This window comes from Aotus nancymaae, unplaced genomic scaffold, assembly GCF_030222135.1.
Source record: "Aotus nancymaae isolate 86718 unplaced genomic scaffold, 86718_ANA_hifiasm-v0.15.2.pri h1tg000029l, whole genome shotgun sequence".
Classification (NCBI taxonomy): Eukaryota; Metazoa; Chordata; class Mammalia; order Primates; family Aotidae; genus Aotus; species Aotus nancymaae.
In genome coordinates, this window is record NW_026988442.1 from 42,245,717 (window position 1) to 42,385,423 (window position 139,707).

At 61.4% G+C, this 139,707-nt stretch overlaps 3 protein-coding genes across 9 annotated transcripts; all 3 read right to left on the reverse strand.

Moving 5' to 3' along the window:
• Positions 1-27,239: 27,239 nt before the first annotated feature.
• Positions 27,240-32,441, reverse strand: LOC135276981 (uncharacterized). Its single transcript, XM_064382591.1, is given in 2 exon segments — positions 27,240-30,158; positions 30,160-32,441. Coding segments are annotated over 2 exon segments (2,163 nt in total). The 5' UTR covers positions 30,441-32,441; the 3' UTR covers positions 27,240-28,276.
• Positions 32,442-32,483: 42 nt separating this feature from the next.
• KCNQ2 (potassium voltage-gated channel subfamily Q member 2) lies at positions 32,484-102,329 on the reverse strand. Of its 7 annotated transcripts, none has more exons than XM_064382592.1 (17): positions 102,034-102,329; positions 75,678-75,768; positions 74,407-74,533; positions 73,867-74,042; positions 72,762-72,887; positions 68,671-68,781; positions 67,869-67,964; positions 60,621-60,715; positions 59,354-59,383; positions 56,493-56,561; positions 51,340-51,369; positions 43,132-43,355; positions 42,062-42,167; positions 41,118-41,249; positions 37,553-37,660; positions 34,335-34,458; positions 32,484-33,215 (listed from the first exon to the last, which is right to left on the reverse strand). In XM_064382592.1, exons 1-17 carry the CDS (start codon positions 102,327-102,329, stop codon positions 32,484-32,486), a joined length of 2,673 nt encoding a protein of 890 aa, XP_064238662.1. The 7 variants fall into 7 exon arrangements, with proteins under 7 accessions (XP_064238662.1, XP_021528148.1, XP_021528147.1 ...); XM_021672473.2 differs by lacking the exon at positions 37,553-37,660 and adding an exon at positions 47,456-47,509 and having other exon boundaries at positions 42,062-42,164; XM_021672472.2 differs by lacking the exon at positions 37,553-37,660 and adding an exon at positions 47,456-47,509.
• A 15,360-nt stretch (positions 102,330-117,689) lies between these two features.
• On the reverse strand, positions 117,690-127,850 carry EEF1A2 (eukaryotic translation elongation factor 1 alpha 2). Its single transcript, XM_021672480.2, has 8 exons — positions 127,760-127,850; positions 126,397-126,610; positions 124,662-124,841; positions 123,668-123,964; positions 122,123-122,273; positions 120,479-120,735; positions 118,669-118,903; positions 117,690-118,101 (listed from the first exon to the last, which is right to left on the reverse strand). The coding sequence occupies exons 2-8, from the start codon at positions 126,538-126,540 to the stop codon at positions 117,974-117,976; spliced, it is 1,392 nt and encodes a 463-aa protein (XP_021528155.1). The 5' UTR covers positions 126,541-126,610; positions 127,760-127,850; the 3' UTR covers positions 117,690-117,973.
• Positions 127,851-139,707: the final 11,857 nt, after the last annotated feature.

Genomic DNA, 139,707 nt, shown 5'->3' on the forward strand with positions numbered 1-139,707 from the left:
AAGGACCCCGCTTCCTGCCGAGGACAACGCTTCCTGCCCACGACCCCGCTTCCTGCCGAGGACAGAGCTGCCTGCTGACCATACTTCCTGCCGAGGACCGCGCTTCCTGCTCACGACCCCGCTTCCTGCCGAGGACAGTGCTTCCTGCTCACCATACTTCCTGCCGAGAACAGCGCTTCCTGCCGAGGACCCCGCTTCCTGCCCAGGACCCCGCTTCCTGCCCAGGACAGCGCTTCCTGCTGACCATACTTCCTGCCGAGGACCGCGCTTCCTGCCCAGGACCCCGCTTCCTGCCAAGAACCCCGCTCCCTGCCGAGGACCACGCTTCCTGCCGAGGACAGCGCTTCCTGCTGACCATACTTCCTGCCGAGGACCGTGCTTCCTGCCCACGACCCCGCTTCCTGCCGAGGACAGCGCTTCCTGCTCACCATACTTCCTGCCGAGGACCGCGCTTCCTGCCCACGACCCCGCTTCCTGCCGAGGACAACGCTTCCTGCTGACCATACTTCCTGCTGAGGACCGCGCTTCCTGCCCACGACCCCGCTTCCTGCCGAGGACCCCGCTTCCTGCCGAGGACAGTGCTTCCTGCCGAGGACCGCGCTTCCTGCCCACGACCCCGCTTCCTGCCGAGGACCGCGCTTCCTGCCGAGGACCCCGCTTCCTGCCGAGGACAACGCTTCCTGCCCAGGACCCCGCTTCCTGCCGAGGACCGCGCTTCCTGCCCAGGACCCCGCTTCCTGCCGAGGACCCCGCTTCCTGCCCAGGACCCCGCTTCCTGCCCAGGACAGAGCTTCCTGCTGACCATACTTCCTGCCGAGGACCGTGCTTCCTGCCCACGACCCCGCTTCCTGCTGAGGACAGTGCTTCCTGCTCACCATACTTCCTGCCGAGAACAGCACTTCCTGCCGAGGACCCCGCTTCCTGCCCAGGACCCCACTTCCTGCCCAGGACAGCGCTTCCTCCTGACCATACTTCCTGCTGAGGACCGCGCTTCCTGCCCAGGACCCTGCTTCCTGCCGAGGACCCCGCTCCCTGCCCAGGACCCCACTCCCTGCCGAGAACCCCGCTCCCTGCTGAGGACCACGCTTCCTGCCGAGGACAGCGCTTCCTGCTGACCATAATTCCTGCCGAGGACCGTGCTTCCTGCCCACGACCCCGCTTCCTGCCGAGGACAGCGCTTACTGCTGACCATACTTCCTGCCGAGGAATGCGCTTCCTGCCCAGGACCTCGCTTCCTGCCCAGGACCCCGCTTCCTGCCGTGGACCGCGCTTCCTGCCCAGGACCCCGCTTCCTGCCAAGGACCACGCTTCCTGCACAGGGCCCCGCTTCCAGCCGAGGACAGCGCTTCCTGCTGACCATACTTCCTGCCAAGGACCGCGCTTCCTGCCGAGGACCCCGCTTCCTGCCGAGGACCGCGCTTCCTGCCCAGGACCCAGCTTCCTGCCGAGAATGGCGCTTCCTGCACAGGTCCCTGCTTCCTGCCGAGGATGGTGCTTCCTGCTGACCACACTTCCTGCCGAGGACCGCGCTTCCTGCCCAGGACCCCGCTTCCTGCCGAAGACCCCGCTTCCTGCCCAGGACCCCGCTTCCTGCCGAGAACCCCACTCCCTGCCGAGGACCGCGCTTCCTGCCGAGGACAGCGCTTCCTGCTGACCATACTTCCTGCCGAGGACCGCGCTTCCTGCCCACGACCCCACTTCCTGCCGAGGACAGTGCTTCCTGCTCACCATACTTCCTGCCGAGGACCGCGCTTCCTGCCCAGGACCCCGCTTCCTGCCGAGGACCCCGCTTCCTGCCCAGGACCGCGCTTCCTGCCCAGGACCCCGCTTCCTGCCGAGGACCGCGCTTCCTGCCCAGGACCCCGCTTCCTGCCGAGGACCGCGCTTCCTGCCCAGGACCCCGCTTCCTGCCGAAGACCGCGCTTCCTGCCGAGGACCCCGCTTCCTGCCCAGGACCACGCTTCCTGCCCGGGACCCTGCTTCCTGTCCAGGACCGCGCTTCCTACCGAGGACCGCGCTTCCTGCCCAGGAGCGCGCTTCCTGCTGAGGACTGCCCTTCCTGCTTCCGGGGCCTGGGACCCACGCGAGTCAGGGCGTTGGGGTTCCCATCCCAGCTCCTCTCCGACTTTGCCTCCCGCTGCCTGTTTCTCCTTCTGCCTCCTTGCGTGGGCTCATTGAAAGCCTGGGGGCTGGGAGGCCCTCCAGTGCCAGGGCTGCCACCCTTGTGGGCGGAGCTGCGCCTCCAGGCTGTCCCGGGAGCGCAGGACCAGGGCCACCGGTGGGAACCGCTGCTTTACCGGGGGACCCCACGTGTCATTTGAAACGTGCCCTGCTCCCAGCAAGACTGGGCACGTGTCCAAAGCAAGACAGACCGGGTCTAAGCCGGGCCCCTTCTGGGGAAATGGCCAGAGCCTGGGCTTTCAGGCTCAGCCTCCGCACAGGCCGAGCATCTGAGTCCGAGATTCCTGGCAGCAAAGAGAAATGGGAGTGTGCTGGGTCCAGGGATGAGGAAACGCCTTCCACAAGCGTTTCCAGGTGGAGCGGTGGGTGGGGCATGTCACCGAGGACCCTGGAGGAGCTGGGGTTCCCTGAGTCACAGCCCTGGCCTCAGCACCCAGCCATCCCACCTCACGCTGTCTCCCTCCTTCCCAGGTAGGACACAGATGGACGGGTCAGTGCCCGTGGGACCTCGGTGCTGCCTCTCCAGGGCCTGGGGCCAGCGCCTCGGTCCTGCTGCCTGTCAGGGCCCCCATGCTGTGGTTGGTGCCACCCTGTGCCATACCCCCAGCTGCTCCTCAGAGGCTCCACCTGCTCGTCACCGGAGGACAGGCCACACACACCTGGCTGCCACATCACCACAGACACTGGCTCCTGCCTCTTCCCCCCACCATGGCCACCGACCTCCAGCCACTGACCTCAGCTTCCTGGCTCAGCCCCGCCCCTGCTGATACGCAGGGGACTTAGTGTCCAGGAGGCAGCACTGACTCCAGGCCGAGCTCCTCAAACTTCAGGGAGGGAAAGGCCGATTCCACGGGGATGGGGGCTCCTGTGGCTGCTCAGGGCCCTTCCAGACCTCGCCTTGGGCTTCTCTTCACCTGGCTGTGTGTCTGTGGCCTTTAAAACATCCTTTGTAGCCAGGCACAGTAGCACACGTAGTCACAGCTATGCAGGAGGCTGACGCAGGAGATCACTGGAGCCCAAGACTTGGAGACCAGCCTGGGCAACACAGCAAGACCCCATCTCAAAAAATAAATAAATAAAAAGATAAATAAAATAGCCTCTGTAACAAATCCGTAAATGTGAGTGTTTCCATGAGTTCTATGAGATGCTCTTGAAAATTAATGGATCCCATAGAGAGGGTTGTGGGAATCCCAACTTGAAGCTGGTCAGCCAGAAGTCATGGAGACCTGAACTCGAGACGGTGTCTGAAGGGAGAGCAATCTTGAAGACTGACCCTCGATCCACGGGATCTGATGCTGCCTCAGGCAGGTGGAGTCAGGATGGAACTGGAGGACGCCCCGCTGCTGCACCACAGAGCTGATTGCCAGCTAGCTGGAGGGGAGAATTCTCCGCCTCCCCTGTGGTCACAGAGGCCTTCCGTGTTGATTGTTGTCACATTGTCACCGTGAGAGCAGAGAAAAGGCACCATTCGGCCAGGCGAGGTGGCTCACACCTGTAATCCCAGCACTTTGGGAGGCCGAGGTGGGCGGATCACCTGAGGTCAGGAGTTCGAGACCAGCCTGACCAACATGGAGAAACCCTGTCTCTACTAAAAATACAAAAAATAGCCAGGCGTGGTGGAGCGTGCCCATAATCCCAGCTACTCGGGAGGCTGAGACAGGAGAATCACTTGAACCTGGGCGGCGGAGGTTGTGGTGAGCCGAGATTGTGCCATTGCACTCCAGCCTGGGCGACAGAGCGAGACTCCATCTCAAAACAAACAAACAAACAAAAAGCTGCCCTGAAAACATGAGTTTTGGGTATTGGGACTCTGCGTTCCCCCAAAACCAGCTTCCCTGTGTGTTCTGCAGGGCAGCCCACGGGCAGTATGACAGACTGTGTTGTGGACTGGGGTCCACGGGGGTTCGTCCGCACCTCGAAGATGGAAGGGGCCGTGACCAGCCACCCCTCCTCTGCATGCAGGGCCAAGCAGGGACCACAGGAGCCCACCTCCATGAGAACCACTGGACTCCATGAAGCTAGGCTTGCTCCCAGCCAAGGACGGAGGCCCAAGGACGAGGCTGTGCCCTCCAGTGACCCAGCTGCTCCCTCACACAAAGCCTGTGGTCTGGAAGCAGCTCGGGCCCCCCACCCACGCTATGCTGTGAAAGGTGATGATTCTGGGCACAGGAGAGAGAGGCTGGCGTGAAGTGAAGGCAGCAGAGGGGAGAGCCACGGCCATGCTCACACGGGGCTCCGGGAGCAGAGGCAGAGGAACCAGCAGAGGGGGCTCCCCAGGATGGGAGTGCTGGTGAATGCCAGGGGCCCTGCAGCAAGGCCGGAGCCTGGCCTTCTTGATTTGGGTGGTGGGCAGGCCCCATCCCCTTCCATGTCCCCACCCATGCCAGGTCCCCGTGGTGCCCATGGCTGAGGCCCTGCGCGGAGAGCCTCGGCCTGGGGTCTCCAGGGTCTCCTAGGTGATTCCCACCACCATGCCGATACAGTCACCCCAGCCCGCAGAGGCCCTCGGCACAGGCTCTGCCCCCAGCCACTCTGGAGCTGCATGGGGGAAAGCCCCTCCTCATTGACCTCCCCGACCTGGGTGGGCTGGCAAGTGGCTTTGCCAGGAGAAATAAAGGCTCTGGGTGTAGACACAGCAGCAGAGCTGGCAGGCCCACCATAGGGCCCCAGGGCAACCACTGGGACCGAGGACCTGGGTTCCCCCCAAAATCCTCCTTGCAGGGTGGGGCAGAGGGAGCCCCCATTCAGCTCATCTGGGGAGCTCGGTTCTTTGGCCCTTGGTCTGGGCTGACAGCTGGGGGCACCCAGGGCTCTCCAGTTCAGAGCGCACGAGGTAGGGATGCATCCAGAGGGGGCGTCAGCAACCAGCCACGGTTGCAGCGTCGCCTCTGCACACCCAGACCAGAAAAAGAGGGAAAGGTTTCCATCCCACGGTTGGCTTTGCTGAGACGTGTGTAAATAAATGAGCTTTGCGGGGCGGAAGGTTGATGTGTCTGGAGTGTGGGGTCTCCTCCAGCGCCTGGAGTGCATGCCTCCACCCCGCTGCCACCTCCCCTGCTCTGCGAAGAAAGCTCATTCATCTTTCAACACCTCATCCCTGGCGAGACCCTCCAGGCCCATCCCCCACCCCGAATAGCCTGTGTGTGTTACCATAGCAACCTGCACGTGCCTCCATCGGTCACATTTCATGAGGCCGCGAGCCCTCTGAAGGCCTGGCCTTGCCTTGAGTCGTTCACAGGGTGCAGAGTGGATGGGCGAACCATGACCCTAGCCAGTCTGGGGGGGCAAGTGAGCAAGCCCCTCCCCCTGCTATTCTCTGGACCATCACTCATTCCCCTGACGCATCTTCCTGTCATTTGATAGACAGGGAAGCCAAGGCCCAGAGGTGGGGGGCTTCCCCTTCAGCAGCAGGGAGGGGGGTCATGCTGGCACAAGACAGCACTCTTGCCTGGGGAGCGGCACGGGAGACGGAGCTCTGCAGACGGGAAAGGCCAGCTGCCCCCTGCACACCAGGGCACCAGGCAGCCCTGCTTCCTCAGAACAAAGGCTGCACCTGCAGAAGCAACCTGGACCTCCCCCTGCTCTGAATCCCGGGCCGGCCTCAGGTCGGTCTCAAGGCCTGGAGGCAGGGCCCAGTGTCCACTCCGTCCTGGATGGAACCCGAGGGGCTGAGGATAATGGGGGCGTGGGGAGGGTTTCTGAGCCCCTCCCCCGTGCAGAGCAGCAGCATCCACCCTCCCAGTGCCGGGGACAATTCCGGAGCAGCTGGTTTCCCCCGCCTGGCAGGTGCCTCCCTCTCAATGACAAGTCATCCCGGCTGCCCTCGTCTACCTTGTAAATATCTAGGCCATTGCCGGGAAGCTGAGCTGGCCCTGGGTGAGCGGACATCAGCAAAGGGTCAGCCCCGGGCTGGGCATGTGACAGCACAGCTGTGGTCCAGCCTGGGGGCTCCAATTGCTGCTGAGTGATTGCAGTGTGGCAGTCGAAAAAGCCTGGCTCTTGGCATCAAGCTGTTCCTTCCCCAGAGGCATCTGAGTAACTAATATTCTTTCAGATACATGCAGGCATTATGCTTCCATTTTCAATAGTGAAATTATTATTTCTGATGCCAATTTCTCCCCCCAACAGACATTGCTGGAATTTCTCTGCATGGGGACCGGGCCTGGCCAGTCTCTATCACTCTGTGCATGCATGCATGCATTCATTTATTCATTCATCAAACTGCCACTCCTCTCCCACCGCCCTCCAGCCAACATTGACAAAGTGCAGTGGGGAGAGCCATGCCACGAGGACATCTCCCGGGCGGGCTGTGGGGTCACCGGGCTCTGACCCAGAGCTGCACATTTGGAGTGGGGGAGGTAGGTTGTTAGGAGCTGAAGTTGCGGGGGGCGGGGGCTTGCTCCACTCCTGGACATCCCCTGCGCGACAGAGCTATCCAAGGTGCTGACCTCAACTGCTCCTGGGGATGAGCAGTTCTGGGGTCACCCAGGGAAGTGGGGGGACAGTCTGAGGGGGAAGACGAGGGACATGGGAGAAGGGGGTGCATGCACATAAAACAGCAACTCCAGCCTCCAACACCACCCCCCGCCTTGTGCTCCGTGACCCCCATTCACCCTGCTGCTGCCCCATTCACGCCTGCACTGTGCTGTGTCCACACCATGATTTGCTCACGGCTGACCCTCCATACGGCTTTGCTGGTGGACGCCCTGTATTTTTCCAGCTCCAATCTTCAGAGAAAAGGAGGGGCATTTCTTCAGCTGCTCGAAAATCAAAACTCAAACCCACGGGTCCAGCGGCCCCTCAGACTCCTGCATTATCGTCCGTGACCTGTTCACTTGATTGTGCTGAAGGCAGGGGGAAATGGAGGTCGGCCTGCAACCAGGCCGGAGGGTCCAACCGTGAAGGTGATGGTCGTGGCGTCCCGTCTGGAGTGGGCTGCGGTGACGCTGGCTGCAGTCGGGGAGGCGTAGCCAGGGCTAGGCGCTCCGTCGCGCTGGCGGGAGCTGTAACAGAGGGAAGCCTGCCCCCTTCTGAGTTGACAGGATGGGGCCCCAGCTGTGGCTGCAGACCCCAGCATCTCTGCATTCTCGGGGGCCCAGCAGCCCCCCGCCCCCACTGCCTGACCTCTCCCTGCTCCCAGTGCCCGCTCCGGTTTCAGAGTGAGGTTGAGGCTGAGCACAGGCCCTGTCGCAGCCTAGCTGGGTGTCATCACGCTTAGGGTGGCCCCTTCAGACTTCGGGCACTGACGAGCATGGGAGGGAGGCTGAGCGGGGCTAAGGGTGCTCAGTGCCAGCCTGCAGGCAGCCTTCAGCACAACACCGTGGGCACCGTGGATAGCAGGTTAATGGTGGCAGGGGGCAGATGGGCTCCTGGGCAGAAAGCAGGGGGTCCCAGTGAAGCCCTGCTTTCAGGCCAGGGACGACCAGAGGCCTGGGGGCCAGGCTGCCAGTTCCAGGGACCAGAGTGAGAACTTGTGGTGCTTTTTCTGGGCCCACCTATGGTCATCCATGGACCAATCAGCATGGACTTCCTCTCCTCTGAAGCCCGTAAAAACCCCAGACTAGGCTGGGCGGGGTGACTCACGCCTGTAATCCCAGCACTTTGGGAGGCTGAGGCAGGCAGATCACCTGAGGTTAGGAGTTTGAGACTAGCCTGGCCAACATGGTGAAACCCTGTCTCTACTAAAAATGCAAAAATTAGTCAGGCGTGGTGGTGTAGGCCCGTAGTCCCAGCTACTAGGGAGGCTGAGGCAGGAGAATCGCTTAAACTCAGGAGGCAGAGGTTACATGAGCCGAGATTGCGCCATTGCACTCCAGCCTGGGTAACAAGAGCGAAACTCCATCTCAAAAGGAAAAAAAAAAGAAACCAGACTCAGCCAGACTCCAGATGACAACGTACACCCCTCTTGCCGAGAGGAGCGACCCACTGCTGGTGTCCTCTGAGTTGTTCTGTAAAGCTCCCTTTCTCCTGGCTCACCCTCCACGTGTCCACGTACCTCAGTCCTCCCAGTGCGAGACAAGAACTGGGGGCCCAAAAGGCAGGGCTGAAAGAGCTGTGACACAAACAGGGCTGAATACGCCCCCTGCTCACCAGGCTGTGGGCGACAAGAGGGTGAGGAGAGAGGAGGAGAAGAGCTGCAGGCCCTCGGGGAGCCCAGACCTAGGAGCTCCCTGAGCCAGGTCTGGGGCGCTCTCTGGGGCTCTGCAGTTCCTGGCACCACCAAGCTTCCGGGCACCACCGTGTTCCCTGGGGCCGGCGTGGAAGTCGCTTGTGGTCCGCCTGGTCCAGCCCAGCCTGCTGTGCCTGGCTGTGGGTAGCGCCGGACCCCGTGCTCACTCGCTCACACACCCCTCGCCGCTCGGCGCCCAGCTCGCCCTCGGCAGGGGTGGGATCCAGGCCGGTAGCAGAGCCGGGCGCAGCCTGCCGGGCCGAGTGGGTAGGACGAGCCCAGTGGACCCCAGCAAACCTCAGCAAAGGTGCCCCCGGCCACAGAGGCTTCCGGCAGGAAAAGTGGCACCCCAAGGATCGCCTGACGAAGGGAGAACTTTTCCAGCAGAGGCGGGAGGGAGGTGCCGAAAGGTGGAGGGTTCCAATCCTGCCGCCCAAAGGCCCAGACCTGGGTGTTGCCCCATGTGGCACCCAGAAGGCCTGTGAAGTCCTACAATGTGTGCCTTCTCCCCGAAACGACACCATTCAACGGCCAAGATGAGCTTCCTCAGCCTGCGCAACCCCATGGGCCTCCCAGACCCGCCCCCTTGGTCTCTCAGACCCACCCCTCGGCCTCCTAGCCCCGCCCCTCGGCCTCCCAGACCCGCCCCCTCAGAGTCTCACACCCGCCCCCTCAGCTTCCTAGCCCCGCCCCTTGGCCTCCCAGACCCACCCCCTCAACCTCCTATTCCCGCCTCCCTCAGCGTCTCACACCCGCCCCCTCAGGTTCCTAGCCCCGCCCCTTGGCCTCCCAGACCCGCCCCCTGGGCCTCCCAGACCCGCCCCTCAGCCTCCCAGACCCGCCCCTCGGCCTCCCAGACCCCTCGGCCTCCCAGACCCGCCCCCTCGGCCTCCGGAACCTGCTCCTTCACCTCCAGGGCGGCCCGGCCTCCGCGGGGTGCCCAGCCCCGCACAGACGTCGCCCGGCCTGTGCGCAGAGCTCTACCTTCCGGGAGAAGGAGGTTAAAACAGGAACCCATGAGAACCGGTCTGGTGGCCGCTGGATGTGAAATGCCATCTCACGGGATACCCAGAGCTAGGGCCATCGTCCTGTGAGTCTGGGGTCCCCCTCGGTCCCCTGACTTCCATCAGAGGAGGAAGAAAAATAGGGAGGCACAGACGTGAGCCCAGGATCCTCCCCCAGGGCCGCTTCGCTGGAGAACGGCTGTCCCGCCCGAGGCGCTCCCCTCCTCCGGGGTGACTCGGGGCCTGGCGCCCTTCCTCCCGCCCCAGGCTGGCTGGCCGCGCCGGGGCTCCGCTCCTGCCTCTGTATGTTTCTGGCTGGGGAGCTGGCCGGGTTCGGGTGGTCTCCGAGGCCACTCCTGCCTCTTCCCGAGTCGGGGCGTGGGAGGAGCCCTTCCCAGACACAGAGCGGGCGGGCGGCTTCAGGACTGCGGGGCTGATCGCTCTCCCTCCCGGGCACCTGACCTGTCCGCAGGGACCGGGGAAGACGCGGGGAGGGACCCCGAGGCCCAGGACGTGGGTGTCCCCTCTGCGAAGGCTCCTTGGACTCCGCATTGTTTCCCTGAAATCTGTTTCAGTCATGGGGACTCCGTGGCGAGAGGGTTTTCCACCGGCCTCTGGATGCTCAGCCTTCCCTCTGCCGAGAACCTCAGACACCGCCGCTGCAGGCGCGGTGAACCACAGGCTGGAGGGAGACCCTGACCCAGCTCCGAGCCCCGCACGGAGCCGAGGGGGGACCCGGGACAGACGCTGTCCCTGCAGCACCACCTGCCGGGCGACGCTGGAAGCGTCGCGGCACCCGCAGGGCTGGGGGCTGCGGCTGGGCAGTGGGGACCCCGCTCAAGCGTCAGGTTGTGAACCCTGACTCTGCCATTTGGCCCCGACCATAGTCTCCTCATCTGTGAAATGGGGTCACCAGCACCCCCAGGTGTGAGAACCCCGTCCAGATGGAGAGAGCTGGGGTGGGGGTGGAAAGAGAGGGTGATAAACCAGAGAAGGGGGTCCTTCTGTCCTTCTCAAGACAGGGCGGTCCCTCCGGGGACCCAGACTCTTTCATGGCTGGCACAAGCCTCCAGTGGTCCTGCCCCGCAGCCCCTGGGACTGGGGCGAGCTCCTTGTGGTGGCATCAGGGAAGAGGGCCTGGGCAGGTCCAGGAATCTCCCCGCCCATTTTACCCCCAGAGAGGTCTTGGCTGACCCACTGATGCACTTGGTAATCTGCCCAACCCCTAGCCCATGAGGGGTTCCGAGGCCCCCAGACCCATGAGTGGGTAAATGTGTGTGCGCCCTGGCAGCCAGACCCCAGACCCGGCCCCAATGTCCCTGGGGGGCTATCACCCGGCCCCACCCATACCCCAGTCAGGTCTCCCCTCCCTTGGCCCAGTCCCCCTCCTTCCGTTAGGGCTGGGGCTGTACCCTAGTAGGTTTATCCTGGCCAAGGGCAGCCTTGGTCTGTAGACACCCAGAATAGCCCCAGGAACCCTTCCTCCTGGTCCTGGCAGCAAGCAGGCAAGGGGCAGGATTCAGCCCCAGACTCTTCCCCACCTGACTGGCCTGCGGGTTTCCACAGCACCGCCTGCCCTGGGCTCTCAGCTGAATTTCTTTTTTTTTTTTAGATGGCGTTTGCTCCATCGCCCAGGTTGGAGTGCAGTGGTGCAATCTCAGCTCACTGGAACCTCTGTCTCCCCAGAGTCGAGCAATTCTCCTGCCTCAGCCTCCTGAGTAGCTGGGATTATGGGCATGCTCCACCACACCCGGCTAATTTTTTGTATTTTTAGTCGAGACAGTGTTTCACGATGTTGGTCAGGAACTCCTAACATCAAGTCATCTGCCCACCTCGGTCTCCCAAAGTTCTGGGATTACAAGCATGAGCCACCGCATCCAACCTGAATATTTTTTTAAAGGCACAAAAAATATTTACCATTTCTTGCCTCCAGAAGCTGAACAAAATAAAATTCACTTTCACATCCTCGGCAACCAAACGGCCCCTTCAGATCCACCTGCCGAGGTTACGGCCAGCCCCACCCCCAGCAGTTTTCCAGGCTGCGTGTCTGGGGGTGTCTGATCACACACCGCCGGCTCCTGCCCGGCTGGGGGAGGTTTCAGTTCCCACCACACAGACAGGCTGATCACCAGCCACTTCTGCTCACTTCTTTCTTATTGTGCTGTGTTTACTTAGCAGTAAAATCATTGACTTATTTGTCTGTGTTTTTTAAATTACAAAACTAATGCATGATGCCTGTAACCATCTCAAATGAAGAGTTTCCCAGGGAGTCAGAGCGAGAAAGTCTCTGTCTCACACCTCGCCCTGCACCACCTGCTGGGTTGTGGGTGGGAAACGTGCTTTGCCAAGATCACTCAGGGGACCGGGGTGCAGAGAGAGCTCGGGGATAGGGTTGAGGAGTCACCAGGCCCCACCGACTACCTGGGCACCCGTCCAAGCCTCAGCATCCCTGCAGCGCTGGCCCGGAGTCAGACTCCTGGTGGCTTGGAGCTGGGGGGCATGGCTCCCCAGGATTGTCAGGGCTCTTTGGGAGCAGGAAGACAAAAGCCCAGGGAAGCTCACTGGGGCTTCATCCTCGTGGCCACTACAGGCACGGTCCAGAGCTGACAGTGCCGCCCAGGCTGCAGCCCTGAGCCCCCGCCAGCAGCCAAGCACCCCAAACTCACAGATGCCACATCATAGGCACCAGCATGGAGAGGAGGCCTGTTTCCAGGGCACGCTCTACCCCCACCCCTACCCCCAACCCCAGCCTCACCCCCACTCCTGTTGCCACCTCCACGCCCCACCATCCATCCCTGCACTCTCGGTGACTCTCAGTGGTGGCCACATCAAGAATAAACCCACTGGGTCTCCAGGACACCCCACAAGAGGTGGAATTCTGAGAGGTGGGTTGGGTGGGCATTCAGGGGCTAAACAGGTATGGTGAAGGCCCAGGGACAGGGAGACACAGGCAGCCGTGTATGGGACAAGGACGTCACCATGATTAGACTTTGGGGCCAACATGCAGTAACAGGGCCAGCATCACCTCCCGCCTGAACAACAGCAGACAGAATGTACAGAGCCACTGTTCGGAGACCCTGGATGTCTGCAGCAGAGGTCCGCAGCCCCAGAGGACGAGCCCTCCAGCCGAGGCAGCTTCTTCCTGGTGCAGTCCTGGGTGGAAGGGGCCAAGCTGCGAGTGTGGGGAGGCCCAGGCGCCTGGTAGAGAGGGAGAGGAGGGAGCTCCACAGACACGGGGCCTCTGAGAGGGACAGGAGGGAGTTCCACAGACAGGGGGCCTCTGAGAGGGACAGGAGGGAGCTCCACAGACACGGGGCCTCTGAGAGGGACAGGAGGGAGTTCCACAGACACGGGGCCTCTGAGAGGGACAGGAGGGAGCTCCACAGACACGGGGCCTCTGAGAGGGACAGGAGGGAGTTCCACAGACAGTGGGTCTCTTAGAGGGAGAGGAGGGAGCTCCACAGACACGGGGCCTCTGAGAGGGACAGGAGGGAGCTCCACAGACAGGGGGCCTCTGAGAGGGAGAGGAGGGAGCTCCACAGACACGGGACCTCTGAGAGGGACAGGAGGGAGCTCCACAGACACGGGGCCTCTGAGAGGGACAGGAGGGAGCTCCACAGACAGGGGGTCTCTGAGCCTCTGGGATCTGCTCTGCACGCCCTGGGCAGAAGCGGCCCAGGCCAGGAAAAGGCCCATCTAAAGGGATCAGAAGGAGCAGCGCCCCATTCCCGTAGGGCCAGGAGAGGGTCATTTCCCCAGCCAGCCTGGAAACCTCAAAATCTACAGCATGGCAACCAGAGAACTCAGCAGGGAAGCACTGGGCAGTCTCAGCAGGGGGAATAATTAGGATGACGTGCTGCTCTGTTGAGATGAACACACCTGAAACACCAAAACCCCAGAATTAAAGTGTTCTGGGTAACACATCACTCCATGACAAATGTCAAAAACCAGGCCTAACCAAATTATTGTGAATTAAAATTCACAACTTATGGCATTAAATCGAGGATTACCAGGCATGTGCAGAAATAGAAAAATGTGACCCCCTATGTCAATTGACTGAAACTGACCTCAAACTGATGTAGATTTAGAGTTAATGGACAAGGACATTTAAAATGTTAGTAGAGGCCAGTGCAGTGACTCACACCTGTAATCCCCGTACTCTGGGAGGCCTCAAGGTCACGTGAGGTCAGAAGTTTGAGACCAGCCTAGTCAACATGGTGAAACTCCATCTCTACTAAAAATACAAAAAATTAGCTGTGCAGGGTGGCAGTTGCCTGTAATCCTAGCTACTTGGGAGGCTGAGGCAGGAGACTCGCTTGAACCCGGGAGGCGGAGGTTGCAATGAGCTGAGATCACACCACTGCACTCCAGCCTGGTGCTTGGTGACAGAGCAAGACTCTGTCTCAAAAAACAAAGTTATCAGAGCTGTGTTTAATTCATGCAGAAAGTTAAGGAGAGGCATGGGAAGTGAAGAGAGCCACACGGAACTTCCCGGGATGAAAACTCAGGCAGCTGAGGCACGAGCGCACTGCGCAGGATGGATGTCAGACAGATCCTGCAGAAGAAAAGATTCGGGAAGCCGCAGCTGTTAGCAGTAGAAACTATCCACAGTGAAACACGGGGAAAAAAGAATTTTTAAGAAATTAAAAGAACATCAGTGACCAGTGAGACAACTTAAAGTGGACAAATATATATGTAATTGCTGTCCCCTGAGAAGGAGAGACAGAAAAAATATTTGAAAAAAATATGTCCCAAAATATTCCAAATTTTGTGGAAACAACAAGCCCGCAAAGCCAAGTTCAACAATCCCAAGCACAAGACACACGTGACTACAACCCTGCAAAGGCACCTCATCATTAAATTGTTCAAAATCAGTGGAAAAGAGAAATCTGGCAAAATGAGAAAAGCCACCAGGAAAAAAAAAAAAGACACGTTAGACAGAGAAGAATAAAGGACAACAACAGGCATCTCCTCAGAAACTACGTGAGCAGCAAGTTTTAGAGCAACAGCGTTAAAAGCTCATCTAGAATTCTATACCCAGCAAAAATATCCTGCACAAACAAAGACAAGCCTGCAAGTCTGGGCTTAATGTGGGGAGTTGAAAAGATCATCAGGACAATGCTTACAATGAGGGAAAAACGGGAAAACCCCGAAATTAGCATCTTTCTTGAATCTATCAGAAAGCTCAGTTCTTGGCCAACCACTCATTCCAAATCTGTGGAGTTGCAGGGACCAGGCTCCAGAGACGAGACACAGGACCCGAGCGTTTGGTCGCCTGGGCACACAGTGCTGGATGCCGCATAAGCCAGGAAGAAGGTTTGCCTAAACGTTTGTGCATTCTAAAGTCGGAGTGAGGCCGGTCTGACCCTGTGAAGTTCCTTGGGGCTGAAGACGTGGGCGTGGAGGGTCCCCCTTTTGCACAGTCCAATAGATGCTCACAGGAAAGGTCAGGGAAAATTACGAGAAACTTTCCCTCTGGTGCTAGCAGGCAAGGGGAATGGCAGCCACTGCCAAATGGCACTGGCACCACCTCCTCCTGTGAAGCTTGAGATTCACTCGCAGAGGGATGAGCACAGAAACTGTCATCCCAGGACACTTGCAGGAAGACACGGATTGAGGGAGAGGAAACGAGAAGGGAAAAGCTCTGCCCCTGGGAACGGGAAGGAAGATGCTTGGCCCAGCTCTGTGGCTAGAAAGGAGCCTGTACACTTGCAAAGGCCACACCCCTGATACCCAATGACACAGTGGTGGCCTAAGATGGAGGCAGAGAAAATTCTCCACCTGTTCACACCAGACTAACAAGGGTTCAATAAGAATAAAACTGGAAGAGCTGAAAGAGAAACATTCTCCCTAGATATGAAACCTAGAAAAGACACAAAGCCAAGGAGAAGACATTGAGAAAACACCTGGCAGGTGGCCTACACCCTAAACACAGCAGGTAACCATAGCAACAACGTCAAACCAAGTCCAGGTCCTGACGTGATTAACAAACCTCCACACCAAGGACCTAGAGGAGGAAGGGCAGGCCATCACCAAGCATAAAGCCACTCACAGCAGCATCTACCGTCCTGCACAAAACGCCTGCCTTTCATGAAAATTTATAAGGCCTATGAAACACAAGAACAGACATACGCCCAAGAGGCAAAATAAGAATCAAAACCAGAATTGGGTAGGACACTGATATTGGGACTATCAGGCAGGGAACTTAAATAACGTCGAATGATACGTTATGGGATCTAACAGCAAAGGTGTACAATGTACAAGTGAGATGAGTCATTTCAGCAGAGAACGAAACTGTAAGAAAGAACCAAATGGAAAGACCTCAAACCAAAACCCCAGCTACAGAGACGGAAAATGCCTCTGATGGGGCAGCAGACTCAATACAGTGGAGGAAAGGGTCAGTGAATGTGAAGAGAGATCAATGCCCAATAACCAACGCGTGCACACACACAAATGCACACATGCACACACATGCATGTGCACACACGCACACACACATGCACACACACGCACATATGCACACACAAATGCACACATACGTGCACACACAAATGCACACACATGCGCACACACGCACACACAAATGCAAACATGCCCACATGTGCACACACAAATGCACACACGCACACACAAGCACACACAAATGCACACACATGTGCACACGTGCGCATACACGTATATGCACACAGGTACACACACATGCACACACGCACACACGCACACGTGCACACAAATGCACACACGCATATGCACACATGCACATACACACATGCACACAAGCACATGTGCACACACACCTGCACACACACATGCACATGTGCACACACACGCGCACACACAAATGCTCACACACACACGTACACACACATGTGCGCACACATGCATACACATTCACACACGCACACATGCGCACACATGCACACATGACATGCACACACGTGCACACAGTGGGGAGGGGAAGGCAGAACATCTAAGAGCAGAAGGAAAGAAAACGGGGAAGAGCTGTGGGTCTCCACATGCAAGCCTGGAACCTGAACGTGTGAAGTCCTGCTCGCCTCGCCTCGGCTGATGTCTCCCATCCTCCACCTGCGTTCGCCATTGTCCCTGATCGCCCCGCGGCAGAGCTTTCCCGGACAAGCCCCTCACCCCACCCTGCCATCTTCACTGTTCTTATGATAATGTAGATACCTCTCACCCAACCCCGCCACTGCAACTGAACTTGTGGTCGTGTATACTGCTGGCCCGGTCCCCCACCGCTGTAACTGAACTGACTCTGCAACACCCCTGCCCCCCAAAAAACTACCTGAACCTATAAAACCAGCTCCTATCCCACTGCCCTTTGCTAATGCCCACCTGCACCCAGGTGAATAAACAGCCATGTTGCTCACACAAAGCCTGTCTGGAAGGTCTCTTCATTCAAAGCACTCGTTTTTCAACAAGAGCTATTTGGAGAAATGAGGGCTATATCTTTTTCAAAATTAATGACAAATACTAAGCCACACATCTAAGAAACTTAACACTAAGTAAGGCAAATACCAAAAATAAGTGCCCCAGACATATCAAATTCAAACTTTTGAGAACGAAAGGCAGCCCAGTCGCGGCGGCTCACGCCTGTAGTCCCAGCACTGTGGGAGGCTGAGGAGGGCAAATCACTTGAGGTCAGGAGTTCAAGACCAGCCTGGCCAACATGGTGAAACCCTGTCTACTAAAAATACAAAAATTAGCCAGATGTGATGGTACACGCCTGTAGTCCCAGCTACTCAGGAGACTGAGGCACGAGAATTACTTGAACCCAAGGGGGCAGAGGCTGCAGTGAGCCAAGATCGCACCACTGCACTCCAGCCTGGGTATTGGAGCCAGACTGCATCAGAAAGAAAAGAGAAAAAGAGAGAAGAGAAGACAGAAGCACAGAGAGAGAGAAATGAGAGTTTGGGCCCCGGGGTCCACTGCCACCGAGATCTTGGAGACCAGCAGTGGGATGCTCTCACTTCTATTGAGCTGCAAATCTGGGGGCAGGGTAGGTAGGGCGTGGCAGTGACAGGGTTAAGTACATCACGTGTCATTCAGGTAGGGGCTCAGGAATTTCTTGTCTTTTATTTCTACAATTTCTTGTCTGCACCAGCCAGGAGGGGCTCACAGAACCCTGGAGGGCTGGACCCTATAGGACCTGGGACCTTTCTCAATTAATCCAATAAAAGATGCTCCCCCCGCCAAAAAAAAAAAAAACAGGAGAAAAGAAACTGAGCCAAACGGAACAAATACAAGACAGCCAGCAAGATGCTGGAGAGTTCTTCTTTTTTTTTTTTTTGAGACGGAGTTTCGCTCTTCTTACCCAGGCTGGAGTGCAATGGCACGATCTCGGCTCACCACAACCTCCGCCTCCTGGGTTCAGGCAATTCTCCTATCTCAGCCTCCTGAGTAGCTGGGATTACAGGAACACGCCACCATGCCCAGCTAATTTTTTGCATTTTTAGTAGAGACGGGGTTTCGCCATGTTGACCAGGATGGTCTCGATCTCTTGACCTCCTGATCCACCCTCCTTGGCCTCCCAAAGTGCTGGGATTACAGGTGTGAGCCACGATGCTGGAGATTTCAATCCAACCACGTCCGTAATCACTGTAAATGGAGCAAGCTAAAAGCACCAGTTAGAAATGAAGAGATTGTCGGACGAGATTTCAGAAAACAGTATCTAACTATGGCGCGTGGAAAGAAGTCACTGCAGCATCAGAACAAAGCGGTCAGAAGCTGACAGACGGGAAAGGTGACGACTGCTCACATCAGGGATGAAGAGGAACATCTGCCTCGTGATAACAAAGCTCACTTCTCCAAGAACACATCACCCTCCTAGGTGTGCACTCGGCTAGTAACAGTCTCCAGACACGTGAAGTAAACGCTGATGGAATTAAACAGAGAAATCGGGAAGTCCGCAGCTGTAGTTGGAGATGCCCGCACCCCTCCAGCAGTAACTGAAAATCAGCAACACTACAGACGACCTGACAACCTCAACCAATCAGAACGAACGGACGTTCGTAAAACACAGGGACATCCAGCAGCGCCTTCCTCTCGAGTACACACGGGGCTTTCAGGACAGCCCGTATGCTGGTCACAGACAAACTTTAAAATTTAAAAGACCAGAAATCATACAAAGTGTGTTCTTAGAACGTAAGGAAATTAAACTAGAATGAAATAACAGAATATGTGTGAGGTCTTACAAACATTTGGAAATTAAATAGCACACTGTAAAATAATCCATGAAAGAGGAAGTCTCAAGAAAAACTTTAAAATATTTTGAACTGAAATGAAAATGTAAAGAATAACAGCAAAATTTGTGGTAGGCAGGTAAAGCTGTGCTTGGAGGAAAATTTATAGTATTAATTTATTATATTAGAAAAAAGAAATATTTAAAATAAGTAACCCAAACTTCCACCTAAAGAAACTGAGGATGAAAATTAACCCTAAAGTAAGTAGAAGGGAGGAAACCATAGATTAACCTTAGACAGACTGAGCAAGAAAGAAAGAGAAAAGAGAGAGAGAAAGAAAGAAAGAGAAAAAGGAAGGAAAGAAGGAAGGAAGAAAGAAAAAAGAAAAGATAGCCGGCCGGGCGAAGTGGCAGGTGCCTGTAATCCCAGTACTTTGGGAGGCTGAGGCAGGTGGATCACTTGAGGCCAGAAGTTCGAGACCAGCCTGACTAGCATGGTAAAACCCCGTCTCTACTAGAATTTAAGAAAATCCTCTGGGCATGGTGGCAGGTGCCTGTAATCCCAGCTGCTTGGGAGGCTGAGGCAGGAGAACTGTTTGAACCCAGGAGGCAGAGGTTGCGGTGAGCTGAGATCTCGCCACTGCACTCCAGCCTGGGTGATGGAGCAAGACTTTGTCTCAAAATAAATAAATAAATAAAAAGATGCAAATTATATTAGGAATGAATGAGGGGGACATCACTATCGATACCAGTCATTAAAGGAACAATAAAAAATGCAAGAAACGACTGACAACAGGTTCAGCAACTTGAGTGGACCAATTCCCTGAGAGACACGAACTACCAAACCTTCCAGGAAGAAGCAGGTAACCGAGATGGTCCTACGCCTGTTAAAGAAGTCACATTTGTAGTTAAAAGTCTTCCAAAGGGCAGTGCTGGTAACGCAAGGCTGCAGCCAGCTAACGTCTGTTCTCCCATCAGCCGAGGGGCTGGTGACAGCGGGCGCAGGAAGGCCGTGAGTGACTGCCGCCGGAGGGCTGTGCGTCCCGGACAATGAAGAAAGGCAGACTGACAGCCTCTTAGCTGTGGGTAACCCCCGACACGGGCACCGAGGGAGGAGAGCGTGGGCAACCCCCCACATGGGCACCGAGGGAGGAGAGTGTGGGCAACCTCCCACACGGGCACCGAGGGAGGAGAGCGTGGGCAACCCCCCACACGGACACCGAGGGAGGAGAGCGTGGGCAACCCCCCACACGGGCACCGAGGGAGGAGAGCTGTGCAGACCCCGGGCACAATTCATGCCTGAAGAATATCTTAGTTTATGGTGTTATTACTCAGCTATTTCCTCTATATAATGTTTCCATATAATAATATAATAACTTTGCTTACATATATCAAGCTTATATAATCATACTTGGTACTTGTATCTAGCACACTTAGTTCCATATAATCTTTCTATGTAATCATACAGGTATTGTAGTCGGAGCTGTACCGACACATTTACTGCTGATTTATAGAATCTTTCTATATAACCATATAGTAGTCTGTAATAGGAGGAATGCCAAAGCAGTCACAGAACAGAAGCAGTACAAGGGAAAACAGCCAGACCAGGACGAGAACCAAAGACCCCGGCGGTGGCGTCCCTGCCTGAAAGGGCACACGCTGTATGGCAGGCTTGGAGCAGGAGCCGCTCCTCCTGATAAAGGAGTTGTAGCGCTTTGCATCCAGTTCCTGTGGAAAGTCGGCCTCAGGCCTGAGATCCTGGAAGTAACCAAGGGAGAAGAACCCTCTGGTGTGACCAGTCACGGCTGCTGTACACCCTGTCAGTCTTTCTCCCTTCTGTGCCGGCTCAAATCATCCTCCCATAAATATCCTAAGAGAAGAGCACAAGTCTGTCAGCTCCCACTGCACTGGCTTACAGTATCCTTCTATTAGAAACCCTTTGAAGTCTCCAGCCCCCAGATAAGAAGCGTCACGCATGACACCTGCTGCACACAGCCCACCTCCTTGTCTCGGTGACCTAATAGGGGTGGACCCCTTTTCTGTACAGGACCCTCTACTACTGCGCACGGCCCGGCCCCCTGCTGCGCACGGCCCACCTCTCTGCCCAGGTGGGTGGATGCATGGCGGCCAACCCCAGGCTGCAGGGAGCATGCAGCACGGGCTGATTGAGCACCAAGCGTATCCCGGCACGAGGGAACGAGCCGAGCTAGCCTGGACCCAGGCAGAGCTGACCAGGGCCACGTCCAGGAAATGATGGAGGGGCCGAGTGTGGTCAAAATTCACTGGGGAAGACGGACCCTCCAGGAGGGCCACTCAGGGAAGCTTCATAGAGGAAGCAGCACTTGGGCGAGGCCTTGGGGTTGGGGGAGGACCACGGAGAGGAGCTGCGTCCTTCCGAGACAAAGGGGCTGGAGGTCTGGGTGGGGGCAGAGGAGGGGAGGTGGGGGCTCCGTGAGCTGCACGGCAGCAAGTCTGAGCCTGGTGGTCTCGGGTCCCAGAGTCTCCCTGTGGCGGGGCGGGCAAGGAGGCAGGGGGCCCATCGGGGCTCACTGCCTGAGCAACCAGGAGGATTGGGTCTCCAGCCAGCAGCAGGGAGGAAGTGAACATGAATCCATTCCAATGCAAATGTCAAGCCAACCGTGCGCAGGAAAACTTGGCAGTTCTGAATGTCAAGGAGGGAGTCCCGCTCTAGCTGGCAGTGCGGTGTGGCTGGGCCGTTTCCTCCAGCTCCTAGGCTGTGGGAGGAGGCTGCTGGCAGGGCCACCGCCTGGCATGGAGGGGCTGCTGGGGCCTTCGAGAGGGGAGCGCACCCGGGAGCCGAGCTGGGGACTCACCACTGAGGGAAGGAGCCCCAGCAAGGCACAGCCCGGTCCAGGGACTCCTGTCTGCATGGCCTCTGAGACCTGTGGGAGCTGGTGTGCCCAGACGGCCTCCGCTGGAGGCCAGGGCTGCTGAGCACAGACCAGGATGCAGGGCAGAATGCAGGTCCTGTGGCGGCGGGGCGGTGTCTGAGCCAGGCCTGAGGACACAGTGCTGGATTCATATCAGGCCAGGAAAAGGCGGAGGTGCTGGCGGGTCTCGGTCCCCCGACCACCTGCTGCCTTACGAGAGCTCCTGCGTGGACAGTGGGAGGGTCTGGGGCTGCTGTCTGGTGTGATACCCGGGGGGCCTGAGTCCAGGCAGGGGCTCCACCCTAAGAGGGGCGTGGGTGATGAGCTCCCAAGACATGACCACGATGGGTGTGAAGATGAGGCCACGTGGGCAAACCGAGGCCAAGTGACTGCTGCAGGGACGCACCCGACGTGCAGGGGCATAGGGTGACATCTGATGAAGGAGTGGCAGGGAGGGCATCCAGGCCACCAGGACGGCATCGCAGAGAGACCGGGCGCCGAGCGCCCCCCGCCCTCGGAGCCACCCCCAGACCCTGCCGCCCCTCAGCCCTCCTCCGGCAGGCACGGCCTCACCATCTCCTCCCCTGCAGGCAACAGGTACTCCATGGGTGCTCCTGCCCCCGCGAGAGGCTGGCGCAGCTCCCTCTCTCTCTCTGCTGGCCTATGACAGCAGACCCAGGGGTCCCCACCCAGGGTCACTCCAGGCCGGAGGGGACGCCTGGCTCAGTCCTTGTCTCCTGAGATGATCTCTTGAGCTGAACCAGTTTGCTTTTACATCGAAAAAGAAATGAAGTGTTCTGCATTGTATTAAAGCAGATATGGCTGCAAACAGGTGGGACTCCCCTCCCAAGGACTCAGCCAAGCTCACATGCAGGGACTTTCCCAGCGTCACCATCAGTCCAGCCAGGGGGGCGGCGGATGGAAGCTGAATCAACACTGCCTGCGGGACACAGCTCCAGGCAGAGGGTGGGGTGCTGGTTCAGGGCAGTTCTGGGGCTCTGAGGAGGAGGCAGGGCTGGAGGTGGACCGGGGAGGGCCAGGAGAGTTCTAGAAGAGAGGAGAGAGGAGGGAAGGCAGGTGTGGGGACGGTGGGGATGGCATAGAGGGCCGCCCTCAGAGGGTCTGGGTGCCTCTAGAGAGCTGGCAGACTTCAGGGCAGGGAGCACAGCAGTCGGGGTTCCGCGGGGTGGCCGGGGCTGCAGGAGGAGGTGTGGCCGGGCCAGGTGGACAGGCAAGCTCGCAGGAGCATGTGCAGAAGGCCTGCTGTGTACAAACAGAAGAAACTTTCAGTTGAAATCCTTAAGCTGGCAGCTTGTGGGGTGGTCCGAGAAGATCGATGTGCTTACATCTGCTGTGTGGCTTGGGGCTCCCTCACCCCGTGGGGACTGACTCGGGGCTCCTCAGTGAACCCCTGCTCCGCCTTCGACAGTTCCTGAGTGTCCGTGGCTCGGACATCTGGGGTTGGTGGTTGGGGTGGGTGGTGCCAGAAGGTGAGAGGTGCCTGCTGCCTGCCCCTCAGGGACCTCCAGTGGCCTGGTGGTTCTGAGTCCTGCCAGGAGTGGGGATCCATGGGCGGCCAGGCTCTGGGTTCTGCCCACAGACCGGCCGTTTCCCTGGACAACTTTGTTCCACTTTTTGGCCCTCAGTTTCCAGTTCTTCAAGCCAAAAGGTTGATGCTGTGGGTCATTCCCACAGCACAGTTCTATTGCCTCAGAGCTGGAGAAGGGGTGAGGAGTGTGTGGACCAGGCGGGAGGCTGTGTGGGGTCACCTCCTGGGTGTGGAAGATGATGGGCGGGGCAGGGAGTGAGGAGCAGGAGCTGACCGGGAGCGGGGCTGGAGCGGGGCTGTGCCTGAGTGTGAGCTGACCGGGAGGGGGGTTGGAGCGGGGCTGGAGCGGGGCTGTGCCCATGTGTGAGCTGACCAGGAGTGGGGGTTGGAGCGGGGCTGGAGCAGGGCTGTGCCTGAGTGTGAGCTGACCGGGAGCAGGGCTGGAGCAGGGCTGTGCCTGAGTGTGAGCTGACCGGGAGGGGGATTGGAGCGGGGCTGGAACAGGGCTGTGCCTGAGTGTGAGCTGACCGGGAGTGGGCTGGAGCAGGGCTGTGCCTGAGTGTGAGCTGACCGGGAGGGGGGTTGGAGCGGGGCTGGAGCAGGGCTGTGCCTGAGTGTGAGCTGACCAGGAGGGGGGTTGGAGCGGGGCTGGAGCAGGGCTGTGCCCATGTGTGAGCTGACGGGGCAGGGGCTGGAGGGGGGCTGTGCCCATGTGTCCACACTGGACACGGATGAGGCCGCCTGGGAGATGCCAGGAGGTAAGGCCAAGACCCCAGGCCATGGAGGATGAGGGAAGCTGGAGTCCCCGCCCCAGCCTGTGGCTGCTCAGACCCACTGCCCTGAGCCTCGGCCCAGAGCCCCAGACTTCAGTCTACTCAAAACTGACCATGTTCTTGTAGCTGCTAATCCCACTTCTGGGCCCCATGGAGACTGCCAGGGGCTCACTGAGGTCCCCTCTGCTAACCGAGACCCAGCCCAGGAGGAAGAGGGCTGGGCCAGGCTCTGCTCCTGTTGTTTGTCGAAACTGTAAAATACACAGCATAAGACATAGCATCATCACAAGGGAAAGCACAGGGTTCAGTGTCCGGAAATATCACACATTCCCACTGTGGCTCAGTGGCTGGAAGTATCACACATTCCCGCTGTGGCTCAGTGACTGAAAATATCACATAGTCCCGCTGTGGCTCAGTGGCTGGAAGTATCACACATTCCCACTGTGGCTCAGTGACTGAAAGTATCACATAGTCCCGCTGTGGCTCAGTGACTGGAAGTATCACACATTCCCACTGTGGCTCAGTGACTGAAAGTATCACATAGTCCCGCTGTGGCTCAGTGGCTGGAAGTATCACACATTCCCACTGTGGCTCAGTGACTGAAAGTATCACATAGTCCCGCTGTGGCTCAGTGACTGGAAGTATCACACATTCCCGCTGTGGCTCAGTGGCTGGAAGTATCACATAGTCCCGCTGTGGCTCAGTGGCTGGAAGTATCACACATTCCCACTATGGCTCATTGACTGGAAGTATCACACATTCCCGCTGTGGTTCAGTGGCTGGAAGTATCACACATTCCCGCTGTGGCTCAGTGGCTGGAAGTATCACACATCCCCACTGTGGCTCATTGACTGGAAGTATCACACATTCCCGCTGTGGTTCAGTGGCTGGAAGTATCACACATTCCCGCTGTGGTTCAGTGGCTGGAGGTATCACACATTCCCACTGTGGTTCAGTGGCTGGAGGTATCACACATTCCCACTGTGGTTCAGTGGCTGGAGCCTGGGGGCAGGCACCTGTGGCTGGTTTGGGTGTGGTGCTGTGGACCAGGTGTGGGGACAAGTGATGCCCAGTGACTCTCTCCTCAGGGCATGAACGAGCTGGGGTGTTGTGGAATGGTGGGGCCGGGGGTCACAGTGGGTGAGGGGCAGCTGCAGCCAGGTCCTGGGGCTCTGGCGAGAGGAGGGGCCTCTGTGGACCCCCTGTGGACCCTGGGTTCTCTTGGGGGCCCCAGGCTCTCCCTGCCTCCCCCTGAGGCCTGCAGACACCCAGAAAGATGTTGGATCTGCTGGGCCTGGCCTCTCCTGGGACCCCTGCAGTCCCTTCCCTCAGCGCACCCGGGCAGATGCTGGCCACCAAGTGTCCAGCTGGGTGCCTCCTGTCTGCTGGCTTGGCTGCTCCCCCATCTGCTTGTCTTGTGTCCTTGCCACACCTCCCTCCCTACCCAGATCTTCCTCTGCCCACGTCCGGCCTCTGGACAAGCTCTCCTGCCCACCTCCCCACTGGCTCGCTGAGGCGCTCAGCCTGACACCCCACCCGCTGGCCTGGTCACGAGCGCCCCGGAGGGTGATTGATGCCCCTCACCGGGTGCAGGGGTCTGCATACCCACACTGCCTTCTCCTGCTGTGACCCCAAGTTCCGTGGGCACCACTGGGCGCCTCCCCCACCTGAGGGTTCTCTCGCAAAAGGGGCACATTTGTCAGAGCCCCTGAGTGCTCCAGTCTGAAGGGGACTCGGGGATGGGGGCATATGTGAGGGTCTGTGAGGGGCTAGAGGAGCCATGGTCACTGTGGTGGGGGAAAGCAGGGTGGGAAGCAGGGTGGGAGGGCCGCCTGCCAAGGGGTCTCCAGGGATGCTCAGGAGATCCCTGTCCGGGGGCAGCCAGAGAGTGAGTGCAGAGCCCCACCAGGAGCTGGGCCTGCAGAGCCTCAATAGGGATGGACTCCACGCTCCCCTCTAGGGAAGGACCCCATGCCCTACTCCATGGAAGGACCTCACAGCCCCCTCCAAAGATGGACCCTGCCCTTCATTCATCCTCTCACTCACTCGTTCATTCATTCACCAAACAGGCATGTGCCCCAAGACCTCCCAAAGGCAGAGTCCAACAGGAGCCCGGGCTCACGGAGCCTGAGCCAGACCCTGCACAGCAATAGCAGAATTCAACAGGTCCTGACTGCTGCTCCGGAGAGGGACGGGTGAACAGAAATGCCTGCCAAAGACCTGGGGGTGGGGGCCTCCCTCACCTCCCTCCCACTTCAGGAGCCAGGTGACAGCAGGATGTGACGCTGCCTGAGCAGGGATCTGCAGGGACACAGATGGCAGAGCCAGGACCCGGCTCTGCTGTGGCTCCAGCCCCACCCCGCAGGCTCTGGGTCCAGCAGTGCAGAATCACACGCGGTCCCTGCAGCCACCAGGGGCCGGGGACACCCCAAGTGCTTGAGTCCCCTCCTGTGGAGTGGGGTGACAGTGCGGCCAGTGGCAGGTGGCACGGGAGCACCATGTGGGCACGCCGTGGCGGATCCTTGGTGACATATGTGGAGCCAGGCTGTGGAAGGAGTGTGGCATGTGTCACAAAGAGCCCCTGGCACTGGGGTGGGTGGTGCAGACGGGGAGGAGGGTTCCTTTCCCACTAAGAGCTGAGTAGCCCCCTGGTCCCCACTGCTCCTGATGGCTGAGACACAGCAGCGCTCGGCACTGGGGTCCAGCGCCACAGACGGGACCTCTGCAGACCCAGGCCCAGCACAGGGCGGGTGTCAAGGGAGGAGGGCTCCAGCCTCCCCACCGCGAGATGATGAATTTCTGGTGTTTGGAGGCCGAGATTTGAGATATTCCGTGGTGGCCCCAGGAAACCGGCACAGCGCAGGCCTTCATGGCCCCAGGGCAGAGTGCGGTCTGGGAGGGGCCTTCCCTGCCCCAACCCTGGGTCGCCGACCCGGAGACCGGCCACCCAGAACAGCCCGTGTGAGTGAGGAGGCCACACACTGTCCAGGTTGAATCACTGCGTTTTACTGAGTGCACAGGTCCACCTGGCGTCCGAACTCGTCCCTGTGGCAGCAGGGATCCCCAGAACTTTCCACGGCCGTCCCGGCCATGGGGCCCCACACCCGAAGCCCCCCACAAACCTGCACTGGCGTTCCTGTGGCTCTGGCGTCAACCCGTCCGTGTGAGTAAGTTACTATCTCGGCTAATCTGTTAGAAAACTAGAGTTCATTCCCTGGGTGTCTATCCCTAGAAACGGACGCTGCACAAAGTGGAGACTGATCCACCGGAGAAAGGCCTGGTCACTACGGCACAAGGACTCATACAAACAGCCGGAAGTGTGCGTCGGTACTGAAGGCATTATGAAAGATTCTTTGGAGCATGAACAGAAGTGCAGACAGCCAGAGGCAACGGCGCAGACGGGGAAGCTGCAGCCAGCGTCACGGCCGGAGGGTGGCAGACCGCAGCGGAGTGGGGCGCGGGCGTGGCGGGCGCATGTGGCTGAGTGGATCCCAGGCAGGTGGGTGGCGTCCAGCTGGATCGCTGGCTCTGGGCGCCTCGGTGTGAGACCCCTCCTGCCCCGCGCTTGTCTCTGGAGCCCATCCCTCGGGCCCCTCGCCCGCCCAGCCTGGAGGCAGGGTCCAGGGCATCCGTGCCTGGCCAAGCCAGGGGACGTGGGGTGGCCTCAGGGAGTTCCTGTCCACATGCATTAAGGCAACGACTTTGTAAAAGCCAGGCGGAGTTGGCATGGGGCGTATGGGGGAGTGCACGCACCCGCCTGGCAGCCCCAGGGACCGGCCCCTCCTCGCTGGCAACTGGCCAAGAGTCAGACGCTAGGACCTCTCAGGACGAGCCACTTGCCAGACCCGGTGTCCTCGGCCAGCCAGAGCCACCACGGCAAGTGTCCGAGGCCAGAGTGCACTCAACCCCACCCCACAAATGCCTTTCAAACAGAGCAGGGCCCTCCCTCCCAAGCAGCCCCTTCCAGTCCCTCCTCCTCCACCATCTCCCACAACCTCCACTGTGACGTTACCTCTCCCAGGGTCAGCTGTCAGCCCCACCCTTACAAGACAGCACAGTTGGGCAAACCGGGACCCCCATCCACCCGTGCTCCCGGGGTCACGGAAAGCCTCTGGGTGTGCAGAGCTTCTCCAGGCCCCCTTGGTCCCAGAGTCCGTCATCCCACTTCCTTCAGGAAGCCCCGCCCCACCAGCTGTCTCTCCTGCTCCTTGGCGCTGTGCTGGGGCTGAAGTGGAGCCTGCGCCCCTGGGTGGGAACGTGGGACGGCTGGCCTGGCACAGCCACACGGGCCCCCCGGCCAGCCAATCTGACCTGCAGCCCCAAGCGTCCTGCATAGGCCTCTTGGCCCCACCCTCATGCCCTGGACATATATCCATGCGGTGTGGGAGGCACTGGACAGGGTCAGGGGACACCCAGGCACTAAGCACCCACCGCTCAGAGCTCAGCCCACTGCCGGGCACCCTCCACACAGGTCCAGCCTTCCGAGTGCCCCTCCCACCCCACGTGTGGTTCAAGGGTTTGTGCCACTGGGGCTGGGTGGTGTCAGCCTGTGACCCTGCAAACGCCCCCAGCCTGCACTCTGCAGCATTCCCAGCTCAGGGTGGTGGGGACGACACGGGCATTTCTGCAAAGCTCTGCCAGCTCCTTCAGCTCCTTGGCTTCCGGGAAACAACCAGAAATAGCTGAGGGCCCAGCTCGTTCCAGAGAGAAGTGGGGGGTCCTTTACAGGGTCCCTGACTGTGGGGACCAAGCCCAGCTGGGATCTTCCTCCCCTTCTCTCCAGCAGCAGGGTCTGGAGCCTAGGAACACAGAGACCTCCAGCCCGAAGGGAGTGGGGTCGTCTTGACACAGAGGAGACATTAACACATGTGCGCTGGCTGCAGCTCCCTCTGGGCGGGGCCTGGGGTGATGAGACCCACAGCTCCGACACTGCCCCCCGAGGAGCCCTCACAGTGCCTGAGGCGACTGCAGCCTCCAAGTCAGGGCTTGAGATGAGGCCCCCCAAAAGGGAGGCGCACGGCTGAGGGGCAGCGTGTCCGCCGGTGGGGCGTGTCAGGCACCTGCCACGATCGGACCTGTGTGCGGGAGGTGTGGGAGGGGCCTCCCCCAGTGTGTCCCAGCCGCGGTGGCAGCCGGAAGATTCATGGACTGCGATTTTACGCGGACAAGAGAGGGAGAAGCTGGGCCAGAGAACCACGAGGGGCGGCAGCACCTGCCAGGGCCTGGGATTCGAGGCTGGGCCACAAGTCCCAGGAGGGCACGGGGAATGGCCAGCACCTCCAGGGCAGACCAAATGCAGGACCACCCAGACACCCATACGGACGCCAGGGCACCTTGGCATCCGGCAGAATCCCTCCTCTGGATGGCCGCCAGGCTGTGGGGGGACAGGCAGCGTGAGACCCTGACTGGCCCCTGCCTGGACTTCTGCCACTGCGGCCCAGGAGCTCAGACAGCTGGACACCCCACCACAGGACCCCAAAACCACAGTGACTCCTTGTGGCTTCTCCCTAGGCAGCTTAAACCCAGCAGGGCCAAAGAGAAAGACCAGAGACAGAAGGGCAGGGAGTGTGCACACACGTGTGTGAGTGAGCGCGTATATGCGCATGTGTGTGCCGTGTGGCCTGTGCGCTTCAGTGTGCACGTGCACTGCATGGTCTGTGTACACGTGTGTGTGCTGTATGGTCTGTGTATGTGTGTATATGTGTGTACTGTGTGTGGTCCATACATGTGTGCGTGTGTGCTGTGTGATCTGTATACTATGTGTGCACAGGTGTGGGTGTGTGCATGTGTGGTCTGTGACTGTGTGTGCATGTGTGAGCATGTGTAAGCATGCATGTGCATACATGTATGCAGGCATGTCTGTGCATGTGTGCACTGTGCATGATCTGTACAAGTGTGTGCACGTGTGTGCTATGTGATCTGTGCAAGCACGTGTGCATGTAAGCATGAGTGTGTAAGCCTGTATGCAGGTGTGGGTTAGCATGTGTGTGTGCTGTGCATGGTCTCGTGTGTGCATGTGTGTGTATGCCTGTATGCATGCCTGTGTACATGGGTGTGTCCTGTATGCTTTTGTGCATGTGTGGTCTATCGGGGTCTTGTGTGTGTGCATGTAAGAGTGCATGTGTATGCCTGTATGCAGGGGTGCGTGTGCACGTGAGTGCTGTGTGTGGTCTGTACACGTTTGTGTGCGCATGTGTGTAAGCGTGTGTGTGCATGCCTGCAAGCAGGTGTGTGTGAGCCAGTGGCATGTGAAGATGTGCAATCTAACAAACATCGTGGGAGCTCTTTGCCATGAGGTGGCACTGGCCCTTGGCCACGCTTGGTCACACAGACCCCCGAGGCAGCATCGCACCACCTCCAGCCTCCTTCCCGCTGCACTTCTCTGAGGTGGGGCCCGGGCAGCAGGTGGCTGCACTGCTCAGGCTAGAGTCTGGGGGAGCCCAAGAGAGAGCCTCTAACCTGTTGTCTCCCGAAAACAGGGCCCCCAACCACTCCAGGACATGCACCCTCCATCCTCCCAGGGCCCAGAGACTTTCCAGGGGACACACCATGTGCTCCTTGCCGGACATGAGTCTAGCCCCGGTCCCTCCTGCTGGGCGGCAGGCTTCTGGGAGGGAAGGGATTGGCCTGTCCTCCCCCTGCTGCAGAACCCCCACCTGTGCCCAGGTGCTCATGCCTCAGAGGCTTTGTGGAGGAAAAGCAGGTGGGCTGCGCCTGGGAGGGGCACAGCCTCCCTCGGCCTCAGGTCTCCCTTCTCCGGGGTGCTGGAGCCCTGGTGGCTCAGACGGAACTGGAGATGGGGGGAGCAGTGGCTGGGGCTGGGGCTGCGTGGGGTGGGACACTCATACGCCTGCCTGTGGGCCCTGCTGCAGATTCCCTGTCCCACGACGGGAAGGCAAAGGGACATGGACCCAGGGCTCTAATCGGCTGGCGGGAGAGGGGAAGGGCATCACCCAGGAAAACACGCACCCACGGCCTCACCAGACGGGACACAGGGCCGGAGGCCACACACACGCTGCCTCTGGGAACAGAGCAGACAGCCCATGGGAACCTGGACAGTGGCTTCTGAGTCCTCCCAGTCGGCACCTCTTTGGGACGGGCAGATGTACCCGGACGGTGGGGCCTGGGAGTGTCCTGGCCGGGCTGGGGTAGGCACAGAGGCCAGGGCAGCAGCCCCCCAACACTGGATGCCAGATATGGCGCCCCAAAGACTCTGAGCGCCGGGACCCCCGCCTGCCAGGGGCGTACGACCTTCAGATGCTGCTAAGTCCTGCCCCTCAGGACGGGGTCCCTGGCTGACCTCAGGGCCTCAGGACCTCCCAGCCCAGCCAACCGAACTTAAAACCAAGGTGGAGGAGGAACATGCCAGGGCTCCCAGCATTTCTGCTACGACTCCAGCCCTGCTCACTCCCAGGGAGGCCAGGCCCTCCGGTGACGCCATCAACGCAAATGCCAGATGCTCCTGGGCTCGGATGCTGAAGCCTGGGGCTAAGGGCCTGCTCTGCCTCTCAGTGGCTGGACTCACTCCCCCATCAAAGCTGGCTGCCCCCAGGGCCACAGTGCCCACAACTGAAGGGACATGGGATGGTGTGTCCCGGAGGCCCAAGACGCCAGGAGGCCCCAGCTAAGGGACTGGTCAGTGGAGGAGAAGGGGCAGGCAGCTGCAGGGGGCAGGAGAGCCAGGGAGGGCCCTCAGCTGGCAGAGGCAGAAGTGGCTTCCTCCGGGAAGGCGGGGAGGGCGGCCTGTGCTGGCCTTGTGGGCGTCCAGTGGGTGTGGAGGCTTTCCCGGCCCGTGGTGTCATGGCCCTGCCCTGCCCAGGTCTGTTGGGGCACTGGTGGACACAGGTGAGGTGGGGCCCTGGTGAAGGACCGTGAGGCCTGCTCACCAGGCAGCACCCGGCCAGGGCAGTCAGGAGAGAGGAGAGGACTTGGGGTCCTGGCCCTCAGGTCTCCAAGGCTGGGGTGCTGCTGGCTCTCACACACCCCAGGAGCCCCCAGGGCCCCCTTTCTGAAGACCCTGCAGAGCTGGGCCCTCCCATAGAGGCTGAGCCCAGAGAGTGAAATGTCCACTCTGGGCTCCAGTTGTTCCCAGGCCCCACCTGTTCCTCAGCTGCGGGCAACTGCCTCCAGCTCGGGGCTGGCTCCCATCGAAAGACCCTCAGATCCCAGAAGGTGCAGGGAGAAGACAGCGACCAGCAGCTCTGTCGTCGGGCCCCCCAATGTGGGGGACAGGAAAGACCGCTTGGGGGGCCAGGTGTGAGGGCTGGCCATGCCCGCCTACAGCCGACAAGAAACCCTGCCAGGCCCCATGGCCCACAGGCCCTCGTGGAACAGGCCTGCCCTCACGGCCGGCCCCCCAGGCTCTGCTCCCTGAGCCCACCACCCGCCCTGGCGTCCTCCGGCCTGTCGCCACACCTGCCACACCCTGTCATCACTCCTGCCCGCCTCACACCGGCGACGAAGTCCACTGCAGCCCCGAACTGAGCGGACAGGGCAGCCTCGCTGATCCACGCTGCTCCGGAGCCACGGGGCCTTGCCCGGCCCTCCAGCCCCTGCTGGAAAATAACTTTTGCAAAAGGTCACTGCCAGGAGCCCCGTCCTTCAGCCCACACGGGCCCCTCCAGGGCCTACTTCCCCGCCACACTCAGTTATTATAAGAAAAGGGCCCCAGAGGGTTCCCGCCTCAAAACTTCGGAGGCGAGGCGCTGGGGGGGGCCTCACTTCCTGGGCCCGGCCCAGCCCACATCACCAAAGGGGCCCTCGCCGGTGGCTGAGCGTGGCGGGGGCCCGCACGGGGTGCAGAGGTCTGAATCGGTGTCCGACTCGCCCTCTGCGATGTAGGGCCTGACTTTGGCACAGGGCGCCACAGCCGCATAGCAGCTGTTGAGAGCGTCCAGGTTCTCCTTGGACTGGGAGATGCTGAAGCCGCTGAAGGAGCGCTCCAGCTCCTCGTGGTCCACGGACGGGATGGAGATGGACGTGTCGCTGTCCCGCAGAGCCCCCTCGGGGGGCCGGCAGCCCGGGGCGTCCTCCTGACGCAGGAACTCCGTGCTGGCGCGGTTGCCCCCGCCATAGGCGGACAGGGACCGCTCGTGGGTGGGCGGCGGCGGGATGCGCACCAGGGAGCTGTGGTCCCCCACGGGGGAGGTGCCGTGGCCCGGGCGCGGGTGGCTCTGCGGCTGCCAGGAGGTGGAGGGCGGGCACTGGGCGGGGGGCACGGCCGGGGGCGCCGAGAAGTTCTTCTGGCCGGTGGAGCTGCTGGAGCGCACGATCTTGACAATGCAGCCGTGCCTGTCCACGTGCTCCCTGCTGTCTTCCGGGCTGTGGTATGGCGGCGCAGGCTCCGGCTCCTTGGCCCCGAAATAGGCCTCAGTCTCCGTCGGGGGGACGCCCATGCGTTGCATGTAGATGTTAACCAGGAAGTCCAACTTCTTCTCCATGGACAAGACCTGCAAGACGGGCGGTTGGGCTGCGCTGCCGGGGCCAGTCCCAGGAGAGGGAGCCCCCGGGCTGCTCTCAGGAAATGTGGGGACCCGGGCTGCTCCCAGGACACCGGGGAACCCAGGCTAGTCCCAGAAGATGTGGGAACTGAAGCTGCTCCCAGGAAATGGAGGACCCAGGCTGATCCTAGGAGGTGGGGGGACCCAGGCTGCTCCCTGGAAAGGTGCGGGGGGAAGGGGGAGGGGGACCCTTGCTCCCTGGAAGCTGGAGGAGCCGGAGAGGAGGCCCAGGAGCAGCTCCTGCTCCTTCCCAGACCCCTGGGGCTCAGCCTCCGGCTCCACCCGGGCCTGTGTTCAGAGCCAGGCCCTCCTGCTGCCCACCAGGGAACCCCCTTCAGTGAAAACCCCACCGGGCAGGACCTGGCGGTTCCTCACTCACTGCTCAGGCCCGGCTCTCAGAGGCAGACCCCGAAACAAGCGTCCTGAGTGGTGGTTTCTGGGAATGCACCCCCAGAAGAGAACTGCTGGGGTGGCGGGCAAGGAGGACAGAGAGGAGGAAGGCCGGGCAGGTGCTACGGGACCCCGAGGACCCGCCTCCCAGCAACCCCCACCCAGGACTCCTGGGTACTTTGGGCCTTCAGTACTGTCAAGAGAGAAGGCACCCCAGGCTGGGAGTGGGGGACTCACGGGGGGTGTGAGGGGTCTGAACCCCAGGCAGGGGGTGGGGGGCTCACGAGGAGTATGAGGGGTCTGAACCCCAGGCAGGGGGTGGGGGGCTCACGGGGGGTGTGAGGGGTCTGAATCCCAGGCAGGGAGTAGGGGGCTCACGGGGGGTGTGAGGGGTCTGAATCCCAGGCAGGGGGTGGGGGGCTCAGAGGGGGTGTGAGGGGTCTGAACCCCAGGCAGGGAGTAGGGGGCTCACGGGGGGTGTGAGGGGTCTGCCCAGAGCAGCTGTCAGTGGTGACAGGGCCATGTGCCCCCTAGACTTGAGGAGCCCTCCCGTGAAGGGACTCCTTGGGGCACCCAGCCCCTGAAGCCCACACTGCCACCGGCTGACCACAGGGGCCCCGGGACAGCAGCACCACAGCCCCCGGCCCACAGCCCTCCCGCCCAGCCGGCCTCTCGCACCTGCTTCTCCACCTTCCCGAGCCGTCCCATCATGCTGGGGTCCTCGGGCAGCTCCGCCTCCGCCGGGCCCTTGGTGCGGTCCTTGTCCGTGATCGCTGGACCCCGCCCCACGATCTGGTCCACTCTACCGGGAACAGAGACCCGAAAGCATGAGTTTGGGTGGGTGCAGCAGGCCCTTGCCCTCTCCTCCTGGGCCAGGCCACGGTGCCCGGGGTCCAGGCTGCAGGCCCAGCCAGAGCCGACCAGGGGGGCAGCAGGTGCCAGGACAGACGGATGGGGTGCGCCCTGTCCTCAGCCGCCTTCTGGCACCGTGAGGGTCTGCTCCTGCCCGCTCCGTCCCCGAGGGGCCTGGCACATTAGGACGAGTAAAGTGAGGAAGCTCCCACTGGGCCATGTCGCCGGCTGTCTCCCAGGGCTCCCGCTCCACGCTGCCCCTCCAGCCGGCCCCACCTGCTCACCCACTTCCCCGCCCAAGGCCCGTTGGCCCCACAGCCCACGGAGGCCCAGAGGGTCTCCCACTGCAGGGCCCCTCCCCTTCCCCGCACCCAGCCCCACTCCGCAGCTTTACTCCCGTAATGTGCCACTGGGGCCGTCGGCCCCTCCAGGTCTGATGGGGACAGAGTCAAACGTCTGCAGCGGGAATGACAGAAGCAGAAAGGCGTGAGCTGCGGCTCATGCACCAGGACGATGAGGGAGGGGCACAGACAGCACAGGGTCCAACGCACAGACCAGAGGAGGGCAGACGAAGTGGCCAGGGTCTGTGTGTGCATGTGTGTGTGCTCAGGGCGTGTGTGTGTGCTCATGCGAGGGTGTGGGCACGTGTGTGTGCTCAGGGCATGTGTGTGTGCTCATGCGAGGGTGTGTATACGTGTGTGTGCTCATGCGAGGGTGTGTGTGCACTCGGCACACGTGTGTGACCTCACGCGAGGGTCTGTGTGTAAACGTCTGCGTGCATATGTGCACGTGTGAGCTCAGGGTGCATGTGGGCATCCTCATGTGCACTGCACAAGTTAGTGTGTGCACGTGTGTACGTGTTCATGTGTGCAAGTGTGCATGTTTTCGTATGTGTGTACAGGATTCAGAATTCAGCTGAGCTGATCTCCAAGAGGCCGTAGGTCACTCATGACAATAAGAAGGGAGGTAGGCTCCTTCACCCTCAGGGCTGGGGCTTCTGACCGGTCTGGCTTCCACAGAGACTGGGCTGGCTGGGTGTGGGCTGGGACCTGCAGCTCTGTGGGCGCTCACTTGGAAGCAAGGACCCTGCGGCCAGTCACAAGCCCACCTGGTCAAGGGCAGCTCCAGACAGGGTGTGGCTGGGCGGGACCCGCCAAACGAAGCCACAGCCCCAGAGGCTCCTCTGGATGGGGGCCTGGTGGAAGAGTGCTCCACACCAGCGGACGGGGCCAAGGCCCCACTTCCTGCCACTGGGCCGCCCTACCTGCCTCTGCAGGGCTCGGGGGACGGGTCAGGGGTGTTTTCTTGATTCTGTTGCAGGAAACAGAGGGGGTTTCAGGCTGGCGTCGGCCACAGCACAGCTCCTCATGCTCCACGGGGCTTCATGCTGGACTCATGCAAAGGGCCAGGGTGGCGGGAGGGGGTTGGGAGGGGACGGATGGCGGGAGGGACCCTCTGGCTCCGAGCAGACGCCAGTGGAAATGGAGGAGACGGGGTCCCTGACGTTCCCAGCGTCCACACAGTCCAGGCAGAGCTCAGCACCTTCACCCCTGCCACACGACGGGCCGCCCGCCTGCTCAGTCCCAATAGGAGCCCTGACCATGGGCTCAGCCTGGAGCTGCTGCTGGGGCTCCTCTGAGGACCCTGTGCCCCTCTTGCCCTAGGCCCCAGGCTGGGGGAAGACTCGACCCCTGAGTGCTCAGTGCCCGTGGGGTGGGGCAGCATCCCCCTGTCCCTCCGGCCTCTCTGTGTGACCCTGCACGCCTCCTGGCTGTAGGACCTTCCCAGCTCACAGCCCTGGACACCCAGCTGCCGACCCTTGTGGCAAGGCACAGGAGGACGGACGGAGGACCAGCCTCGGGGCACAGCACCCTTGGGCCTGGGGGCACCACAGAGCAGGGAACTCGGCAAACACTGTCCGGGGCAACCCTGGGTTGGGCACAGCCCTGCCTGCTCCCAGAAACCTCTTTCTCGTGGAAGGAGCATAGGGTTGAGATGTCCAGTGCTGGGACCCTCGCCTCACATGCAGAAACCCCCACGGAGGGAGGAGGGTTCAGACTGGCCCCAGACGCTGCCCCCACCAGCTCAGGCCTGGGCTTCACTGGCCCAGACACTGGCATCGCTGTGCCAGGAGCCCCTCTGCCCTGAGCTGTCAGGGAGGGCCGGGGCGCCTGTGCTCACCCTCCAGGCCTCTGCCCCGGAGGCTCCGCTCTCCCTCAGCCAATCAGACTTGCTGGAAGATGGGGAACAACCATGATCTGAGTGGTCCCTGGGAGGCAGGAAGGCCTTGGAAAGTCTGAATCGCTAAAGAACTGGCTCACAGGGGCTGGGCCGCACCTCCATCTGCCTGCCAGCCGGGGTCTCGCCATGTCCCTCACCAGAAACACTAATTAGCGTGCTGGCAGCTCGGAAGCTGTGTGAGAACTCACGGAGCACACGCCTGCCGCTGGGCACCCAGCAGGGTTTCCTCACGTATTCTTCCCAGCGGCTCAAGGGGTAGACGCTGTGACCGTCTGTATCTTACAAGAGACGGAAGAGTCACCAAGACGCGACTCCACCTGCTCAGAGCCACACGGCGCCCAGATCCGGGCCATGCACATGGCCAGGGCCACCCCTGCAGTGGGCAGTGCTGAGGGGCAAGTCGGTCCCAGGGGAGGCTGGAGGGCCCTCAGCCAGGAGGCGCCTGTCCAGGGGACAGGGGCAGGGCCAGCAGGACGTCCCTGCACGTCTGACTGCATCTGATCCTGGAGGTGTTGCCCGGGGGCCTCCCAACGCCAGAGGGAAGTCACAGAGCCCTGGTTCCCCAGGGCACCAGTCAGGAGGAGCGCTCAGGGCCCCTGGCAGTCCTGACGCTGGGCGCAGCCTGCCTGAGGCCCTGGCGGAGGAAGGGCCTTCTCCCTCACTTTGGTTTGTCAGGAACAGAGAACGCCCGAACATCCCTGCGTCCCGGGGAACGGGCGGTGCGGGGTGCTGCCGTCATGTGGCCTGGAGCGAAGGGGCCGGCCGTTCCACAGACACATCGGGGGAGGCGCTGGCATCCTAACCTAGGTGAGTACTGGGGTGACTCTCTCGGAGGGGCCGTGGGTCCTTTGGTGGGGTACTTCTTGTGCCGGGGAGTTGAAGGGGGCGGGGGACCCACAATCATATCTATCCTGGCAGAGTAAACAAGAGAAGAGACACCAGCAAAATGCATCGTAAAGCCACACGAAAGAGGAGTCGGCCAGAAACGGAAGGAACGCCCAACGGAAGCGACAGTGAGGCTTCGTAAAAACAGACGCTCTCCCAGGAAAGCGCGGGCGCCGCCTCGGTGGACCTTGGATCTGCCAAGTCCTTCCCGTGTTTCAAGCAAAGCGTTGGGCTCGGGAGCGGGCGGCAGGCGGCCCCACCGCGGTGACCCGGGTGCCGCGTCCCGGAGCGAGCCGTGCGGGGGAGTCGCCGGCAGCGGGAGCCAGTACCGGACGGACCGCCGCAGGCAACATGGAACGCATCGTCGGGAGCTGACGGGACGCCTGCGGTCCCGGGTGGTTTGCTTTGCTTGGTTTGTTTGTCCAGAGAGAAAGGGAAGGAAAATGGAAGATTTAAGACACAAGATCCTGGTGAACATGAACAGCTGCAGAGAGAGACGTGGAGGCAAAGCACAAAAGTCAACACAAGAGCGTATGCACACGTGTGTGCACAAACACATAACATACATAGACGAACATGCGCACACATGCACGCAAACACGTGAACACATGCACACAAACACTAACATGCACTCAAACACGCACACGCACACACGCACACGCACATATGCACGCGAACACAGAACACACAAACACGCGCACACGCGCACACATGCACACAAACACGTGCACTCGCGAACACACATGCACATGCACACAAACACTAACACGCACTCAAACACGTGAACACACACACGTGCACACATGCACGCAAACACGTGAAGACATGCACTCGCGAACACACATGCACACGTGCACACACGCACACAAACACTAACACGCACTCAAACACGCGAACATACACACACGCGCACACATGCATGCAAACATGCTAACGTGCTCACATGCAAACACGTACACACCACACGTAAACACGCACAAACACGCATTGCATGCACACATGCACACAAACGCAAGAACGCACACACGCACATAAACACGAACACGCACACATAAACACGTGAGCACTCATGCACGCATGCACACCCACACACACGTGCACACACAGCACAAGGCTGGCCACTGCTCTGGAGAGGATGCTAGGAAGGAGGCCTCACAGCTGGAGCCCGGGGGAGGGGGTGCAGGGGATGCCTCGTTGACCCCTGAACAGCAGGAGTGGGCTAAGGCTGGAGGCACCCCTTCCCAGGCCCTCTGAAGCGGGACGGAGCAGGAGCCCCACGATGGGCCCAAGACCCCCTCAGATGAGCGCTTCACTCCACTGGAGGGCCTGAGTTGGGCTTTGACCCCCCGGGCTGCCCCTGAGCATCTCAGCCTTCTCCCTGTAATGGGGGCCCAGCCTCACTCCCAGGGCTGGGAAACTGCTGCAGCCTTGCTTGGGGGCCTGGGAGACGAAGGGGACCCTGACAGGCAGGAGCGTGTCCCCTACTGCAGGAGAAACTCCCAAGAGCCATGTGTCCCCCACAGGAAAGATACACACACTCATGGCATGTGCCTGAGGTTGCACACACGCCAGCATGTGTGTGGACTTAAGGGACACCTATGTGTGGGCACCAGGCTGGAGCACGGTGTGTGGACATGTGTGGGAGAGGGGATGTGGGTCTGTGTGCACGCTGATATACGCCTGTACGTGGTGTGCATGTCTGTGGGAGAGGGGACGTGGATCTGTGTGCACGCTGGTGCACACCTGTACGTGGTGTGCACGTGTGTGGGAGAGGGGACGTGGGTCTGCGTGTGCACGCTGGTGCACGCCTGTACGTGGTGTGCACGTGTATGGGAGAGGGGACGTGGGTCTGTGTGTGTACGCTGGTACACGCCTGTATGTGGTGTGCATGTCTGTGGGAGAGGGGACGTGGATCTGTGTGCACGCTGGTACACGCCTGTACGTGGGGTGCACGTGTGTGGGAGGGGGACGTGGGTCTGTGTGCACGCTGGTACACGCCTGTATGTGGTGTGCATGTCTGGGGGAGAGGGGATGTGGATCTGTGTGCACGCTGGTACACGCCTGTACGTGGGGTGCACGTGTATGGGAGAGGGGACGTGGGTCTGTGTGTGCATGCTGGTACATGCCTGCACGTGGGGTACACACCTGCACGTGGGGTGCATGTGCGTGGAAGAGAGGACGTGGGTCTGTGTGCACGCTGGTACATGCCTGTACATGGTGTGCACATGTGTGGGAGAGGGGACGTGGGTCTGTGTGTGCACGCTGGTACATGCCTGCACGTGGCGTGCACGTGTATGGGAGAGGGGACGTGGATCTGTGTGCACGCTGGTACACGCCAGTACATGGTGTGCACGTGTGTGGGAGAGGGGACATGGGTCTGTGTGTGTACGCTGGTACATGCCTGCACGTGGCGTGCACGTGTATGGGAGAGGGGACGTGGATCTGTGTGCACGCTGGTACACGCCAGTACATGGTGTGCACGTGTGTGGGAGAGGGGACATGGGTCTGTGTGTGTACGCTGGTACATGCCTGCACGTGGCGTGCACGTGTATGGGAGAGGGGACGTGGATCTGTGTGCACGCTGGTACATGCCAGTACATGGTGTGCACGTGTGTGGGAGAGGGGACGTAGGTCTGTGTGTGCACGCTGGTACACGCCTGTATGTGGTGTGCATGTCTGTGGGAGAGGGGACGTGGATCTGTGTGCACGCTGGTGCACACCTGTATGTGGTGTGCACGTGTATGGGAGGGGGACGTGGGTCTGTGTGTGCATGCTGGTACATGCCTGCATGTGGGGTACACGCCTGCACGTGGGGTGCACGTGCGTGGAAGAGAGGACGTGGGTCTGTGTGTGCACGCTGGTACACGCCTGCATGTGGGGTGCACGTGTGTGCATAGTGTGCCCAGCCCTGACTTGTGTGTCTCTACATGAATGTACACTTGACTCCTGGAGTGGGCACAGGGGTTCTCACACACAGAGTGCTGGCCCTGCTCGGGAGTGGCCTCCCTTCACAAGGAGAGCAGCGTGGAAGAAGAAAAGGTGTGAAGTGACACAGCCGCTGCCTGGCGGGGTCCACCCTGCAGCTTCGTCTCTCAGCAGAATTACTCCACCCCCAACACACACATGTGCATGGCAGAGCGCACAGGCCACAGGTGCACACAACCCCACACACACCTGTGCATGTGTGCACTTATACATACACGCACACGCACATTTCAGGGACCCACACATCCGTGCACACACATGTGCATGTGTGCACAAACACATCACACACTTGCCCGCCGCAGTGTGGATGGGGAGAGGTGGAGAGGACAGACTTGGAAGACGCCACCGAAGCTGACAGATGCCGACGTGTGGGGGTAGGAGGCCCCGCCCTGCACGCCCCCTGAGCTCCCACCATGGGCCACAGTGGGCTTTGGCGCAGACGCCCACCCCACTCTCGTCCCCTGCTCCTCTGCCGGACAGGCTGGCGGGGGCTCTTGCCTGGACTGCAGGCTCTTAATGCGGGACAGCATGTCCAGGTGGCCGGCGGAGTACTGCTCAATGACGTCCATCACATCGTAGGGTCGCAGGCTCTCCTTGAACTTCCGCTTGGACACCAGGAACCTCATGACACTGCGGGAGGGGGAGACGACAGTGAGCCCTGGGCCAGAGACCCAGAGACCCCCGGCCACACGCACCAGGCTGGTCTCGTCACCATCTGCCTGTGACACTGTGGAGCGGGGGACAGTGAGCCCTGGGCCAGAGACCCAGAGACCCCCGGCCACACGCACCAGGCTGGTCTCGTCGCCATCTGCCTGTGACACTGTGGAGCGGGGGACAGTGAGCCCTGGGCCAGAGACCCAGAGACCCCCGGCCACACGCACCAGGCTGGTCTCGTCACCATCTGCCTGTGACACTGTGGAGCAGGGGACAGTGAGCCCTGGGCCAGAGACCCAGAGACCCCGGCCACATACACCAGGCTGCCCCGTGTCCACCTGCCTGTCACCTTCCCAGCACCTCTGAGACCTTGGCCCCTGGAGGTGGCTGGACTCATCCCTCTTGTCTGCCACCCACCCGCTCCACGCACGGAAGGGCCTGGCCTTGGGGTCCCTGCTAAACCTGGGACAGGTGAGGCTTCCAGGCCTGGCCATGCCCCCTTGGACTCCATGCCACACCAGACACAGGTGGCTGAGCTGCTTCCTAAGCCAGGCAGAGCCAGGCCTCAGGCCTCTTGCTGAACCGGCGTCCCGCCTGAGGCCTGCCGGAGTCCCAGGAAGAGTGGCTCCGGGACGATCAGCCAGGCCCACCCGCAGCTTGGCCATTGATTTTCTGGACAGACCCCGACTCCTGGCTGCTGTCCTGTACCATGAGCACCGCAGCAGATGCAACCACGGACAGGAGGCCCCTCCTCCCTCCCCCAGGATCCCGGCTGGGCAAGTCCTCACCACACGGCTCTGATGCTGACTTTGAGGCCCGGGGTCAGGTCCTCAGTCACAAACTCACAGGGGCAGCCCTTGTCATCCACGATGTCCTCTCCAGGGAGGCTTGCTTCTAGGGTGAGGGAGACAGGTCGTGAGGGGTCGAGAGGGATGGGAAACCCACTCGTGGGGTCCTGCAGGGCACACTGGCCGGACAGAACACCAGAGAGCCCCTCAAGGCTCCCCGGGGTGCCCCACGGGTGCCCCTGCTTTTCCAGAAACCTGTCCCTCTGCATCAGTGGTTCTCGGGCCAGGACCTTCCCCGGCAGGCGGTGGCCACAGGGAGTGGCCGATGTGGGCATCCAAGGACATGCCTGCCAGTGGCTGAACAGAACACGGCACATCCACACTCAGGACGCTAACCGTGGACGTGCCACTCTGACACCGGGCTCAGTGAAGGAAGTCAGAGCTGACGGCCCCACGCAGGAGCCGCTGACCCGCGTGCCCGAGACCGCAGGTGCCGAGGCTGAGGTGGGGAACGGGGTGACTGCTGATGAGGACGGGGCTTTCTTTTGTGATTATGAGAATCTTCTAGAACCAGGCTGAGATGGTGGCAACAACCTCGCTGTGAATGTGCTAAATGTCCCCAAGGCTCAGGTGCAGTGGCACGATCTCGGCTCACTGCAGCCTCCGCCTCCCGGGTTTAAGCGATTCTTCTGCCTCAGACTCCCAAGAATCTGGGACTGCAGGTGCCTGCTGCCATGTCCGGGTAACTTTTGCATTTTTAGTAGAGATGGGATTTCACTGTGTTGACCAGGCTGGTCTCAAACTCCTGACTTCGTGATCCGCCCACCTCAGCCTCCCAAAGTGCTGGGATTACAGGCGTGAACCACCGCGCCCAGCTACACTTTCAAATAGTTAATTTTATGTTGCACAAATTTCACCTCAATTTTAGAAAGTGGGAGGGGGAGGTTTCCACTCCCAGAACAAGCGAAAGAGGCAGCAATGCCTCAGGTGGCCCTGGTAGCTCGGGCGCCACGGTCCATCCCGGAGGGGCTCAGTCTCAGATCGGGGGGCGCTGAGGAGGCCAGACCCACCTTCTGAGTTCTGCCGAGACGCAGCACCCTTGATGCGGAAAGCCTGGCGTGCCCGGCTGCGGTCCCCGAAGCTCCAGCTCTTGGGCACCTTGCTAGGGCTGTCTTCAAGGCTCTGGTCGGCGCTGGGTGACCGCCGCACCGTCTGGGCCTGCGGGGACCCCTTCCCCTTGGCAGCCACACCTCGGGGGCTGGAGAAGACACGATCTTTCAAACTGACCTTCTGGCTGCTCCCACGGGAACCGACAGACAAACAGAAACACAGCGAGAGAAGTCACTCCAGAGAGAACACGGGCCGTGTCGGCTCCCGGCAGACCCTGCCCACGCGACGGGAGGAAGACCCAGGTCTGAGGAGCAGCCACACAGGGCGGCTCGGAGCAGATGCCACGGGGACCGAGCACCCGGCAGGAAGGAGGGAGGGGAGTCCGGGAGGGCAGCAAGCTCCCGGGCTGGCGCTGGCATGGCCAGAGCTTGGCCGTGTGGGGGGAGGTGACGTCTGCGGACTCTTAAATCCCTCTCTGCCACCACCCCAAGGCGCGGGAGCCCTCCTCACGCTGTCCTGCCAGCCCCTCGCCCAGTGGCACTCGGGCTGCTCTCTTCTCGGGCCTCGCCTGTGTCTGCCTCGGCCTCGCCTGTGGTCCCCTGTGGCCTTTTCACAGCCGTAACTGCCCCCAGGAAGCAGCCTCCCTCCTTCCCTCCCTGTCCCGTCCCCTCCCTCCACCTGTCCCTCTCCTTCTGCCCAGAATCGAGGCTGTGGGGGCCAACCAGGGCGTGGGGGCCGAGTCTGCAGCGGACACTGGTGCAGCCACACCCAGGCCTTTCCCAGACGTGGGGGGCCGCCTAGAGGTGTGGGCTTCAGGAGGGCTCAGGCCTCCCCTGCACAGCACCCCTCCCATCGGGGGCGTCCGACGGAGAACTGCTCCTTCATCTTCTGGAAGGAAGGAATGGATGACGGCTCCTCCGCCAGCAGGGCCTCAGGTAACAAGCCTCGCGGTCGGAGGTCGGAGTCCTGGCCCCAGGGGGCGGGGAGGCAGCCTCAGGCAGCCGCACGGTGGCCCAGCCCTCGGCCCTCAAGACGTGAAGCAGGATTTGTGGCTGTGTCTGGCTGGGCCTCCAGCTCCAGATTCTTGGGGGTCCTTGGGGCTGCCTCATCCCCGAATTTCTTGGTGACCAAGGAGATGGGTCTGCACCCAAGTTCTTCAGCTCCAGCGTCCTCTGGGTGCCAGTGGGGAGGTCGCCACGGCTGGGGTGCCCCAGACTCCAGCATCCTCTGGGCAACAGTGGGAGTGGGGGTTCACTGCGGCTGGGGTACCCCAGGCAGATGTGCCTCCTGCGGTCTGGGAAGCATCAGAGCCCCCAGCTCCCTTGAGGACAGCGGGACTCCTGTGAACTGGGGACCCGTCAATGCCCAGCCATGCTTAGCAGCCATGGAACTTCTCAGGACGGCTCTAGGCCCAGAGCGCCGTTCCTGGGGCCTGAGACAAGCCCCTGGGTGTGGAGGCCCAGTGCGTCCCTGATGCACTCTAATACCTCCTGGGCTCCACGGCGACCCCCCAGCCAACAGTGAGGGGCCAAGGCCCCAATCAGCAGCCAGCATCGACCCCCACCAGGACCCACAGCCAGAGAGACATGCCCACCAGACGGCACAGAGATACCGCGCCACAACGCGAGCGCCCACCGCGCCCGTCCGCCAGCCTCCACACTGCTGGCATGGCTGCCCCTCCCACCCCATGCCCCAGGCAGCAGGCGACTGCCCAGACCATCTGTGGCCACTCTGGGGTCTCTGAGAGGAAGAAAGAAGCCCCTGGATGCCGCGCCCGCAGGGGAAACAGAGACGGAGAGGCCGAGATCCCCTGAGCCCGGAAGCATGTGCCGGGGGCGTCTGGAGCTGATGGTGCAGGCTGGCTCAGTACCCCGGCCTTGAGTCCATGCCCTGCACAGCCCGGGGCCAACACGCCATGCCCAGGGGGGCCAGGGGGGCCCCGAGTCCTGGTGCCATGGGGGTCTCTGGTCCCTGACCCAACGGAAGCACAGGTGGCCAAGGAGAAGCCGTTGGGGGCCAAGGGAGCACCTGGGCACGGGCTTGGCGGGACTCTGGCTTCTGGAATGTTCTTCTCTGCTCCTCCACTGCATGAGCCATTTCAGAGGTAGGAACAGGCCCCTCCTGGCCCTGCTCAAGCCTCAGGGCAAGTGGGGATCACTGGAAGACTCAGTTCCCCTCTCCAGGTCTCCACACAGGCAGGTCCAGTCACCAAAGAGAGAGAAGCGGCCACCTCCTTTCCCATGGCCGCTGGCGAAGCACTGGGTGGAGGTCGGGGCTGTCGGATCAGCTGCAGCTTCTGGGCTGCCCCTGGCTGGTCTAGGGAGCCCGGTGATGATGGCTTGCCGTGGGAAAGGCGCACAGTGAGGAATCAGCACCAGATTCCTGCCTGTGGCCTTGGAGGTGACAGGTCAGACACCCATGCGCCACACAGACGTGCAGCCAAGAAGGCGCAGGCCCCGCAGCCGCCGGGAGCTGCAGCGAAGGAGTGGTGTGGATTCCACGGCCCTGGGCGAGAGGACCTGGCCCGACGCCTGCGTCCCGTTTTCCAGTGGGGAATCGCCCCGGCCACCATGAGCAGCCACAGCCCCGCCAAGCGGCGGGGAGGCCCTGCCGGACCCCATGCCCAGCGCAGCCCCGGGGCCTCCGGGACGCAGCCCGCGTGCACTGCCCCAGCCAACACGGCGGAGCCGCAGGAAGATGGAGCTGACGGGAAGGAGCCCGCCCCGGCCTCAGCAGTGCCCTGCTGTCCCGGCCCTGGGGCTTCCCTCCCACCTCAGATCTGCAAGGGAGGCTCTGCCCAGGAGAAGCAGGTGGTGGGGCCTGGACGCGTCCTTCCCTCCCTGGACCTCCACCAGGACCCTGACTTTGCGCCTTCCAAGCACAGCTGGTGAGGCTCCATGCCGCGGACACCCGACCCTGCCAGCCCGCCTCGGCCGCCAGGAGCGCGTGTGGTCTCACAGGCCTTCCCTCGGCGCACAAGCCAAGAACAAGCAAACGCGAAAAGCTGCCACCACCCGCCCGGGAGGAGCCCTCGACCAGAGCTGCCCTCGGTGCTCAAGGGGTGTCCCCGGCACCTGCGCTTCACCCCCACGCTGCCTGCTGCTCTCCCTGCGGTGACATTCAGATGTGCGGGGCCTGCAGGGAGCAGGAGGCTGGGGAGCCGGCATCCAGAGCCCCACCCAGCTGCTGTCGGGACCAGCAACACCCAGGGAGCGTATGCATGAAGGCGCCTCCAGTGGGGGGCTGCTCGAAGCAGGATGGGGCGTGGCGTGGGTCGTGCTCTGGCCAGGTCTCCCAGCCCCACTTCCAAACCCCTCTAGTACCCAAGCAGCCTGACCTCAGCCGCTACCCCAAACCAGCCTGTGGCCGGAAATGCCCTGAACACAGATGCTCTGGACATGCAGGAGAGCCTGCCAGAGTCCAAGCAGGCCTCGTCCCCGGCAGCCCACACCCCATCTCCCTCTCTGGGGATCCCGCAAGCACCGACCCCCGAAGCACAAGCGGCAGCACAAAGTCGCAGGGAGAGGGTGGCGGGGCCGGTGGGCCTGATGGAGCAGGGTCCGGAGCATGCACGGATGCAGCTGGGCAGCATGCAGCCCCCCACCCTCCGGGCCCAGCACGCACGGAGGTGAGCCCCGCGTGGGCACGGCACAGCCGCCTCCACCTTGCTGGGCCATGCTGGCCAGGAGGGAGGGGCCCCCAGCGCAGGCCTGCAGACAGGGGACACCGGGGCAGGGAGGGGCGGGCCACGGTGCAAAGCGGGCGGCTCCTCCCCCGTCCTATTTCCACCTGCCCTCAGGCCTGCTGTAGGAAGAGGAAGCCGAGGGCCTCTGGCGTTCTGGGGCTTCGGATGCATCAGGACCCTGAGGAGCCCGGCACACACAGACGGAGCTGCCCCGCACGGGCGAGGCAGCCGGGGAGGCTCAGTCGTCCTCAGGTGCACAGCAGAGGTGCTAGAGTAGCAGCCCCAGGGAAACGCTCCCCGAAGAGCAGTCGGGACCCCAGGAGGCACGAACGCCTTGCTGGGTTCACAGCCCTGGCTGGCCCCTCCAGCTGTGCGCAGGGCATCGCCTGGCGGGGGGAGCAAGAATCACCTTCGCCCAGCTCCGTCCTGCGCGCAGCTGCGGCTGGAATAGAGGGAGCCGGGCCCGCACCGCAAGGTCGGTGGGTCAGAACTGGGGTCGGGGCGCCAGCCTCCCCTGGCTGCTCCAGAACCTGTAGTAAGCGGGGCGGGCGGAGGAGCCGTGCAGCAGCGGTCAGTCCGTGCGGCGCGTTCCGCGGTACCTAGAGCGTCCGGGGCAGCATCCACACAGGGACCGTCTGCACGGGCTGCCTTTACTGAAATGAGGAGAGCACAGTTAGTCCTGGGCGCTAGCAACAGCGCAAGGCCGGGAGCGGGGAAACTGAGGCACCGCAACTGCCCAGGGCGTCGGGCGCGTCCCCAGCGGCAGAGCTTGCGCCCAAGCAAGGCCAGCGAGGAAGCCGCGCCACCGTGTCTACTGTCCGGAGTGAAAACACGTCCCTATTTTTAAAGGAAAAAAAATCCTGTTTTTTTTTTTCCTCCAAAAATACCTTTTCCTCACAAAGCCACAGTTTGGGTCCATGTCTTAAAAGCCGTATTATTTTTTGCAGTATTCATGCCAACAAAACAATAATACATGGCCTCAGGCATTGCGGAAGGTGCGCTTGGGGGGCGCGGTCCCGCGAAGGGACGGGGCGAGCGCGCACGTCGCAGGGAGGAAGATGCAGTTGTCCCGCTTTGCAAACCGCTCAGCGCCGCCGCTGCGCCAGCCAGTCCCCCAGCTGGAGGCGGGTCTCGGTTCACGCGGGACGGGGAGGCGTGGCCGCCTCTGCTCGGGGCTCGGGGCACCTGGGGGCTCGAGGACGGACCCCTCAGGGCGAACGCCTTCTTCACCGCACACTCGCGGTTCCCCGCCGGGGTGTTCCTTAGAAAAGGCTCAGAAAACATGGAACACTTTCCTGAGAATCTCCCCGAAAACCCCGGCCGCTCCACGTGCCTCGCAGCTGCTCCCCGAGACAGCACGTATCAAACGAGGCGCCCCAGGAACCCCGGCGTGCCAACGGCGTCCGCTCGGAACACACAGGCTCCAGAAGAGCGTGCCCAGCCCCCGTCTTCTCGCACACGCGCGCGTCTGGACACTCGTGCTCCCTGCGCACGGGCCCGCCGGCAGCGCTCCACGCGGCACCACAGACGCGCCTAGGTCTAGTCATGGCAGCGCTCGGCCGCCCGGGCAGGCTGAGGGCTCTGGACCCTTCCCCAGACCCTGCCGGCCTGCAAGACCCCACGGGCGGGTGCTGGTCCCACTTTTTAGTACGCAAGCGGCTTGAGGGTCCCCAGGCTGACTCCGATTGGTAGTTAACCGTGAACGCGAGGGCGGGAGGGGCGGGAGGGGCGGGAGGGAGTCGGCACCTAGCGCCCGGCCTGAGGCTCTGGCTGCTCACCGAAGCCTCTCCCACTGCAGCCACCCCAGGGCACCCCGGCCACAATGGCACCCAAGCCTGCCTGGCAGGCAAAGACCTGAGACTCTCATCAGCACCCCCAGGGTGCCCAGGCCGCAGCACAGAGGACCCCGCCCAAGGGCCCCAGGAGACCGTCCCCACCCCTGGGGAAGGAGCAGGAAGGAGGCGGAGTCCTGTTTCCCCAAACCTCCCGAGGGCTCCAGTTTTGACCCCGGCAGGATCGCCTTGCCCAAGAGGCCCCTCCCAGGCACAGGGCCAGATTCTGCAATGGGACTGTCCTCCAGCGACACCGAAGCGCTGGCTGCAGCCATGCCCACCCCCAGGCCCCCGAGACTCTCATTTTGCGCCCATTTTAATGCACATTATTTTCACAGCCACGCATGGCTGGCAGCTCCTGTCTGGGGCAGCGTGGTCTGACAGCTGGGGGGAGGCACTGCAGCCACAGCCCCTCAAGGCCCCCAAAGTTTTGTGGGGGACCCGAGCAGCTGCACCTCCCCCTGGGGACCACGGCTGGCACTGGGCTTCCTTCCTGCTTCATCAGCCACAGGGAGCTCCACACGTGGGTAAGAAGGCCAGGCAGGCGGGCAGGCCCACGGCAACCCCGAGGCCCACAGACCCTGACAGAGACCAGACAGGACAGACGTGCACCAAAACCACACGGACACCGTGCCTGAGAAGAGGAGGAGCTGCACGGGGCACGAGGGGCGGCTGGGGTGGGGGCTCCTCCAGGCACGGGGGCAGAAGGCAGGGAGACTCGGGGCGGGCAAGGCGGCACAAGTCTGAGCCCCCAGCCGGCCTGGCTCCCCACCCGACCCCCACGTAGCCGCCTCCTCTGACTCCAGCACAGCCCGTGGGCACTACAGGAGCCTATGCTTGCCATGTGCCTGTGTTACAAGCCAGGATGGGGGTGGGGGTCTCAGCAGGGGGTGAGGGTCCCCGTGTCCACACCATCTACCTGCCCAGACCAGCTGACACCAGACTCACAGGGCAGCAGAGGGGTGCTGGGAGCCAAGCTCCCCCTCATGCTTCGCAGAGCAGGCCCCTCAGCCAGCAGTCCAGGGACGTGGCAGGTAACAACTTCAGAACGGCCTCCCACGCACGACCCAGCACTGGCAATGGGGGGCTGCAGCTGCCCGAAGCCAGGGGACAGAGACCCACCCCGTTACCTGGCAGGTGGCATCCCAGGATGAGGGCCAGGCGGGTGGGCACTGGCCCCTGGGGGAGGCGTGGGAAGCACAGGCAGGCAGGGCCCCTCGGAAACGTGGGGAAGAGACGGGGAGGGGTGGGAGCCCAGAGGCTCCAGAGTGTCCTCACCTGGAGTTCGCTTTCAGGGCCAGTGACTCATCCCCAAAGAGAGGGCAGACCAGAGGGGCCCAGGAAGGGCAGTAACAGGGGTTAAAGCAGGTGGGGACCGAGGGTGTCCAGATGGGGGGAGGGCGGGAGGGAGAGAGAGAAAGACAGAAGCTGAGACGAGAAGGTGGAGCGGGTGGGCGGGGCATGGAGGGAGGGCGCCATGAGGCACTGAGCAGCCCCCCAGCAAGGGCGTGGGGCCAGGCCTCGGGGAGGGGCGGGAAGGCTCGCGTCCTCCTGCGGCAGCGCCGAGAGTCCACCCAAATCACAGCTGAGGTGCCCGTTGTGGGGGCACAGTGCCCGCCCCCCAGCCACCCCCAGCCTCCGGGCCGGCAGCAGGCGGGGGAGGCAGTGACGGGAGAATGACGTGGCCCCTCGACAGCCGTGGCCCGCACCGGCTCCTGGTCCCTTTCTGGCCGTGGCACCAGCAGAGGCCGTGCTGCCGACCCGGCTCTCCCTGGGCCCTGGTGCGATCTTTTAGCCTCCCTGAGAGGGTCAACGAGTCCCTGGTGGTTACCTGAGCCCCCTGGTGTCTAATCACTGCCCAGGAGGGCTCAGGCGGGCGCAGGGCAGGCAGGCATCCATCTCGGACCAGGTCCAAGAGGCTGGACTTACTCTGCAACATGTGGATGGGGCGCTGGGGTCCAGAGAAGCCTGGACCCCCTCAGACTGATGCATGGGTGGACTGGGGCTTGGCAGACACGGAACTAACTTGTGAAATGATCTGGATTCTCTGTCTCCACCCTTCACCCCAGCAGAGTCCCACACGCGTCCCGTCTCCAACCTGCCTGACACAGAACCTCAGGGCCCGGGAGAGGGAACCAGGCTGAGCACCTGCACGCTTGGCCCACCTCGACCTTGGCAAACAGGGAGAGGGGACCAGGCAGAAAATCTCCACCAGTGGCTGGAGGCAGAGAGGATGTCCAACCCTTCCCTGGAGGATGAGGGCCCGGGTCTCCCCCGCATGCTCCAGATGCCCCGAACCCAGAGCAGCAGGAGTGCCAGAGGCCCCCTCGACTGTGGCCAGCTGCGAGTTCGGGCTGTGTGCCGGCAGCCGGAGGGGGTGCACTCACAGAAACCCCCTGCCTCCGAGACCCTTGGGGCCGGACCTGTGGTGAGGTGGGGGATCCCACTCGAGAAGCCCCCCAGCTGCCAGATCCACAGTGCTGCAGAGTAAAACCGAATCACTGGGAGGGCTGAGTAGGAAAAGTGACTTAAGGACCCACTTCTGGACACACACTCGGTCACGCGGGGAAGCACAGGCAAAGCCCTCAAGGCCCTCACGCCCCCACGACAGGTTGTGCACACACAGACACCAGGGCAGCGGGGTCACTGACCTTGGAGACGGCTCCGGCGGGGGCTCCTTCCTTCAAACAGAAGCAACAGCAAGTTAGTGGCCCCCCGCTCAGCACCCGTGAGGGTCCCCCAGCCAGCCCAGCCCCCCACAGTCCCATGTGTCAGGGGCTACATGGGACGGGGGTCTCAGACAAGGCCAGGCAGGGGCAGAGCTGGCCCACCCACCCCAGAGAGCCCACGGCCCCAGGAACGGGCACCCCAGGGCCCACGGAGGCAGCTCCAAGAGGGAAGAGGGACCCCACGGGGGCCTCTGCTCTTCTGACCTGGGGGTCACTATCCTCATGAGGAACACTCGTTTTAATCAGAACCACACCAATATTACCAAGGTTCCAAAAAAGACACGTCTGCTGATGAAAGCTCCAGAAGGGAGTTTAATTTACAATCAATTTTCAAGACAGACTGAGCAGCTCCGACTGTTCCACGCATATCCTAATGGGATGATTCTCTTCCTCGTGATTTTCCAGGGGTGGCTCCACTATGCCAGTCAGCGAGCCCAGGCTTCGCGCCTTTGAGGCCAGCTGTCCCGCCTCGCCCTGCAGGGAAGGCGATCTGGACCATACGGTGTCTCCCATGGGGCTGTTTGTGCTGGCGACTGCAGCATGAATTGAGTGAGATCGGTGGGTTGTGATTTGCTCACCCGTGGGTGCGCAGGCTGGTCCGCCGAGTTACAGGCAGGCTCTTCAGTGCACTTCCAGATCCTTCAGGTGACGGGGACCATGTTGCTGTGGAGCATGGGGTCCCTCCTCGCCTCCTGCAGCTCCCGGCAGCCCAGGAGTCCTTGGCTTGTGGTCGCACCGCCCGTCTCTGCCTCCATCTCTCCGTGGCGTTCTCCACGTCTGCGTTTCTCCTCCTCTGTAGGGACAGCTGTAGGGACAGCTGCCGCCGGACCCCGGGCTCACTGGATGGTCCAGGGTGGTCTTCCCTCATGATCCCAGGCTTGGTTACAGATGCAAGGACCTTTTTCCAAATGAAGTCGCCTTTGCACACTCTGGGACATCTTGGAGACCAGCATCCAATCCACTGTGTTCCCCCAAACCCCCAAAATTCATGTCCATCTTATGTTCAGAATACACCCACCCCTGCCAAGATCTCCCAGAGTCTCCACCCTCTGCAGCATGGACTCTGTGTCCAAAACCTCATCGAAATCCCATCCATTGGCTGGGCGTGGTGGCTCACACCTGTAATCTCAGCACTTTGGGAGGCCGAGGTGGGTGGATCACCTAAGGTCAGGAGTTCAAGACCAGCCTGACCAACATGGTGAAACTGTCTCTACTAAAAATATAAAAATTAGCTGTGTGTGGTGGCGGACGCCAGCTACTCAGGAGCCGAGGGAGGAGAATGGCTTGAACCCAGGAGGCAGAGGTTGCAGTGAGCCGTGATTGCACCACTAGACTCCAGCCCGAGTGACACAGTGAGATTCGGTCTCAGGGGAAATCCCATTTGTTCAAAAAGTCCCAAATCTCGTCATCTAAAGTCAGGTATGTGTGAGGCCGTGGCTGCGCCACACTGGTGCTGCCATCCTCTGTGCAGGGACCTGTGAATCTGGAAAACGAGTCATCTGCTTAAAGCATCAAACCCAGGATGGCATCCCTGCTCAAAAAAGGAGAACGACAGAGGAGATGCCAGCCACCACAGCCTTCAATCCAGCGAGGTGAACGCCACGTGGCACAGCTCTGTGGACGCGCCTCAGGGGCTCCCCGCCCCGCTGGCCTCTGCCAGAGCCTCACGATCGTTCCCCATTTCCTGAAGGGCACGGTGCTCACAGCTGAGGGGCGCCACCGGCCTGTTTCCGGCCTGCAGACTCCCAGAAGTCCGATGCCTTCCTCCCTTCGCTCAACACTGTCCCTGCCAGTCTAGTTTCTGCTGGTATGAAGCTCTTCCAAACCCAGTGGCCCTCCTGAATATGTCACAGGTGCGATGGTGTTAGACATAAGGCCGCTCTGCACCTCCATCCCCATAGCTCCACCTCCACGCCGGGCATCCATCTCCACGCAGGGCCTCCATCTCCACGTTGGGCCTCCATCTCCACGCTGGGCCTCCATCTCCACGTCGGGCCTCCATCTCCACACTGGGCCTCCATCCATCTCCACGCCAGGCCTCCATCTCCACGCCGGGCCTCCATCTCCACGCCGGGCCTCCATCTCCACGTCGGGCTTCCATCTCCACGCCGGGCCTCCATCTCCACACTGGGCCTCCATCCATCTCCATGCCAGGCCTCCATCTCCACGCCGGGCCTCCATCTCCACGCCGGGCCTCCATCTCCACGTCGGGCTTCCATCTCCACGCCGGGCCTCCATCCATCTCCACGCCGGGCCTCCATCCATCTCCACGCCGGGCCTCCATCTCCACGCCAGGCCTCCATCTCCACACTGGGCCTCCATCCATCTCTACGCCGGGCCTCCATCTCCACGCCGGGCCTCCATCCATCTCCACGCCGGGCCTCCATCTCCACGCAGGGCCTCCATCCATCTCCACGCAGGGCCTCCATCCATCTCCACGCAGGGCCTCCATCCATCTCCACGCAGGGCCTCCATCCATCTCCATGCAGGGCCTCCAACCACCTCCACGCCGGGCCTCCATCTCCACACTGGGCCTCCATCCATCTCCACACCGGGCCTCCATCCATCTCCACGCCGGGCCTCCATCTCCACGCCGGGCCTCCATCTCCACGCAGGGCCTCCATCTCCACGCAGGGCCTCTATCTCCATGCCGGGCCTCCATCTCCACGCTGGGCCTCCATCCATCTCCACGCCAGGCATCCATCTCCACACTGGGCCTCCATCTCCACGCCGGGCCTCCATCTCCATGCAGGGCCTCCATCTCCACGCCAGGCCTCCATCTCCACGCAGGGCCTCCATCTCCACGCCGGGCCTCCATCTCCACACAGGGCCTCCATCTCCACGCAGGGCCTCCATCCATCTCCACGCTGGGCCTCCATCCATCTCCACGCCAGGGCTCTGCTGAGATGGTGGCATGGATGCCGTGGTCGCACATGTGGCATCCTCAGCACAAGGCTGTCCGGCCACACCCATGGGCTTCTCGCCAAAGCTGGCTTTGCCAACAGTGAATCTCCTAATTTATGACCCTTTGCAAGATGGGCAGGCCGAGCACCTGTCAAACCTTTGAGTTCTGGTTTCTTACATCATTTTTTGATATTCTTTTGACGGGATCAACCACGTGCCATTCTGAAATCCTCTCTTTCCACTCATATTTTACTATGAGCAGCAGAAATAAATTAGGCTGCGCCTGCCATGCTTTGCTTGGAAATCTTGGCTAAACATCCAAACTCCTCACTTAAAAATTCTGCCTGTTCCAGGCAGTGCTGCACAGCCCGGCAGCAACACGGCGACAGCCTTCCCTCCAGCTTCCAACAGCTGAGCCTCGCTTCCTGCTGAGCACGCTGCAGACGCGCCGGGACTCCACCCGCCGGCTCTCCCACCTCGGCTCCTTCCAGCCCGCACCTCAAAATACTCATGTCCGAAATTGCATTCACATCCCATCAGTTCAGAAAAATCACAAATTTCATCATCTAAAGTCATCAGAGGCCAGGTGTGGTGGCTCACACCTATAATCCCAGCACTTTGGGAGGCCAAGGCGGGCGGATCACTTGAGGTCAGGAGTTCGAGACCAGCCTGGCCAACATAGTGAAACCTCGTCTCTACTAAAAATACAAAAATTAGCCGAGTGTGGTGGTGGGCACCTGTAATCCCAGCTACTCAGGAGGCTGAGGTGGAAGAATCACTTGAACCCTGGAGGTGGAGTTTGCAGTGAGCCGAGATCGTGCCACTGCACTCCAGCCTGGCAACAGAGGGAGAGACTCCGTCTCAAAAAATAACAATAATAAATAAATAAAATAATAAAGTCATCCGAATCATTTAAATCAGGTGCGTGTGCATCTTCCTGGGGCGAACGTCCTCCACGCACAGACCTGTGATCCTAGAAAGAAGCCTCTGCCGTCACCCAGTTCCGAAGTCGCATCCGCGACGGGAGGTGTTCGGTGCCGCAGCACACGGCTCCCGGGTATGAACGTCCGGAGTCATTTGCTGCAGCTCCTGTAACTAAGTGTGTGTGTAACAGAGACATTTGTCCTTTCACAGTCCCAGAGGACAGAGTCCAAAATCGAGGTGCCAGCAGGGCCTGCTCCCTCTGCCGGTTCCTGGGGAGGGTGCTTTCTGCCTCTCACGGCTTGTGGCTCCAGGCAGCCCTTGGCTTCCGGCCGAATCACCTCGGGCTCTCCCCTTCCTAGTTGGCGCCGTCTCCTCTGTGTTTCCAAATCTCCCTCTCCTTGTAAGGACGCTCATCATCGGACTCAGGGCCCACCCGGAGAATCCAGGATGAGCTGAGATTGTCTTGACAGGCTCCAGGGCACGAGCGTGTCTCTAGGAGGCAGAGACCATCATTCAACCCCAGCCCAGGGCTTTCAGACCGGAACCGCGTGGGGGCAGCCCTGGGCCTGGGCAGGCAGGGCAGGTGTACGCGCTGTCCACCTCTCCTGCTCAGCAGGCCTTTCTGCAACCAACCTCAGTGCCCGGCAGTCTGAGAGCAGTGGGCTATGGGCCTGAGGGGGAGACAGCAGGTGCCACCAGCACCTGAGTCACCACCAGGCGCTCTGGGGAGGACGTGGGGCTGGGAGACTTTGTGTAGTAAGACCCACATACCCGGGTCCCAGGAGGAGCCGTGCAGAGCCCCCAGTCCTGAGTCAGCCTTCACCCCTCACCCTCCCACCCCTCCTTCTCTGCCCACCCCAAAAACCACACCTGCCTCTCTGGGGATGGAAGCCCAGACCAGGTCGGCAGATGCCGAAAGACAAAGCATTACCATCGCCAAGTCCAACGTCCCAGCGCATCCCACCGCGTCCCACTGCGTCCCAGCACATCCCACCATGTCCCATCGCGTCCCAGCGTGTCCCACTGCATCCCAGCAGCGCATCCCAGCACGTCCCACCACGTCCCAGCAGCGTGTCCCAGCACGTCCCACCGCGTCCCACCGCATCCCACCGCATCCCACCACGTCCCAGCGTGTCCCAGCTCCCTGGAGTCCCCTGGGCCGCTGTCCAGAGCGTCTTCTGTGAGCAGCTGGGGCCCCTCAGGAGGACTGAGACGCCCACCTGCCCCATTGGAGCTCCCCGGCTGACCTGAAAGTGAGTCCAGATTTACTCTTGAGGTTCCTCAGCAGCTCCAGCTGGTTCAGCGGGGGGATGAGTCTGGAGCAAGAGGAGGAGAGGTGAGTGAGCGTCCCACTCGCTGAGTCCCAGGACACCTCCCTCTGCCTGCGCAGCTCACAGGCAGGGCATGTGTGGCGGCCAGGCTTCAGGCCGCCGCCCCTGGGACCTGCGCTCAGGCCCACCTCTCCTGGGCAGGCCCCGGAGCCACCTTCGTGCTCTGGCTGTGCCTGGGGCCCTGGTGACCAGCAGGCACAGAAGGGAGGAGGGCGCCTGGCCGCCCGTGCAGCCCCGACCCTGCGGCCTGGAGCAGGTGGTGGGGGAGGCCCTATCCCTGCCCCGCTTCTGATCCCCGAATACCCATGAAGGACGGCACCCCAGCGTATTTGGGGTTCCAGCCCCTCTGCACAGCCACATTCTCTGCCACAGCTGGAAGACTTGGGGGAAAACAGAAAAGGGTTTTGCTGGACAGAGAGGCTCATTCCAGAGTCTACAGAATGAGTCCAGCCTCATTGGGCCCAGACACCTCGGGGACCCTCCACAGGTGGCCCCACTCTGCCCCGAGCCCTGTTCCCAGTCCTGGTCACACCCACCGCCGTCTGCCTGCCCCATCACCCGCAGCCACCAGCAGGACCAGGTCCAGGCCCCCGAAACTCACCAGGGGGCATGCAAGCCCCTCCCCACATCCGGGTGGGACGTCCTCCTCTTCCCCCCACCCCACTCCCACCCACCTCACCCTGCCCACTCCTTGCTGCCATTCCCTCACAGCGTTCCAGCTCACTTCAGGAGAAGACGCCCTCCTTGGGGCCTCAGCCCCACCCGGCTCCCTGACCCACCTGACCCCGCCCCTCCGCCTGCTCAGCCTCGGCTCCCAGGCCCCTGCCATTCCGTCCACAGCCTCTACCCTCCCCACCCCTACCTGTGGAGCACTCCCCACTAGTGCCATGTCCTGGCCTCTCCTCTGCATCCAAGGCAGGGCAGCCACCTCCCAGCCCAGCCTAGCCCTCACCCAGCTGACCCCCCTACGTGGCCACAGCCATGACCGCCCCCTGGAGATGCCCCTGCCCGTGTTCTTCCTCTGCCCCAGACTCTTCACCTGCCCTGCCTCTGCCCACCCAGCCTTACCTGGTCCTCCAGACAGGCATCTTTGCCACTCTCCTGACCAAACACTCAGTGCCTCCCCATTGCCTCCAAAACAAAAGGACGGCTGACTACACTGCCCTCCGGCCTGGCAATCACCTGCCGCCAACGCCCCTTTGTCCAGCAACACTCCTCCCTCCAGAGCCGCCCAGAAGCCCTCCCTGCCCCACAGCAACTGCCCCCACTGGTCTCTGGTACCCCCTGCAGCCTGGACAGGTGTGAGCTGGTACAGCCGCACGTGGCCCCTCTTTGTTCCCTCTGCAGCCCCAGAGGGACCCCCAAATGCTGGCCGGAGTGGGGCTGGGAGACCCTCCCTCCAAAGGGCAGTCGGCCGTCCAGGTCAGGACTAAGCAGGAGCCCAGGTGGTGGGCGAGCTGGTGCTGTGGGCACAGCAGAGTTCAGACTGGCCCAAGTCCATCCGGGGGCCACAGCCGGCTCCACAGCCCTCCTCGATGGGACCCCACACGCACACAAGCCCACGTCAGGGACACACACGTCAGCCCTCAGAGCCACACGGGAGATCATGCCTCTAACACACAGAGCAGCAGCACCAGGGCAGACAGGCGGGCGGCAGGGCCGGGACAGGAGGGTACAATGCAGGTGAAGCCCCGGGAGAGAGCAGAGGCTGGTCCACGGTCAGCCGGCTTCAGTGCCAGCCACCCGGCCCCAGGGGCAGCAGGGCCTCTGCAGACGCCGGAGACGTCAGTGGCCAAGCCTGTCCGAGGTAGAGGCGCCCTGGACCCGACCCTGCCCAGGGCCACACCCCCTTCCCTTCTGGGAATGGAGGGTCAGCCTTCTAACAGCTCCTGGGAATGGTGGCCAGGTCTCTGCTCCAGGACGGACGAGAGGCCCCGGAGGAGTCAGGGTTCCTTCTGTGCAGGAACCCCTCCAGGTTGGTGCGGGGAGGGGCCGGTCCGGGCTCTGCTGGGCGATGCGGGCACAGAGCGCTGCCTGCCCTCCTGGCTGGGAGAGGCCTTGCGTCCTGTCTGGGGTGAGGCTTCCGCTGAAGCTCAGCGCCCTCCAGGCTGAGCAGACAGCCCCGTTTCCCACCCTCAGCAGTGGGGGACACACAGGGGTGGGAGGGCCGGGAGCCTTTGGGTTCCCCTGACGCCGAGGCAAGACTCAGGAGAAACGTGAGTCTAAGGCAGGAGACCCTGAGGCAGCCCCGAGGTGAGCTGCCCCGAAGAGGCCGCCCTGTGAGCCGCAGTGGGACAAGGACGGGGCTGGCCTGGGCGTCCTGGTCTGGGGGTCCTGGCCTGGGACCACCCTTGGCCCCAGACAGGTGCCAAGTGCCAGAGCAGGGAAGCCCCCATCCACCATTCCTGCTCTGCTCACAGATGGGGCCCATGGGGAGGGGACGGAGGCAGGAGGGGAGCCAGGCCAGAAGCAGGACAGGACGAGGCCACGGAGGACACAGGCGGCCAGCAACAGGAAGCATCGGGGAGGGGGGGCAGGAAGAGTGGACGGGCCGGGGGGGAGCAGGGTTGGCACATGGGCTCCAGGCAGGCGAGGGCCCAGGGTGAAGGGTCCTCCAGCATGGGGCCACGAGGGGCAGGGTGCAGGGATGCTTGGTGGGGGTGGGGGGCGGCGTTCACTCTGCAGACCGGGTGGCCACAGGGCTCGAGGGCCTGATCCCGTCACAGTCCCAGACAGAACGAGAACCACACACAGCTGCTGCCCCATGCATGTCCTACCTGGAGGCCCCGTAGGTTTGAGTTTGCGAGCTTTCAAGTGTTTACGCACACACACAAAGGGAAAAGATCAAAAAATTTCAAAAAGAACGGGATAAGAAAAAGAAATGAAACAGACAGTCAAGGAGAGGAGGGAGACAACAGAACGAGGAGAATTAGCACAGGGGCCGGTTCTGCCCCCGCCGGGGGCCGGGAGGGGCGCTCCGCAGGCACAGGGGCACATGCCACATCCCGGGAAAGACGGGCTTCCAGGAGGCGCGGGGGGCGGGGGTGCTGAGGGAGGGCCGCCAAGGGCCCTGCCGCCCTCCTCTCAGGTGACACCCTGAAAGGCGGGCAGCAGCTGAGGGTGGCCGAGGGCCCATCCACCCTCTCCAACTCGGGAGCCTCAAGAGGACCCTGGGCCCCACCCCAAGCCAAGAAGTCCCAGCCAAGCTGTGCACCCAGCCCACCCTCAGGGAAGGCTCCAGGGGACAGACACCCCCGAGGAGTGGGGCGGGCACCTGAGCTCCGTTCCCCACCTCACAGGGGAGGGCAGGCCGGCAGGGTGGGGCGCACCCAGACGGACTCGAGGGGTCAGGCCCGCGTGGACTGGGTGAAAGGCCCTCAGAATCCCTCATCTCAGACCTTAATTTAAGCAAGAGCCCAGCATGGAGTATCCCCACTGGCTGCCACCTGCCCTGTGAAACAGAAACACCGGAAGCCGCCCTCCGCCTACAGGGTCACCGGACCTGCTGCCACTGCCCCCCTAGGGCCATGGGCAGGCACTTTCTAGGCTCCTTATCTGCTGCCCGAGGGGCTCCAAGGATGTCTGTGTGCTCTGTGCCATTGGGGGCACCTGGGACCCCCAGGATAATTGGGGTCTCCTGGTCTGAAACCTCGCTATGAGCTGGGGTCACTTGCCCCCCACCCCACGCAGGAGCCCTGGTCTTTGCTGCGGGACGGGGTTGCTGCTGGCTCCACGCATGAGGCCTGAGCACCTGGAGCTGCAGAAGATCCGGAGCTCCCTGGGGAGGGGCGTCCTCGCAAGGCACACAAACAGCACGACCACGGCAGGACGACAAAGCAAAGGGTGGGGAAATGAGGTGAAAACAGAGCCGCAGCTGGGACTTAGGGCAGAACCAACGCCTCGAAATAAACCACACACAGAACTCCTTTGCGAAAAATACATTTTAAAGAAAAAAAATCAAAAGAATGAACAACAAAAACGGGGTTTTAAGAACAAATGGAAAATCAAAACGGAAGGGATGCTGGTGGCGTGTGGCGGCGCTACCTGTACATGGGCACCGTGACCGTGCGCTCGTAATACTGCCACGTGGAGTGCAGGTCCGTGCGCGAGAGGTTGGTGGCGTAGAATCTCCAGGCCGACTGCAGAGGGAGAGACAAGGCGGTCGGTCGGCCAGGGGTGGCAGCGAGGGCGCACCCAGGAGGGCCGGGCACAGAGGGAACGAGGCAGAGGGGACCTGGGACCCCCATGCTGTGGGCCAGGCACATGGGACTCTCGGACCCCACAGCCTCAGTTTACCCTCTGCAGGACAGACAGAGGAAGAAGGGGAGCAGCCAGGGCTTGACTCAGGGCCCCCAGGAGCTCACAGGGAGGCCATGGTCTGTTCTGCTCATGACTCTCACCTGGCCCCTGGCAGGTATCACCTGTCATGGGGGTTACCTTCTGCCCAGCAGGGCCAGGGACCCCAGCCGCCATCCTCCCAGGGTGATAGCCCAGCCCACGGGGGCTTCCCCAGCAGGGGGTGGGGACTCGGCCAGCACGGGGCGGGAGCCTGCAGGTTAGACTGAACCCACCTGGCCTTTGCGTTGTTTTGTGGTGCTGAAATATGTCTATCTTGTATCACAAAGCTCACCATTTTAGCCGTTTTGAGGTGTGCATTTCAGCAGCGCCTGTATTCACAGTGCTGTCGTCCACTATCACTACTCAACTCAGCAACCTCTTCATCGCCCCCAAAGAAACCCCCTACCGTCGCACACGCTAAGCAGGCACCCCTGGTCCCCCGGCCCCCCAGGCCCCGGCCACCGCCAGGGTGCTCGCCAGGGCCTCCACAGACTTCCCCTCCCTGGGCGCCTCCCCTGCCGGCCCCCTCCACCGAGCATGTCCCAGCGAGCCAGCTCCTCCTCGTAGGAGGATTGTGTGGGTGAATCACGCTCTGTTCACCCATTAATGAGCATTTCGGCTGTTTCTACTCTTTGGCTCCTGTGAAACACGTGTGCACGTTTTTGGTTGAAGATCTGTTTTCAATTATCTTGGGTCTATACCTCGAGGTAGAATTGCTGGGTCACGTGATAACTCCATGTTTATCAACTTTTCGAGAAGCAACCAAACTGCATCAGGGTAGCTGCATCATTACATTTTTACCCGCAAGGGGTCCCTGTTCCTCCACATCCTCACGACACTGATTTTCTATTTGTTAAACTGTTAGCCACCCCGGCCAGGCCCGGAGGCTCGTGCCTGTAATCCCAACACCTTGGAGGTTGAGGCAGGTGGATCGCCTGAGCCCAGGAGTTCAATACCAGCCTGAGAAGCATGGCAAAACCCTGCAAATAACATAACATAACATAACATAAAATAAAATAAAAATAATTAAATAATTAAATAAAAATTAGCCGGGTATGGTGGTGCACACCTGTAGTCCCAGCTACTCGGGAGGCTAAGGTGGGAGGATCGCTTAAACCCAGGAGGTCGAGGCTGCAGTGAGCCGAGATCATGCCACTGCACTCCAGCCTGGGCGACAGAGCAAGACCCTGTCTCAAAAAAAAAAAACAAAAACCTGTGAGGTGGCGTGTCTCTGTGGCTTTGATGTGCACTTCCCTGACACCCGCCAGCACTGGGCGTCTCTTAGGAGCTTACTGGCCACTCCGAGTGTCCTCTCTGGAGGACGTCTGGGCGAACCCTTTGCCCGCAGTCTGTGGGGCCGTCTTTCTGTTACTGAGTTGTGAGAGTTCTTAATACGCTCTGAATACTAACCCTCACTGCGGACGCAACCCGCAGCATCTTCCCCCATTCTGTGGGTTGCGCTTTTGCCGTTATATATTTTTTAAAATCCAGATCACGGAGATTTACGCCTGTGTGTTCTTCTGAGGGTTTTTATAATTTTAGTTAATTTTTGTACATGATATGAGAGTCAAACTTCATTCTTTAAAGAACAGACAGCTGATTGTCCCAGCACCACTGGTTGAAGAGACTACTCTTTCCACTGGACCTGGCACCCTTGAACACTGACCTCAGATGCACGGGTTTAATTCTGGACTCTCAATTCCATCCCCTTGGTCTGTCTGCCTGTCTTACACAAATAGCACACTGTTCATCACTGCTGCTTCGTAACAGGTTTCAAGTCGGAAAGTGTCAGTCCTACGACTTTGTTCTTCCCTTCCAAGGCCGTTTTGGCCAATTGTTTTGGTCCATTACGATTCCATATGAATCTTAGGATGGGCCTTTCCACTTCCACAAAACAAAAAAAAAGGTCGGGGGACGTCGGAATTGCAGTAAGAATCACACTGAATCCATAGATCAATCTGCATTGTGTTAAATACGTAGCTCAGTTTTTGTTAAGATGATATTAATAAAATTAAGTCTTCCAGTCCATGGAAACAGGGTGTCTTTCCATTTTAGGTCTTTATTATTATAATTTTTTTTTGAGACAGAGTCTCGCTCTGTCACCCAGACTGGAGCGTAGCCACCTCAGCTCACTGCAACCTCCGGCTGTCCTCCCACCTCAGCCTCCCAAGTAGCTGGGACTACAAGCACGCACTGCCACGCCCAGCTAATTTTCTGTTTTGTTTTGTTTTGTTTTGTTTTAAGACAGAGTCTCACTCTGACCCCCAGGGTGGAGTGCGATAGCGCAATCTCGGCTCACTGCAACCTCCGCCTCCCAAGCAAATCTCCTGCCTCAGCCTCTCGAGTAGCTGGGGTTACAGGTGCGAACCACCATGCCCAACTAATTTTTGGATTTTTAGTAGAGACAGGGTTTCTCTCCATGTTGGCCAGACTGGTCTCAAACACCTGACCTCAGGCACTCTGTCTCCCTCGGCCTCCCAAAGTGCTGGGATTACAGGCCTTGTGTTGGAAGATTTTTGATTAATGACACAATCTCTTTCCTTGTTCTAAGGTCTCAGGTTTTCTACTTCTAAGTCAGTTTTTGTAGCTTCCGTGTCTCAAAGAATTTGTCCCTTTATCTGGGCTGTGAACTTGTGTGGCACAGCTGCACGGTGTCCCCGTATCTTTAGTTCTGTGAAGTCAGTAGCAACATCTCCACTTTTATGTCTGATTTTGGCAACCTGAATGCTCTATCTTCTTTTCTCAGTCTGACTAGAGGTTTGTCAATTTTGATTTTTTTTTTTCTGAGACAGAATCTCACTCTGTTGCCCAGGTTGGAGTACAGTGGTGTGATCTCAGCTCACTGCAACCTCCACCTCCCAGTTTCAAGCGATTCTCCTGCCTCAGCCTCCTGAGCAGCTGGGATTACAAGTGCCCACCACCACGCCCACCTAATTTTTGTATTGTTAGTAGAGACGGGATTTCACCATGTTGGCCAGGCTGGTCTTGAACTCCTGATCTCAGGTGATCCGCTTCAGCTTCCCAAAGTAGGTACAGGAATGAGCCGCTGTGCTCTGCCCAATTTTGATTTTTTTCAAAGAATCAACTTTTGGGTTCATTGATTCTGTCTACTTTTTAAGTTTATCTCTGTTTTTTAATTTATTTTTTGAGACAGGGTCTTGCTCTGTTGCCCAGGCTAAAGTGCAGTGGTGCAATCATAGATCACTGCAGCCTCCAAACTCCTGGGCTCACACGATCCTCCCACATCAGCCTCCCGAGTAGCTGAGACCACAGCTCACTGAAAAATTAGCTGGGTGTGGTCGTGGGCGCCTATAATCCCAGCTACCTGAGAGGCTGAGGCAGGAGAATTGCTTGAACCCAAGAGGCGGAGGTTGCAGTGAGCCGAGATCTCACCATTGCACTCCAGCCTGGGCAACAGAGAGAAACTCCATCTCAAAAAAAAAAAAAAAAAAAAAAAAAAATTGGTCTTTGTTGCCAAGGCCAGAGCTAGCCTTCAACTTCTAGTCTCAAGGGATCTGCCCACCACAGCCTCCCAAGGCCCCTGTAACGGCATTTGCCACCAGCAAGAAGACCCTCTGCAGGTGTGTGGCGGCTGGTGACGGAACTGCAAGCAGCGCTCACTGTCCGGTCTGAACATCCTGGGGCCCTGGGGACGATGCGGAATCTGCCCTGCCTGTGCTCTGTAAATGCAGTGAAGGCTGGAGGACAGCCCATCTGCTCACAGCATGCTTTCCTCGATATTTTAAGCCCACTGTTGAGACCCGCAGCTTAGAAAAAAACATTCCTTCCAAATTATTACTGCTCCTTGACAATGCACCCTGTCACCCAAGAGCTCTGATGGACACAGACAAGGAGATGGATGTGTATTCACGCCTGCTCAGACAGCACCCACTTTGCAGCCATCCATCAGGGGTGCCTTTAACTTCCAAGTCTTATTTTAGAGACATGTGTGGCCAGGCCGTGGCTGCCACAAACAGCGACTCCTCTACACAGACAGTGATTCCCCTGCCACAGACAGCGATTCCCCTACCATAGAGTGCGATTCCTCTGATGGATCTGGGCAAAGTAAATTGAAAACCTTCGGGAAAGGATTCACCATTTAAATGCCATTCACGACAGCTGACTCACGGGAGGAGGTCAAAATATCTCAGTAACAAGAGTCTGAGAGAAGTTGATTTTGACCCTCATGGAAGACTCTCAGGGGTTCAAGACTTCAGTGGAGGAAGGCGCTGCAGATGTGGAAACAGCAGAACTGGAACCAGACGTGGAGCCTGAAGATGGGGCTGAACTGCTGCCGTCTCAGGATAAAACTCTTAACAGATGAGGAGCGGCTTTTATGGATGAGCCAAGTAAGTGGTTTCCTGGTATGGACCGTGAACGCTGCAGACAGCAGGGTGAGACCCTTCTACCAGCCCCAAAGCAACTGGGGCCAGAGAGCACGAGGCGGGAGGGCCCACGCCCGCGAGGCTGAGAAGAGGACGATGCCAAGAACGTTCTCAAATGACCCCACAAGGAATTCCTTGTCAGGACCACAGCGATTTGGATGAGATGCTCCAGGAAGAACACTGGCCCAGCAGCGCCAAAATCTCCACCCGTGAACAGACGCCAACTTGGTTCTCAGCCTCCAGAACTGACGAACTCTGTTTCCAGGCAACTTATGTGAACTTCTAAGCCAATGACAGCTCCCTGCCCCTCCCTCTCCGGGCACACGGGCAGCTCCCCACGCTGGCTCATCTCTGGATGAGAGCTCCCTGCCCCTCCCACTCTGGGCACACAGGCGGCTCCCCACGCTGGCTCGTCTCTGGATGAGAGCTCCCTGCCCCTTCCTCTCCGGGCACACGGGCGGCTCCCCACGCTGGCTCGTCTCTGGATGAGAGCTCCCTGTCCTCCACCCTCCAGCCGTGCCGGCTCATCTCTGGTTATAATCTTTTCTTCTAATTCCCAAATACATTCGACATGTCTGGAGATATTTCTTCTCTGATCTATTTTTTTTCGGGGGGTTGACAGAATCTCCTCCAGGCAAAGATGCCGTGAACAGTGTTGAAATGACAGGGAAGGACTGATATGACATAAACTTAGTTGGCAAAGCAGTGGCAGCGTCTGAGGATGGACTGCAGTGCTGAGAGCAGCCCCACAGTGCAGAAAATGCCACCCGACAGCGTCGTGCTGCAGAGGAATCCTTCACGAAAGGAGGAGTGTATCCACGTGACAAACCTCCACGTGACAAACCTCGTTCCCGCCTTATTGTAAGAAGTCACCACACCCACCGCAGCCTCAGCAGCAGCAAGGCCGGACCCTCCACCACACAGATCACAGCTCGCTGCAGGCTCAGATGACTGTTAGTATTTTTTAGCAATTAAGTATTTGTAAATGAAGGAATGTGCAGTTATTCAGACATAATGCTACTGCACACTTAGTAGGCTACAGCATGGTGTAAACGCCACTTTTTTTTTTTTTTTTTCAGACGGACTCTCGCTCTGTTGCCCAGGCTGGAGTGCAGTGGCACGATCTTGGCTCACTGCATCCTCTGCCTCCTGGATTCAAGCAATTCTCCTGCCTCAGCTTCCTGAGTATCTGGGATTACAGGTACCCACCACCTCATCTGGCTAATTGTTTTGTATTTTTAGTAGAGACGGGGTTTCACCATGTTGGCCAGACTGGTCTCAAACCCCTGACCTCAAGCGATCTGCCTGCCTCGGTCTCCCAAAATGCTGGATTACAGGCGTGAGCCACTGTGCCCGGCCTGTAAACCTAATTTCCACATGCACTGGGAAACCACGAAATTCGTGTGACTCACTTTGTTGCCGTGTCTCTGATGCAGTGGTCTGGAACCTGGCTGCAGGGCCTCTGAGCTGTGCCCAAGGTGAGGCCCTACTATGTTCTGGAAATGGCACCAGCTGCTGCTGAGTGCCCTTCGAGCGGAGCGGGGGGCAGGAGCCAGCATGCCGAGGTGCTTCTTTTTCCGGCACTGTTTTAACCTTTTCACCAAATGTACGTGGTCACTTTTTAAACTGTCAACATTAGAGTGAGATTTGGGGGCATTTCTGTTCTTCTTTATACTCTTTTGCATTAAAATAAATCACTGCTTGTAGTTTTTATAGTGGGAGATAAACACACACACATATTAAGGCAGGCTGGAGACCACACACCGTGCTGTGGCCAACACTCTGTGGCTTGTGGCCACCACTCCGTGGCTTGTGGCCACGTCACTCCAGTCTCCACCTCCATACTGCTTTCTCCTCGTCCAATCTCCTCCTTCTAAGGACACACATGACTGCACTTAGGGCCCACTGGGGTGACCCGGGAGTGTCTCCATCTCAAGCTCTCCCGTCTAACACAGGCCACGTCCAGCTGGCAGGGATCCCGGTCAACTCTGCGGGTCCAGTGGACGGGACAGACTTCGGGGAGGAGCTGCAAGAATGGCTGATCCCAAGGGAGTGCTACTGCCTGTCCACGTTGTCAAGGTGGTTCAGGAATTACTTGTGGATGCCAGAGTGGTCACTGCACCCCACCCACCCCCAAATGGCGGGACAGGGCTGGGCGAGGTCTGGGCAGGCATCGTGGGAGCCACAGCCAGCACCGGGGTCAGACGAGGTCAGGCGCTGACCCGCTACAGGTATGGGCTCTGGGAGCCTGGGCCCTGCAGCTGCAGAGCAGGTGCGCTGGCCTCCCAGGATGCTGCAGAGAGGACACGATGGCCGGGCCCCAGCGCCCACACAGGGCAAGGGGGCGGACTCCCAGCGTCCGCACGGGAGCCACCCCTGTGCAACCTCAGGGGTCTGACCCATTTCTCAACATACAAACTTCACGTCCTCACTCCTTCCAGATTCCTGCAGCGAGTAAGGGTTGTGGCCCCGTCCACAGGGAGAGGTCAAGGCCGGAGCGGTCCCCACTGCTGGACAAGGTGGACCGGTGGGGAGCAGCACTGGTCCCCGGGGAGATGGTTTGACTCACCTGGATCAGGCCTGCTGCCGGGTTCCGCCTCTTCTCAAAGTGCTTCTGCCGATGCTGCTCCTGAACCTTCAGGGCAAAGCCAGACCCCAAGATGCCCTGCAATTCATCAGGGTCAGGCCATGCCCCAGGGACCCCACACACCCCAACTCCATAGTCAGACCACACCCCAGGGACCCCACACACCCCAACTCCATAGTCAGGCCACACCCCAGGAACCCCACACACCCCAACTCCATAGTCAGACCACGTCCCAGGGACCCCACACACCCCAATTCCATAGTCAGACCACGCCCCAGGGACCCCACACACCTCAACTCCATAGTCAGGCCACGCCCCAGGAACCCCACACACGCCAACTCCATAGTCAGACCACGCCCCAGGGACCCCACACACCCCAACTCCATAGTCAGACCACGCCCCAGGGACCCCACACACCCCAACTCCATAGTCAGGCCATGCCCCAGGAACCCCACACACGCCAACTCCATAGTCAGACCACGCCCCAGGGACCCCACAAACCCCAACTCCATAGTCAGACCACGCCCCAGGGACCCCACACACCCCAACTCCATAGTCAGACCATGCCCCAGGGACCCCACACACCCCAACTCCATAGTCAGACCATGCCCCAGGGACCCCACACACCCCAACTCCATAGTCAGAACATGCCCCAGGGACCCCACACATGCCAACTCCATAGTCAGACCACGCCCCAGGGACCCCACACACCCCAACTCCTCAGGGTCAGACCACGCCCCCGGGACTCACACCCCTCCAAGGTGGGCGAGGCAGCCAGACTTACCGCAGGAAGCGCAAAGAACGAGACCCCGATGAGGGTGAAGGTGGCCGCCAGGAGCCTGCCGTTCCAGGTCTGCGGGTACTTGTCTCCGTAGCCGATGGTGGTCAGCGTGATCTGCGGGACCGCAGGCTCCGGTCACGGAAGGGCCTGCTCGCACCCGAGGGCGGGCGGGACACCCGAGGGCGGGCTCCGGTCACAGAAGGGCCTGCTCACACCCGAGGGCGGGCGGGACACCCAAAGGCGGGCTCCAGTCACGGAAGGGCCTGCTCACACCAGAGGGCGGGCGGGACACCCGAGGGCAGGCTCCAGTCACAGAAGGGCCTGCTCACACCAGAGGGCGGGCGGGACACAGGAGGGCGGGCTCCAGTCACAGAAGGGCCTGCTCGCACCCGGGACACCCACCAGCAGCTCAGGGCTTAGGCTGGGACAGATTCGGGGCCACCCCCATGCCGCCACCCACACGGAGCTGGGTGAGGCCGGGGTCGACGTGGGCTGCAGTCCGTCCCTGGAGCCCTCTCCGAACTCCCCACACCTCTTCCCTTACAGGCCAGAAGCGGGGTCCGGCCAAGGGCTCTGTTGCCTCCTCACATCGAGAGCCAGAGGGCAAGCGACGTGACTCCCCCGAGGGCTCAGGTAGGACAGCGGCCCTCACCCGGCTGCAGGGCCCAGCTGGGGAGGTGGGAGTGGCAAGAGGGACCCAGAGAAATGGGTGGGGCGAGCTGGGGCTCGAGGGACTCATAGGGTTCTCCAGTGGGGAGCAGGGGTTCGAGGGGCACGGGGGGCTTGTGGGGCGTGCAGGGGGCTCACCAAGCCTGACCTGAGCTGAGGCCAGAGAAGAAGAGGTGGGCGGGAGGAGGCCACGAGGCGGGCGGGGGAGTGGTCCCCACAGGGGTGGGGGTGGGCTGCTCCTGGAGCAGGGACCCCACGGGTTTTATTTAGTTTATCTTGGGGTGGTGGGCAAGGGGGCAGTCGAGCCAGGTCAGGCCACCCCAGGGGGCCTGGGTGAGGGGAAGGGGAGAAGGGGTGTGTCTCCAGGCAGCTCCGATAAGAGACACCGTGGGGGCCGAGGAAGTCAGGGCAGGCACCCTGCACTCAGGGCCAGACGTGGGGGCCGCAGCCACCCCGCCACCAGAACCGCATGCACCACAAGCCGGGGGCTCAGGACAGCCACATGGAGACTACCCTGGCTGGGACCAGAAGGTGGGCCGGGGACAGGCCCTGGGGGGACAGGGTCTTATATAAACAGAGGGAGAGGTCGAGGCATGAGCACAGACGGCAGAGGTCCCACCCCCTCGGAGGGGAGACCTCTCACCAGGACCTGCAGCCCCACGAAGGGAGTCTACCCCGGGCTCTGAGGATGCCGCCGCGTGGTCTGAGGACAGGGTGGGCCGGGGTGCCCGCTCCCCACGGACAGAAGCCGTGGCCTGGCACAACGCAGCGGCAGCACCCGGGGCCTCGGCCGCCACCGCAGGCAGCTCGCACAGGAGGCTCTGGGCAGGAGGCTGCCACACGGAGCGGGTGGGAGGCTGGGCGAGGCCTGGACCACGAAACCTCTCCCGGGAGTCCCAGCCAGGCCCTCCGCTCTCTATGCGACGTCTCCGCCGAAGGAGGCACGTTTCAAAGACAGAAACAGAGACTCTTCCTCAACTCAACCACGTGACAGCAAGGGCTGAGGGGGAGGGCGGGAAAGCGTGAGGGAGACGACAGGGACAGAGACGGACAGAGACAGAAAGACAGAGACAGAGAGAGACAGAGACAGAGATAAACAGAGACAGAGAGAGAGACAGAGACAGAGAGACAGATAGAGACAGGGACAGAGAGACAGAGACAGAGAAAAACAGAGACAGAAAGACAGAGACAGAGCGACCGAGACAGACACACAGAGATGGAGAGACAGAGACAGAGACATAGAGACAGAGAGATACAGACAGAGAGATATGGGCTGGGCACAGTGGCTCACACCTGTAATCCCAGCACTTTGGGAGGCCAAGGTGGCTGGATCACTTAAGCCCAGGAGTTCGAGACCAGCCTGGCCAACATGCTGAAACCCTGTCTCAACTAAAAATACAAAAATTAGCTGAGTGTGGTGGCAGACGTCTGTAGTCCCAGCTACTCAGGAGACTGAGGCAGGAGAATAACTTGGGCCCCGGAGGTGGAGGCTGCAGTGAGCTATGACTGCGCCACCGCACTCCAGCCTGGGCGACAGAGCAAGATCTTGTCTCAAAAAAAAAAAAGAGACACAGAGAGACGCAGACGGCAGAGAGACGGGCGGGGCAAGGAGACATGGACCCTGGCCAGAATGCTGCGGGGACAGGTGAGTTAAAAGAAGCCAGAGAATCCCGGAGCACTTTCCGAGCCTGGGGCCCACCGAGGGCCAAGTCCGTGGAAGGGGCCAGGCCCCCCAACCCTCCCCAGGGGGGTCAGACGGATGGGACATTTTCACACACAGCTCTCCAAAACTTTCTGCCCCTGAAATTTTCTCAGCTGGCCATCGCCCTGCTCCTCCGAAATGGGGGCAACTTCAGGAGAAGGAAGCTGGAGGCCTGGCAGATGGGGCCCGGCCCTCGGGGGAGGTCAGGGTGGGACTCCCCCATACCGGGGGGACCCCAAAGGCTGCGAGAAAGGGAAATCGGGGTGGATCTCAGTCTCTCCCAGCAGGAGGTACACAGCATGATTCAGTCGGGGAAGACCAGCATCCCTATTTGCTGTTTGGGGCTAATCAGGTAAAGCAAAGCACAGGCGGCCCCATCCACTGCGGAGGGACCCAGGGGAGGGCGCGGCAGCCCCGTCCAGCATGGAGGGACCCGGGGAGGGCACCACGGGCTGTATTCTCACCTCACACAAGCATGACTCCAAAAAACGCAAATAAAAATCTCAATCTAATCCTAAAGATAAGAAGACTGTTGCCCACAGAAGACCTGGGGGCCAGGCCGCCCCCACCAAAGCCCTAGGGCCCAGCAGTCACAGTTCAGGACACCCCGGGCCCACGCTGACCCCGTGGTGGGGCTGAAACCACACACATGGCTCCGTGAGCTCAGTGAGCCCAGGTCGTCCGCCTGGTCCACAGCCTGGGCCCCGGGCACACTCGGTTCTCAACCCCCACCCAAGCCCCGCTTGGGAAGACAGCGTCCGGGTCTCATGCAGTTAATAAAATGATTTCAGATCAGCTGTGTGTGGCCTGGGTACCAGGCGGAGCTGCCCGCACCTTCCCCACGGGGCTGAGCCACTCGGCCGGCATGTGTGGAGCCGGCCTGGGGCCTGGTCTCAGCCTCCCAGGAGACCACACACCCAGCCCTGCGCACCACCAGCCCGAGGGTGCCTGTGGCCCCGGATGGGGAGGAGCCTGGGAGCCAGATCTGTTCAGACCTGATCGGAGTGGGGCCTGCGGAGCCGCCTGGTCTCCAAAAGCACAGAGCGTCGGGGACCCCACGTCCGCCCCACTTGGGCCAGGAACCCTCTCGGCAGGTGACTTGCTCCAAGAGGAGCCCGGCCATAGCGCAGGCACAGGGGCTGAGAGGGCGGGCCAGGGTCCCGGCAGCAGGAAGGCCAGGGAGGGGTGGCCGGGAGACCCCCTGGACACACAGGCTGGAGGCCAAGCTGCTCTTCTTCAAATTCTCTCACTTCTCACCCCAAGGGGCAGGGCCGGGGAAGGAGGCCAGGGACGACAGCAAGGCCCAGGACTTGGCAGCCAGCCACGGGCACCAAGGGCAGAGCCTCCCAGCCACCAGCCCCACAGTCACCAGGTCACGGGGTCAGCCCCGAACCAGGGTTGCCCAGGACAGACCTCCTAGGGACGCCCCTTCTCTGCCTTCCCCCAACAATCAGGACAAGGAGCAGGTGGGGGGTCACTCGGGAGGAAGAAGATCCCACCACGGCTGAGCTCAGCGCCCCCCACCCTGGGCCCAGCCCTCCTCCCGCCTCAGCCGCCACCATGTGCCATCATGACCACAGGCGGCCAGCAGGTGGCCCCAAAGAGACGTATGGAGCCGGCTCAGCCCGGGAGAGCCTGGTCCAGCAATGGGACAGGGGTGCGTCCTCGGCCAGCGGGCAGGCGGGACGGCAGGGAGAGGAAAAGCCACAGGGCCACGACTCACCAGGCCCCACCAGAGCGCGTCTGCGTAGGTGTCAAAGTGGTCGTTCTCCCCCTTCTCAGCCAAGTACACCAGGAACGAGGCCAGGATGAGGCAGAGGAAGCCGATGTACCAGGCGGTGACCAGCTCCTGTCAGGCAGACGGCATCGCCGTCATCACCAGCCACCTGCCTCCGGAGCACTGCAGCCTCGCCCCAGCCTGCCCTGGGCTTCGTCTCCAGGGATGTGGGGCTGAACCCCTCTCCTGAGGCCAGCAGAGGCTCCACACGGGGTCAGCGGCAGGGCTGGCCGGGGGAACCCGGAGCGGCAGCCGGCTTCACTCTCGGAGCCGCACCAGCCCCTGCCCCTGCGCCTCCAGTGGCTCGCGTGGCCGGCCCGCCGTGTCCTCCAGGGTCAGCAGCATCTGTGCCGGCGGCCGGCAGGGCTGGAGAAGCTCGGGACTGTGGAGACCCTCCCCTAGCCTCCCTGAGCCTCAGGGCACAGATGTGAAAGGGTGCCCACTCCAGCCAGCACCCAACTCCACAGAGTCCAAGGAGGGAGGAGCCCCCGGGGGCTGACCCCTGCCTGTTCTGCAGACAAAGCCACCACCCGGCCAGCGTGCAGGAGGGAAGAAAACGGGGAGGGGCCGTTTGAGCAAATAAGCCCACCCATGCGTAGGGTGGATGGGTAGCACAGTCTGGCAGGATGGGGTCTCGGTCACCGGGGGGGCCCCCGGCCAGCCGCCGTCACAAGCCGCAGCTTGAACCACCACCAGGCACGTGACTAGCCCGGCGTATTGATCCAGGCACTAAAACCCAGGAAGAAGACATCCAACCACAGAACCCAGGGTTCTCAGCAGGAAAGTGAGGGGGGCAGGGGGGTGCAGGGGCCGAAATGGCCTGGCCTGGCCTTTCAAAAAAACAGCTTTCTGGAGACAGATGACAAAGACGGGCCAAGCCTTGGGAAGAGACACCCAGAAGAAAGGCGGGGAGTGGCTTCCCCACCTGAAGGGCTCCCAGGCCGGTCCAGCCAGAGCCACCGCTGACCTCCTTCCCTCCACCCAGGGCTCTTGGAGCAAAGCCTGGGCAGAGGCTCGGGGACCCACCGCCAGCCTGGGTGCCGCGGCTCACCTTGCTGTGGGCGTAGACCACCGAGCCCAGCAGCTTCCAGGTTCCGCCCCGTCGGTCCATGCGGATCATCCGCAGAATCTGCAGGAAGCGCAGGCTCCGGAGCGCGGACGTGGCGAAGACGTTGCCCTGGGAGCCGGCGGCCAGCACGGCGATGGAGGCGATGAGCACCATGATGTCTGCGAGGCGGGCGCGGAGCCGGTGAGCTGGGGCTGCCCCCTGCAGCCCCCGGGGGAAACCCCAGCCCCGGGTTCCAGGAGGCCGTGCAGACGGCCGGGAAGGTGCGTGCCAAGCGCCTGGCATGGGCTCCATCCGGCCTCGGGAAGGCCATCGCGACCGTCCACCCTGCCTGTGGGGCCCGGGACAGGCAGCCTGGCACCACGTCCCTCCTCCTGACACTCAGACGGAGTTAACCACAGGCTCCGACTCCAAGTCAGCAGGTGAGAAGAAACTTCCAGAAGGAGCCCACGCAGACGCCCCAGCTCCCCCCGGGGCTGAGTCCGCGCCTGGGTTCCCGGCCCCGACACCTGCACCAGGCCTCACCAATCACACAGAACGGCTTCCGGGCAAACTTGAGCCTCCCCCTCCAGCCGCGGTAACGGCAGCAGCAGCCGGCGGCCCAGATCCGCACGAAGTACTCCACGCCGAACACCACGATGGTCACAATTTCCTGCAGGGGAGGCGAGCTGAGGCCACGCGAGGCCTGGGGGCCCCGCCTGGGCACCCACAGGGGCCGTTCTGGCCCAGAGACCAGGCCACAGGGCTGGAGGCCCCCACGGGAAACTGCAAGCTTAGCCCCACCCCTCTCCAGCCTCTGGGCAGGACGGGTTGGGCCCTCTGGGATCCCTGTGTCCAGGAACACCATGGGGCCACCCTCCCCCCATCCCTGTCTGAGCTGTGGGGGGCTCTATCTGAGCTGGAATGGGAGCCTGTCTGAGCTGGGGGGGGTGGCCCTGTCTGAGCTGGGGGGCCTATCTGAGCTGGGGGAGACCCTGTCTGAGCTGGGGGAGGCCCTGTCTGAGCTGGGGGAGACCCTGTCTGAGCTGGGGGGTCTATCTGAGCTGGGTGAGGCCCTGTCTGAGCTGGGGGAGGCCCTGTCTGAGCTGGGGGAGACCCTGTCTGAGCTGGGGGAGGCCCTGTCTGAGCTGGGGGTGTACAGCAGGGCCGTGAAGGACCCAGGTAACTACAAGGGGGGCACAGCCTCCACCCAGACCTTGGGCAGCCCCAGGACAGAGGGGCAGGGCGGGCAGTAGAGGGAGGTGCATTCGGGTGGGGACCAGTCTCTCTGAGCCCCCCCACCCCGTTACCAACAGCAACACAGGAATCATACTCCCTCCCGTTGCCATGGCAGCCACCCTGCCCTGGCACAGCGCTGCTGCCAGCGTCACCACCCCCACCCCAACACCCACGCCTGCCGTCTGCTGGGGACGCCCCACGGCTTTGGCTCCGGAGATAATGGGAGGGTAGGAGAAGGGGGGTGGGCCTGCCCGGGATGGGGGGATGGAGGCGGGGCTGTCAGCTGCTGTGACGTCACCAGGAGGGGTGAGGGAGGCGTGAGTTACTCACAGCCAGGGTGGGGCTGTGGGGCTGGGAGCAGGTGGGGCTGACAGAGCACCAGGTCACGGCTGGCGCTGGGGCTGTGGGAGCTGGTTCGGGGCTAGAGGGCGCAGGGCAGGGGAGAGGGGTTGTGCGGTGGGGGTCAGGAGGCCTTTACAGGAAGCCAGGGTTGGGGGCGTCAGAGGCTCTGTAGTAACAGGAACGGGGGACAGACACCCAGGCAGCTCCGGCTCCTTCCCGGGCCGCTCGGGGCTCACCAGGATGTAGAGGGCCCCCTCCGAGCTCTTCTCATACTCCTTGATGGTGGAAAACACAGACAGCACGAGGCAGGAGAAGACCAGGAGGAACCTGGGGGGCAGGAACACGCGCTCAGCCGGGCCTCGGGGGCACCAGCGTGGCTGCGTCTCCAGAACGCGGGACCACTCCCCAGCCACCCCACCAGAGCCCACACCGGCCAGAGCACACCCCTCAGCCGCCTCCTGGGACCCCGGAACTCCACGGTGGCACGGTGCGCAGCTGCCCCCCAACCCCAGGACACGCCCCCCTCTCCATGCTGGCCCCGCCCCCTCTGTCTGGTTTCAGCCTGGCAGCCTCATCCTTTGGGAAAGTCTCCAAAACTCTCGGAGTCAAATGGGAACAGCCAGGCCTGCCCGTCAACTGCTGCAGAAGCAGAAAAAGCAACACCCCCGGGGCAGAAGGCTCCGGACCAACCCTCCCATCTCCTCACACTCAGCCATCTAGCTCCCCTCCAGACCCAGACGCAGAGAGCTTCCCTCTGCCAGTCAAATCCGGAGCTAAGCAATGAGAGCTCCCTGGATCATCTTCTTTCCGGCCTCTCTTTGGCTGCCAGGAGGCTCAGTTTCTCCTTCCTCCTGGTCACAGGCACCTCCTCCTGCCAGTGATTCCCACCGTGACTGCTCTTCCCATCCTCTTCCCACGGGACCACCCTCTTCAACCTCCCCTCAGACGCTCAAGTTCACAGCCACACCAAAATTCTCCCAAATACGTGTAGTTGTTTTTTTGTTTTTTTTTTCAGACAGAGTCTCGCTCTGTCACCAGGCTGGAGTGCAGTGGCGTGATCTCGGCTCACTGCAACCTCCACCTTCCGGGTTCAGGCAATTCTCCTGCCTCAGCCTCCCAAGTAGCTGGGATTATAGGCTCGCACCACCACGCCCAGCTAATTCTTGTATTTTGTAGTGGAGACAGGGGTTCACCATATTGGCCAAGTTGGTCTCAAACTCCTGGACTCAGGTTATCCTCCTGCCTCGGCCCAGCAAAGGGCTGGGATTACAGGTGTGAGCCACCGCACCCAGCCCAAATGCGTGACTTCTTCTCGGCCCTGCGTCCTCCTCTGATACAAGGGGCTCTGATTCACTTGCCCCCTTGCCCACCCAGAAAGCTGCAGACGGGAGGTGCCTGCCCGGCTGTGGCTGCAGCAAGGCTACCCACATAGAAGAGACAGCAAATCTCCCAGCTCTTCCTGGGGGCAAAGCTGAGCGTCGCGGAGCCTCAGGCTGCCGCTATGGCAGGAAAGCAGCCCCCGCCGCTGAAGTCACGGAAAGCACACGAGAGAGAAAACCCACTTCTCAGGAAGCAAATGCTTCACCCCCTTTATGTTTCTCACACGTGTCCTGGGATGTGCAGGAGATGTGTCCAACGTCTGGGTCCTTGGTCACAGCCATGACAGAGGCCACTCCTGGAACAAGCCCTCGTTCCCGGCAACGGGAGAGAAACGTCGCCTTTCCCCCGACAACGGTGCTGCCTCTCGTTCCAAACGTGCTCAGACCGGGAGCTGGCAGGGACCGAGCCACAGAGCAGCCACCACCCCGTGTCCACGCCCCTGTGCTGTCTCCACACTCACCACAACCTCCCACACCCGGTAGCACGGCCGCCACGGAGACTGAGGGCCCGGCTGTGTCTCCAGCCCTGTGTCTGCCTGCCCCGCAGGCTCAAACCCAAGCCCTTCCTCCGTCCCACGTCCCGGGGACTGCTGGGGGAGGGAGGTTCCCCACACATGGAATCCCTTTCCTCCCATCCCCGAAGCAGCGCCACAGCCCTGCCTGGGTTCCAGGGCACTGCCCCCGCTCCCCTCTCGCCCCTCCCACAGAGGAAATACCCCCTGGATGCCCTGGCCTGCAGGGCTGGGGGCTGGCCACCAGCATGGGCGTCCCGGGGGCTCTCTTCAGCCCAGACACACCCCCTCATCGCTGGAGCTTCGGGCACCACAGCGCCTGTCCAGACCCTCCCTCCCATCACAGCTTTGCCGTTCCCTTTCCAGTCTGGGGGCACGGAGGTGCTCATGGGATTGAGGCCTGGCCAACCACTGCCAGTGAGTGGTGACCCCAGAACCTCTGCTGGAACTACCAGGAAAAAGGCACCCCCTTCCCACCAAGGCCGACAACTAGGAGGAGGCAGGCCTGGGGCACTGGTAGGAGGACGGGTGGGCACAGGAAAACCTGCCTGAAAATGAGGTCACCACGAGGAAGCCGGCACCGAGGGACCGGGGAAGAATCATAAAGACACGTAATGTGAGCACCTGGATCCAGCTGTGCCTGAAGCCCCTTGGACTTCGACATTAGGTAAGCCCATTACTTACGACACTTTGGATTTGTTCTCTGCCGCTTGCAAATAAAAGATCCCTGACCTTTAAGGCTATGAGCAGCTGACAGGCGTGAGTGTGTCCCTGCTCTGAGCCCACACCTGACTCCACCATGCTGTGGCCACGTGCTACTCCAACCCATGTGGCTGTGACAGAAGCTGCCGTGGATCAAAAGGGAAAAACAAGTCCTCAGTGTCAGGCGCTATTTAAGGAGCAGAGGTCGGCGTCAGCCGCGGTGTCTGGAGGGTTTGGAGGGTTTGGGGAGCAGAGGTCAGCATTGGCCGAAGTGCCTGCGGGGAGGAGCACCCCACTCGGCTCACGGCTTCACCGTCTCTCAGGAGAGCCCCTGGAGAGCCCCGCAGGGGAGAGGACTCACCGAAGGCTAAGCGCTGTGGCCGGGAGAGGAGGGAAGCCCCGGCAGCTCGGCCTGCAGGGAGAGTTCTCAGACTTAGGCCACAGAGACAGAAGGACAGGACCAGGCCATCCAGGCACAAACCTGGGGTCCCAATCACCCCAGGCTCAGGCTCCGAGCCCCCTAACCAGGATCGGCCCACTGGGTGGTGGCAGCAATTCCAGCAGATAATGGAGCCTACATCTGACATGCCACGCTCAGAGCGGGCCCCATCCTGCACCATCGGTACTACGCACCAGCACCCACACCCAGTGCACAGCCCTGCATCACCCTCGCCCCTGGGACCCCCTCACCCATCTCGATCCAGGAGCCTGCTGCCCTCTGCCCCCACAGGCCCTGCACCACCCCCACCCCGCCTCACCACCTCTCCCTAACCCAAGCCCCCAGGTGCCCCAAACCCTCCTCCTGCTGCTCTTTTGGAGGTCACGGGCACAGCGCCCACGCCAGGCAAGGGCCCCACGCAGGAGGTCAGGGCTGGACCTCCCTCCCCAAGTGGCTTCAGCCTTCCAGGAATAAGGCTGCTCTGATGCCCGCCCCGATGCCCCCCAGAGCTGCCCCAGGTGTGGGAGGCCATGGATGCCCCAGGCAAGGACCAGGACTCCCTGAGGCATCACTGGGCACCGCAGTCACCCCTGGGGGCAGAGCCTGAGAAGACTGCTGGGAGGGTGGGGGAGCTAGATCGCTAGCCCAGAGGTCACACAGGGTCAAGGTGGGGTCAAGGTTGAACAAGAGTGGCAGGCATCCGGGTGACAGCTGGCAGGGCCGTGTCTGTGGAGCCGGGGCCACGGAGCTCAGAAGCAGGGGAGGGCAGGCCTGTGCAGAGAGCCCTTGGCATAACTAACTCCATCTTAGAAAAAGACTCCATTTGTCTTTCACAGAGCACTCTACGGAGGAGGAAAAGATGTTTTGTTTAAGAACAACAACAAAAAAAAGATAGGCCGGGCGCAGTGGTTCACACCTGCAATCCCAGCACTTCCGGGGGCCAGGTGCGGCGGCTCACGCCTGCAATCCCAGCACTTTGGGAGGCCGGGCGCGGTGGCTCACGCCTGTAATCCCAGCACTTCCAGGGGCCGGGCACGGTGGCTCACCTGAGGTCAGGAGTTTGAGATTACCTGGCCAACTTGGAGAAACCCTGTCTCTACTAAAAATACAAAAACAAGCCAGGTATGGTGGCACACGCCTGTAATCCCAGTTGCTCAGGAGGCTGAGGGAGAACTGCTTGAACCCGGAAGGCAGAGGTTGTAGTGAGCCAAGATCGTGCCACTGCACTCCAGCCCGGGTGACAGAGCGAGACCCTGTCTCAAAGAAAAAAATAAATTGAAATAAACTGACTCAAGAAGAAACAGAAAATCTAAATAGACCTATAACAAAGAACCAGCAGGCAAAAAACTTCCAACGAAAGAAAACTCCAGAAACTTCCACTGCAGTGATTGTACTTTTAAGCTTCCAAAGAGAAAAGTCAATTTCAATAAAGACATTGAATCGGCCAGGTACGGTGGCTCACGCCTGTAATCCCAGCACTTTGGGAGGCTGAGGCAGGCAAACCACCTAAGGTCAGGAGTTCGAGACCAGCCTAGCCAACACGGAGAAACCCCATCTCTACTAAAAATACAAAAAATTAGCCAGCCCTGGTGGCATGCACCTGTAATCATAGCTACTTGAAAGGCTGAGGCAAGAGAATCACTTGAACCAAGAGGCGGATGCTGCAGTGAACCGATACCAGGCTACTGTACCCCAGCCTGGGTGATACAGCAAGATTCTGTCTCAAAAAAAAAATAAAGAAAAAAAGAAACAAATAAAAAAATAAAGACCAAGTCCAACCAGAAAAGGACACTCAGCCCCTCCTCCGGCTCCGCTCCCCCTGGAGCCTGTGTTCATGGCAGCTGCGGCAGCCCAGGCCAGGCCTCCGGGCGGCTTCCAACCCTCTGTGCTGTGTCTTCTTCCTCCTGATGTTAAACCTGACTTTGTGGTGGAACGTGTGCCCTGGTGGGATGAGAACTCGGCAATGTACGGTTTGCAGCACTGTGACCCATGTGGCGTGGCCATGACCACAGTGTGGCCGTGACTCCACGTAGCTCGTGGCTTGACTGAAACAGCATTAATAAAAGCCTGACCTTGTGGACCAACAGAAACCACGTGGACCTCACGTCAAGCCCGTCCTGTGTACAAAGTGCTTCCAGCATGTGGGGCCTCAGGCGAGCTCCCCCCGGCCGAGAACAGGAGGGCATCCGTGCCCCAGTCATCTCCCCCACAAACACCGCCCAGATGTGGGGAGGCCGCATGGCCCCCTGCAGCCCCCCTCCAGCCCGCTGGAGCCCCCCAAGTCCCTGAGTCCTCCAGCCTGGGCAGATGCAGTCCCCACAGCTCTGCCTTCCGACTCCCTAGCAGTGGCCTCTGCTGCGCGGCCCAGGAAGGGTACCGGGTGGTCCTCCTGAGAACTGCCTGGGCCTGGGAAGGACGCGGCTGTGTTTCAGAAGCACACAGGACCATGCGGTCTGAAGCAGAGGCGGAGGCTTCGGCACAGGCAGCTCGGCCAAGGTCAGCCCCACAACCTGCCCATCCCAGCACCAGAGCCAACTGAGACCTGGCCCTGCACGGCCACAGGCGGCGGGGGTGGCGCCTTCGAAGGCTCTGTCCACCGGGCAGCAAAACCAGAGGCGAAGGGGCAGGGGCCACGTCTTAAAGCGTCTCATGTGAAACCTCGGCATCTCTAGTGTGAGCCCAAGTCCAGATTCCACCCACATGCACCCTGAAGACGCCCGGCCCTATGCCGCCGAGAGGCTGTAATCCCGTGACCGCCTCTGAGCGAGGCCTTCGTGAAGCGCGGCCACAGCCTCACCAAGACCCTTAAAAAGCCGGTGACGGCCAGTGCCCACGGCCCCCACGCTGGCCGTCCTGTGGGCCCACCGATGACAGGGGCTGTGAACGAGTCCGTCCCTCAGCCTTACTCCCCAGGTGAAAGCCTTTCTAAAGAGAACTTTCTAGAAAGAGAGCAGCCATCGGTCCTCCTAAGTCCGTGCTTCATTCATTTCATTTTCTTCTGTATCATTTTCACACTCGGATCGGCTCCTGGAGATCTCCCAAGGGAGGTGGGTGCGGGGGGTTATTTGCTTCTCGCTCAGGACCGTGACGAAGCCGTAGCTGCACCCACTGCGCTCGCTGCTCAAATGGGCCCGTCCGCCTTTGCCCAGCGGGAGCGTGGCTGCCAGAGCAGCTGGTTTCGTCTGCGGACACCCAGGGCCCTTTCCACCCCAACCAGCTCTGCCCCGCACAGGCCTCTCTTGGAGATGTCTCCCCAGGTCCGCTCCAGGCAGGGCAGGGAAGGTCACCCCATCCTGGCCAGAGGACCACGTGGCCATGTCCCACCAAGCTCTCCAAGAAACAGGGCTGAATGCAGAGCCGGTGCCTCACCAACCATGTGGGGACCGACTTTGAGGAACAGGCCCCTGAGCGCGTGGGAGCTGCCGAGTCAGCGGGCCAGCCGGAAATCCCAGCAACAGCCTATGCTGCCATCTGAGTCCAAAGACCACAGAGCAGGCTGGAAACGGCACGGCTTCCACGCTGCCGTCTTGAGGAGAGTTCCGTTTCTTCCAGAAACCGCAGTCTTTTCTCTCTAGGCCTCAGCTGCCAGGACGAGGCCCACCCCAAGGCGGAGGGTCACAGGCCTAACTCAAAATCTGCTGAACTAAGTGTTCATCACGCTGGAAAACTCCTGCACAGCACATCAAGGCAGATGTGTGGTCGCCAGCCGGGCCCCGTGGCACAGCCTAGGGGATGTATAAAATGACCATCGCAGGCTGGAAGAGGATACAGAGGCCTGGCCTGCGGCAGAACGCCCTCACTGGCGTCCGAGGACAGTTGTGGGGAGACCCAGGTCTCCCGCCCGCGGCTCCAGGGCAGATCCAGGCCACACGTCCGCCCAGGTCCCCCACCGGCCGGCCCCCACCGAGACACGCCTCGTGGGAACCGGGAGCCTCCCCACGGACAGCGAGGACGCCTCGGCCCAGGGCGACCTGCCAGCCGGAGCTCCAGCCGCAGGGGCAGGCGTCGGGGCGGGGGCAGGAGTCCCTGCAGGCTGAGGGGAGGGTCCAGGACTGCGTGAGAAACACGAAGCACAGCGCTGCACGTGGAGGCCGGGCAGGCCTGAGCGGCTGGGGGGCCAGCCCGGGTCCAAGAGCCAGCACCTGCCCCCCAATGCACCCCTCACCACCACCCCCAAAGCCATGAGCTGCCGCCCATCCTGCCCTATCCGGCTGCCACCTGTCATGGACGTGGGCGAAGCAGCACCAGGAACGCCCTGGGTCGGCGGATCCGGGTCCCAAGGAGGCCCCCCAGGAGACAAGGGTCCTCCTCCCGCCCCCTCAAGCCCCAGCCTCCAGCAGGAAGGCACTGGCCCTGAGGCGCTGTCGCCATGGGGCATTTGGCCCCATCCACATGTGAGGTCAACTCAGAGGCCTCTGCCCTGACCCCGAAGCTCCCGGCTGCAGGCAGGGGCGCTGGCAGCAGTGCCGACGCCCAGGCATGCAAACCACGCGCCAGGGACGTCCCATTTCCAAGCCGCGATTAATTTCCTGCACTCGCCGGCCAAGTTCTTCAATTAACTGAGCCCTGGGAAAAACGTGCAGACGTCTCGTGCGCCTTCCGTGGGTGGTTCTCTGTCTGCCTAGCGGGGTTTCTGTGGGTGGTTCTCTGCCTAACGGGGTTTTCTCTGGACTCTCAGTGGGGTCGGAGCAGGGGAGGATGGGGAGGTCCCTGGCTTCCTGGTCAGAAGCCCAGAGTCTTGGGAGGCAGGAGAGGCGCAGCGGGGACACAGAGGGCATCACCCATCACAGGAGGGGCTCAGGGACCCAGCTCAGCCCAGCAGAGCCACACACACAATCCTGTGGGCTTCCCAGAGGAGGTGTGTACAGGGGGAGGGAGGACCCTACAGGGTAAAGAGGAGTTGGCCACAAGCAGAAAAGGGGAGAAGAGCAGGTGGGGAGGCCTAGAGAGAGTAGGGCAGGCGTGTCCATGTCTGGCTGAGAGTGAGACTGACCAGACTTGAGAACAGGCAAGGTCGAGGCGGGGACAGCCCCGCAGACTCGAATTCTGAGCCCTTGCTGCTGCATCCAGGAAGGCCAGCTCCTCGGGCTGCAAGGAACCTTCCTCCAAATTAAGAAAGAACGAGGCCCAGGTCCCTGGTGACCAGGCTTCTCAAACCATTTCAGAAACTCTGGAGACGGATCGCACACAGATGCAGCCAAGCTGGCTGCTCCCCGTGGGCATGGACCAGGAGGAACAGAGCCAGAATTCAGGGAGAAGATGGATCTCCTGCAGCCAGCCCCTCAGAAGGCTCTGGCTCCTTCCAGCTCAGCTTCCGCCCTCCTCGCCTGCCCCCGCCCCCACCCCCCCCACCTCGGCCCCACCCGGAAAGTGCAGGCAACGGCTCCCAGTTTTGTTTTTTAAGTTTTTGGAACAGATGGCACAGATGGCGCCGCCGGGGGCGGCCGGTGCAGGGGAGGCAGAGAGACGGACGCCCGGGAAGAGCCGCGGAGGAGGGAGGAGGTGGCTCGGGTGCATCTGGGCCCGTCTGGTGGACGAAAAGATCCCAGTGCCTCGGCCATGGCCTCAGGCCCCAGACAGACCAGGGAAGAAGCCTCCGATCTGCACACAGTCCCGAATCGCTGCCCAGCCACCCAATCGGCTGAGCTGTGGGGAAGACACAGGGGTTTCCAGACCTCCCCACACAGCGTGTCCCCAAGACATCCACACTCACACCCATCTTAGAGAAGGGGAAACTGAGGCTCACTGAGGTGGGTGAGGGGCTCTGCCTCTGACCCAGGGGAGGGAGAGGGTGGCAGGAGACCCCCGATGGCACCCCCCAGGCTCAGGCTTCAAGAGGGGAGGCTCCCCAGGAACACTGGGAAGAACTCCCAGGCTACGTTTTCTCAGGGTCCCAGGCACAGCGTCCTGATGTGGGACAGACACTCCCTAAGAGCCAGGGACATCCCGGGGTGGGGGCCATCACCACCCTCAGACCCAGGCCCATGGTGTGGGAGCAGCCCCTCCCGAGCTAAGCTGGGGAACGCAGCCCACCATGAGGCACTCGGCTGGGGTCTCGCTGGCTCCACAGGGGCAGCCCGCCCTCCCGTAGGCCTTCCCGCCTCAGCCCCTTCTGGTGCTGGGTTCTGGCTCCTGGTAGACTCTCTGGAGGACACAGCAGTGGGTCCCACCGAGGACCACCCCCTCCCCTTGAGAGAGAACAAAGGCCTGGGGGAGGGGGTTGGAGGGTGTGGGGAGCACCCAGGGGCCGGGACCTCCAGCTCTGCCTGACCCTTGCAGGACCAGCCCGTGATGAGACACTCAGAAATCTTCGTTCTGCCAAGCAGGAGGGGCTGGGGCTTCGTGCGCCCAAATGGGAAGCCCCAGGCTGGAGACCACACAGCTCAGCTGAGCAGCACCCCAACCACGTCTCCCAAAACCCACAGGCAAATTCAGGCCCCTGGGAGCTCTGGGAAGGGAGAAGCCCACCCCACCCCCTCCTGCCCAAGCAGCAGCCAAGTCTGCAAGAAAAGAAAGAAAAGGCCGTCCTCCCTCCCTTAGGAAGGGAGGACAGAGGGAGGACGGAGGGAGGAGGGGGAGGAGGGAGGGAGGATGGGGAGGAGGGAGGGAGGATGGGGAGGAGGGAGGGAGGATGGGGAGGACAGAGGGAGGATGGGGAGGAGGGAGGGAGGACGGAGGGAGGATGAGGAGGACGGAAGGAGGATGGGGGAAGACGGAGGGAGAATGGGGAGGAGGGAGGGAGGATGGGGAGGACGGAGGGAGGATGGGGAGGAGGGAGGGAGGACGGAGGGAGGATGAGGAGGACGGAAGGAGGATGGAGAGAGTATGGGGAGGATGGAGGGAGGATGGGGAGGATGGAGGGAGGATGGGGAGGAGGGAGGGAGGATGAGGGAGGACGGAGCGAGGATGGGAGAGGACGGAGTACGGGGGAGGAGGGAGGGAGGACAGAGGGACGATGGAGAGGATGGAAGGAGGATGGGGAGGATGGGAGGGTGGGAGGACAGGAGAAGACAATGGGAGGACAGAGGGCAGTGGGCGGACGGCCAGAGGACGGGGGAGGAGTGGAAGGACAATGGGAGGATGGGGGAGGACGGTGACTGGATGATGGAAGAATGGGGGAAAGAAAGCGGCGGGAGGATGGTAGGAGGACCGGACAGCTTCTCTGAAGCCCAGAATTACAACACAAAGAGTTTCGGAGGCTAATTATCATAATGGGTTCAACTTCAGGAGCTTCCTCGGCAGCCGTTGCCAAGGAGACAAGGCATGGCAAGTAGCTGGTCCCCAGCTCCAGATTCGGGGGCAGCGCCGGGGTGGGGGCGGGAAGGACCCACAGAGCCCTGGCACCCACACCTGAGCAGAGGGGCAGGGGGGCACCTGGACCGTGGGCGTCGGCTGGGGCTCCCCACAGGTCCTTACACACAGCCTGGCCACGTGCCCATCACAAGAGGCCATGGTGGGGATCGGGCACCCCACATCCACTCGCAGCTTCAGCGCCGAACAGTGGGGACCCCTCCTGGGAACTGGGACCCAGGTCCAAAGAGGAGAAGTCAGGCAGGGAGGAACCCGTGGGAGGGACCAAAGGGTCACCGGGCCAGAGGGGTGCCCAGCTACGGCCAGATCGCAGTCCTGTCCCCTGACCTCGTCGCCAGCATCGACAGGCCTTGAGATGCAGAAGGGCATCCAAGCACATTCCTGCGCACTCGGGGTCCCCACATCCAGGGAGATTCCTCTGCTTCCGGGTCTCTCCCCCACCCCGCCTTCCTTCTCCAATCTGGTTGAAGGGGTATTTCTTTTCTGGGAAAGCATGACACAGCCGCCACCACCCCGCTCCTGACTCACTTCATGCTCTTGGGGAAGAAGGTTCGGTGCAGGAGGGGTCAAGACCCCCCGGGGTCAGCCCCACAGCCCCCGCCCCTCACTCTGTGATCCTCCCAGGCCCCGCCCCTCGCTCTGTGATCCTCCCACGGTCCCACCCGTCGCTCTGTGATCCTCCCACGGCCCCGCCCCCTCACTCTGTGCTCCTCCCACGGCCCCGCCCCTCGCTCTGTGATCCTCCCACGGCCCCGCCCCCTCACTCTGTGCTCCTCCCACGGCCCCGCCCCTCGCTCTGTGATCCTGGATCCTCCCGTCAGGCACTTCCCAGCGGCTGACCCCAAGTTGGCTGAGGTTGTCTATCTCCTCTTGCGTATTTAGTGAAATGAAAACGGAACAGGTGAAGGAAGGGCAGGCAGCGGGGAGGGAAGGCGTCACCACCTCCTACCACCCTCAGCCGCTGCCGCCTGTCTCAGAGCCGGGGTTGGGTTGGGTCAGGAGGGGCCCCTGGCATCAAGACTCCACTCCCGGCCCCACGGGCTAAGCTTCTCAGCACATGCACTGCCCGCCAGGAGGGAAGCAACCCTACGGTCGGGAAGATGCTCACGTGCCCATTTCACAGACTGGGAAGCAGAGGCTTTAAGGAGACTTCCAGAGGCCCATTCGGGGACTGGCCAGAGCAGCCCCCCCGCTTGCACACTTCTCCCACTGCAGGGGGTCCTGGGGGTCCCATGCGGCCTCCTTCCAAAATTCTCTGTTCAGAATAACATCCACGCTGATGAGGCTGCACAGCCTCCCTGGAGCTGGGGCCTGGGAACACAGCAAGGCCGGGGGCCAAGCAGGAAGCTGGCGGGAGGCCGCAGCAGGCACCAGGACTGCACGGGTCTCCCTGGGGGCCCCGCTCGCTTTGTCCATCAGGCGGCCGCCTCGGCTGCAACATGGAATCTAATTTCACCGTCTAATGAACTGCTCTGCTTCCAGGACGCACGCCACCTCCCACCTCAGCAGTGACGGGCTCCAGCTCTGCTGGTGGCATCTACGTGTGAACCAGGCGTGAACCAGGTGGGACCGATCACCGCAGACCGCTGGGGCTGGAGGGGCATGGGCCACATTCGGTGCAGAGCTGCCCACGGGGACCCCCACACCGGAGCTGTCTCTTGCCCGGCACTGTGTGGCTTGCACTCGCAGCTTCCGGCAGCACCCACCTGAGCCTAAGGCCACGGGGCAGGGGTGCGAGGAGCCCAGGTGGGCCTCGGGACTGAGCCCCTAAACACTGGGTGCTCAACTGGACCCTGACAGGCCACAGGTCAGGAGGCCTCAGAAGGCCCAGCTGCTGGCCTGGCGCTCACAGCCCCCAACGGCCTGGGCCTGCCCGTGCTCACCCAGCACCTCCAGCCCTCCCCCCAACACCCCGGACAGGGAAGCGCTCTCAGGGGGCCCTCGATGCCCCCCACTGACCACGGCCCAGGATGGCTGCTTCCCTCAGCCAGCTGTGGCTCCCTCGGGAACAGGAGTGGAGGAGTAGGAGACAGGGGTTCCTAACCACTCCCGCAGCGGATGCCCAAGGCTCACAGGGACCCCAGCCCCCCAAGCAGCACACCCCCAGCCCTGCCGCAGCAACCACGGGTCCTTCCAGGGCTTTCACCCCGCCCCAGAAAGAGGGGGCATCTGCAGTGCACCCGGGGCTTGGGGAGCTGCAGCTGTGGGCGGACTCCCAGGTCCTGGCAGGAAACCCGCTGGCTCAGCACGCGGTGAAATCAGCTCCCAGGCACTGCCTCGTGACTTAGCAGCGCCTGCTCACGGTCCCTGGAGACGGAAGCTCCGCAGGGCTCATTTGTTCTCCGTTAGCCGCATGTCCCACCAGATCACAGGTGCTGGACAGAGACCCGCGCCAAAGTGCCCAGCTGGCCCCAGGCAGAGGTCCCAGCCCCCCTCCCTATCTGGCATCACCTGCCCATCCCAGCCCCTCGCAGAGGCCCCGGCCCTCCCTCCCCATCCCACATCCCCCACCCATCCCAGCCCCATACAGAGGTCCCAGCCCTCCCTCCCCATCCAGCGTCACCCGCCCCCCGACCTCCCTGGACTCGCAGCCCCTGGCCTGGGGTCCCCTGGACTTGGCTCTTCCTTCCAGCATGCCCCAACTGCCCACTCTCCACTGCCCCATTCCAGCCGAAGGCACCCCCACTCAGCCCATAGAGGAGTGTCCCTGTCCCAGCCACACCCCCTTCGACCCCAGAAACAGGCGGAGAAGCTGGGTGGGAGTGGCGGCTGGCCTAGGCGAGCCCCAGGCCCTGAGGACAGACCCGCCCCAACCTGGCCCTCGAGGCCGCTGCAGTCCCCCATGGTGGCCCCCAGGCGATCCACTCACCCAGCTCCCCTCCTGCCTTAGGCAAGTGCCCTCCCTGCCCCCAGACCTTTGCACACGCACCTCCTGCTGCCTGGAATCGTCTCCCACCCGCACATCCTGGGGTCGCCGCCTCCTCATTCCCCAGGCTTCATTCTCAGGTCACCTTCTCTGAGAAGCTGCCCGACCCTCCCTCACCCAGAGGCCCCCAACTCTCTCTCCAGGGGTCTGAGCCCCACAGGGCTAAACCCACAGGGCAGGGGTTTGCTCACCCTCCCGGAGGGAGGCCCCACATCCTCTCTTCACACTGGCTCCGAGTGCACAGCCCAGAACCTGCATGGAGGGGTCACCCCCACATCCAGGCTGGCGGCAGCTAAGACCCTGCCCTGGCCAAGCTGAGCCCGCTCGAGAGCCCAGGCCGGCAGCTGGGCCAGGGCCCACACCCAGGCATGACGGCACCGCCTTCCGAACAGCAGGAAGAGCAGGGCAAGGGCCCCAGGAGGGGGCCTGTGTGGGTCGGGGGCGCAGAGATGAGGGGGGCACACCCCACCCAGGGCACTGAACACACGTGACGCAGGCCTCGTCCCAAGAGGAATGACGGCGTGTCAGAGACGCTCATGGCCTGTCCACGGTAGCCTCACGGCAGACGCAACCCAACGTCCAGCCAGTGAGTGAGTGGACAAACTGAGGTCCACCCGTACGGCCACGGGGAGGATGAGGCAGTGACTCTCGACCCCACACAGGGAGGGACCCAAGGGCAGGCTCAGCATGGACAGCTGTACACAAAAGGGCACGGACGCCACGCCACCCACGAGAAGCGTCCGGGCACGGCGACCGCGCCTGTACTCCTGGCGCTTTGCGAGGCTCGAGACCAGCCTGGGTAACATAGTGAGATACCATCTTTACAAATAATTTGTTTAAATTGGCCAGATGTGGTGGGCACCTGCAGTCCCATCTACTCGGGGGGCAGAGGCCTGGGGTTCCCTAAGTCCAGGAGGTCGGGGCTGCAGTGAGCTGTGATTGCGACACTGCCCTCCAGCCTGGGCCAAAAGAGACCCTGTCTCAAAGATAAATAAAATAAAATGAAACAGGCAACTCGCAGAGACAGGAAGGAGACCAGCGCGTGTCCGCGTGGGGTGACAAGTTTTCAAATGGGGCTGGCGGCGGCAGACCGCCACGAACTCCTCCACTCTAAGCGCCTGTGAACTACTCACTTTAAAGTACTATGTGTACGTTGGGAGAATTTAACTTCTATTTTTAAAAGAGAAAATAAACCGAGCGTGCCGTCAAGGTCTGGGACGGCGAGTGCATGAGGGCAACCTGCCTGCCCATCAGTGGCTCTTTGCCCAGGGCGCCCACCTGTGCCTCAGTTTCTCTCTGGAACAGGGCAGGTCTGGGCAGGGAGTGCCGATGCTCACCACACCTCGTCCCCTCCAGACTCAGAGAGTTGACGGTGCTACAGCCCCCGCAGGAAAGCTGGAGTGTGGATGGGTACATTTACACCCCAGGGAGCAGACAGCGCCCGGGGCCCCTGTGAGCTGCAGAATCGCCTCTCCCTCTGTGGCTGAAGCTTGGCTCCGGCCCTGGCCCAGCCTACTCCTCCTCAGACCTGTGCTCCGGAGCTTCCCTGCCACGCACACCCCCATCCCTGGCACCTCTGAGGGGCCTGCTCGGCCTGGCTTGCACTCTCAACCCTGCAGGTCCCACCCCGTCCCTTGGCAGCTTCCAAAAGCAAAGGCCTCATGAGGCAGAAACGCCCCCAGGGAGCTGGGGTGTGGACGGGCTCCCTCCTCAACAAGGGGACTCCTCCTGAGAAACTCCATGCTCCCTTCATGGGCTCAAGCTGCCCGTCAGCCCCACCCAAAACCCTTTCAGATGCTGAGGGCACCTCAACAGAGGCACTCCTGACCGAGGCCCCCCGGAGGACAGCAGGGCCTAACCCCCTCCAAGCAGGCCAGTGCCCTCAGCTGGTCCATGGCTCAGCTCCAGTCCCTGGCCCCCACAAACGTCCTAGTGATGCCCTCTCTTGGCCTCCACTTGCACACCTCTGGCGACAGAGGGCTCACCCCACAGAAAGAACCTCGTTCCAACACGAACCCCTCCTGGGCCAGCCTGGGTCTTCCCTCTCCCCTCACCAGCCTTCCTGGTGAAGCAGCACAGGGTCAGGGCTGCCTCAGCTGGTCCTGGTCACCTACTCACATTCAGGCAGACCCAGGGCCTGCAGCACAGCCTGGACGGGACACATTTGGATCCCCAAGTCATGCGGACATGTCCCCAGGACAGACGTGGCATCGACATCCACGTGGGGACTCCCACCACACGGCGACTCTGTGGCTACCTGTGTCCACAGGCGGCCGGACAGGCGCGCCGACGGCGACCACTCGGCTCGAGGGGCTCATCTCGCCCGTGAGAAGTCCGGACAAGACGCCGTCAACACTGCAAGGATGGGGCCGCTTGAATCCTGCTCTGTTCGGAACTGCACGGGCGGGCACAGGAGGGCACGGGCGCCTGGGAAGAAATCAGGAAGGGCAAACGTCCTTTCCTGCTTCCCGCATGTCCCCGTCTCCTGCAGTGGGTGTGCTTATCTTTGTCAACAGAAGAAAATAACCCATGACCAAGTGTTTACTTAAGAAACGAAGGGCAGCAGGGCCTCCAGACCCCCTCGCCCTGGCAGACGCAGTCCTGTCCGCCCACCGCTCAGGCGAGGCCCCCTACTTCCATCATGGGATCTTAACTCAGCTCTTGGCTAATTAAACAGCACCCTTGGGAGAGGATGGTCTCGGATAAGCTGGCTCAGCTCTAATTGCAGAGGAGAGAAGCCGGCCGGGTACCCTGTCCCAGCAACCCCTTGCAATCATTCCTCAGGCAGGCATCTCCCAAACACCAGCCCCTCCCTGAAGCCACCCAGAGGTGAGCCAAGCCCCCGACTCTGTGGCCTGGGCGGATGCCAGGAATCACCAAGAGACCTCTGGCCCACGAGGAGACACAGCTGCAGCTCCTGGTCAGGACCACGGCCAGCACCCGGCGAGGCCCTCCTCTTCCCCACTCCCGCCACACCCCTTCCCCCCATCCCCAAGGATGGCCCCAGTGCCCAGCCAGGTAGGAGGCCAGAGATAGCACCTACCCCAGGCAGCAGGGAGGAGGCCACATCTACCCCAGGGAACAGGGCATCTGCCCCCACATCAGCCACATGAGCAGCAAGTGGCCAGGAGTGGGGCCCAGAGCCTCCCTTCCCTGCACCCACCTTCTGTCTCCAGCCTGGACGGGTTTCCATAAAGATGTAACTTTTCAATGACAGGAAAAGTGAGCGTCAATTTCTCTGCACATTTGGTCCAAGGAGAAGCAGCCTTTGAGATGAGAACATTTTTACAGCAACCAGACGGCTTCTAGGAATTCACCCTGCACACGTGTGGAGGTGTGCACGGAGCCCCATGCAGCACCATTCGCAGCAGCAAAGTCCCAGCACCTGCTTCAAGGTCCATCAGTGCGAACTGGTCAGAGAAGTCGTGAGCAGGGCAGAGGAGGCACGGCCACACACACACGGCAGGACACGGAGCGGCTCCACACGTGTGAGGAGGGGTGAGTGAACACACAGACACGTTGGGACAGGGTACCCGGCCGGCTTCTTGCCTCTGCAATTAGAGCCAAGCCAGCTTATCCAAGACCATCCCCTCCCATGGGTGCTGTTTTAATTAGCCAAGAGCTGAGTTGAGATCATGTGACAGAAGTGAGGGGCCTCGCCTGAGCAGTGGGCGGACAGGACCGCGTCTGTCAGGGCAAGGAGGTCTGGGCTGCACTGAGGCACGCATGCAGAGAACAGCTCCAGGAACGGGTCCGTGGCGGACCCGGGGCAGAGAACGGCCCCAGGAGAGGGTCCGTGGCGGACCCAGGGCAGAGAACCGCCCCAGAAGAGGGTCCGTGGCGGACCCAGGGCAGAGAACCGCCCCAGGAGAGGGTCCGTGGCGGACCCGGGGCAGAGAACGGCCCTAGGAGAGGCGCCGTGCAGACAGGGCGGGGACGGGGCAGCTCACAGGGAGCAAATCAACCCGGGCTGGATGTCACTTTACACAGTCCAGGGTTCCTGTGGATGTCTTTTCTGTGTGTGCGTGTTGTGTGAATCTGACCTAATCTGGAAGAACAGATAAGAAGGGGGTCATCTTGGGAGGCCGAGGCGGGTGGATCACAAGGTCAAGAGATCGAGACCATCCTGGTCAACATGGTGAAACCCCGTCTCTACTAAAAATACAAAAAATTAGCTGGGCATAGTGGCGCATGCCTGTAATCCCAGCTACTCGGGAGGCTGAGGCAGGAGAATTGCCTGAACCCAGGAGGCGGAGGTTGCGGTGAGCCAAGATCACGCCATTGCACTCCAGCCTGGGTAACAAGAGCGAAACTCCGTCTCAAAAAAAAAAAGAAGGGGGTCATCTCCCAGCTGGCGGAAGGCTAGAGCTAGCCCAGGACTTCCCAGCTACAGTGAGCTATGCTCACACCACGGCACTCAGCCTGGGCCACAGAGTGAGGCGCCTGCTCTCAAAATAAATAAATAACAGAATACGGACATCAGGCCCTGCCCGGCCCCATCTGGTCTACAAAGGGGACTCCAGGCCACCTCCTGCTCCAACCTAGGGCGACGATCTGCGCTGACCCTGACCACACTCCTCCAGGGAAGCGCCCCCAGCCGGCTGAGTGCACTGCCCTTCCCCTGGCCTCAGCCTCCACGATGGACAAACTTTGAAGTCCAGCACGTGCCCTCTGCACCCTGAGCCCCAGCTCAGAACCCTGCACCCGCACACAGGCCCAGAAACACATTAACCAGGCACCCGCAGCCCCTCGGAGCAGGGACCCCAACCTCTCATCCCTGCCCGAAGCTTCTCCCCACCTCCTCCCAGGACGGGGAGCCACGGAGAACCTGGCCTTCCGCTCCCACTCACCCTTCTCTTGTGTTTTCCAAGCCTAGACAGAAAAGCAAACTCGAAAGTCCTCAGGCCTTCAGCTCAGGTCAAGGCTAAGGGCTCCGTGGGAAGGAACAGAACTAGAGAAGGCCTGAGGACGAGGCGGGGCAGGCAGATGCCTCCATGCCCAGCTACCGAGGAAGATTCCAGAAGGAGGCTCCCTGCAGGCCGGGCAGCCTGGAGCCCAGCCCGTCACGCCCCCCAGGAGCTGCCCCCCCACACTGAGATGATTCAGGGATCGGAGACTGAGTGCTGAGCCAGCTCCCCACAGGACTGCTCTTCTGTACATCCAAAGAATCATTCCCGCTAATCCAAAAAAATTAAAGACTAATTTTACTCAAGCTGGGCAGGCAGTGGAGCCTAATGACAGTTCCAGAGCATGTCTGGAAAACATCCTCATCCCCCGAGCGAGGCAGCCATGTTCCAAACCACCCCTTCCCCTGCAAGAGGTCACCCACATCCCCTGCCCAGGGCCAGCCACGTTGCCGGCACTGGGAGCTCCGGGCAGCTGGTGTCCCGGGAGAAGCATTCTCGGAGGCCTGCCTCTCCACCCAAGCAGACGCCTCCTGAGGGGGGAGGGGACGCCAAGTGCCCGAGGCCTCCCCCACCCCAGCCCCTCACCGGGCACAGGGTCTGTGGTTTAGAAGGGACATGAAGCTCTGTGGAGAGATCACGTCGCCCGTCCTCCACCACACACTGTCCTGGGGATCCGTGAGTCACACCCCCGATGCACAGCAGCCTGCACCGCAGTGCAAGGACCCCTTTCAAGACCGAGGCCTCCACCGGGGCCGCCTAATCCCCCCGGGAGCACAGCACAGGCCCACTGCCAACAGGAGCAAGCGCCTGCACTCTGGTCCCCACGCAGGAACGGCCCTGGGCCTGCAGCCCACACTCCGGCTCCACTCTCCACAGGAAAGGGCTTCCAGAACCCAGCCACTCAGTGCACGGGGGCCGGGGCCTGCTGACTCAGAAGCAAGTGACACACTGATCAGCATTCAAACTTGCCAGCGGATCAGCCAAGCCCTGCGCACGGGGCTCTCCCCATGGGACTCAGGACTCCCCTGCCCTTCCCAGGGCGTCTCCCCAACACGCCCCACCCTCTCCATGGGCTGCAGATGCCCATGACCCTAGAACACTCAACAAGACGACTCAGAGCGGGTTACAGAGAAAGAAGAGCCACACAAAGTCACCCAGGCACGTTACTTCAGAAGTGCCCATCCTCCTGGAAGTGCTGGCCCCAGAGGTCTCACTGGGAACCTCTGGCTGGGCCCCCAGAAGCAACAGACTCGGGTTTGGGGCTGAGGCCATCCCAGCAGCTCTCCAGTCTGCCAGACCTCAGCGCACTCCCATCAGGGCAGCAAGAGCCAGAGCTCCTCACCCCATTTCCTCCTGGATGAATTAAAAGCGTGACCCATCCTAGCTTCAGACAACGAAAACTCTAACCCTCCATGTCCCAGACTCCAGACCAACCCATTTGCTACGCAGCCTCCTGAGCCACTTAGTCCTCCAGCCGTTGAACGGGTGCCGCCCACCATACACAGGAGGCCGTGCCTCCTCCTCCGAGCATGTGCAGGGCCTCCCCTCAGCAAGGCGCCACTGGGCGACCCCCGGGCTGCCAGTGTTGTGAAAGGCAGAGCGGAGCTCCAGCCCCACAGAGGCACACGGCCGTGCCGCAGGCGCCCAGGTTCCGGCACGGCGGCTGTAGCTCCACGCTCCGCGCTAAAGGCGGCCTCCCTGCTGCGCCCGCGTTGGGGCTGACGTGTCCTGGTGGCTTCTCCGGCGCAGCCCGCGTGGAAACCAAAGCTTGCATCACCGCTCCTTCCTCTTCCACGGCCTCAGCGGCTCACGGGTAAAACCTGCCCTCACTGCTGTGTTTCAAGCCGAAGACCATTCCTGTCCTCCAAGCCTCAACGCTCAGGATGCTGAGAACATGCCAGAAGCCAGGACAGGAGGAAGGACACCCCCGAACACCCAGCACACACGGGGCAGGCACCTTCGTTCCGCAGCCAGTCCCACACGACAAGCAGGCAAGCTCCCGACGCTGGAGCCGGGGCCTCGAGTGTCAACCCGGGACCTCCCCCGGAACCGCAGCACAGACCTCCCCATCACCGCCCAGCCGCCGAACAACGGGGCTGAGAATCGGACCCATTCTCAGACAGACGGACCGGCCGGCGGCCTTCCTCCTGGCCTCCATGCTCCGCCGGGGTGAGGCCTCCATTCTTCTGAACGCACCTCACGGCCACGGCGACAGCTGAGCTCTGTGAACGTCACGCCAGGCGTCGTGTGGAGTGCCTCGCATGCGTAATCCCCGTGGCAATCACACGAGGCAGACGCAGAACGGGTGCCCCCACCGTGCAGACGAGGAAACTCGCATCTGGGACCATAGCGAGAGCCCCAGCCCTGCCCTCCCTGAGCCTCATGCCCCAACCCCCCCCGCCCCGACTCATGACAAACGCAGGGCCCTGGGAACAGTCTTCACAGGTCACAGCCAAACAGGGGCACGTCTCACGGGGTGGAGGCGGAGGGGAGGGGGGCTGCATCCGCAGACACACACACACACGAAGCAGTTCTCCGACTCAGCGCTTCCCAAGGTCCCGCCTGGGCTCTGTCTGTCTCTGTCTGTGATCATGACATGTCGGGTACAAGGGACATCGCAGGCACCACCCCACCAGCCTCACCCCCATCTCCCAAAACGGGCACACTGCTCTCCCGTGAGCCTTTGACGGGACACGTCCTGGCCCCTGGCGCCAGCCTCCCGTCCAAGTTCAAGTGGACACTGGGAGAGCACAGGAGGCCCCTCCCCAGACCCGGGGCAAAGCGGCTCAACCATCCACATCCCTCCCCCCTGGACTCGAGGTCCTCACAGGTCCTCCTTGGTCCTCTGGACTTGCCCATTTTCGTAGAGAAGAACTGACTCTGTGCAGCAGATCCATGTCCTGACACTGGAAGCAGCTTCAGGCTGAGGCTGGCCTGGCTCCTGTGCCTGTGTCTGTGGAATGTCATCTCCTACAGGGCTGAGGCTGGCCCGGCTCCTGTCTGTGTCTGTGGAATGTCATCTCCTACAGGGCTGAGGCTGGCCCGGCTCCTGCGTCTGTGTCTGTGGAATGTCATCTCCTACAGGGCTGAGGCTGGCCCGGCTTCTGTCTGTGTCTGTGGAATGTCATCACCCACAGGGCTGAGGCTGGCCCGACTCCTGCGTCTGTGTCTGTGGAATGTCATCTCCCACAGGGCTGAGGCTGGCCCGGCTCCTGCGTCTGTGTCTGTGGAATGTCATCTCCCACAGGGCTGAGGCTGGCCCGGCTCCTGCGTCTGTGTCTGTGGAATGTCATCTCCCACAGGGCTGAGGCTGGCCCGGCTCCTGCGTCTGTGTCTGTGGAATGTCATCTCCCACAGGGCTGAGGCTGGCCCGGCTCCTGCGTCTGTGTCTGTGGAATGTCATCTCCCACAGGGCTGAGGCTGGCCCGGCTCCTGCGTCTGTGTCTGTGGAATGTCATCTCCCACAGGGCTGAGGCTGGCCCGGCTCCTGCGTCTGTGTCTGTGGAATGTCATCTCCTACAGGGCTGAGGCTGGCCCGGCTCCTGTGTGTGTCTGTGGAATGTCACTCCTACAGGGCTGAGGCTGCCCCGTGCTCTTGGGAACAGCTACCAGACAGTCTTGCCGAGTGCACACAGAGGGCATGGACGTGTCAGGAGCACAGGGAGTAGCGGAGATCCATCAGTTCGTTCATTTATTGACCAAAACGCTATCTGCAGACACTCCACCCCACCGCACTCAGCCTGTGCCCTCGGAAGTGACCACAGCTCAAAACACTCCAGGATCTAAGCCTTTTCAAAGCTGGAGGCCGGCCTCCCACGTGATCAGCATTGGGGAGGCTGAGAATCCCCGGCTGTGCCCACACCCAGGCCACCGGGGCCTCTGCAGAGATTGGCTTGCAGCGATTTCTAATAAATCAGGTTTTCCCTGCTGTCACCTGTGGGATGATCAGGAGCTTCCTGCTAATCCACCAGTGTTCCCATCCTCTTGCAGACACAGAACGTGCGTAGTGACTGACTCCACCGTGTACCTAGGCAGAGTCATGTACAATATTTTATCACTCCTCAGCAAGGTGGGGCGGCTCATGTCTGTAATCCCAGCAGTTTGAGAGGCTGAGACGGGCAGATCACGAGGTCAGGAGTTCAAGACCAGCCTGGCCAATGGGACAAAACCCCATCTCTACTAAAAAATACAAAAATTACCGGGGTGTGGTGGTGCACGCCTGTAGTCCCAGCTACTCTGGAGGCTGAGGCAGGAGAATCCCTTGACCCAGGACACAGAGGTTGCAGTGAGCTGAGATCTCAACACTGCACTCCAGCCTGGGCAGCACAGTGAGACGCCATCACCAAAAATAAAAAATAAAATGAAATATTTTATCACTCCATAGTAATTTCACTTTAAATTATTTGGTGAGGGACAGAAATCCTGCCAGGAGGCCCAAGACCTCCTGCCAGGCCAAGGGATGCCCGAGGAACCAAAGAAATCAGGTTTCTCTGGAAGCCGCCGCTCTCTGAGGCTTTTTCACCTTTCAGGAAATTTCTGTAAGATTTCCCACCCAGGAGGCTGTGGGAAGAAGGGGAATGTGGCCTTTCAAACACTCCAGTCTCTTTCTCGGCACAAAATGCTCCATCAGCAAAGACCGGATCCTGGTCCCGCCCGGGTCCCCCTCTGTGCTGGGTACAGCCTAAAGCAGCCCTACCAAGAAGAGAGCGGCCGAACCCACCCCTGCGCCCGGAGCTGCCCACCCCAGCCAGCCCTCCCAGGGCTCGCATCTGCTTCGGAGCTGAAGGGGTGGGAGGGGCCGGGCAGCCTGGGCCCCGGCACAACCCGAGTTATCCAGGGCTGTGTGGGGGAATCGCCTGGGCCCCGACAGCGGGCGACCTGAACGAGGCCCTCCAGCCCCAGGACCCCCTGCAGTGAAATGAGAGACAGTATCTGTCCAAGCAGCCCAGGGCCACAGGCCCCCGAAACCCGGGATCCCATCTGAGGCCTGGCCCGAAAGCCAAGACGGCAGAGCGAACCCCACGGACAGGCCTCCGGTGCCAGAGTGCCCATCCGGCCTATTCCAAACACACTTTCACCCTGGCCACTCAACGTGGCTTGGCTGCTGTCAAGTTTAAGCAATCTCCACCCCCAAGCTCTCATCTCAGCTGGGACCGCCCCCTTTCAGTTAAGCAGGACTCTGGAGCTTCCTCAACCTTCCTCAGCCTCAGTTTCCCCATCCATAAAGATGGGGCTGCGTGACCCTCTGGTGGGCTCGAACTGAGCAGTCACTGAGGCTGGCACCCAGCGGGAGTGGAGCAGAGCTCCCTTTCGCACGCCCAGCAACCCATGCGGAGAGCCTGGACAAGGAGATTCAACTCCGTGATGGAGCAGTGCCCGGGGCAGGTCCCGGCTGTGAGCAGCTGGGCAGCAGGAGAGAGAGGCTTGAGCCTGGGGCTCAGGCTCTGAAGGGCCCCCATGGAGCTCCGGCCCAGGGTCCCCTGCGGCAGCCCCAGGGGCACATCATCTGCTGAGTCTGGGCCACTTCTGCCGGTCACAATCCCTTTGGGAGGGCCTGGAAGAGCTGGGCCGGCACCCAACCCACCAGGTGGAGAGCAGGTCCTAGACGCCCTTCTGGCTCAGGGAAGCCCTGTCTCCAGAGCTTCTGGGGAAGCTCCCAGGCAGTGTGAGCAGAGGCCACAGCTCCCCACAGAGGAGCCGCGGTGGAGAAAGCCCCTCCCCAGCTCGGGGGCAGCGGGGCCTGGCCTGACGCCCACCAAGCCCTGGGGTCATGGGGCAGCAGCCACCGCCCTCTCCACCCCAGGCAGTGGCCACCCCGGGTCCAGCAGGGATGCCCAGAAAGGCTCTCACAACTTGACCTCTATAAAGCCAGATGCTGGTGGTAACAGGCAAAAGGCAGGTGTGGCCCTGGGGACCTGTGTCCAGCCAAAGCTGAGTGAGCAGCCAGGGAGCCCAGCCGTCCCCCACCCCCGGCCGCCCCAGGCCCAACTCACCTCCATATCCATTTAACTGATGAATAAACAGACAAATCACGGCCAATGAGTAACACAAGCCAGTCCACACTGGGCCGGCAGAGGACACCGGGCCAACAGGCCTCCCAAGTTGGGGTGGCTGCACCCCAAGGATGCACTGGGCCACGGCGACAGCAGAGAACTCCATGCCAGGGACGTGGGGGCCAGGCAGTGAGCTGCACCAGCAGTGCTGAGCCTGGACTGTCCCTTCCACAGAGGGTACCGGGCCGGCCTGGAAGAGGGGGACACCCCACAGAGCCCAGGGCGAGAAGCAGCTGTGCCGAAATTACCGACGGAAAACTGACGTATGCAGAGGTTCTGAGACCAGCCCCAAGTGTCCAACCCGAGGCAGGACCAGAGACCCTGCTCTCCGGCCCTGCCCCTCAGAAAATCCAGCCAGTGGGGCCGCCTCCCTGAGTCCAAGCCACCCTGGCCGGGGAGCTGGGGGCCCAGGGAGGTTCAGGGAGCCCCGTGCCCACAGTGAAGGAGCTAAGAGGCCTGTGCAGGCGGGTGGGCGGGCTGCTCGGATGTTGAGGGTCTCTGAAGAATCCCCACATGCCGCTGCTCTACAGAGGGGCTGTCCCAACCCAGGGCCCTCGGGAGACGGCTCAGACCCCATGTGCAAGGGCTCCCCACGCTTTGCCACAGCTCTGGACACAGCCACTCTCAGAAGACAGAAATAGGAAGGAGGGTCAGAGGGACAGAGGGACAGAGGGGCAGACCAATGCAGGCCCAGGTGGGGGTGGCCAGGCAGAGAGCTGCTGGCCTGACAGGAGCCTCAGGAGATGCTGCTGGCCGGGAACAGCCACGCTCGGCCCAGGGATCCCGGACTCAAAGCAGGACAAACTCCTGGCGGCACCACAGGTCAGACGCAGAGTGGGGCGCCGGCCACCGAGGCCCAGGCCACCTGGGCAGGCGGGCCGTGGGCTGGGCTCTGTCCCATCCTCCTCACGGAAGTCACCTTGGGCTGGGACCTGACTGACCAGCACCAGTCCACCAAGAGCCCGATGGCCTCAGCCAGGTGAGGGCCGAAAGGAGAGGCCGTTCCGAGGACATGGAGGCTCATCCGGGACCCAGGGCATGGACCCTGGACTGGAAAGGCCAGATTCACATCCTGGGGGCAGCAGGGGCTGGTGCCCTCTCGGGACCCAGGAGGTCGCAGAAGCCTCTGCCTGGGTAGTCCCAGGCCCACCTCGGAGGCTGCACGCCCAGGGGCCCCCAGGAGAGACCCCCTGCAAGTGGCCTCGCTTTTTCCTCTGAGACCATCCCCTACCCCAAAATCCTCCCAGATCACACTCCACGGAGCGTCTGCTGAGGGCACACTCAAGGCCACACGCACGCTGGGGCACACTCGCGGGGCACACGCCGCATTCGGCCAGGTGGGTGCCCGGCCAGCGCATCGCCACTCAGCTCCTCATTCCCATCCCAAAATGCCTCTCACACAAAATGGCCGGTCCCAGAGCTCGGCGGGCCCGCGTGGAGCTGGGATGCGAGAGCAGCTAGCGCCCTGGCGCGGGGAGGCCGCGCGCGCACACGGAACACGCGGAACACCCGTGTGCGCACGAGCGCAGGCTCAGCCACCCCCCAGCAGCCCGACCTGAGGCAGCCGTGACCTGAGCCTCCCCGGGGAGCAGGGACAGCCCCTCCAGGGCCAGGGCTGGGGGTCCCGGGTCTGCCGCAGCCCCTCCCCCGGCCTCGCTCCGCCAAGGACGGGGTCCTGAGCCCAGATGGGCACGGGGGTGGCCGGCGGCTGCAGATGGGTCAGAGCCGCGCTGCGTGCGGGAGCTGCGGGGGCCGCGCGGGGCCGGGGCGGGGGTGGGGGTGTCATGTGAGGGCCCCTCCCCCACGTCAGCAACCCAGAATCTCCCCCCAGCCTGAGGGACAGAGGCTTGGGAGGATGGCGGAGGAGAGACCAGAGCCTCCCCGCCGCCCCCGCCTGGTGGGGCGGCCCCAGCCCCGAGGGTCCCCGAGAGTCCTCGAGAGCCCAGATCCAGCGCCCGCCACCCTCTCTCCCCGGCCGGCCCTTTGTTCGGCGCCGCGGCCGCGGGGAGGGGCCTCCCTGGTGAGGAGGGGGCTGGGGCGCCCGCACTTCTCCGTCCCGCGGGGGAGGGGCGCGCGACCCGGCCTGGAGCCCCCCACGCCGACCTGAACTGCCCCGGACCCCGGAACCCCCTCCTGCCTGCGCGCTCCAAAACCGCTCTCCAAAATCTCTCCAGTCTCCGCCCGACACTTCGGCGGGGGGCGCCGTCCCTGGACCCGGACCCGGACCCCGACCCCACGCGCAGGGACGCGCCGCGCGCGCTCCGACACACGCGCTGGGGGCGCCGAGGGGGGGCCCCAGGGGGGTACGTCGGAGGGGCGCCGAGGGGAGCCCCCCGCGCCCCGCGCCCCCGCCGGCCACTCACACGTAGGCGTGGTAGATGAACGCCCAGCCGCGCGGCCGCTCCAGCACGTTGTAGAGGAAATTCTGCAGCTTGCGGTAGAAGGCGTTGCGCTTGGGGGGCTTCCCGGCGCCCGCGCCGCCCGCGCGGGGCTTGCTTAGGATGCTGCCGCGCTTGGGGGCCTCGGAGCCGGCGATCAGCAGCGCGCCGTCCCGAGTGGAGTCGGGCGCGCCGGGGTCCAGCCCCACGAAGCCCACCTTAAGCTTCTTCTCCCCGCTCGGGCCGGGGTACACGCCGCCGTTGCGCGACTTCTGCACCATGGTGCCGGGCGGCGCCTCGGCCGGGCGCAGGCTCAGCGGGGGCGGCGCGCGGGGGGCGGCGCGGGCCCCAGCCCAGGCCCCCGGGCCGGGAACCGCATGGCCGAGGCGGCGGCGGCGCTCCTGCCGGGCTCGGGCCGCGCGCGGAGACGCTGCGGCCACCTCGCTCCGCGCGCACCTCGGCGCCTGGCCCGCGGCCGCGCGGCTCCGCCCGCCGCCTCGCCCCGCCCCGCGTTAACCCCCGCGATGCCACGGGGGCGGGGAGGAGAGCGGAGGGGAGGGGTGGAGAGAGAAGGGGAGGAGAGAGGAAGCGGGGAAGGGGTAGGCCCCCCCACTCCGCAACGCCACTGGTGGGGGAAGAGGGTGGGAGGTGGGAGGGGGGACCGCAGGACCAGAACCTCTGGGCTGAGCCTGCCCACCCCCAACCCCTGGCCATGTGCACACTGACCCTGCGGTTACCTTTGAGTCTCACAAGACCAACCAAGCGGACCTTCCTGGTGGCGCCAGTGCTCTCTGGGGTCCCAGTGCAGTGCCCAGCGTCTAACCAGGACTGGAGTCTTCTCAGCTGGGCCCTGGGAGTGGACGCCTCCGGAAAGGTGTGGGGGTACGGGACCTCCCCAAGCCTCTGTTAGGGTTCAGCCCACAGGGACCTCATGCTCTTGGCTCAGGGTTGCTCAGGCAGTGGGATCCCCTAGACCCCAGGGTGTGGACAAGGAGGGTCTGCGGAGGCTGGAGGTGCCTGGAAGGAAAGCGGCCCGGGCAAAGGGGGCATCCGCAGAGGCCCCAAGGCAGGAAGAGGAGCAAGGGCCGTGGGGGGTGGGATGGGGGAGAGTCACCCCAGAGGGACTTTAAGCCCCCCAAGGGGCATGGACTTTGTTCTGCAGACCCCAGAAGGGGCTTGCGGCAGGGGCAGGGACTGGAGGGTGGCCCCAGGGCAGCACAGAGGCCAAGTGCCGCACCTCAGGACAAAGAAGTCAGATCTGTCCCCCCACAGATGGGACGCTGTTCCTTGGAGGCGAGTGGGCGGAGGTGGCCTCCCCATGGCCGGGAGCCCTGTGTCCTGGGAGGGGTCCCTCCGGAGCTGCTGCCGGGAGATGAAGGGACCCCTGAGGCTCCGTGCTGTCTGCCCCCTGGGTGCCCCACCACCGGGCCTTCCTCTACACACCCAGGAGCCCAGCCTGTTTGCAGGTTCGCCTGGCACCATAAATTCTACCCAGAGAAAGGCCCTCTGCTGACTGGCTGGCACCATCCTCGCAGGTGACTTGCTCATGACCCACACTGACCCGGCGCGGGGTTTGCCGTTTGGTCTCCAGAGCTGTGACCCTGCGGCCCGCGTGGTTGTTTTGTTGCTGCTGTTGTTGTGACTTGGCTGAAAACATAAGGGTCGATGCAGGCCAAGTGCTAACCTGTAAATTATCCAGGACGCTGGGGGTCAGCGGCAGCTTACACAAGCTTGTGCACACGCCACACACACACACACACACACACACACATCCAGGGCCCGCTGCAGACCCCGCCTCCCCGCCTCCCTGCCCACGAGTTGGCTGTGATTACCAGCTTGAAGTGGGCTTGCCCCAAGTGGCTGCGGTTTCTCTCCATTGTTAAGGAGGAGGCACCAGCCTGTTCCATTCAGTGTGCAGAAGGAAGAAGGTACCTCAGCGTCTCCGTGCACACACTGGCTGGTGCTGCTGGTCTTTCCCACTCACCAGAAGATCCGAGGGAGCAGCCGTAGCTCCAGATGTAACACGGCAGGGCTGGGGCACCTCATCCTGTGGGTGGAAGCCCCAGACCACCGGGTGCCCCTCAGCAGTGCCTGCACTGCACACGGCCCCTCCTGAGGAAGCAGGCATCTCAGGTTTTAGTCAGAGCCAAGCAGGACCCAAGATTAGGGCTGATCCACAGAGGCTGAAGGAAAAGCAATCCCCAGCTCCCGTCTCAGCAGATGCCCCAGAACCAAGACTCCAGCAAGGATGAAGGCTCTCTGCTGTTCCAGGACATCGGGGGGACAAACCTGCTCGTCTCAGTTTTCAGAAAAAATAGGGGAACACCCTGCTGAGGCCTCGGGGAGCCGTCGGCTGCCTTCACAGCCTCCTGGGGGTGGCTGAGAGCCCCCGTGGATGCCAGGCTGGAGGGGCCAGCTCGGGATGCAGGTGGAGCTGTGCACCCAGCAGCTCGTGGTTCTCTCATGTACAAACAGTGTTGGCTCCAGCAGCTTTGCCACACCTTGGAAGGTTCTGGAAAGTGAATCCTGCATCAAGGCTTGAAAATCTTTGCTTCCTCCTTTGTTTAGGATGTCCTTTCAAAGAGCTAGCTCATTAATCATTTATGTTTTTAATTTTGTATCTTGCACACCCACGGGCTACATTGTCAGCAATCTGGTTACCAGCATGCCTGCCCCTCGTCCCCTCCTCTGCGCCCAGGCAAAGCCGGTGGTGAACATGCCCAGTTGGGGTAAACTTCATGCAAACAGGAGGAATTCCATTTACTTAAAAACAGATGGGAAAATCGTTCAGGCTCAAGCAGTTTTTGCCAAGAAAGCGTCGACAGGATTCCAAAGAGGATGAGCAGAATTCAGACATTCATGGTGCCCAGCTCCAGCGGGGGAGACAGTCAGTCTTCGCCCAGGCGGCCGGGATGCCGTGGATTCCACGAGGGTGCTGTCCCTTCAGCACCTCCAGCACTGTCCTCTCCACAGGAACCTGAAAGCCCAGCCCCTTCTCTGATCTCCTCCAGGCAAGTAACCTCGAGGCCTGCCCCGTCTCCCACATCACTGGACTGCACTGAGCAGCCAGGAACATGAAGATTGCGCTGCCAGAACTGGCCGCTCCTGTGGGATCGAAGGCCAGCTCATCTGCCCCCAAAGTCCTCCTGTGGGTTCCCTCCCCAGCGGAAAGCCAACCCCAGGGCTGGGACCACCTGCTGCCCCGGCTCCCCCAGGCTTCTCCCACCATCCTTCTCCCTGGATCCTGGCGCAGAGAGGGGCCGGAAGCCAATGCCTGTTGAGGACGCACTGAAGCACATCTGGGAGAAGCCATGGGTAGCCCAGCCCATGTGGTGCGGCCACGGGGCAGGCTTGGGGCCTCCAGAACCCACTCCTGGGCTCTCCTGCAGGTTCAGGACTCCAGGCACACAGGCTCAGCACGGGAACAGTGGGACCAAAGGTGAAAGACAGAGGCCAGGCCAGGTGGCTCATGCCTGTAAGCCCAGAGCTTTGGGAGGCCAAGGTGGGAAGTTGGTTTGAGCCCAGGAGTTCAAGACCAGCCTGGGCAACATAGAAGCCCTGTCTCTACAAAACTACCCAGGAGGCTGAGGTGGGAGGATCACTCGAATCCGGGTGGTCCAGGCTGCAGCCAGCCACGATGGCACCATTGCACTCCAGCTTCGGTAACAGAGTGAGACCCTGTCCCACAGAAAAGAAAAGAAAGAAAATTAAAACAGCTGGGCACACTGGTGCGTACCCGTTGTCTCAGCTACTCAGGAGGCTGAGGCAGGAGGGTCACTTGAGCCCAGGAGTGGAGGCTACAGTGAGCTCTGATCACACCCCTGCACTCCAGCCTGGACAGCAGAGCAAGACCTTGTCTCAAAAAAAAAAGAAAGAAAAATTAATTAATTAATTAAAAACAAAAATGAGGGCTGTGCATGGTGGCTCCTGCCTGTAATCCCAGCACTTTGGGAGATTGAGGTGGGTGGATCCTCTGAGGTTAGGAGTTCGAGACCAGCCTGGCCAACATGGTGAAACCCCATCTCTACTAAAAACACAAAAATTAGTCAGGCGTGGTGGCTCACCCATAATCCCAGCTACTTGGGAGACTGAGGCAGGAGAATCACTCGAACCTGGGAGGAAGAGGCTGCAGTGAGCCGAAATTTCACCACTGCACTCCAACCTGGGCAAGAAGAGCAAGACTCCGTCTCGAAAGCAAACAAACAAACACCCCCGAGGAACCAAGCACAGGCGGAAGTCAAGAGGCAGATGGGCTTCTTCTGGCCGCCCTCCTGTGGGGCCGTCAGCCCCAGGCGGGCAGGGGTGGAGCAGCTCAGTCCCCGAAGGTTGTGGCCCCCTCTAGAACAGCGAAGACTTTATGCTCTGTTGACTCTGTGCTGTCATCGGTGGGACCTGTGCCCGGCAGATCAGCTTCACCTGCGTTCCAAGGGCCTCGGCACCAGTGACAATGGCTGGCACAGACGCTGGAAAGCTGGAAAGCAGGGCCTTCCGGGCCACCACCCCATCCCATCCCCACCTCCCCACCCCCCGTGGAAACGGAGGGAGCTGCTTCCTGGTCACAGCGCTGTCAGAAAGACAGATGACCCCACAGAGGCCCAGAGGAAGCTCCATCAGCCGAGAAACAGGATTTAATTTGGGGAAATGAGGAAATGAGGAGAGACAGGTTCTCCGTCATCTCACCTGGACCAGAGCTGCTGCGGCTTCAATCCTGTAATTTGGGCGACAGGAAGTGCCTCCCCAGACCGAGAGGTCCGGCCCCCCAGGAATTTCCATTATTAGGAGGAGGAAGGGCTCTATTTATCCAGCGTGCGGGGGAGCAGGGGACTGAGGAGAAGATTTAAGATAGGAAAGCATTGATTTTTTTTAACATCTTACACTGAAGTCAATAAAAATTTAATTTATAGGTTTTTTTTAAAGGACCAGGGCTCTCAACAAGCTTCCCTAGCCCCTGGCAAGCCAGCTAATTGCATGAGGGAGTTGACTTGTACTTCCCAGACAGCAATAATGCCGTCAGCTGCGGAGCCCGTGGTCACCTGTGATGGCGGGAACAGGCAGGGCAGCCACGGTGGCTCTGGAGGCATCCAGAAAGGGCAGAAGTCAACCTGGAGCTCTGGGACCTCGCGGGAACTCTGCGTGATGCTCTGCCTGGTAGTCCCACATCCCCAGACTCCGTGTGTTGTCATCACCAGTCCCCAGTGTCACAGGTGGCCTCCCGCACGGCCCCTCCACCGCCTTCAGGCAAATGGAGAAGCTGTGACGATGGTCCTGTTCTGTGGCGGATGCATCGCAAGGAACGCAGGCCCCGCTCACTCGGGGGGAGGCCCAGGCCCCACCGTGGACCTGACATCCAGACTCCTGGCACCTTGACGCTACCGAAACACTCTCCTCATCGAGGCCTCCTCGCTCCTGAGACCTGGCCCTGCCACACGCCCCGGGACCGCTGGCCCGTCTGTCCCTGTCCTCCCAGTCTGGGCACACAGCCACCCCCGCAGCCCTGAGCAGCCAAGGAGCCCTCACATTTGCTACCTCCTCTGCCCACCGGGAGGGCAGGCACTGCATCCTCTCAGGGAGGCCCTGGCGCGGAGACCCCTCACCACCCTCTCTGAAGCTGGTCCTCATCCAATTGGAAGCCCCTTGCCTGGTGCCGCTGCCCCACTGCACATGAGTACACCGTCGGGGCGGCCACAGACACTCCCGGGCCCACCCAGCCCAAGGAAGGTGCGTCTCAACCTCTGTCAGATGACAGATGGTCACTTTGACTGGGCTGGACGTCACAGGAGCCTCCAGTCAGATGTGGCCTCGGTCACTGGCCCAGGGCTTGTGTGGCTCAGGGCTGCCGGGAGACCCCAGGAGGACTGTGCAGCTGGGGCTCAGGGCCAGCGAACTGGTCAGACGTCCTGCCACACACCGGCTGCTGGCATCTGTGCCCTGGCTGCCCGCCCACCGGCGGCCCAAGCTCACCAGGGCCTTGCTGGACCAGATGTCCAGTAGGCTTTGGGCAGGGCCGTCAGTCTGGGCAGGGCCTGTGAGCTGTCACCTCCCTCCCTACCCCACATCCAGGACAAGGTCACCTAACGCCACACCAGGTGGGTGGTTCAGAAGGCCTGGGTTCTCCCGGCAGCACAGCAGGGGCTGCAGAGAGCTAGAGTCTGGCCAGTCCCGAGGCTCTGCGGCAGCCCGATGCCCACTTCCACCGGCAAACACCAGGACGCCACCCTCACCCAACAGGCTCTGCCTCAGCCTCTGCAGAGGGCAGCACTGGTGTGGGCTGCAGGCCATGTCCCCGAGGCAGCCACCATGGGCCTGCCCGAGCTGAGTGGCTTTCAGCAGACCAGGTGACCACTCAGGCCTGCGTGGGCTGAATGTACCCCCAGAATCTGCAAGCTGAAACCCTCACTCCAGTGTGATGGCGTGAGCAAGGGGGCCTTTGGGGGCGACTGGGTCAGGAGGGTAGAGCCCTCTGGACAGGACCAGCGCCCTCAGGGGAAGAGACTCTGTGCTGGGCCCCCTTCTCTGCTCACGCCACACGGGGACACAGGACAGCATCGTCTGCACCTAGGAAGCTGAGTCTGCCCGCACCTCGATCTTGACCTCTGGCCCCCAGCACTGTGAGGCGCACACTTCTGTTGTTTAAACCTCTGAGTTGAAGGCACTTTGCTGGAGTTGCCCAAGTGACACAGAGCCTCAGGCTCCTCACTGACAAGTGGACAGAATCAGCCCCCAACCCATGGGGGGGGCGGGAGGAGGGGGGCCGGAAGGTGCCGGTGAGTCAGTCCCCGGCTTGGACACGCCCCCTCCTTGGTTGCTCATAGACCCTCCCACTAGTTGCAGCTGAAGAGAGAATGATGCGTCCATCCCTGCGGCTCGGACAAGTTGGCCCCGTCCCTGGAGACCAGGCTTTTGCTTAATCACACTTCCTGGCATCCCACCGACAGAGATGAGCTCCATTTAGGTCAATTGTTCTCACCCAAGGGAGCATCTAGTGAGTCCAGACACAGTTTTGGTCGTCACTGCCGAGGGGCAGATGCTGCTGGCATCCAGGGGGTGGAGGCTGGGGGTTGGCTGGGGGGCGCCGAACATCTGCAGGGCACAGGGCAGACCCCTCAGAGCACAGCGTCATCCAGCCCAAATGCCAGTCATGCTGAAGTTTAGAAAAACGGTTCAGGCCCGGCACAGTGGCTCACATCTGTAATCTCAGCACTTTGGGAGGCCGAGGTGGGAGGATCACGTCAGGAGTTTGAGACCGTCCTGGCCAACATGGTGAAACCCAGTCTCTGCCGAAAAATACAAAAATTAGCCGGGCGTGGTGGCATTCACCTGTAATCCCAGCTATTCAGGAGGCTGAGGCAGGAGAATCACTGGAACTCGGGAGGTGGAGGTTGCAGGGAGCTGAGATTGCGCCACTGCACTCCAGCCTGGGTAATAGAGTGAGACTCTGTCCCAAAAAAAAAAAAAAACATGTCTTAAAAATATCCTTTTTTAAAATGCAAATAATAGGCCAGGCATGGACACCTGTAATCCCAGCACTTTGGGAGCCAGAGGCAGGTGGATCACCTGAGGTCAGCAGTTTGAGACCAGCCTGGCCAACATGGCAAAACCCCGTCTCTACTAAAAATACAAAAATTAGCTGCGTGTGGTGGTGGGCACCTATTATCCCAGCTACTCAGGAGGCTGAGGCAGGAGGATGGCTTGAACCCTGGGGGTGGAGGTTGCAGTGAGCCGAGATCACCACCATTGCACTCCAGCCTGGGCAAAAGAGCTAAACTATGCCTCAAAAAAAAAAAAAGCAAATAGCTCTGATATGTTAGCCATTCACACTTTAGCATGAAACAAGTGGACTTTATTTATTTAGCATAAATAAATGGACTTTCTCCCAAAAGCTCCTGAATACACAAGCCAGGGGATGAGAATCTTCACGGGAAAGGACCCAGGAGTCCAGGCACTAGGTGGGGAGCACCCAAGGAGCGAGGTTGGGTCAGCAGCCTTGGAGATCGGCAGAGGAACCCTGGGCGGTCCGCATTGCTGGTTCCCTCTTTTACATCACTGCAGGACGCTGGAACCATTGCTGTGTTTCACTGTCCGTGAGCCGAGTTTGCGTGGCTCTGGGCAGCGGCGGGATCTCCCCGCACCTCCCCCTCTTTACCCGTGAAGTGGGGGAGCAGACCATGGATGGAGGATTGCGACGATGGAGGAATGGGGTGAGGTTTGTCGAGCGTGGAGAGTGGCGGCTGGCCAGGGGAGGCATGGGGGATCGGCAAGGTGAAGATGCTGAGTCAGCTCCTGGCTGCCCCACAGGCACCAAGCATGTGCCGCCAGCCTCACACCCAAGATGAAGGGCAGGGGAAGGCACTAACGCTGCTAAAGTGCCAGAACCCCCCACACCTGGCCGCCCGGCCCCTCAGCCGGCTTGGCTGCCACAGGGACCATTGCCCAGCCTCTGGGGAGGGGGCGGGGCCACAGGGACCCTTTTATACTTAAAGGCTCCACCACACACCCTGAAGGGGAAAAGGTTTGGGGAGACTGGGAAATGCACAGGGGAGATCTTACAGCCCCCACCATGGCACTCGGTGGATTTCGCCCTCCCCCACGCAGCGGAGCCCTGGAACCCCACAACTGGCAGCTGGCTTGGCTTGACCTGGCAGTGGTTGGCAGGGTCCTCATAGCCAGAGGTGGGGACGAGCTGCCAGCCCCTCCCCATGACGGGCTGTGTGGCAGAGCCTGGGGCCACCCCCCACCCCCGCACACACAGGTTCAGGAAGAAAGGCAGGGCAGCGGGGGTTGGTTCCTGCTTGGTCAACCCCTCGGGCTGGTTCTTGTCCCTGCAGGAGCACCACAGGCTCTTAGGAACCCCTGCCCTCCAGCAGGAGGCCGAGGCGGGAGGGAGAAGGAGGGGCTGGAAGCAGGCCCCACGTTGGGGCAGGGGGTCCAGGGTCAGCTTTCCTTCTTCCTCCCTCCCCACAATATCCAGGGCCCCGACCCTCCCTCCCCTCCCCTGGGTGTTGGTGCGTCCTGCCCTTGCCTCAGGGCCCCCACGGTCCACGCCAGGCCTCGACCCTGCCTGCACCTGATCCCCAACCCGGAGCTGTTCTCGGCCTCACACATCACCCTCAGCACCTTCCCACCTCCCCCAGCCAACCCCCAAAGCAAGACACCAGAGCAGCAGGAAGCCTGGAAATAAGCAGGACGGACCCCACAGCTCCTCCAAACACCGCTGTTGATGACCCCTCTCACGGCAGTGGGGAGCGGGGCTTCCCTCCCCTCAGCGGAGTCAGGAGCTGCCTCAAGGTTCTTGCACCTGCCAGTCGCACCGGTCCCCTGGGCCGGCTTCTCCCTGCCTGGCTGCGGGACAGGGACCATTGCCCAGTGCTTCCTGGGTCCAGCCACCCGGCGGGCACCCCCGAGAGACTCAGCCCTGAGTGCAGGCAGCCAGCCAGCAGCACAGGTGCAGCCAAATCACCCGGCGCACGCGTGCGCACGCACACACGCACGCACAGGCGCACACGCACACGCGCACACATGCGCACGCACGTGCACGCGCACGCACACTCACGCACACAGGCACAAATGGACAGACAGACATGCACGTAGGCACTGACCATTTCCAGGGGCTCAGGACACCCACCACGTTCTCCCCTGCACCCCCCACAGTCACCCACAGGTATGCACAGTTCTGCACCCAGGTCACACACACGCACCAGGCCTGGACTTAGGTAACCCCATGCCTGCAGTCCGACTCCAAGACGCACTCAGTCGCACTGAGACACACCACAGTAACAGCTCGTGGGAAATCCCCAGGTCCCATCGTGGAGGCCTGACCCGCTGCCGCAAAGTCCAGCCCCTTGGCAGGGAGCCCAGAAGCCGCCGCACAAACCCCGGACTGCCAGGGACAGCCAGGCCCTTCCAGCCACTCTGGGAAGCTGGAGTGGGGTGGGAAGGTCCTTCCTGTGGGAAGCCGGGCGGAGACAAGGGCAGGACGATGGCACTTGGCCACTCAGCAGGCCCCACAGCCTCTTGAGGCCTCATGAATTTTTCAGCGGCTCCAAAGTGCAGATTGAAGCCGCCAATAGGGTGTCTGGGTGGACCCTGTCTTAAATTACTCACCAACCCAAGTCGGGTGGAGTTCTTCCCCACGCACGCCCTGACTTCAGGACCTGCTCCGGGGCTCCAGCTGCCCCGGGACTGACCCCGAGTCCCGGCGGCTGCCAGGCAGAGCCACTCTCTGGGCCTTGGGGTCCCCTTCAGCCAGACAGCAGCCCAGGTGTCCAGCCAGCTGCGAGCATCAAGCAACACCGCAATGGGGCTCCGGCCCTGACGCCGCACAGTCCCCGCTGGCCAGGGCTCCAGGCACCGTCTGGCTGTGGACCTCCCCGGCCCTCACCCCGGCCACTGCCCTCCAGGTGTCCATGGGCTCCCCAAGCCAACACCCACAGAGCGTTCCACACTGACCCCAACCCCGGTAAGCTCTGCCCCTCCCCACGCCCCTGCCCCCACCTGCTACGGGAAAAAACCCACCCTCCACTGACCCCAAGGGGGCAGCCAGAGCTCACGCCTCCATCGCAGCCCCTGTTCAGGAAGCTGGAGAGGCATCGCAGAGGCCCCTCTCCCACAGGTGGAGAGAATCAGGCCCCACCCCACGGAAGGGTGGGGGTGGGAGCGAGAGGGCAAGAGCCTTGCTCTGAGAGGAGGGCAGGAAGGTGCCGGGAGAGCGGCTCCCACTTGGACACGCCCCTCCAGGGTGGTTCCTTTAATCCTGGCCACGCCCCTCAGGGCAGGTCCCTTGTGACCCCCTTTCACCGACGACGACGGAGAAGGCGCACGGCGGGTGCTGGAGCTGGGACTCCACCCCTCACCTTGCCTGCTGCTCTGCCGCCTAGAGCCTCTGTCACAAAGCTTGGTCCAGGCTCCCCGGGACCCCAAGAACCTTCCAGAAAGCCCCAAGGTCAAACCTGTTTCCACAATAATGCCAAGGCTCCTCGCTCCTGTCCTCAAGTGGACAGTGGAGTTCGCAGAGGCCACAAGAAGGAGGACACTGTTTCCTCATTAATACTTCTCTCGTTTAATTTCCAGCACACTAAGTAGCAGCAGGTGTGACCTCCGTGACTTTAACGCCGTGCCAGGGGCCGCAGACCGAAGCTCTCGAGCACCACTGGTCTGCAGCAACGCACAGCTCTGCCTGGCGCCCCCGGCCCCCTTCCTGACTAAGGAGCACAACTTGCTTCCCCGGGTCTCACCTGCCAGAAACCCCACCTGCCCTCGTGTGGGTGGCACCAGAACTACCCAGAGACCGAGGGTGGGGCCCCCAGGGCCAGCTTTGGCCAAGCCCCCGCCCTCCCCAGAGCTGACAGTGGGCTGGACACAGGGTATCCCCTGCCCAGCATCCAGCAGGGCAATCCTGCCACCCTGTGTGCTGTCCCGACCCATGATGGACACCAGGAGCCCAGCCCCAGATCCTGGCCTCCTCTGGCCACTGCTGGTCCCCACCCCACAGCCCCCCACCCCAGCACGAGGGGCACAGCAAGGCCCGGAGCCCTGCCGGGCATCAGACCCACAGACCTGGGCCTGCCTTCATTACTCCAGCCCAGAAGGGGAGTCGAGGTCAGGGCCCCTCCCTGGAGACTCTCCTCTGCTGAGGACCCCAGTGGGAACAGGGAGTATTCCCATCTCTCTGCCTTTCTCCTGCTCTTCCCTGCCCAGAAACAAACCCACCTCGGGAGCACTGTGGCCTCTCACTGAGCGCGGCAGGCAGGAGGGCTTGCCCCCACCAGCAGTGCCCAGGTGACCAAGGCTGCCAGAGCCATCCAGACTTTGCAACTGCAACTGGGACTTGGGGGCCCTCAGCACCTCAGGGCCCGCCCAAGGGGGCTCCCACAACTCCAGCTGGGGGCTGTTTCTCACTGTTGTCCCGTCCCAGGCTGACAGATTTCTCCCATTTGGCCCCAGTTCTAACCAGGTCACGTGAAGGACAATCTCACACGGGCCCTTCGGGTCCCACTCAGCCCCTCCCACCAGTGGTGGCCAAGTGGACGCCCAGGATGGGCCAGGGTCCATCAGGAACGCCTGGTGTCCTTGGGCAGGGCCACTAGGTAAACACAGGACACCCAGCCAGATCAGAATTCCAGATAAGGAGAATTTACGTTTTTGTGTGAATATGACCCAACTATTTTATGCTAAATAATTATTTGGTAAATATCCAAAGTCCTGATGTGACCGGGTCCTGTGTCTCCTCCTCGGAGGCCTCGTGGCTCTAATGTTCACGGATTCAAATCCTCCCCATCTAGGGCTGTGGGCTGCCAGCACCCCCCGGGGCCCAAGCTCCCAACACCCCTGCCCGGCTGCTCCGTCCTTCCTCCCATTCTGCCTCCCTCTCGTGTGGGGTTCAGGGCACCCCACTTTGGGAATGGGGGAAGACATGGGCAGGCATTCCAAGGGCGCCCAGACCATGCCCCAGTCACCACTGCCTGTCACGTGCCCTGCCTCATTTCCGTCCTCACCCAGCGCAGCGGGTCCAGCACGCCGCAAGGAGGTCGGGCCCGCACCCCCGGACCTGTCTGACTCCACGTGGCAGGAAAGCACTCTGCAAATTTGGTTGAGGACGTCGAGATGGGGTCATCCTCGAAGGAGGGGATTCAACACGGGAGGAGAAAGCAGTGTGACCACCGAGGCAGAGTCTGGAGGGATGCTGCCACAGCAGGGAGTGAAGCAGGGACCCGATTCTCCCGGAGCCTGCAGAGCAAAGCCCTGCTGACACCTTCATTTCCGCAGTGAGGCTGATTTGGGCCCCCGGAGGCCTCGCCATCTGCGGTCATCGGTCGCAGCATCCCCAAGAAACTAACGGACTCCAGGGTCCTGTGGTCAGCCCGCCCGCCCTGCAGGAGAACCCCCGAGTCAGGTACCCGGCTGCAGGCGGAGGGCTGGGGCTGGGTAACAGAGATGCGCCCCTCAGTACTGTGTGGAGGGTCAGGGAACCCGCCCACCCTCCACCCCAGCCCTCACCTGCATCATCAGGGAACCCACCCTTCACCCCGGCCCTCACGTGCATCATCAGGGAAGCCGCCCTCCACCCGGACCCTCACCTGTATAATCAGGGAGCCCACCCACCCTCCACCCTGGCCCTCACCTGCATCATCAGAGAACCCACCCTTCACCCCGACCCTCACCTGCATCATCAGGGAACCCGCCCACCCTTCACCCCAACCTTCACCTGCATCATCAGGGAACCCACCCTCCACCCCGACCTTCACCTGCATCATCAGGGAACCCGCCCACCCTTCACCCCAACCTTCACCTGCATCATCAGGGAACCCGCCCACCCTCCACCCCGACCTTCACCTCTATCATCAGGGAACTCACCCTCCATCCCGACCTTCACCTGTATCATCAGGGAACCCGCCCACCCTCCACCCCAACCCTCACCTGCATCATCAGGGAAACCGCCCACCCTCCACCCCGACCTTCACCTCTATCATCAGGGAACTCACCCTCCATCCCGACCTTCACCTGCATCATCAGGGAACCCGCCCACCCTCCACCCCGACGTTCACCTGCATCATCAGGGAACCCGCCCACCCTCCACCCCGACCTTCACCTGCATCATCAGGGAACCCGCCGACCCTCCACCCCGGCCCTCACCTGTATCATCAGGGAACCCGCCCACCCTCCACCCCAACCCTCACCTGCATCATCAGGGAACCCGCCCTCCACCCCGACCTTCACCTGCATCATTAGGGAACCCGCCCACCCTTCATCCCAACCCTCACCTGCATCATCAGGGAACCCACCACCCTCCACCCCGACCTTCACCTGCATCATCAGGGAACCTGCCCACCCTTCACCCCGACCCTCACCTGCATCATCAGGGAACCCGCCCACCCTCCACCCCGACCCTCACCTGCATCATCAGGGAGCCCGCCCACCCTCCACCCCGACCCTCACCTGCATCATCAGGGAACCCGCCCACCCTCCACCCCGACCCTCACCTGCATCATCAGGGAGCCCGCCCACCCTCCACCCCGACCTTCACCTGCATCATCAGAGAACCCGTCCACCCTCCACCCCGACCCTCACCTGCATCATCAGGGAGCCCGCCCACCCTCCACCCCGGCCCTCACCTGCATCATCAGAGAACCCGCCCACCCTCCACCCTGACCCTCACCTGCATCATCAGGGAACCCACCCTCCACCCCGACCCTCACCTGTATCATTAGGGAACCCACCCTTCACCCCAACCCTCACCTGCATCATCAGGGAACCCGCCCTCCACCCCGACCTTCACCTGCATCATCAGGGAGCCTGCCCACCTTCCACCCCGGCCCTCACCTGTATCATCAGGGAACCCACCCTCCACCCTGGCCCTCACCTGCATCATCAGGGAACCTGCCCACCCTCCACCCCGACCTTCACCTGCATCATCAGGGAACCCGCCCTTCACCCCAACCCTCACCTGCATCATCAGGGAACCCGCCCTCCACCCCGACCTTCACCTGCATCATTAGGGAACCCGCCCACCCTTCACCCCAACCCTCACCTGCATCATCAGGGAACCCACCACCCTCCACCCCGACCTTCACCTGCATCATCAGGGAACCTGCCCACCCTTCACCCCGACCTTCACCTGCATCATCAGGGAGCCCGCCCACCCTCCACCCCGGCCCTCACCTGCATCATCAGAGAACCCGCCCACCCTCCACCCCGACCCTCACCTGCATCATCAGGGAACCCACCCTCCACCCCGACCCTCACCTGTATCATCAGGGAACCCGCCCACCCTTCACCCTGACCCTCACCTGCATCATCAGGGAACCCGCCCACCCTCCACCCCGACCTTCACCTGTATCATCAGGGAACCCACCCTTCACCCCAACCCTCACCTGCATCATCAGGGAACCCGCCCTCCACCCCGACCTTCACCTGCATCATCAGGGAGCCTGCCCACCTTCCACCCCAGCCCTCACCTGTATCATCAGGGAACCCACCCTCCACCCTGGCCCTCACCTGCATCATCAGGGAACCCACCCTCCACCCCCACCTTCACCCGCTGCAGCATGACTGGCTGTGTGCCCGGGCCGCTTTCTCAGAGCAGGGAGGGTGGAAGGGAGTGGTCCTGCCCCCGCACCCACCCTCGCTGGCCAAGGGTTAGGGCAGGTTCTGGCCCAGAGAGACCAGGGACCCCAGGGAAGACCCAAAGCCCCCAGCCCACTGACTGAAGTCCCCAGCCTCCAGGCTTTGGGGGCTGGAGTTCCTACAACCACGTACGGAAGGCCTGGACCGGACGCAGATGGACGGGCACCAGCTTCCGCCACAGGTGACAGGCTTAGGAGGCGAGTGAGGCCAGGCGTTCAGGGCCAGGGGAAGAGTGTGTGTGTGACAATCACTCGCGGTGCAGGAGCCCTCGGCTCTCATGCGGCCCCCAGAGACCCGGGAACCCTCAGCCCGTCCTCTGCCCTGGGGTCTCTGCCATGGAGAAGCCCCTCACCACCAGGCAGGCCAGCTGGCCTTCGGGTGGGGCCTGGGGAACACCGGGCACTCCTCACCGAGGGCTCAGCGCCCACCCCGTGCAGCCAGGGGACACTCCCGCGGGGCCACCGCCCACCCTGGGGTCCGGGGCACGCGGGGCCCACCCCCCAGCAGCAGGCGCACACGGCTCGGGGGTCCGCTCAGTTTATTGGTAAAACGGGCACTGAGCGAGGCGGGCGCGGGGCGCGGAAGCCGGGGCGGGGACGCCTTTCCTCTTGAAGAACTTCCACTGGACCTTGATGGCGAGCATCCAGTCGCTGACCGAGGGCCTCTGGCAAGCGGAGGTGCAGACGTGCGCCTGGCGGGGGTGCGGGGCGCCGGGGCCGCGCGCGGGGCGGGGGCGGGGCGGGGGCCGGGCCGGGGTTCGGGGCGCGGCGGGGCCGGGGAGGGGCGCGCCGCGGGCGCCCGCGCTTCACTTGCCCGCCTTCTGAGCCTTCTGCGCCGACTTGGTGACCTTGCCGGCGCCGCCACTCTTCTTCTCCACGTTCTTGATGACGCCCACGGCCACCGTCTGCCTCATGTCGCGCACGGCGAAGCGGCCTGGGGTGGGGAGGCGGGGGGCGCGTGAGCGGGCGGAGGACTCGAACCCAGGGCTCCAGCTGGGCGGGCAGGGCGAAGCCGCGTCGGAAACGCCGTGAGAACACACTCAGCTCGGAGCGCGCCCTGGGGAAGGCGGTAGGTCTCCCCGAACCCTGCCCGGGCGGCTGTTCCACCGTCTTCAGCGCAGCCACGGTCAGGCTGTGGGGTCTTCTTAACCCGGGGCCTCCTCACCCCGGGGCCTCCTCACCTCGGGGCCTCCTCACCTGCGGGGCCTCCTCACCTCGGGGCCTCTTCACCTCGGGGCCTCCTCACCTGCGGGGCCTCCTCACCTGCGGGGCCTCCTCACCCCGGGGCCTCCTCACCTGCGGGGCCTCCTCACCTTCAGGGCCCCATCTGCACACAGAACCCATCCCAGGTCCTCCCGAGGGCCACCTGCACTCAGTGACATGGAGCCCATGGGCCTCCTGCCAGCTCTGAGCTCCGCGGGAAAGGAGGCCCCGCTGCCACCCACGCCCCATCCCGCAGTCCCTGCCTGATCAGCCACCGCCCGGGGACCAGCCGGCTCACCGAGAGGCGGGTACTGGGAGAAGCTCTCCACACACATGGGCTTTCCCGGGACCATCTCCACGATGGCCGCGTCCCCAGACTTCAGGGACTTGGGGTTGTCCTCCAGCTTCTTGCCAGAGCGCCGGTCAATCTTCTCCTTCAGCTCCGCAAACTTGCAGGCGATGTGGGCCGTGTGGCAGTCGATGACTGGGGAGTAGCCGGCGCTGATCTGCCCGGGGTGGTTCAGGATGATGACCTGGGGGGCAGAGCCATGGGCGGCCATCAGGCCCGGCCACGGTGGGCACCATCAGGGCCCAGAGCAGGGCTGGGAGGCCCAGTCACAGGACCCCCCATGGGCTCGTGGGCCCGGAGTGCTGAGTGGAGGAAGCTCAGGCTCTGATGACCAGCCCCCAGACCTGAACCCCCCAGACTGGAACCCCCCCAGACCTGAAACCCAGACCGGAACCCCCCAGACCTGGAACCCCCCAGACCTGAACCCCCAGACCTGAACCCCCCAGACCTGAACCCCCAGACCGGAACCCCCAGACCGGAACCCCCAGACCTGAAACCCAGACCTGAACCCCCCAGACCGGAACCCCCAGACCTGAACCCCCCATACCGGAACCCCCAGACCGGAACCCCCAGACCGGAACCCCCAGACCTGAACCCCCCAGACCTGAACCCCCAGACCTGAACCCCCCAGACCTGAACCCCCTCAGACCAGAACCCCCAGACCTGAACCCCCCAGACCAGAACCCCCAGACCTGAACCCCCCAGACCGGAACCCCCAGACCTGAACCCCCCAGACCGGAACCCCCAGACCTGAACCCCCAGACCTGAACCTCCCAGACCTGAACCCCCTCAGACCAGAACCCCCAGACCTGAACCCGCCAGACCAGAACCCCCAGACCGGAACCCCCAGACCTGAACCCCCCCAGACTGGAACCTCCCAGACCTGAACCCCCAAGACCGGAACCCCCAGACCGGAACCCCCAGACCGGAACCCCCAGACCAGAACCCCAACATCCTCATTAAGCAGGAGATAAACAGCTGAGAAGTTCATTGTTTCAAAGGGGCAGGAGCAGCACTTACGCGGCCAACCCCAGCTGGAACAAAGGCGGGGGTGGGTGGTGGTGAGAAAATTGACCTCAATTCCTGTATTTCAATTGTCTCTCAATAAAGCCACTTTAAAAGTCATACGAAGAGGCTGGGTTCGTGGCTCACCCCTGTAATCCCAGCACTTTCAGATGCCAGGGTGGGCGGATCACTTGAGGTCAGGAGTTCAAGACCAGCCTGGCCAACATGGTGAAATCTCATATCTACTAATAATACAAAAATTAGCCGGGCATGGTGGTGGGTGCCAGTAATCCCACCTACTCGGGAAGCTGAGGCATGAGAACCGCTTGAACCCAAGAGGCAGAAGTTGCAGTGAGCTGAGAGCATGCCACTGCCCTCCAGCCTGGGTGACAGAGTGAAACTATGACTCAAAAAAAAATAAAATAAATCCCTATGACGAGGCCAGCAAAGAGGCGGCAACGAAAACAAATACAGGGAACAAAATGATGACGGAACTGTCTCGGGCAGAAGTTACCAAAAGCGTTTTTCCAGGACGGAAGTCGGGCCTCGAAGGCTGGGCATCCCCGCAGTGAGGCGTGGGCAGCAGACCCGGGGACCGCGCAGAGGCCGGGAGCCGCCAGGCCTGGACCCCTCCCAGCACCGACGTACCCGCCCGCTGAGTCCTCGGTGGCCCCGTCAGTGGCGTGGGGTCACCAGGGACAGCTCCCCCGCTGCCCCGCAGGCACGAGCCCCGGGACCCGGCGCGGCCGCCGACCTGGGAGGTGAACTGCGCGGCCTCCTGGGGCGGGTCGGACTTGCTGTCCCCACACACGTTGCCCCTGCGGATGTCCTTGACCGACACGTTCTTCACGTTGAAGCCCACGTTGTCGCCAGGCAAAGCCTCGCTCAGAGCCTCGTGGTGCATCTCCACCGACTTCACCTCCGTGGTGATGTTCACCGGGGCGAAGGTCACCACCATGCCCGGCCGAAGGATACCGGTCTCCACCCGGCCCACGGGCACCGTGCCGATGCCTGCGAGAGAGGGGCTGTGAGGGGAGGCGGGGCCGAGGGGGTGCTGGGCAGGAGATTTGGGGACAGAGCCTGGAGACTCACAAAGTCTGGGACTCAGTACCCCCCCAACAGGCCTGGGGTGGATGGGGCCCCATGGACAGAGTGAGGGGGAGGGGAGTCCAGGGACAAGGAGACAGCGATTCCAAGGGCAGCGGGGGCTCCCCTGCCCAGCTGGGGAGATAAGAGGCTGAGCAAGAGAGCTCCCAGGAACGCAAGGAAAAGCCACAGGGGCAGAGAACGGGGAGGACAGGCAGAGAGGGGGCTGTCTGAACCTGGGGTCCCATCCATGCCCCTGGGAGCACCTTCCCCCGGAGGGGGCACTATGGGCCCCTCCTCTCTCTGAGGACCCCTCCCTGTGAGTGTGGGCCAGGCCACTGGACTGCTCCCGCCTTGGGCCCGGTGGCCCTGCTCCCTGCAAATTCTGGGGGCTGCACTTACATGCTGCAGGTCTCTGTCCTTAAAGAGGCCACTCAGCTGGACAGAGCACAGGTGCAGTGGCACCTGAGCATCCCTAGCATTTCTTATGGATCTGCTTATACCAATTGTGTGGCTGCTGCATGGGGATCTTGTCCCCCGCAGGGTACCTCCACCCCCAGGGTACCGCCACCCTCACCTCCCTGGGCTGTGATGGAGGCCCGTGTAGCCTGCAGCCGACTTCACTGAAGCCAGTGGCTGCACTCTGTGCTGGGGTGAGCATGACACCCCGACTGTGCACACAGATGCCTGCAACCCCCTGGCTGGGGTCTCCTATCAGTGCCCCTCTCTGGGGTCTCAGATTTGTTTATGGTTTCTGTTCTTGGGGAGATGAATGGATGGGTGGATGGAAGGATGAACAGATGGACAGCAGGATGGATGGGAGGGAAGGTGGGTGATAGATGGATGGATGGGTAAATGGATAGACAGAAGGCAGGATGGATGGGGTGGGTGGATGGATGGATGGGTGGGGATGGATGGAAGAGTGGATGGGTAGGGAGGTGGGTGGGTAGGTAGATGGATGGATGGATGGATGGGTGGATGGACAGTAGGATGGATGGGTGGGAATGTGAGTGGATGGGTGAATGGATAGGAAGATGGATGGATGTGTGGATGGATGGACAGAAGAGTGGATGGATGGGGAGGTGGATGGATGGATGGACATAAGGATGGATGGGTGGGGAGGTGGGTGGGGAGGTGGGTGGGGAGGTGGATGGGTAGATGGATGGATGGATGGGTGGATGGAATGTCCCCCAGAAGGTGTGTGGCAAGGGGAGGGATCAGAGACAGCCCGGTCTTGGGAAGACTCATCGGGCCCTGGTCTGGGGCAGCCGGAGCTGGCCGGGCAGGCCTCCAGCACGGCGCCCTGGCTCACCGCCGATCTTGTAGACATCCTGCAGCGGCAGGCGCAGGGGCTTGTCCGTGGGGCGTGTTGGGGGCAGGATGGTGTCCAGGGCCTCCAGCAGGGACACGCCGCTTGCATTGCCTTCCTTACGCTCCACCTTCCAGCCCTTGAACCATGGCATCTGGGTGGAAGGGAGAAAATCGGTCCATCACAGAGACATCAGCGGCCTCCCCAGCCTCAGGCCGCCCTGGGCGGCCTCCAGGAGTCCTCTGTTCAGGCTAAACTGGCCTCATGCCCTTTGAGATGAAGAATGTCCCACACTGCTCCGCCCCAGCTCATAGCCCCAGCATCACAGGGACCCTGGAAGGAGATCCCTCTTGAAGGAGGAATACAAAACCGCGAAGTGCCCCTCCCAGCCCAGGCTGCTCAGGAGATGCTGACACTGGAAACAAACCCCAACTCCAGCCACAAGCCCTGGGGCCCCTGACCATCAGATCCAAGCAGGGCAGGTGACTTGAACAGGAGGAGGCCGAGTTGGCCAAGGGCCGGGGCCCCTGGGGACAGAGCTGGGGGAGCCTCACCCCGACCCTAGCTCCTGGACACCATGCTGCCTCCAAGCTCAGCCCAGCCCTGCCCGGAGCTTCTCCTGGTGCGGCCCCACCCCCTCCCCAAAGAAGCTCCCTGCGGGCCACACTGCGCCCCACCCCCCAGGGCCTGTGTAAGCAGCGCAGGCCAGAGGCGAGTGCGGAGTGCAGGGTCCCTGATGGCTGGAGGCCTCCCTGGGGAGGAAGAGGATGGCCTTTGCCACATCATAGCCTGTGAGGAAAGTGTCATCACAGGTAAACACCACCAGCCACAGGAGGTGGAGGCGGGGCTGGGGCGATCCCCATCAGCTCTGTCCCCAGACCTCACCGTGGGCGGCTACCATGCTGGCAGAGCCCAGTGGCGGCCATTCTGGGGTCTCCCCTGGCTTGGAGAACCCTGGGAACACAGTCTCAGGTTCTGAAAGTGTCTCCACGCATCACCTCCAGCCAAGGCGGAGTCCCTGAGCCACAGGCCGCTTGCACCTTGAGCTGACAATTGACCAGCCAAGAGCCAACCCTTGGGCCTCCCAGTCAGCCCAGAAGTCTGCACACTTCCCAAAGCCCAACTCTGCTCCAAGGCCCCGGGGAGGCAGCCAGGGAGCCCCCCACGGCCCAGCCCGCAGCCCCTGCACGGTGTCCAGGGTAGGACAAAGGCCTGGCAGAGATGAAACAGAGCACCCGCATGGCAGGGCCCTGGAGCCCAAGCTCGTGGGCCTGGTGCTGGAGGCCGCTGCCCCTGCAGCGCTGACGTGAGGGACCGGCCCTGGCCAGCCTCGTGGGAGGCTGAGCGCAGGAGCAACCGTCAGTGCTGAGGGGGTGGGGCTCCCCGCTGGGCCCTGAGCCAGTTAGGGAAACCCAGCAGGTTTTGTGGGGAACCCACATGTCCCAGGAACAGGCTCTCAACCTCCCCCTGCCACCTACAGCTGCCTCGCTCTGGGACAGGGGGCCCAGCCAGCCCCCACGGCCCACCCCGCCCTAGCCAGCCACTCACGTTGGGTGAGGGCTCCAGCATGTTGTCACCGTGCCAGCCGGAGATGGGCACGAAGGGCACAGTGGCTGGGTTGTAGCCGATCTTCTTGATGTAGGCGCTGACCTCCTTGACGATCTCGTCATAGCGCTTCTCGCTGTAGGCCGGCTCCGTGGAGTCCATCTTGTTCACGCCCACGATAAGCTGCTTCACACCCAGTGTGTAGGCCAGCAGGGCGTGCTCCCGAGTCTGCCCATTCTTGGAGATGCCCGCCTCGAACTCGCCCACGCCCGCCGCCACGATCAGGACTGCACAGTCCGCCTGTCCAGTGGAGGATGCAGTGAGCCCGGCCCCGCCTGCCCGGTGGGGGATGCAGTGAGCCCGGCTTCACCTCACTCCGAGGTTTATCCAGGCAGTGGGCTGGGACGTGAGCAGCCCACTGGGGCCTTGGGGAAGGAGACATGGGGTCCCTGCTTCAAGGGCAGTTCGGGGACCTCATTGCCAGGCCCTGGGGTCAAGGGACCGAGGTTCGGCCCCGGCTTCACCACCAATGGGCTTTGTGCCCCTGGACAAGTCACTCCACCTCTCTGGTCCTGTTCCTCACTTGAGGACAGATTGAGGTCATAGGTATCAAAGCAGTTTGGAGGTGGTGGTGTGCGTCCTGCTGTCTGCAGGGTGCTCTGTCTGGGGTGTCTGTGCGTCTCTGTGAGTGCTCCAAAATGTCATACAGTCCAGGCCTGGCTGGTGGCACCTCTGCCCACTGCCCACGGTCCCCATCTTGGCCTCGAGCCCTTCTGTCTATGAACGTGTGTCCATGCCCACATCTGCCCCGTCTACCTGGGGACTCTGACACTGGCCGGGTGTCCTCACAGGCACTGGATTCGTTCTTGGATGGATGAGGGTGGCAAAAGTGAGGGGTCCCCTGCCCTCACAGGAAGCACAGGAGTCCCCACCACCCCAGGGTGACCCCAGGGCCCCCAGTGTCTTTGAAGGGGTGCAGCTGCTGTGCCCTGCTCACCTGGGACGTGCCCGTGATCATGTTCTTGATGAAGTCGCGGTGGCCGGGGGCATCGATGATGGTGATGTAGTACTTGGTGGTCTCGAACTTCCAGAGGGAGATGTCGATGGTGATGCCACGCTCGCGCTCCGCCTTCAGCTTGTCCAGCACCCAGGCGTATTTGAAGGATCCCTTCCCCATCTGGAGCAGGTGGGGGTCACAGCTGAGGGCGGGACCCGGGACCCAAGACCCTGGCGGCGGGAGCTGCCTGTCACCGCCCGGCGGGCAGGAGAGACGGGAGATGGGCTCCAGCACCCCCTTGCTCCCCGCTGGGGTCCTGGGACACCAGCCCCCTCTGTCGGGACCCACACCCAGACCCTGCCCCCTGGGGCCGGCCTCCCCACCGGCTCCTAAATGGGCGCAGCCACGCCCGTCCACCAGCAGGTGGCGCGAGGGCCTGGGAGTCACTCCATCTCTGAACGAAGCCGCCAGATGGGATAAACCCCTCCCCGGCGAGGGCTCCCCTTTATCTGAAGCTGCAGACGCCCCCAGATCCCTTCCTCAGCCAGAGGCCAATAATACCACCGTGTCTGGGGCTGTCAGATAAATAACCCTCTGTTATTCGTTTAAAGGTAAGGAGAAAGGAAAGGGGAATGAGGTCAGGAGGAGGGCCTGGCCATACGGCTCCTTTCTGCTGCTCCAGCCTCCCGGTCCCTCTGAGGCTTCCCCGCCCCTTCCTCGCTCTGCCAAACAGGGGAAGCTGGGGGGCCTCAGCCAGTGAGACCCCCACAGCTGGGGATGGGCTGCGGTCACTACCCACGTGGGCGCCAGTCACTACTCAGCCGGGCAGAGCTCCCCTCCAGGGCCTCAGAGACACGACTCTGCCCTCCAGGAGGCTGCCCAGACTGAAGGGGACCCAGACAAGACCCGGCTGGGGCCTGAACCAGCGGCCCTCCGAAACCCCCGCCTCCTCCCGATGAGGCCAGGTAAAGAATGTTGCAGGTTCCTGGCCCAAACGGGTGCAGCTCAGAGCACCCCAACCCCGCAGGGCAGAGGCTCAGCCCAGGACAGCGACTGCCCTCCTGGGCTCTGGCCTCCCACTCATCATCCAGGTGAGAGCTCCCACAGGCCCTTCCAGAAGTGGGGTTCTCCCCAGAGCCCCGAGTGGGGGTGGGGACCACAGAACAGACCCCTACTCATGGCCGCCCCCCACCACCGTCTCAGCCACGAAAGAGGAGCTGCTTCAGAAGGTCAGCCAGGGGGCCGCCCCATTCAGGACCCCCACCCCAGGGCCGCCCCAGACAGCAGCCTCCACAGCCCAGCAAAGAAAATGGAGCAGACGGGCCGGCTGCCCATCAATCAGCTATTAATAGCAGCGTGCGTCCTGGCACAGCCCCGGGACAAGTGAGGGCAGCACCACCCCCAGCCCCAGCCTTGGCCCTGGGGGGAAGGGGGCAAGGCTCCGGGTCCTCAGCCCCAGCCCAACATGTGGGCTGCAGACCCTCCCAGGCCACCTCCCTCACCACAGGGCAAGACTGGCAGTTCGATGGTCACCCCTCCTCCACCAAGCTGCCCCCAAGAGAGGCTGCCCTACCCGCCCCTCTGAGGCCTGAGTGCCCCACAGCGGGGGTCCCTCCTGTCCCGGAGGGGGTCACCTGAGCCACATGGCCTGGGGCCGGGGAGATGCCAAGCCTGGCCACCTCGGGAGTTGGGGGGCTCCTTCTCAGGGGGCGAAGAGCAGAGCCCCCACGCTCACCTCGGCCGCCTCCTTCTCGAACTTCTCAATGGTCCTCTTGTCAATGCCCCCGCACTTGTAGATGAGGTGGCCCGTGGTGGTGGATTTGCCAGAGTCCACGTGGCCGATGACCACGATGTTGATGTGGGTTTTCTCCTTACCCATTCTGCTGGAGTGTGAGGGGCTGGCGGGACCCTGGGTGCTCTGGCTCAGGGCGAGGGGGGCTGCAGTGTTTCTGTGGGGCCAGTGGAGGGGGGAGACAGGTGGTGAGGAGCCCCGGGGAGACCCGCAGAGACTGTCCTGGCCAGGCTGGGCCCACGTCCCTGCCCGCAAACCAAGCCCCCATGTTTGGTGGGGAGGGAGGAGTACCCCCACCACCCTGCTGGGCCCGGCAGGGGCCAATAGAGGCTGTGCCCTGCCCCCACCCCACACGTGAGCCCCAACAGCCCCATCTGCTGTAAATAACTGGGCACTGGATCCCTCGGCCCGTCCTTGCAAAGGGGTTAGCCTCCGTTCTGGAGGGACCACGCAGCGCCCAGCTGGGTGCGCCCGTGACCAGCAGAGCTGGGTGATGAGTCACCTACCCAGTGCTCCAGGGCTCTGTCCTCCACGCTCACTCCCCTCCCCGGGCAGGGCCAGGGACACTGCGCCCCACCCCCACCCACTGCCACCCGGGAGAGATGGCCACTGCTCCCCACTCCCCTCCTCAGGCAGGGACGGCGCCATCTTCCCCTCATCCCTGCCGGGCGGGCTGGACCAGAGCCCCGACGGAGATGCGCTGCCCAGATTAGGGACCCAGAATAGCTCGAACCCCCGCAAGACTCTCACAGGGGCAGACAGTGGCCAGAAGGTGGGGGTCCCTGTTCCAGCCAGAGGAGGGAGGACCCTGCCCAGCCAATCCCAGCAAGTGCCAGGTGGAGATGCCCTCAGCCCCGTGGGGGCATCGGGGGACCCTCCCTCCCCTCCTCTCTGGTCAGAGCCCTGGGTCACAGCCCCGTCCCATCGCAGAGGTCAGCGGGGAAACCCACACTGCCCCGCGGGGACAGGCGGCTGGGGGAGGGAAACGCTGGGGTGGGAACACGGGTGGGGGTGGGGGGCGCCCCAGGTCTCACCGCCTCCCTCAGCGTCCTCTGCGCAGCGCCCCGAGGCCGGACCCCATCGCCTCGGCCCCAAGGTCAAGGCTACAGGGCGATCGCCGCCCAGGACCCGGCCCGCCGCCCCCCAACCCCCGCCCCGGCCCAGCCCGGCCAAGGCGGGGACCCCCAGGAGCCGGAATCCGGGCGCGCGGGGCGGGTGCGGGGCCCGGCCGCCCTCTGAGCCCAGGACCGGCCCCGGGGGGCCCCCTGCGTTCGGCGGGGGCGGGGCGGGGGCCGAGCGTCCTTACCCGGAGCCGAGGTCTCAGCCAGAGGGACTGGCGGCGCCGACGCGGCGGTTTTATCTCCGGGAGGGGGTCCACCTATTGACGGTGGCGGCGCAGTGCACCGCGCCCTGCAGCACGGCAATGCGGAACGCGCGGGGGGCGGGGCGGGGCGGCGCGGACGCGGACGCGCGCGGGCGGGGGGCGGGGGGATGCGGGCGGCCGGGGAGGAGCGCGCGGCGGCTGCGGGGGCGGACGGAGGCCTGGAGGCGGCTCGGGGCGGGAAGAGTGGTCCCCGGGTCGGGCCGGCGGGCGGGGGCGGGGAGCAGGTGCACCGCCCCGCGGGAGGCCGGCCTGGGTCTACCAGCCGCTCCCAGGCCCCGCTCTTGGGGGATGCGCAGGGCCCAGGGGCTCTTCCTAATGAGGTCCGGGGCTCAGGCCTCAGGGTAGAATCCCGGAATCTGCTGCCTTCCAGCCCGTGTCCTCACGTGCCCGCCCTCCTGGGCGCACTCTGACAGGCCAGAGGCTCTGCCGGCAGATTCAGCCCAGAACCACCCTCCGCCTGAGACCCTGGTCTCCCACCATGCAGGGAACGCTGGAAGTCCGCTCCCAGACCCATGGACGTCTTCCAGGGACACTCCCCTCCCCGTGCACCTACCGCCAGCCGCTGCTGTGAAACAGTGCCAGCCAAGGGCCTGAGTCAGGTCCAGACACCCAGCCCCCCGCCCAGCGCCCCACCTGGCTGCACCCCAGTGCCCACAGCTGGTCCCTGTATGAGATCAGGATGCCAAAGACCTGGCCACGCTCTGTAAAAAGTGGGGAGTCCCTGAGGTCCTGGGCACACGGTTAATGCCAGCATGGGCAGTGAGGAGGGGACGTGGCCCAGCGTGGGCTGCGAGGAGGGGGATGTGGCCCAGCGTGGGCTGTGAGGAGGGGACATGGCCCAGCGTGGGCAGTGAGGAGGGGACGTGGCCCAGCATGGGCTGTGAGGAGGGGACATCTGACCACGTCCCCAAAGTGGCCCAGCGTGGGCTGCGAGGAGGGGACGTGGCCCAGCGTGGGCTGCGAGGAGGGGACGTGGCCCAGCGTGGGCTGTGAGGAGGGGACGTGGCCCAGCGTGGGCAGTGAGGAGGGGACGTGGCCCAGCGTGGGCTGCGAGGAGGGGGACGTGGCCCAGCGTGGGCTGTGAGGAGGGGACGTGGCCCAGCGTGGGCAGTGAGGAGGGGACGTGGCCCAGCGTGGGCTGTGAGGAGGGGACATCTGACCACGTCCGCAAAGTGGCCCAGCGTGGGCTGTGAGGAGGGGACGTGGCCCAGCGTGGGCTGTGAGGAGGGGACGTGGCCGCCATGTGTTGCATGGAGACCAGGATCAGGGACTTCCTCCCAGACCCCTAGACTGTGTCACCTCACCCAGGTGTTCATGTCTTCCCTCCCACACTGCCCCGCCCCCGACTCGGATCTTCCTGCCAGCGCAGTCTCAGGAGGGGTGTGCTGAGTGGGGGCAGAGCCCGGGCACCTGTCCTCTCAGCCCTGAGTGCCCACTGGGTGCAGACATGGAGGCACCAGGTCTGGCCCAGCACCTGCCGCTGTGCAAAGCCATGGGGATCCCCAGAGCCCAGACCCCTGCCTGGCCCACTGGCAGGTGTGAGGAGGAAGGAAAGGCAGGGGCCCAGGGTAGTGGCTGGGGCCAAGCAGTTCTCCCCAGCCCGTGGAGAGGGCCTCTCAGGAGGACACTGGTCTGTGGCTGCATCACCCCATAGGAGTCCAGGGCCACAGGCAGGAGGGGAGGCAGGGAGGGCTCCAGATGCCCCAGGACTTCCGAGTGCTGCTGATGCCATCAAACAGGAGCCAGGAGTAAAAATAACCGCCTGGCGAGAAAGCAAGGCCCACCCCACCCCACCCAGCTGGTCTCTATATTTAACGCCTCCCCTGCAGCCGAAGGTTAGGCTGGGATTTGGGGACGGGCTTGCTGCAGGTGTTCGACTGGCCCCGGCTGGGGTGGATCACAGTGGGCAGGAGGCCGGGATCCCTGGGCTGCCCACCCCACTCCCCCGAGGGACCACCAGGACTCTGGGCTACCTTTTCCAGACACCCCTCCCCCCCAGCTCCCGGCTCACCCACAGCAGTGCTGGGGGCTCACTTGTGCTGGGGGGGTGTTGCCACCCACAGGAGTGGCCCCTCAGAGTGGAACGTGGCGTCCTCCCCACAGCACCTGTGTGCTCACCCTGGGTAAGGGTGTCTTGGGTGCCAGGACGCGCTTGGTCCCCAGTGCTGCCCTTCGGGGTCCTGAGAGCTGCCCACTCAGGACCCGGAGACACTTGGAACATACAGCTGACGGGGCTGTGGTCACCAGGCTGAATGCCAACACCCTGATGGTCTGAGCCGCCGCATAGACTGAGTAGTGCTGAACGACCAGTAACGGAATGCTCGCTGCTGAATAACTGCCGTGGTCTGACCACGTCCCCAAAGTTGGAAACTTAATCCCCAGTGTGACAGTGTTGGGGGCTGGCGCTTTGGGAAGGTGTTTGGGTCATAAAGGGTTTGCCCTTCTGAGTGGATTCGTGCCCTGTAAACAGGGCTCATGGCAGCGGGTTCTGTTGCTCCTCCACCTTCTCCCACCCGAGGACACAGCAGATGCCGGCACCTTGACCCTGCACTTCCCGGCCTCCAGACTGTGAGAAACAAACTTCTGTTTACTTATAACAAACAGAATTTATAAATTTATAAAGTAAACTTTTATAATTACCCAGTCTCAGGTTCTGTCACAGCAGAACAAGCAGGCAGAAGCCTCGTCAGCAGCTGGGAAGCAGCAGATGACGTCACGTACAAGCATCCTAACCAGCCACAGCAGACTTGCCCAGCTGTGCAAGTTCACAGCATACGGGCCACAGGGACCAGGGCTGTGCGTGTGCACAGTGTGTCGGGGTGGAAGCTGCGGGGACCGAGGCCACGAGGCAGGCCCCGCACGGCTAGTGGAGGACCCTGAGAACTGTGAGGCAACCGGGCACAGAGAGGCCAAGATTCCTGTCCAAAGCCACACGGCAAGTGAGGGGCTCGGGAGGCCTGAGCCAGGCCGGCGTGGCTTCCACATGGAAGTCTGGGGCCCACCCTGGCCGTGGCCTGTGCTTTCCCTGCCCTCCCCCAGGTCAGGTCTTGGGCCCCTCTTCCTGCATCTGAGTCCCTGGTCACAGTACCGCCCTCACCAACAGCCTGGGGGGCGGGCAGGGGGATTGCAAGCTGAGAGGGCACCAGCCAATCAGGGCTTCTCTGGGGGAGGCCCAGCCCCTCCTCGCCCCCTCCCAGAGCCCCCAGGACCATCTCTGAGCTGTTTGGGGAGACACAGGCAACCCCTCCTTTGGCTGGCTAGGGTTTCACGAGCCTCGGGAAAGAAGATGCAGCTAAAATTAACCGCTATCAAGCTGTCAGCCCCGGAAATAAACCTGCCTCCCATTGGCTGCTGGTGACGCCACTGCCGGGTTAATAATAGCCTCCGAGTGCCTGACGAGCCACCTGTGCGTGGGGCACAGCCAGGCCATCACCCCGGGACCACCGCTGCAGGCAGGTGGAGGCTGGCGGCCCAGAGGTGGACGGGGGCGTGGCAGCAGGGTGGGGAGCAGGACCGAGGCGGCTCTCCGGCCCCCAGGGTCTCAGGATGACCTCAGCCCTGGCCTGGCCCTAGCGCAGGTGTGGATTCAGCTCCTGGTCACAGAGCATCTCACCTGCTACCCCACCTGGGTCCCCAGATGGCCACGACAAGGTCCTTCCCCGTGGCCATGCCTTGGGGCTGGCTGCCAGGGGACCGGGCACGCCCTGGAGGCAGAGAATGAAACAGTCTCCATGGCAGCAGAGGAGCTCCTGCGTCTGGAGCCTCCCTTCAAGGAGCAGCTCACATCACCCAGATCAGAGGCGCTGGGGCCGGGCTGGCAGTGGGCAGCATGCCTCCAGGTCAGGCCGCAGACCCAGGCCAGCCATAGCCCCGACAGCCCCCCTCCAACCCAGCATGTGGGTGTGCCTGAGGCAGGCCTGGGTCTACCAGGGAGGCCCAGGAGGGATGTAGCCCCTCGGAGAGGGGGAAGGGTGACCTGGCCTGCCACCCCAACCTGCAGGGCCCAGCTGGGAACGTTGCCATGGTGAGCGGCAGCGGCAGCGGGAGGCCCCTCCCTCTAGGCCCTGATGCTGGGGAGCCCAGCACCCATTGCAGTGGGGAGCGGCCAGCACGCACTCCTGCCGCAAACAGCACTTTCTGGGCTTCTGGGCTTCCAGCTGCAATGCCCCCAGCCCCTCCCAGCCCCTGGCTGTTACAGCGCATTGCAGGCTGGCAGGCTAAACAGAGGCCAGGGTCACTGACCAGCATGGGGTCACTTCTTAGACCCAAGAAGGGCAGCCGCTGGGGCCGGTGCAGGGGTGCCATGCCTTCCAGTGCCCAGAGACACAGGGGAGAATGTGGGTAGGCTCTGCAGACCACCAGCCCCACAGCTGCCTCCTCTGGGCCCCGGAGAAAGAGGGGCCATTGTGTTTCATTCTGCAGCTGGTCCAGAGAGAATGGGGCATCCAGTGTCTGTGGTCAGGTCCGGAGAGAATGGGGGGTCTGGCGTCTGTGGTCAGGTCCGGAGGGAATGGGGGGTCTGGCGTCTGTGGTCAGGTCTGGAGAGAATGGGGAGTCTGGCGTCTGTGGTCAGATCTGACGTCTGTGGTCAGGTCTGAGGGAATGGGGGGTCTGATGTCTGTGGTCAGGGCCCCCTCAAGGACCCACTGAGAGCAGAGCTCTCTTCCTCGGGCCCCGCTGGAGGTCCCATCTCTCCTGTGCACCTGCACCAGGTTCAAGGGGGAATCTCTCAAGGTGGGGAACTTCCCCTGCGGAACCCGGAGGTCCTGTGTTCACCCCTCTGAATAACCCTTCCCTCAGTGAGGCAGCTGGGAATCTTATCAAGGGAATAACTGGCTTCATGAGCCTGACTGCACCTTGGGGATGAGCCTCCCAGGGCCACCGCCCATCATCGCCTACGACAGAGATTCAGAGCCTCCCCACCCCTGGAGGGACCTCCCCACACCACCAGGAGCTGAGCGCCTGGGCCAGTGCAGGAGGAAAGGTGGGGGAACACAGAGGGAACGTCTGCCTGTTTAAAGGCGAGGCTTTTTTGAGCACGAATAGAGAAAAGTGACACCTTGCAAATGTGCCTGCTGAGTTACCACCAGGAGAACGCACCCAGCCCAGGAAACGACATTCCCTCCTGCTAACACCAGAATCACATTTGCCTGTTGTTCAACTTCACATAAAGGGAACGCGATGCACAGCACGTAGCCTTTTGTCTGCTTCTCTCACACACATTTCTCCGTGTCTGTGAGATGCAGCCATGCCGTCCCATGCAGCAGGCATTGGTCTGTTTTCATTACTGGACCACATTCCACTTCCTGTTCTGCACGAATGCAAATACAGCCGCCACGAACACTTCTGCGCGTGTCTCCTGCACGTGTCTGTCTCCCCTGTGGGCGTGCCTGCCTAGTGTCACAGCAGGATGTGTTTTGGCCACACGAAACGTGCATCACACCAGCCACTAATTTACTGCATCACACCAGCCACTAATTTACTGCCTCTTGGCTCAAAATTTAACCTTTGTAGGGCTGCTGGCCCCACGGGGTCATGGGTGTCCCTTATGCTGTGCTGAGACACAGGATCCGAGAAGTAAAGAGACAGGACACTGAAGAACTGGAGAAGAGCAGCTGGACTTGGGGGCCACGCCACCTGTGAGCAGAGACAGGCGAGGCCCCAAACGCTGAGTAGCATCTGTATTTATTGGGTACAAGCAGGGGGAAGGGTCGTGAGTGAGGTCATCTATAGGCTTAGTGATAGGGCATACATAATCATGTGAGTAGCAGGTGAGGGGGCCACCCATTAGGTCACCTGGGCAGAGAGGTGGGCCGTGCGCAGTAGTAGAGGGCCGTGTACAGAAAAGGCGTCCACCCCCATTAGGTCACCGAGACAAGGAGGTGGGCTGTGTGCAGCAGGTGTCGTGCATGACACTTCTTATCTGAGGGCTGGAGACTTCAAAGGGTTTCTAATAGAAGGATACTGTAAGCCAGTGCAGTGGGAGCTGACAGACTTGTGCTCTTCTCTTAAGATATTTATGGGAGGATGATTTGAGCCAGCACAGAAGGGAGAAAGACTGACAGGGTGTACAGCCGCTGTGACTGGTCACACCAGAGGGTTCTTCTCCCTCGGTTACTTCCAGGATCTCAGGCCTGAGGCCGACTTTCCACAGGAACTGGATGCAAGGCGCTACAACTCCTTTATCAGGAGGAGCGGCTCCTGCTCCAAGCCTGCCATACAGCGTGTGCCCTTTCAGGCAGGGATGCCACCGCCAGGGTCTTTGGTTCTCGTCCTGGTCTGGCTGTTTTCCCTTGTACTGCTTCTGTTCTGTGACTGCTTTGGCATTCCTCCTATTACAGACTACTATATGGTTATATAGAAGGATTCTATAAATCAGCAGTAAATGTGTCAGTACAGCTCTGACTACAATACCTATATGATTATATAGGATATCTATATGATTATATAGACTATAATATTTATATGACTACATAGAAAGATTATATGGAACTAAGTATGCTAGATGTAAGTACTAAGTATGATGATATAAGCTAGATATATTAAGCAGTAAGTTATTATATGATTATATAGAAAGATTATATAGAGGAAATAGCTGAGTAATAACACCATAAACTAAGATATTCTTCAGGCACTAATTGTGCCCGGGGTCTGCACAGCTCTCCTTCCTCGGTGCCCATGTGGGGGGTTACCCACAAACCTTCAATACCCTCTCCACAGCCATGGGCAGAATTACTTCAAGCATTTCTCCTTTACACTGAGCAGATTCTTCTTTTCTTTTCTTTTCTTTTTTTCTGAACAGGGTCTCACTCTGTTCCCCAGGCCGTAGTGCAGTGGCATGATCACAGTTCACTGCAGCTTCAACCTCCCAGGCTCAAGCAATCCTCCTTCCTCAACGTCCCAAGTACTCGGGACTACAGGTGCACAGCACCATGCCCAGCTAACTTTTGTATTTTTCTATAGAGATGGAGTCTCGCGACGTTGCCCAGGCTGGTCTCCGACTCATGGGCTCAAGCGATCCACCCAGCTTGGTCTCCCAAAGCCTTAGGATTACAGATGCAAACCCTGCACCTGGCTGAGGTTCCCTTTTTTGAGGAAGGCAATAAAGGGTGAATTTGAAGTTGAGAAGAAATCAATTGATAATTGGCTTTTTCTCCTGGACTGTGGGTTGCATTGTCCTGTTTCTTTGTGTGTCTAGTGATTTTCGACTGAATACTGGACATTGTGTGGAGAGTCTATTCTGTCTCCTTCTCCGAAGACTGCTGGTGTTTGCTTTGCCAGTCGTTTCACTACGGGGCCTATTCAGACCTGTTTGGGCCTGTTCTCATGCTTTGTCGGTGTCAATCTGTGGAAAGCCCAGAGTGTTTCCCCAGTCCTGCTACCTTGGTAAGATTCAACCCTCAATCTCAGTTCCCCCTGCAGAGCTCTTCAGAGCTTGGTCTGGAGTTTTGTTAGATGCATGTGGAGCAGGCATTATTGTACACGGTAGTCCCTTCTCCTAAAACAAAGGCAGGGTCTCTCCACTCTGGCCAGGTCCAAATGCCAAAATGCCAGTGCCACCCAGCACAGCTTGTCCTCTAATATTTTAGTTCCACTCTAACCTGTGGTGGACACAACCTAAGGTGAGCCCCCGTGAGTCGCAGCCTTGAGAAACACAATGGTTTGTGTCTAGCCCAGAGGACACAAGAAGCGTGATAAGTAAGGCCGTGATTGGTTGCATCGTTCAAGGCTCTGTCCTTGGGGATGTGAAGATACAGCCATTGGAGGCCTGGAAGGGGCCTTGTATCAGGGAACCACTCAGTGGCTCCAGGCTGCGAGCCAATGAGAAAGCAGGGATCTCAGTCCTACGGCCACAAGGAACTGAATTCTGCCAACAACTATGGGCCTTCAGAGAGGACCTCAAGTCTCTGAAAGAAATACTCTTGAAACCCTGAGCCACCCAGCCAAATTGTCTGTGAGCTCCTGACCCACCAAAAATGAGAATAAATGCATGTTTTTTAAAGCTACTAAATTGGTGGCAGTTGGTTATGCAGTGGCAGATGGCAGCCAAGGCCCATAGTCACTGCTCTCTGGTGAGCCTCCAGCACCTCCTCACCCTCAGCCACAGGCTCGCAGAGGCCCCAAGCACTGCCCACCAGGACGTGCACAGTTGAGCCCTTACTCCAGTCCCTGCCTCTCAGCCCAGAGGAACCTCCATGCTCTGCCTGGAGCCCCGCTTGTGGCGTTATGGCTGAGGAGAGCCCGCAGCCCACTGCCTGGAGACAGCCGTGCGTGAGTTTTGCCTGGTCTTGGAGCTGTTTCGGAGGGAGACCCCCGGCATGCACAACTGGAAGCCGAGGTCGACTCCACACCAGTATAAAGACAGTTCTTCATTTTGCAAGGATTTCAAACTTACAGAAGAGTTGCAGGAACAGTACCGAGAACCCCCGAGAGGCGTCGTCCACGCTAGCTGTCAGCGTTTTCCTGTTTGCCTTCTCATTCTTTCTCTGTCTTACACACGTGGATGCTTTTTTCCGAAGCACATGAGAAAAGGTTGCGTGAATCACGCCTTTAGTCCTTCACGCTTCTGCGCACACTTCTGGTGCAGACAATGCGACTGGTACAGTCCGCGCTCTGATTGCCGGGTTAGCCCAGCACAGCCGTCTGTTGGGGTGGCTCATCAGGCTCACAGTCTCTCTCAGTCTTTTTATTTTTATTTTATTTATTTGTTTGTTTATTTTTAAGACAGAGTCTAGCTCTGTAGCCCAGGCTGGAGTGCAGTGGCGTGATCTCAGCTCACTGCAACCACCGCCTCCCAGGCTCAAGCCATTCTCATGCGTCAGCCTCCCAGGTAGCTGGGATTACAGGCGCGCACCACCACACCTGGCTAATTTTTGTATTTTTAGTAGAGACGGGTTTCCCCATGTTGGCCAAGCTGCTCTCAAACTCCTGACCTCAAGTGATATGCCTACTTTGGCCTCCTAAAGTGCTGGGATTACAGGCGTGAGCCACCGCACCCAGCTGTATGGGGGAAACCCCGCGAGTGCCATGGCAAGGGTCTGAAGCCTCAGCCTGTTCCCATATAAATATTGATTTAGAAAAGAAGGAGAAATGTAGGCACATAGTTATTCCTTTATATAATCATATATAATCTTATAGTTACTCACATAATCATAAAGATATATACTCAATATAACCTTAATTTTACTAATGACTATCGGGTTATGAGGCATGGAACTGAGGTGACATTGTGAACAAAGTGACACTAAGGCAGGATGCGCTAAGCCCTGTCACGCCCGCATGAGGGCTGCTGGAGGGCGCCCTGGCTGTGCGGCAGCGCCAGCGCTGGGAAAGCCCCACTGTCTAGCCAGCTAGGGGAGGAGATGTCCAAGACGGCCGAGACGTCTCCTTCCTTGGGGAGTTAGGAGAAGACTCCGCTCCTCCAAGCTCTTGCGGTGGGCCTGACGGCTGCCAGAAAGCCCGCAGACACCCGGGGTTAACTGTCTCTGCGAGGCTGTGCCTCAGTGGTCACATTCCGCGTCCACTCTCACGCTCCGCTTCTGCACCTGGTTTCTCTTCTCAGAAGGTAAGAATTAACGTCCTCGATATTTCTGACAAATACGCAAAGAGCGCTTTCACGGTAGCTTTTCTCCTCCCCTCGGCTGCTTGAGAGTCCTGGACCCCTGTCTCCAAGACACGTGATTACCTGACCCCATCACCAACCACGGTTACCTCCCCCGACCTTCCCCGCCTCCTGCTTTGTACTCAGTAAAAGTCGGAGCCTCCAGGCACTCGGGGCACTGCGGGTCTCCGCGCTTCGGCTGGCAGTGGAACCCGAGCCCACACTCTCTTCTCCGTCTCTGTGTCTGTGTCTGCACCAGCAGGGAGGGGCTCACAGGACCCTGTAGGGCTGGACCCTATACCCGGCTCAGTCTTTTCTATTTTCACATTATTTTATTATTTTACCATGTTCACGGTACCTACATTGGGCCTGTCTTTTAAAAATCTTCTATGACACTGAAACTTTTGAAGAATGCAAACCGGTTATTTTGTAGATCGGCTCTGCATTGAGCTTTCCCGACGTTTCTGCGTGAACAGATAGGCACAGGAGCCAGGCGTCCTTCCCGGAGCACAGGACACCGGCTGCCCACCAGCGGCAACGGTACCTTTGATCTGCTAGTTAAACTGGCACCCACGACTTTCTAGCAGCGAAGTTACCACTATTCCCTTTGTAATTGATAAGTAGCCAGGCGTGGCGGCTCATACCTGTAATCCCAGAACCTTGGGAGGCCAAGGTGGGCGCATCACATGAGCCGAGGAGTTTGGGACCAGCCCCGCCAATGTGGTGAAACCCCATCTCTACTAAAAATTCAAAAATTAGCCAGGTGTGATGTCACACGCCTGCAGTTCCAGCTACTCAGGAGGTGGAGTCACGAGAATCACTAGAACCCCGAAGGCAGAGGTGGCAGTGAGCCGAGACCACGCAACTGCACTCCAGCATGGGCAACAGAATAAGTGAGACTCCATCTCAAAAAAAAAAAAAAGCAAAATCTAGCGGCTCACGCCTGTCATCCCAGCACTTCGGGAGGCCAAGGCAGGCAGATCACAAGGTGAGGAGTTCAAGACCAGCCTGGCCAATAAGGTGAAACCCCATCTCTACTAAAGATACAAAATTAGCCGGATGTGGTGGCATGCACCTGTAATCCCAGCTACTAGGGAGGCTGAGGCAGGAGAACCGTTTGAACCCAGGCAACACTGCATCACTGCACTCCAGCCTCGCAGCAGAGCAAGACTCTGCCTCAAAAAAAGAAAAAGAAAGAAAGAAAAGAAAAGAAAAAACTAGTAAGGGTGTACTTTTGACACCAGTAGTCAAGGGAGGTCTTCAAATTGCCCCAGGCCAGTGTCCAGCCTCTTGACACCATCACAAGGAGGAATTCAAGAATGAGTTTGAAAATAGTGAAAGTAGAGATTTATTGCAAAGCGAAAAGCACACCATCAAGAAAGCAGAGTGCGGCCGGGTGTGAAGGCTCACACCTGTAACCCTAACACACTGGGAGGCCGAGGCAGGAGGATCACTTAACTCCAGGAGTTTGAGACCAGCCTGGGCAACACAGTGAGACCCCACCTCATAAAAACAAATGAATAAGTAAATAGAAAAAAAATAAATAAAAGAAAGGAAAGTGAGGGTGTTCTCGAGAGAGTCGTGAGGCAGGGTTTGGGGCTTCCACCTTTAATGGGTTTCTTTAACCAAGGAGTGGAATAGTCACACAGACTTCTGGGAAAAGGTGGAGATTTCTAGGCACTGTGGTGCCACCCATTTTTACACCAAATATGTGTGTTCCTGGAACGGTCATGGCACTGGCCAGTGCGATCTGTTCATTGATAAGCACATAATTAGGTCATCAGTGAAACCCAGGGCAAGTCCACCATGGTCTGAGACAGCTTGGCCCGTGTCCTGGTTTTCAGGGTCTCCCCAGCTATTTCTACAGCTCCCAAAACTGCCACCTGGAATCTTCTGTGCTCCTGCGACTGCCCTCTAAGAGTCTTGTCTCACTTCGCTTAGGCCAGTGCCCGTCCCTCAACAAAATCCATCCCTGGACTTAGCGTTCCTGACAATTCGAACCTGGATCAGCGTTTACTGCAGTGGCTGTGCTTTTTAAATAACTTTTTTATCTGTCGTTATTTTGAATTATCACACATAAGTTGACTTTTTTGGAAGATGTACAATTCTATGGATATTCACACACACCTATCACCACCGCTGCGACAGGGAGGAGGCAGGACATCCCACGGCTCAGAAATCCCCGGACGCTCCCTCTGTGGTCACCCTCCTGTGACCCATGGAAACCTCGTTTGCTCTAAGGGCACTGGACAAGTGCCAGGACATGCAT

What these genes read in the sequence shown, in the direction of transcription:
- KCNQ2 (XM_064382592.1), bottom strand. Translation starts at nt 102,329, where the DNA reads ATGGTGCAGAAGTCGCGCAACGGCGGCGTGTACCCCGGCCCGAGCGGG. An exon ending in TTCATCTACCACGCCTACGT is followed by an intron (nt 75,769 to 102,033) that starts GTGAGTGGCCGG and finishes CCTGCCCCCCAG; the next exon opens with GTTCCTCCTGGTCTTCTCCT. An exon ending in CGTTCTTTGCGCTTCCTGCG is followed by an intron (nt 67,965 to 68,670) that starts GTAAGTCTGGCT and finishes GATGAATTGCAG; the next exon opens with GGCATCTTGGGGTCTGGCTT.
- EEF1A2 (XM_021672480.2), bottom strand. Translation starts at nt 126,540, where the DNA reads ATGGGTAAGGAGAAAACCCACATCAACATCGTGGTCATCGGCCACGTG. An exon ending in GGATGTCTACAAGATCGGCG is followed by an intron (nt 120,736 to 122,122) that starts GTGAGCCAGGGC and finishes CCTCTCTCGCAG; the next exon opens with GCATCGGCACGGTGCCCGTG. An exon ending in CTCCCAGTACCCGCCTCTCG is followed by an intron (nt 118,102 to 118,668) that starts GTGAGCCGGCTG and finishes TCCCCACCCCAG; the next exon opens with GCCGCTTCGCCGTGCGCGAC.